We start from the raw sequence: 129,547 nt of genomic DNA, 5'->3' as shown, positions 1-129,547 counted from the left end.
CTATGGGCAGTATAAGAGGGCAGTTGAAATCTGTGTTTGTGTGTATCCCCTGAAGAAAGAAGCTGATAACTTTGACTAGCACAGATGTTTCAAAAGTCGAAAGGCCCCGTGATGCTGTGTAGATATAGCTTGGATATTTTGGTGGTCCAAATACGCACTTGGATTTTCATAGCTAAGTTCCTGCCTTTCAAACAGATTGTCCAATTTTTTCACTTCACCCAGGTTACACATAAAAAGTGTCCTGGTCTGTTTCTGTTTTGGTGTGCTCAAAGAAATAGTATGCTCTTATGTTTAAATTCATATTTACTTTGAATATATAAAATCTAGAATAATATTCCCCAGTCTTAAACTCCTATTATTATAAACTGATGTTTAAAGTTGTTATCATTACTTCAGTATTTTTATATATAGTCCAGCACTGCAGAGACTTATAAACTCTGTTTTCATTTACCATTTTTAGTGCTTCATGATTTTATTTCATGATGCCTTTAAAATAAAAAAGTGTAAATGCCAGGTCTGCACACATAGATGATTCAAAGTGTCTTCAGTTAGATTTAAAACTCCCTGAAACAACTGGCAGAAAAAATAACAACTCGACCCATAACAGTAAAACAAAAGCACAATATACTTCATTGCTAGTGAGTGTCTACACACGTGCCTCATGTCTAACTTGCCCTTTTCACAGCCCTCCCGTCAGGACTACCTCCACCTTTGTTCTCCTCCCCGGCTCAGCTCTGCTTTCCTCACAGTGCCTGACCACGCAGCCTAAAGGCCACGAGCTGGTTATCACACCACGAGGGGCCAACTCGTTTGGAGGGGCTGCAATTATGCCTTTGTGTGCCTGGTTTTTAAATATACGTTCCCAGACACAGACCTTGAATACGACACTATTATCTCTCTTCTGGTTCTCTGACCATGAGAGAGTGATTGATCTCAAGCAGCAGAGCAGGTGTGATAAGCCTATGCAATGGGGGCTGTGTGTGTGGGGAGGGAGGGCACTGTGTCCCCTTGAGGATTAGTCTCCGGTCCTGAGAACTCTCAGCAATTTATCTTTCTGATATGAGGCCTAAATTTGCCTTTTGTCCACTGTCATTGTGCTGCTCTGTGTGTTACTCCACCTCCTTCGGGCATCCAAGAGCGGCTCCCTCCTGGTGCTTGTGTTCCTCAAATCCTTGCGGTCGTGCTGCATGCAAAAAGGCCTTCCTGCAGGAGAAGCCTCCCCCTCTGCTTGTGTACAGCCTTGTTGGAGCCCCTTGTCGGTGGAGGGGAGCTGGCAGGACTCATTTATTTAAGTGTCCTTGCCCCAGTGATGGCTATTGTTTGTATTGTAACCTCCTCTGCCACCTGGGGACTGGGAATGGAGCAGGGGCAGCACAAGCTTCTGGGAGAGACTGTAAATCTAAAAGGCTGCAGATTTAAATCTCTTTTGCCTTCTCACTATGCAAGAGCTCAGAAATCGTCCTGACATCTAACATTTGTTGTCTCATTCCCGTTTTTTGATACACTTTAGCCTGAAAAGCCTGACTGATGTGAAACCCTGCTGGAGTCTTCAGCTTTCAAACTTGCTCGTTTCACATTTTTGTATTTTAAGATAAGGAGAGCAAAGATCCATGTCAGATGTCACTGCTAGTGTCTTCCCCCTTCCTTCCACCCAAGTTCATGCTATCTGGAAATGGGTCCACCCTTCCTTAGGAAACCCAGACAGCAAGGAAGCCACAGCCTCTTTGTGTTTTTACATTTAGATGTGCCTAACTGAATTTGGATTTCCTTAAAGCTATCACAACTCTCAGAATGCTGTTTTCTTTTTCCTTTTTTATTTTTCCTTTTTTTTTTCTTTTTTCTTTAGAAGGTCTGAAGTCTTATTTCCAGAGTATCCAACTAGACAAACCTCATTTGTAACCTCTCCTACAGTTGAGGGGAAATGGGGAACACAAACTGAAACTGTGCCAAAACACTCTTGGTCTCAGCTTCTGATATTCCTTTTCTATAGGATAGTTGCTGATCTGTAATAGGTGATTAGAACTCAGATCTTGCTCCCTGCTAGGAATTTTTGCCATATGCTGGAATAGTTCAGTAAAATGAAATAAGACATACAGACAAAAAGAATGCCAGCATCTAGATCTGATTGCTGCCACTATGTGGGTGTGCGTCCTGGGCTGTGATGTCCTGCCTGAAATCCCCCTGTTCTCACTGTAGAAAACACACACATTAAAGGTGGAACAGAAGCTACTATGTAATAACAATCTGAGATGTACTCGCACTGTCTTCTTCAGACATCCAGTCCAGGTGCAACCTTCTGGAAACACTTGTGTCTCTTCCCAGAGACTATCCAGGGAGCCCAGAATCCTAATTTAGGAGCAGTGAATTGTACCTCATACAGAACATCTCCCTTGGAAGGTTTCCAGAAGCTTGCTGTGTCTTTCTGACTAATAGTGCAACATAGTCTTTTTCCGTCCTGTTAAGTAATGTATCAGTGGGTTGAACCTGCATTTGGAATAACATGGGAAAGTTGAACAAACAGAAGACAGGTGAAGTATTTCCTTTCCTCTGTGAGGCACCAAGCTTGGAAAAGGGGCTACTTCATTTCCGTGAATCTTTTTATTTGACCAGGCAATGGAAAGGGTTGACATTCTCACTTGGGATACTAACCCTGTCCCTCTTGTCACCCACCACAAGACAGAAAAGGAATTGAGCTGAGATAACACAAACTCTGAGCTGGCTCATTTATCGTGTCTTCAGTACTAACATGTCTCTGTATGCTATGCTGTGGTCTGTAACAAGAAATTAACTGATAAGTCAATGATGTTTTCTGTTGGAGGCCATCTTATATTATGTTCTTTAGTATTTGCCTTTTGGAGATAGAGGACCCCCTTTTCTGGTTAACAGGTAACTTATTTCATAAGGTAGAATCAATGCTAATGGTAGTTCCTGGGCCCAGTGCTTTGAGCCCAGCTCTTGTCTCATCTTCCCTGTCCTGATACTTTAAAACCATTACATCTTGCTAAATGTCAACCATCAGCAAGTGTGCTGGTTTGGGACAATTCTGTTGGCTAATCTATTGTTCCAATTTGTTTGTTTGTGTAGGTTTTAAAAGGAAAAGGTGTGGAGTTTAGTCTACGGCAGCAGACAGCACTAACACAAGACACCTAGAATCATAGAAGCATACCATCAGTTAGGTTGGAAAAGACCTCTAGGATCATCAAGGCCAAACATTATCCTAGTAGTGCCAAGTCTACCACTAAACCAGGTCCCTAAGCATCACATGTACATGTCTTTTGAATACTTCCAGGGATGGTGACTCAACTGCTTCCCTGGGCAGCCTGTTCCAATGCTTCACAGCCCTTTCAGTGAAGAAATTTTTCCTAATATCCAACCTAAACCTCCCCTGGTGCAACTTGAGGCAATTTACTCTTGTCGTTGTTGCTTGGGAGAAGAGATTGACTCCCACCCCAACAGAATCAAATAGAACCTGGTAATACTTCTTTGTGCACAGTATTCATATTAATCAAGTTTAAGATCTTCCGTGCTTTTTTCTAAAATACTGTATTTCCAGTTCAGAGTCTTCCAGTATGTAAATACAGATAGCTTTCTTGCACACCTCTGTACTTACATGTAGGAAGCATCATTTAAATTAGGTTTTGAACAAGCCTTCTCTGAGTACAGAATTTACAGTCATCTATTCTTGTAACAAAGGATGAAGAAAAGTGAGCAATTTCCAGTGAAAAACAGTTCTTCTTGGAAAGTTCTACCATCATATATGTAGATGTAAATGTCTGTATAAAAATAGAAAATAAATAAGCAGGCATAAACTCAGCTTGTTTTAAAGGTTAGGTATGGTCTTTATGAAGCTGTTAAAAAAGAAATCCTGTTCTTATGGTGTTTACTTAGAGTGCTTATGCAGATCAAGCTTTGAAACACATCAGCATACTTTCCTTGAGGAGGCTCAGGTTTACATCAGTTTCTAAAATGTCATCTTTCACTTCAGGCTTTCTAAGAAAGTTTGGCCTTTCTTCTCTTATGCAGATCTGGCCGCAGTATGTCAATTCATTCATTATCTCCGGTTTGTGCTACTCTAATTTGTTTTATCTGAATCTGAATTTGAGGACGATGCACAGATTTCAGTGGAGAAAGCATATGCTTGCCTGTCCCTCTTCTCTAGGCTTCAGGTCACAGTGGACACCTAAAGCCTGCTCTTGGTCTCTTCCCATTTAGTTTCAATACCAATATAAGGTATTGGTCTAGTTTTTAAATCAATAAATGGTTCAAGCTTCAGCAACATTAGAAGTTGAATGTTAATCTATTTTTGAGCACAGTAGCTGCTGTACTCTTCTAGGATCACACCAAGCACACAGCCCAGGTGTATACATTGTCTTGATGATTGATGAGGAAAAACCTCTCAAAAGATATCAGACGAATCCAGAATCAGAACTCCTTGAGGATATGTTTCAGAGCTTCCTTAGAAAGCTTTTTCATAGTTGGGTACTTAAACTGTGAACTTCTTGCTAGTATTTCTAAATCTCCAACCTGCCTTTCCTCTACTAAAATGTTCACCCCAAGCACAGAAGAATGCTGTCCCTCAAGAGGGAAGACTGCAAGGCACTAAATGGTATTTGCTTGATTTCTGCATTATTATGGTTAGGACAACAATAAAAAGAGTGCCAAAATAAGGCAGGTAGTTTGGTTGTCTAGCATTTTTGGTTCTGCATTGCTTCTATGGCTCTTTGTGGTAGTTCCAGACTTTAAACATAAATATAAGATCAACTCTGGAAGGCACAGATATTACCAGAGAGGCATAAATACAGGCAGTAAGGAGAGCCAGGTAAATAATATACATATTTACTACTCCTGTTTCAGAATTTACATGGCTCCAAGAGAAGGCTTGGAGTTAAGTTACATCTTAACTGTGATTGCATGACTACTCGTATTAAAAATTATGTAAGAAATGAAAAGACAAGCCTAATTTTCAGATGATGGGTTAAATCTGCAGCACTGGCAGAGAGTTCACGTCTTTCTTCTGCCCAGTAAATAAAGTAGAGACAGAACTAGCTGCTCAGAGGAGTGCTTAATTGAACAGGAATAAAATGGGTGTATGCAGAGGCAGATGAGCTGAGCCTGAGTTGTGCATTTGCCTTTGGGAGTGTCTACTACTACCTTGTTGAGTAGTGGTCTTCAGTGCTTTAGAGTTGAGTTAGGAAGCCAGACTTCACAAAGGTGCCTTGCAAGACCTGCAGTTAGACCAATTAGAATTAAACAGTGTGTGCAGAAAATTACTGGAACTGCATTATGGGTTCTTGGTGGATAAGCAGACAATATGCTGGGAATTACCTGTAGTTCATTAACAATCACTCGTGAATGTGTTGACATGAATTACAGCAAACAACCACATGTGGCTCATCTGCCAGCATTTAAAGAGGAAAGAGAAAATTCCTTCTTTTACCTTAATCTTCTTTACCTTAATTGCCACCACCTCTACTCTTTGTACTGCTATAAGAATTTTCAAGGCAAAGGAGAAAATGTTTTCCGTTCCAGTGCTTCCAGTCGTGACTACCTCAGAAAAGGTTTAAATTCTCATTGCATTCCCGTTGTAATTGCATTGAAGTGTTGTGTGGGTGAAGGTGGGGAAGCTATTTTTTCTTTACCTCAGCTGGCGATCAGTTTATCACCTTGAAGCATGACAGCTGCCATCTTTGGTCATTTTTCATTAGCTAGTATAATATTAGATACTATTCTTATTCATACAAATGTCTAACCCAGCTTTTGTTCTCTGAGCTGGTTCTGCCAGAGGATATCCGAGCTGGAGAGAAATGAAGAACAAGGAAGACAGTGTACTGATGCGATGTGACTGATGTTATGGGCAATGTGTAACAGCTCTTGCAGGTTTTTCCTGCCCTGGTTTCCTCTTCCTTTCGGTACTGAAGTTAATGAGGATTTGAAATAATTAGTCATTACTGTGTTTGTATAATAATTATTGATATTATGAACAATGAAGGTTTTAAACACGCAAGATACTGACATTCCATCAGGAAATCTAAAGTGCTGTCACGGTGGGAGGTTGCACAAAATACAGTGCAAGCAATATTTGCTAGAGCGACACAGGAAGTCAAAACCTTCCCTGAGCCTTTATAGCTTAAGAGATTGTTCTAAATTTTGCCAAGCAAGCCACTTGTCTAATAAAGCAGTTTCTGGAGTAAATCAAAATCCTTGCTGCCCTTAGGGCCTCACTGAGATGTTCTCAGATACCAGCTGCATGAGAGATGAAAATAAGTGTGTCTTTCTGACTGACTGCTGTTCTACCTTGTCTTTCCATCAGCCTGCAGAGAATTAGCAGAGTCAAAGTTCTGGAATGTGCATGGAGTTGTCAGAAATCTCAATATCTGGGAGGTCTGAGCTTTAAGTGAAAACCCCAGCACAATGGCTGAAGTGGAAAACTCTTAAGGAAAGCACAAATAAAAGAAATTTTGACACTGCAATTTTGACTACAGAGAAATTAACTCTGTATATTAGCCCTAGAAATTACTGGCTATAACCAGCCACGGATTGGCAGTAGCAAGTGCTAGTTTTAGTCTGGTTGCCATTCAGCATGGGATACTGGGCACTAATAAGAAATACAATAAGCCCTGTGCTCCTGTAAATGTTGCCTTTAAAAAGAGAAGCTGGAGAGAGAATAAGAAATAAAAGCCTTGTTACTCACTTGGTTCTCAAACTGATGCTGAGTGATACTCAAATTCAGATACTTGGATCTCCAGAATTAATATTTAAGCTGTTATTACCATGATTTTGTTCAAATACAGCTTGGAAAATCTTGAAATGCTCTGTAAAACTCAGAGTGTTATTTTAGTGCTTATGAAGTGGGAAAGTAATGATAAGTGAAAAATGGTTTTAAAAAAATGTTTTAATTTTCAAGGCCTTTGTGTATAGCACAAGCATCTTAATAATTCAAAATATCTCACCAACATTTTCACAGAAAATACCCAGGTTTCTAAGTGGCTGTGTGTCATTTTCTCTTTTTGTCTCTTTTCTTGAATCTTCCATTTTGCCTCAGAAAAAGTGAAAGAAAGGAAAAGTGATTAAGAAAACACAACTGAACAAAAAAGGACTATAAGGCTGAAACGTGTAGTTTTATAGGAAGATGATTATAATGATCAGATTCTTGCTGTAGAAGGTAATATTTTACACATTTTCTGAAATGAATAAAACCTTCAATCTGATAAGGTTAGCTTGTTCTGTCTGAGAACTTTGATCTCTTTTCTGCCCCTGGCCTTTGTGCAGCTTTGTTTCCCCTTTGTGTAAATCACAGCCTGGTCTTTTCACTCCAATTTGAGAAGAATGTCAGGTATGCCTGTGTCAAATTGTCCACATAACCTTCACAGCTTTAAGGCACACACTGGCACTAAGTTGCCTCTGTGTCACAAAGCATAAGGAATCTGGTTTAGCTCTGTCTCTTCTAAACGTAAAGTCACCTTCTGAGCTGATTTTTGCAGCTAACTTGATTAAAATCAGTATCTGCCCAGACTGCTCTGCTCTGCCGTGTGTGTGGCAACACAAGTCCCCACAAACCGAGACCACAGGTGAAATACAGCTCCGGTGAGGTCTGAATTCATGTCAATTTTAGCACTGTAGGATTTGAAGAAAAATATCTTTCTTTCTCCCGTACTGTTGAACTTTGTACGTGGAGATGACTGAATCTCCAGAATCCTTTACCTTCTTTTCTTCTTCTTTTTTTTTTTTTTTTTTTCTCTCGGGAGAAGTTGCATCTTCTTTTAGGTTATGGCATCCCCACAGCCTATCAGTGCTTAAAAAATCAGAGATCACTATGCAGTTTCAGTGAGGTTATTTGGGCATTTTTTATTCTCATCAAGATGTTCAGAACATAGTGCCAATTTCCCTTGCCATATACCTGCATTTTTATTTGGAATTACCATCTTTTCTAATCTAAAATTAGACTATCCCAGTGGTAGCAGTAGTTCTGCTTCTTTGCTAATTTCCATTTTTCACACAAAAATTGGTTATGATATTTTGCTTAGCAAAAGCACTTTGAAATTTGAGACATTATAAGAATAACTGCAGTGCAATTGCCTTTTTTTTTTTTTTTCTCTAAACAAAACCTCCTTCCCTGTGAAGCAAAAGCTTTTAGAACTTGAGAAGAGACAGGTCATGAAGACCATACAGTGAAACTGCTATCAGAGAAAATTATATTCCCCACTGATGTGTTTGGTGTGTCCACCCAGTCCTTGGCAAAAGCTGAGTTCAATGACTAAGTGATGCAAAAATTAAGTTATTGGATTATTCTTTGAAATTCTTTTTGTTTGGATGGTCCAAGAGGTGGTTAAAGCAAGAAACAGAAGGCCTGTGATTCTGGCCTGGACCCTGGCTTCTCCAGAGATTTCCACTATTTAATTTCTCTGTGCCTTACCTCACAAGTTTGAGTAGTGGGAAGGACAATGTTGACAATTCAGAGAACTGAAGAAAGTTTAAAAAGTACTCTGAAACTGTAGGTTGTTACATAGCACAAATCATCGATAGTTTCATCCAAAAATCATCCAGACACTCCCTAGTTACTGAAGGCAACCTACCAAAAATCTCAGGCGAAAAGTTCCAAAATCGTATCACACAAATGGAATGATGTGGCCATGATGGAATGGAGAAGAAATGTGTAGAGATGTGAGCAGAATTTCGTCTTGTCATTGCATGGTTTTGATTCCAGAGCCATCAGGACTAAGCTTGGTTTTGACTGCATCTTTGGATTTGTCTTCCACTGGAGCATTCAAACCAATATCATGGTTGAAGAGGTTTGTCCTTTTTTCTCTTCTCTTCTCTTCTCTTCTCTTCTCTTCTCTTCTCTTCTCTTCTCTTCTCTTCTCTTCTCTTCTCTTCTCTTCTCTTCTCTTCTCTTCTCTTTTCTCTTCTCTTCTCTTCTCTTCTCTTCTCTTCTCTTCTCTTCTCTTCTCTTCTCTTCTCTTCTCTTCTCTTCTCTTCTCTTCTCTTCTCTTCTCTTCTCTTCTCTTCTCTTCTCTTCCCTTCCCTTCCCTTCCCTTCCCTTCCCTTCCCTTCCCTTCCCTTCCCTTCCCTTCCCTTCCCTTCCCTTCCCTTCCCTTCCCTTCCCTTCCCTTCCCTTCCCTTCCCTTCCCTTCCCTTCCCTTCCCTTCCCTTCCCTCCTCTCCTCTCCTCTCCTCTCCTCTCCTCTCCTCTCCTCTCCTCTCCTCTCCTCTCCTCTCCTCTCCTCTCCTCTCCTCTCCTCTCCTCTCCTCTCCTCTCCTCTCCTCTCCTCTCCTCTCCTCTCTTCTCTCTCCTCTCCTCTCCTCTCCTCTCCTCTCCTCTCCTCTCCTCTCCTCTCCCACTCCCACTCCCACTCCCACTCCCACTCCCACTCCCACTCCCACTCCCACTCCCTCTTTTCTTTCCTGTATGGATTCTTTAATTATTCCCCAAAATTCTGTAGTTAATTCCATTTCACACATTGTACCTTGCAACTCCTCAAAGTTCTTAAAGAGCTCTATCCAGTGTTGTCATACTTGGAGATATGTGTTATCTTAGGTTCATCCCATATGTCAGATAATGCTTGGAAACGAGACAGAAATCACTGGGCTGGAGTCTGACTTCTACATGATACTAATGCTATATAAAAAGAAATTATAGGTGCTGAAACACTTCCAGGACCTAACTGTTCTCTCCAGGTACTGGCACTTAACTATCGTATGAATCCACCTTGTCCTAGACCTGTCTATGTGTTTAGCTGTTAGAAACAGTTTTGTAGTATGTGCAAATGGAGTCACAGAAGCTATTCATGTATAATCCAAGGCCAAATATGGTACTCAAAACTCAAAGAATTTTGCCTTTAAAGTGTCCTTGATCGATTACCTGATTCTTCCTGCTCCAATAATAGCTTCTCTGATTCTTTCTCTGAAAAATGAAGTCATATTATGAAATTACATCAGTGTGCATTGAGAGAGTACCAGTTATCTGATCTGATATTTTATATATTGATTGAAACTCTGAGAGGCAAGAAATTCATGATTTATAGCAGGACAGTGGAAAACCGAGAAACAGATGAGGCAAGGCCACAAAATGTGAACAGTGAATGGGAGCTCAGCATGCTCAGCTCCTGCGAAGCACAGGCCTGACAGGGCTGCTCTGTGATCATATGGTGTGTGGTAAGGAAGGATATGAGTTCTTGTTCCACAAATCAAGTCTAGTTTGCATAGCTGTTTTATTTTTCTGTGTCGTCTTACCGGCATATAAGGAGCGAAAACTACCAATAGTAAGAATATATAATAATACCTCATCCAGAATTTCTTATTTATAGGTCTCAAAAGTACTTCAAAAAGATAAATCAACAGAGAAGTCCCAACATAACCAACCTAGCAGGTCTGCAGGGGAGCTGGGACAGCCTGCAGCACCCATGAGCTCCACTCCAGAGGTCAGTCCTTTGGGCTGAATGGTACCTAGCCATGAGAGCAAGGAAGGTTGATGTCACAACTGAGTTGTTGCCCACAGTTGGAGATAGCTGGTCAGGTTGCATATAACTTAAACTGTTTTGTGTGTCATGTTTGGTTTTGTCAGCCTGCCAACTTCAGCCACTGGGGAAGACCACAGGGTATCTTCTAGGGGAGTTTTTTTTTGTTGTTTTAATTTTTGTTTTAATTGCTATTTGCACGTTCTTCCCTTTGCCCTTTTTCAGCTGCAGGGAGATCTTGTACTATTTTAAAAGCTAGGGCAGGAACTTGAGGCTAGAGACTGCAGCCAAATCAAACAGGAATCTCACCAACCTAATAGAGGGTTGGCTGATAATAAAGGCTATCTTCCCAAGACTTTAAAGCTCTGTTCTTCCAAAGACACTCCCTTATCTGAAGCCTCTGGCTTCCCATGAGAGGGTATAAACATCTCCCTATGCAGCAGGGTACCCTTTGACATTAAGAGGAAAGTACAACTCAAGATAAGTTGAAGAGGCTTTTATGTCTAATCTCAGTAAGCATTTAGAGTCTGTGAATGTCTTTTTACCCTGAGTTGTTGGGGTTTGGTTTTTTTGTTCTGTTTTGTTTTGCTTTTGGTTGGGAACACATTTTGCTTGGAGTTTTATTACATCCCTCATGGCTTTTTTTTTTTTTTTGGCTGAGCTGTCAGTGCAGTACTTGTTTGGTCAGGACTTGTGTGTTTACTTGGCGTCTTCAGAATATAAAACTAGTGCTGTTCACATGGCTTCCATGTAGCAAGTTCTGCTAATATTTTAACACTCTGACTAATGCAGCTTGAGAATAAATGTTTTCTGACTTTAACATTGTACCTTGCAGGAACAAGTTTTGATGTTTGTTTGTTTCCTTGGCAGAAGTCTCAATTTTGTCAGTTCACTGCTATTCCTCATTAAGATGTTTTTAAATAAGTGGCAATGTTTTTAATCTTTTTTTCATAGGTGTTAGGATCCTGTTAATGAACAGTTTATAGAAAGCCCAGCTCGGTTTCATACAAATGCATTAGCATATTCATGTGATTGCTGAACCTCCTCACTTCTGCTGTTATAACAATCTCCTCTTCCAGGAGTGCTGGGCACCAATGTGCTTTCCAGGACATGTTCAGACAACCCTGCTTCATATCCCTCCTCAGTCCTTGCATCCCAAACACCTTTCTCCGGGCTAATTCAGAGCAAATGGGATCTCATTCTCAGCCTGGCATAAGCAGCCCCGCTGTTGTCCTTAAGGACTGGTGCTGAACAATGTGAAGCACTTGGTGTCAGCCCAGGGCTGTACACTTTGCTCCTGCTGCACTCTTGACTGTCTGGCTGGGAAGATACTGGCAATGAGATTTTCCATCCCAGAAGCAGTGCCAGAGCTAGCTGGGAGCCAATTTGAGGGAAAACAAAGACATTTTAGCATAACATTTACCCCTGTGACTTAGCAGCAGTGGTATCAGCGGAAGCTTTATCCAAACACTGCCTTGAACCTTTTCCTTCTGCTACATGAATGAAGAGTGGGAGTCCCTCCTGTCTTCTCAGTACCCAGGCCCTTTCACGCCAGGTGTTCCCTCATGTTCCAGCCATTCGTCAGCTACATTCATTTACTTTGAAAGGAAAACTTCCCCTGAGGCTCATGATGCGAACCTGTTTTTAGGTAAAGCACATATATTCAGCCACCATAATTAACCTTCCATTCTAAAATCTCAGTTTTCAGATCTGCTCCCTACAGACTAATTTTTCTGTTTGCAGGAATGCATGAGTGATGCACAGATGCTCTGTCGGGATACTTTACCTATTCATTAAGTTTGATTAGATAGCATTTACACTTTGCCATATACCAATGTGCCACTTTCTAACATAATTAGTCTTCCTCCAATTAGAATAAATGGCTGTTTCATTACTTTTAAGTGGGTCATTAAAGTGCCATTCCTGCCTCATCCCTCTGTAGCTGACAAGGGTACCTGCACACTCCTTTTTGCAAAGTCAAGTCTAATTTCAAGAGGCTAATGGAGAAGGTAGTGTACAAGGGCAGATGTTGCTCATGAGTCCTGCTGAGAGCAGTTCCTGGGTAGTCGATTTTCCTGTGTGCTTGATACTCTGATTTACTGACAAACAGAGCTATTTGCTAAGGCGCCTTTTGAAGAAGTTCTTGGAGGCATACAAAAAAAAATTAAAATACATATGGATAATCTTCTGTGATCATATGAATTCCTGTTGTGAATGTGGAAGTGTGTGGTTGCTACAGGGAAAACACAGAGACAGTGGCTTATCAAGAGCAATCCTTGGATCCTTGTTTTCTCATCCACACACACATTGACAAAGATGTTCTTCTCCAGGGGTCATGATATTTGCTTGTAAACTGGGTGTAGCAGCAATTTGTCTTTCTCAAAGAGTCCTTGTAATTCCTGAATCATAGTGCAATGCTATAAACACCGTTTTCTGAGAATTGGAGGGCAGGTTTCTGGCCCACATCAGAAAAATTGTGATTCATATTTTGGGAAGGCACAGAGACATCTTTTTTGCAAGGGAGATTTGAGAGCAGTGAGTCACCATGGTGGTTTCTTTCTGGTAAATTCTTCTTTTTAGATATGGAATCCATAGACAGATGCATATTTTAAAAATGCTTAAAGCCACATTGGCAGGAGAGTCATCCTTATCATTTTGGATATTGTAAATCAGAAGCTGGTCTAGGGCTGCGATTATCTGATTCTCAGGGCTGAGATTTGGAAAATAAAGTTTATACTACTTCATGGCTTGCTGTGGGATTAATCTACTTAAGATGTAGTAAAAATGCCTTTTTCTAAAACTAAAAGATTTATGGAACACCTGGGTTATTTTTCTGTTAGTGAAACTGGGTCAGATCTTGGATCACTAAAAAAAAAAAATAAAAAAAATTCTCTGCATTTTAATCTCAAGTTTTCTCTGATTGTCAAGCGCTTTTTCTTTTTTTCTTTTTCTTTTTCTTTTTCTTTTTCTTTTTCTTTTTCTTTTTCTTTTTCTTTTTCTTTTTCTTTTTCTTTTTCTTTTTCTTTTTCTTTTTCTTTTTCTTTTTCTTTCTTTTTCTTTTTTCCTTTTCCTTTTCCTTTTCCTTTTCCTTTTCCTTTTCCTTTTCCTTTTCCTTTTCCTTTTCCTTTTTCTTCTTCTTTTTCTTTTTCTTTTTCTTTTCCTTTTCCTTTTCCTTTTCCTTTTCCTTTTCCTTTTCCTTTTCCTTTTCCTTTTCCTTTTCCTTTTTCTTTCTTTTTCTTTTTCTTTTTCTTTTTCTTTTTCTTTTTCTTTTTCTTTCTCTTTCTCTTTCTCTTTCTCTTTCTCTTTCTCTTTCTCTTTCTCTTTCTCTTTCTCTTTCTCTTTCTTTCTCTTTCTCTTTCTCTTTCTCTTTCTCTTTCTCTTTCTCTTTCTCTTTTTCTCCATCTTTCTCTTTTTCTGCTTTGTGGTCCCTGGTTCTTATTTTACCAGCACAAAATTGTATAAGACTTCTCCTACTCAGTTCATCCAGGTTACATCCATCAAGATTTTTCTCTGGGTCTCATCACAGGTAACTCATCAAAGCCAAAGCACCCATTAATCAGTCACCATGTTGATTACGTTTGTTTCTGGTACGTGTATTAGTACTGAAGAAAAGTTGTTTGAAGATGCTCTTCCCATCCTCCAAATCAGTAGATATAGTGGAGGTGGGCTGCAACATTATCCCCTGCAGCCACTACTTAGTGGGTAGTTCAAAACAAAGGGAGTAGTGAGAAAAGACAAGTGGGGTCTCTTTTTTGATATATATACACACACACATACACGTGTATATTTAATTTCTGAATAAGTGAAGTTAATACGTGAATAGATTGAATATGGAAATACTTGCTACTGCACAACATTTATCAGCCTCACAAAAATCTATGCAACTGCTGGGTTTCTGTGGGAGGCAAGCCTAAGTCTCACCATGTGTGACAAAAGTTTACATTGATCCCAGATCCTACTTTGAAAACTGATGTCTAAAATGCCTGCTCTTTTTGCTGTGGATTGTATTTGGGTGGTGTAGCAGCATTCAGTGAAGATTCTGGCTTCAGATACCTGGCTTAAGAGAACAGAATGATATTTTGTGATAGCTCATCAAGCATTATCAATGGGTGTATCCCGGAGCCCTGCAAATGAGGGTCTGGCCGAAGGTTCAGAGGTTCAGGCAGGATGTGCTGTTTTGTCATGCCAATGAAATATAGTCAACAGGATATGGAAAATACTCCAACCTGAGTGTAAGGGCTACCAAAGGGTCACTGGAAATTTCTTCTATACATGAAGTATAGATTGTATCCCTCCAGAGGGGCTCCTCCTCAGCTTCTTCCTTGAATCTTAGGCAAAGGGGTAAAGCCAAGGTCAAAGAGCAGTGTGTTATTAAGTTAAGAAATTCAGTGTTCTGTGGTCATTTGAAGCAACAGAGCCTGTAAAATGGCAGAAGGAAGGGTGAGGCTTTGTCCAGAAGAATTACTGCTGTGTTTCTGCAAAATGTAGGGCTTTTTTTTGTGGATTTCATCACTTGTTTTACCTCATGCATGTGAAGTATGGGCCATGTTTTTGATAAATGGCCCACTCCCAGGGTGGAGAACAGACATATGAGAAATACCCCCTTCCTCTGGAAAACGAGAAGGGAGAACAACCGAGCCAGTGTGGTTAGATGCAACTATCTACTTTCTAAAATATTTTTTCTGCAGCTATTCCTGATATATCCCTAAGTTTTAGTGCCAAGTCACTTTCATAAGCTTGCAAATAATGAGTACATGGAAACCTGAGGTGAGTCCTGGGATCTTTCCTAAACTTTGGACTCTGCAAGGAGCCTGTGGAGGGTAACTGAGCGGCAGGAATTGCTGTTTCCTAAGGACAGTATCCCTGGTGCTACATGAAGTCAGCCAGCAGTGTCTGAGCAAGTGTCATGCTGAGTGAGGAGGATAAAGCTGGTAGAGTGGCCACTCTCACCTCCTAGTTATGTTGTTTAAAATTCTGTTTTAAGTAGCTTCTTAAGTCTAGCAACTACAGTATCAGCAGGAAAAGCTGACCCTGGCACTCTCTACTAAAAAGTTGCCTTTGGCAGCTACCAGTAAGCATGCTGGAGCTGTGTAAAGAACTGCAGCATCTTGTATGTTTTTCTTCCTCAGGTTTCTTGTGACTGGGCAGCCCTTTTATCTTCTGATAATTTTAGGACTGTATCACATGTGCTGGCATAGTGGAGTCATGCAGAGGAAGTGTCAGACAGGCTTTGTATCTATGTACTGTATAAAGCTGTAATGTGAACGCTAACCCTTTCTGTATATGTGGGCCCTTCCTCCACAAGACACAGTACAGGCAGTGTGCACCTTGTGGTCAGCCAGCTGCAGCCTGGCCTGCCTCTCTCTGCAGGGACAAGCTAGCGGATGACTGGATCAGTCTTCCCGAAATGATTTACTACAGCTGCTCTCAAGCATTTTATAGGCCTTCCTCTTTATCTCTTAGTTGCAGGTAGCTTATTCCTCTCCCACAAAGTGTATGGTACATATTCTGACTGCACACATGTCCTAGCGTGGAAACTGCCAAATCCTCTAAATATTGTAAAATTCCAAGACCCAGTCCAGGACTCTTAAAATAGCACACGTCTGAGCAAACTTCCTGTTTTTTTTGTTGTTGTTGTTTTGTTTTTAAACAGCCTTCTGATGTGTGTGTTGGGGTATGAATGGAACTGCGGATTGCTCAAGTGTCAAGGGGGCAAATGTGTATATACCCAAATGAGAATATTATGAATGAGTCTCTTCAGAGAAGAACACTGATGAAAAGGACACTGTTGGCGAGAACGACCACAGAAGTATGAGCAAATACTCGAAAGGAAGAACACCCAGGGGGAGCGGGTTCCCACTTTCTAGTAAACTACATTATTTTATTTTCATAAGTCATTCTAAATAGGAAAGATTTTCCAGTTTTAGCAAAAACCCAAACCAAACCAAAACAAAAAAAAAACTTACCTGAAATAAAGCCTGCCCTCAGTTAAAGTTCTTCTGGGTGTGAAGATAAGTACCACAGAAATGTAATTCCATGACAGCAGGACAAGCAGAACTCTCTTAACGGGGGAATGAATTTTAAAAAGTTAAGCTTTTATCTGTCATCTTTGTTTACATTGCTCTATCATTATGATACTTAAAAGCCTCACAATTTATTTACCACTACAGCACCCTCAGGATAGATGGATGTGCTAGTTATGCCATGAAAAAGATGAAGAAACAAGGCAATAAAGATGGTGACTTGCCCAAGATGCATTCAAAGTTGAATTTGTCACCTGCTTTTCAGGTTATTGGCTTCTCATACTATTCTCTACCTTCCATTTAGTCCTTTCATCTACAGTATGAAAGGATAATGAGTTGCTAGGGACTGTGCCCTCTGTAGTAATGCAGCTCCCCCCTTTCTTCACACTGGAAATTTCCACTAGCTTCAGATACGGTTTTCTTGCTTGCTTTTCCTTATCTTGGTTCTTCAGCTCCCAGATCAGACTACAGATCTTTTGCAAACTGTCTTTCCTTTCATTAAGTGATTTGTTTCCCTCTTCAGCCAGGACTTAGGCTAGGAGAACTGCATAAAAATGGGGAACAGGGCAGAAATCTTACTGGGCTTTTCTAAAGCCTGCCTCCAGTTTTAGGAGCAAAAAAGAAGAAATTCCTTCATTATTTAAACTCTGTCATTCCCAGCTGGAGTCTGCTCTCCATCAAGTCAGATTCCAAACTACTCCTGACAAAGAACTGTATAAATGTGAGTGAAATTCAGCTAGCTTTATACGGATCTACCACTGACTCCCTGCTCTTGCTGGATATGTCCTCGTAGAATACAGAGGGATCTTGGTAAAGGTATCATTTTGGATTTCTCTTTATTCATAGGATCTTGTATTTTTCCTCATGGCAGGAGTTCTGCCAGGGGCAACACTGGCTGCTACAGTTGAAGGTTGTGCTGACACCTTCTTAAAAATCAGGCCTCTGGCAGGAAAGACATAGTCCAGACTTCAGAAACTTCCTAGCTGAGACATGAGGAAGGGCTATGATGAATCCATGAGCTTTCTCAGAAATCTGGGTAATTAGTGTGGTAGACATACCCAGGTAAATGGCTTGTAGATCTTTCCTAGCTTATAATCACTATACACATGTTCCTGCCATGCAGCATAAGTGGCTCGCAGAACAGGATAGTCCTTTGTTGGGTGGGTGCAAATCCATTTGCAATAAAAGATGGTCCACAGTATGGAACTAGAAAGGTGACAAAAAGGAGCTGCAGAGCAGTTAAAGTTTGAAATTAAAGAAGCCGACACTGAGAATTGCAAGATGTTTTCATCGTGAGTTGGAATGTGCTCTCTTTGCAGTTTGTTGTGTTATATGAGGATTCTCTGTTTGCTCCACTGCTTTCCATGCAGGCTTGACACAGCCTGATAATGCTGTTCTTATACTTGGGAAGCCTGCAAAAATCAAAAATACAGGTGATCCACCCAGTGCAATGACTGCTCATTGCTCTTGTGCTTTGCAAGAAGCTGGTGAATTGGTAAAGATTAAGATACTCTAAACAGCATTGTAGCATTTGAGACACACTAAATAGAGTGAAACCTCTTTTGGTACTTACTGATATTTACATACCATGTAATTATTATTATCATTGAATATCCTAATTTCCTTTCTTTGAACATCATGTCTAAACAGGAAAAACTAACCTTCCTGTTTGGAGAATTGTTAGTTTCAAAAGGAATACATTTTTCTCTCTTACTTGCAGCTTTCAAAGATTTTATTTTTAATACAAATGGAAAAGACAAACAATAGGCTATCTTAAAGGAAGGAAAACCGCATGTCTGAAACAAACATAGTCTGCTATGAATAGACAGTTGATAGTCTTTGCGTTACAAAATAATTCATGTCACACCTATATACTGACTCTTGCATATCAGGAAAGGAAATGTAGACTTATTTTTGGCATCTGTATGTACACAATTCAGAAAACAAAGGCAAGGTTAGAAAGGGAAGAGAATCCTCCTGTCAATCTCTGTGCAAACAGCAAGAGAGAATCAGTGAGGAGTTGTATTGGCCCAACAGTAATGCCTACAGATACGATACATGGTTGACTAACAAGACTAAATTTAATGTTTCTGGTACTTGCTTGGCATTGAGTGTTCTCTGCGGTTCATGTGTGTGCTCACAGTGGCCTTCTGGGTAAATCTCAGCTCCTAAACTTTGCTTTTGCAACTTCGTTTTGTTGAAAGAGATACTGGTTGAACAGCGTCTGCAGTTCTGCTCCTCTGTGGAATTCAGATGGCTGCCAGGAGCAGCACAGTGAAACTAAAGACCAAGATGCTCAGCTTATCTTTACAAGGGACAAAACAGAAAACAGGTAACTAAAAGATGCATGTGCAAAAGTGCTTGTACCCAAAAGCAGAACAAGCTGTTTGTCATCCCACAGCTACCTTCTTGGAGACCGACAAGCAGCCTAATGGAATAGCCACCATCAGAGGCCTTGTAAGAACTACTGATGTAAGTTTGTCTCTGTGGGAAGCCTTCATATTGTCACTTTTTCAGGTTTTTTAATTGCAGTCAAGGCCACAGTTTTGCTGATCCTATTTATCAGCAACAACTACAAAAATCTTGCAAAACTAAAGGACATATGTGATTCAGACCACCACCCAGAGAGAGCTGGAAAGCCCAGCCTGTGTCATCTTCACCACCTTCCTTAAGCTGTTCATTACTCAAGGTCTGATTAATTTTCTCATGCTTCCCGTTTAAGTGGAGGTCCTGAAGTACCTGAGTAATTTCTTAAAGCATTAGTTCTTGTATTCATGACTACATGAATTTCCACCTCATGATCATAGAAAAAGTGTTAAAATGTGGTCTTGTAGGCTCAAATACCAGACATTTATAATTGTTTTCTAACTTGTGGTGTTTTGTTTTCTTTTGTTTTGTTTTGAATACCAGGCTTCTTATTTTGGAAGCCTTATTTCACATAACTGCATGCTTGCTGTTGGCAGTAATATATAGTGCAAAGAAACCTTTTGCTAGTGCTAGTTCTATTTCAATTTAATCTGCTCTATATATGAGAATTCTGGTTAATCAGGTTTGCTTTCTCAGACCCTGAAGATGAATCTTATCATAGAATCATAGAATGGTTTGGTTAGAAGAGACCTTAAAGATCTCACCTAGTTCCAAACCCCCCTGCCATGGGCAAGGGACACCTTTCACTAGACGAGGTTGCCCGAAGTCCCATCCAACCTGGCCTTGAACTCTTCCATGGATGGGGCACAAACAGCTTCTCTGGTAAAACTGTTCCAGTGCCTCACCACCCTCTGAATAAATAATTTCTTCCTAATGTCTAATTTAAAATCTACCCTCTTTTAGTTTAAAACCATTATACCTTGTTCTATCAATACAGTCCCTGATACAGAGTTCCCTGATAAAGAGATTTTGTTCCTTGTCTTGTCTTTGCTTGCTTCAAGTTTCCACTTTTCATGGAATGGAAGTACCTTTTTAATGGCAAGATTCTTAGACTGTCATATGTGTCTTTCCTAACTTTGGTGATCTCCCAGATTCACATGTGCTGCTTCTGCTGCATTTGCAGTGTTTTCTCCTCTCACTCCTGCCACTCACTTGTGTATTGCTCTTCATCTGTAAGTATTTTGCCAGGTATGGGTCTCGCTTTGTGATTTAACTGGACTGCTGAAATTCACAGTTCCAGTGAGAAGAGAACATGTTAAATCCATTGTAATATAATCAGTACCACATGAAATTGAGAAGGTGGTATACAATAATCTGAAACCCAGATGGTCTCTGGCAGTGGGAAGTAGGAGAGCTGTAATGCTCAGAGAGACTCAGAAGTCAAAAAATGAGCTGAGTTAATGATGTTGCACAAGAAAAAGAAAGGCAGTGTGATTCTGAGTAACATATGGATGAGTGTCCCACTCAAGAGAGTGAACTCTCTACAGTCTTATCTGTGGTAGTATTCTCCACAGCTACTGTACAGCTATTGGGGTGGGAGCAACAATGGATGCTAACTGTAAATGAACAAGGTGATAGCTCCAGCAGCATGCTGAACAGTCTGTCTGAGGAGGGATTAGCAAGTGGGATTAGTAAATATAACTGGACAATACTTTGGTGAGCCTAGTGTGCATGCTGGATGGGAAGGGAAGCAGAAGCCTGGCTTCACTGGACTGACAGGCTTGCTAGCTGTAACTCTTGAACCACTGCATTGACTGCTTCCCCAGTTAATATTTATAATATATGTTGAAATGGTTGAAGCAGGGTCTTACTATCAAATATCTCAGCTGATAGCATGTGGCACTAAGTCACTGTCTGAATATTCCATGTGTTCCTACTGCGAATAAATTCACCAGCTTCCATGATAATAGCTTATTTTAGAGCCAGTGTCACACTTCACACTCTATTCTGGATACTCTCCAACAACAAGTTAATGTCTTTCACTGGGGAAGGTGAATAAAACTGATGAGAGTATCCTTAACTAAAGAGCCATAAAATTCTAATAGAGCAGTAATGTTCTCGGTGAGCCTTAAGGGAATCTGATCAATAGCTATGAGGTTGAGGCTCAATTTATGGCATTAATTCATCAAGCATAGTCGTTCTCCATTTTTGTACAGGATGCTTTTGTGATTCCTGCTGAGCAGAGCAGTACAAAGTCTGCACAAGTCCTTTCTTGACAATTCCCCAGGCTTTGTCATTTAAGAGGAGGTGATTCCACAGCAGTGGTGGTCGAAGTCCTATGATCTATTTGAAGTCAATTTTTTCATTGGATAGGACAGACTGTACCAGCTGGGAAGACTGCATTTGTTCTGAGTGTCTCAGGCTTGGGGTGGTTTCCCAGTGAGTAAAAAACAAAGTTATTTCAGATTTCTTGAAAATTTCACACTGGAATTATTCATATGCCTATCAACCACTCCACAATCAGGAACGGTTCAGTGGCATGTTCTCCAAAAATCTCTTTACTTCCTTTTGCCAATCCCTTGCAGTAGAATTTGCAAGGAACAGATGGAGGCTGTGCTACTTATGTTTCTAAGATGCCTCTGTGGTATAAATATGTTTTCCCAGCTGCTCCTAACACAGTTTAAATTTCTTTATGCTTCCAAAATGGTATGTATATCATATGGAGGTATGGAGGCAGACAATGAAATTTCATCCGAAGGTTTCATTACCTGTATGTAAAAAGTCAGAAGACTGAAGTAAATGCAAGTTCGATCTAGCCACCTCCCACCAGTGCCATAAGCAGTAGAGAGAAACATTTCAAACAAAAAAGCAAAGACTTTGTTAAAGCCATCTTGGCAATCTCTGTATCTACTTGTGTGCAATAGTTCCTGCGTACATAGGTTAGCTGAAATAAGTTTTAAGTACGTGAAGTGATAGGAGTATCTTGTAAGTACACAATAAGGTCCTAACTGGAGAGGGCTCTCAGTTAACACTTGACCAAAAATGTTTTGTGACAATAATTCAAATTTAATTTCTTAAACATGCTTTTAAAATTCCCATCTCTTACACTGCATACAGATCCATCACCTAGACCTGCACATGATCTTGACTGTACAGATTGATTCCTGCTTTGGCTGTCAGTAGCTTGGTAAGATTTTATTGAATATATATATAACCTCTGACTGAAGATAATGTCTTTAAATATTTGCACTGGCTGGGGAAAATAGAAAAAGTTAGACGCTTTCAAAGACCTGTAAGAAATGCAGAGTGGTGGCTTTCATTACAGCCCACGGGGTCCCTGGGAAGCCGGGGCTGCCGGTTCTTTTTCTGACTTCGTGCAGCAGCATTTCGTCCCTAACGTCAGCAGCTGCAGAGGACCGGAGGCAGGAGGAGTTTAGGACAGCCTTAGCTGTTACCCAAGCCAACAGCGACACCCAGGGCTTCATGAGCACAGCCCCGTCCCTTTTCTTAATCCCCCTGCCCCATGCAAACGGGAAATTTTCCCAAAGTTTAGCCCTTTTCTGTTCCTGAATGACTACACCGATTGAGAAGAAAGTAATATTTTGCTGTAGTAGTTGTATCAATAGAAATCATGCATATTGTTACGTTGAGAGTAAATTAGATCAGTCACAGGCACTTCGTTAGTCAAAGAGCTGCGTTCTCATGAAGCATATTGTATTTTATTGCTTCTGTGAAAATAGTTAAGATGGTACTATTTGTTTGAAGCTAAGGTCAAGACAGCTAGTTCATAAACCAGTCCATTCCTGCTTCTTCGCCACATTGAAAAAATCACCCAGCCCATACTGAACTTATTTTGGTAAGCCTTTATTGAATACATGTATAAAATCAGACGAACAATACCTTCAAAGAATGTGTCACAATAAAAAAAAAAGAGTGCAGGTTTTATAACAGTGCACGATTGTCATTGTTTTCGCTTGGATAGAGTTAATTTTCTTTGAAGAGGTTTGTATGATGCTGTGCTTTCGATTTTTTGATGAAAATAGTATTGATGACACACTGATGTTTTTAGTTGTTGCAGAGCAGTGCTTGCACAGAGCCGAGAACTTTTCTACTTCTCCTGCTGCCCTGTCAGTGAGGAGGCTGGGGGTGCACAGGGAGCCAGGAGGGCATGCAGCCAGGACAGCTGGCCCAAACTGGCCAAAGACATATCCCATACCATATGATTGTAGAATCACAGAATGGCTTGGTCTGGAAGGGACCTCAAAGATCATCCAGCTCCAACCCCCTGTCATGGGCAGGGATGCCACCCACTAGACCAGGTTGCCCAAAGCCCCATTCAGCCTGGCCTTGAACACCTCCAGGAATGCAGCATCCACAGCTTCTCTGGGCAACCTGTGCCAGTGCCTCACCACCCTCTGAGTATAGAATTTCTTCCTAATATCTAATCTAAATCTCCCCTCTTTTAATTTAGAACCATTTCCCCTTGTCCTGTCATTATCTGTTTGAGCTAAGAATCACTCTCCATCTTTTTTATAAGCACCCTTTAAGTGCTGAAAGGTCACAATGAGGTCACCCCGGAGCCTTCTCTTCTGTAGGCTGAACACCCCCAGCTCTCTCAGCCTTAGCACCTCATAGGAGAGGTGCTCCAGCCCTCTGACCATCTTTGTGGCCCTCCTCTGGATCCTCCTTTAACAGCCCCACATCCTTCTTGTGCTGCAGGCCCCAGACCTGCATGCAGCACTCCAGGTGGGGCCTCACAAGGGCGGAGCAGAGGGGCACAATCACCTCCCTCAACCTTCTGGCCACTCCTCTGTTGGTGCAGTCCAGGATGCAGCTGGCATGAATTTCTGGGCTGCAAGCTCGCACTGCTGGCTCATGTCAAGCTTTTCATCCACCAGAACCCCCAAGTCCTTCTCTGCAGGGCTGCTCTCAGTGACTTCTTCCCCCAGTCTGTGCTCATGTCTGGGATTGCCCCAACCCCATGTGAACCACACGAGGTTAAACAAGTCCAAGTGCAGCACCTTGCACTTGGACCTGTTTAACCTCATGTGGTTCACATGGGCCCAATCCTCAAGCTTGTCCAGGTCTCTTTGGATGACATCCCTTCCTTCTCTGGTATCAACTGCACCACTCAGCTTGGTGTCATCTGCAAATTTGCTGCACTCGATCCCACCATCTATTGAACAGTACCAGTCCCCAGACAGACCCCTGAGGGACACCACTTGCCACCGACCTCCACCTGGACACAGAGCCATTGACCACCACTCTCTGGGTGCGACCCTCAAGCCAACTCCTTGTCCACTGAATGGTCCACCCATCAAATCCATCTCTCCAGTTTGGAGACCAGGATGTCATGTGGGACCGTGTCAAAGGCTTTACAGAAGTCCAGGTAGATGACATCAGTTGGTCTTCCCTTGTCAACTGATGCAGTCACTCCATTGTAGAAAGCCACCAGATTGATCAGGCATGATTTGACCTTGGTGAAGCCATGCTGGCTGTCTCAGATCACCTCTTTGTCTTGCATGTGCCTTGACACTGCTTCCAGGAGGATCTTTTCCATGATCTTGCCAGGCACAGAGGTCAGGCTCACCAGTAATGATGTTATGTTCAGCAACAAAAGCTGGGGTAAAGAAGGAGTAAGAAGGGGACATTTGGAGTGACGGCATTTGTTTTCCCAAGAAACTGTCAGGCGTGATGAGCCCACTTCCTGGAAGTGGCTGAACACCTGCCTGCTGATAGGAAGTAGCAAATGAATTCTTGTTTTGTTTTGCCTTGCTTGTGTGTGTGGCTTTTGCTTTACCAGGGGACTTTGTTTCAACCCATGAGTCTCACACTTTTACCTTTCCGATTCTCATCCCCAACCCACCTGGGGAGACTAAGCGAGTGGCTGTGGGGTACTTCAGCTGCTTGCCGAGGTTAAACCACATTAGTGACAGGTCAGACTTTTATTAAAATGACCCCAAGCAAGCCCCTGAAGATGCACACCTGAGCAAAACAGTGATAAAATATTTAGAGAGTAAATAGACAATTATGATTCCAGAAAAAATATTTCAATAGAACCAGAAAAAAATAATCTTAGAATTGATCAGGACACAGGACGTACAGAGAAAAACACGAATGACACACAAAAGTTATCTTCATTTTCCACCCACAGAATGTGAAATCTGCCTAGCAGATACTGTGCTATTTATTGGCCATATCACTGGTGTGCAGCCCCCATGGCTGCTGAGGTAGTTTCTTGTTTGTTTTTCAAGATGGTTTGTTTGGTTTTCCAGGCTTGCTTCAGATCTGTAGGGGATGCTCATTTCTCTCTGCAGGGCTGGAGGCAGCTCAACTGAGAAAGTGCCAGACTGAAACAGCAGCAAATGAAGTAGCCCAATGACTGTAGTTTTACCACCAAACAGAGAAGTTGTGGAGGGGAAGGGGATGAATGTAATTCAAAAGTTGTACATTGCAGTTGAGAAGCTGTGGATAATTTAATAGAGAACATATAAATAAGATCCGTGTAACACCGATTTAAAGCATAAAGGTGTAAAGCACTAATGCTACTTTGAAACAGGGCATGAAAACTTACAGAGTTGAGAAAGCGCAGGAGCAAGTAATCAATGAACCAATGATCACGTTAGGCTATACATGAAAACATATGCGGGTCATACACAGTACAATGGACTCTTTTTTTAGAAAAAAAAAAAAAAAAAGTATGGGCTTCCTCCCTTTCTCCTCTCACTGAAACAGAGACCTGTAAGTATGTAGCACTCTGTAAGTAGAATTAAGTTGTTTGAAACTAAGCATCCAAAATGTGAGAAATGTGAGACATTTGTGATTCATTAATTCTTCTGAAAATGGGTGCCATAGTCCATAAAATAATTTCACTTCCTTGTATTTGCTGGTTGCTTTCAAGTTGTTTCTATGTTTAGTAGGATTAAAACTGAAAGTTATGTTTCTACCTGCTTCTTCATGGAAGAATGAAGCAAAGCTTCTGTTTCTTCCTGCCATGGCACAGCTAGAAAGAGGGTATCTGGAAAGCCAGCAACCCATACACTGTCAATGTGAGAGTGTCGCTACAGTCTGCAGCTCTATACCATCGACATTCCTTTGCACTTTTTTTTCCTTCAGAATTTGGCAAGAAAGGTTACTTAAAAACCATTCTATATCTTGATAATCTTCAGGCCATTGCAGATATTGACTCCTTTGTAAATAGATTCGAATTGGTTTGTGCTTCATCAGTTGATACTGAGAAAGTGACCCAACTACTACCATAATGAGGACATCTTTCAGATCACTAAAGTACCTGCTCTGGGCAAAATTAAAGGCTTCCACACACCACCCATCTTTGAGAAACTGTCTGGTCACAATGCAAATTGTTTTTCTGCTGTTCCAAATGGCATCACGAATATTGTTGATATGTTCTTCCCCAGGCAAGAAATCTCGTTCCTCAAAGCACAAGGTAAATCTGTTTTTATCAAAATACTGTGAATCCAGGTGCTTTAGCAAAGAATTCTGGACCCATTCAAAATCATTTTTGCTGTAGCACAAATATGCATCATACTTGTATTCACTTGTATCTGCTGCTGGTTGATGGCTGTCTATCATTTTTTTTGTGATAGTTTTATACCAGACAAAACAAATCCCCCGACAGCGAGTAAAAATGATGGCTGCCATTAAAAACATTAGAAGGGTGATGGACGTGAAGACGAATACTGAGAATCTGAGTGTCTGCTGGAGTTCATCTTCATTGCAATTATATGTCAGAAATGACAGTGGTTCCCCTGCCAATGTAGGTGGGTACACACAGTACCTGTCAGACTGTGAGCCAGCTAGAGTCACATTGGTTTCATTTAGCCACACTGTTAGGCTCTTTAAAGTACAATCGCAGACATAGTTGTTATGTGATATATCCAGAATACTCAAAGACATAAAGATTTCAGGCTCAGGGGAAAAAAGCTGGTTTCTAGACAAGTTTAGGTATCTTAGGCTTTGTGGAAAAATCCCAGGAGAGAGATGAGACAAGAGGTTGGAAGCCAGATTAAGTCCTTGTAGAGATATTAGGCCTCTAAAAATTCCCTGTGGAAGAGCACTAAGGTAGTTGTTGTTCAGAAGTAGAACCTGAAGTTTGGACAGTGGCCTGAACACATCCAAACATGAATCTGTCTCCCACACAAGCTGTAACATGTTTTCTCCTAGATCCATAAAAATTAACTGATTGTTTTCTATAACAGTAACACTTTTCTCACAATAAGAGATGCGATTCTGTTTTAAGAAGATATACTGTACACCTGGAACTCGGAAAAGAGTATACAGTTCACCCAGATCTGCCAACCAATTTCTCTCTAATTCAAGATATGTTGCAGCTATTTCTGTGCCAGCTACAGATGTTAACTTATTGTCACCTAAAAAGGCATACGTCAGATGCGGAAAGGAAGGGAGTTTTTTAATGGCGTTGTCTCCGAGATTGATTATTTTCAGATTTACTAATTTACTGAATGATTTTTGACCAATCATCCCAATATGGTTTTGCTGCAAATCAATGTACATTACACTGTGTAGCCCCTCAAAAGTATAATCATACAACTCACCTAAAAGATTACTTGAGAGATTGAGAATTCTTAGTTTTCCCAAACCAAAAAATGCTTGCCTTTGGATTTGATTCACCTTGTTTCTGTAAAGGTTTAGTGATTCCAGATTACCAAGGCTTTTGAAGATTAGTGAATTGAGAGAGAAAATGTAACCATTGGAAATATCAAGCACATGAAGATCACTTCTTGCTAGCCCTGTAAATGTATCCTCATCTGGATTTTTTAAGTTATTGAATCCAAATCCTGAGCCCATTGTATGAAAGCTAAAATTTAAAGTATCGATTCGAGTCCCTTTAATGGCTGTACAGAAATACTGGACTTTCTCTGTGCTCCAGCCATTATCACTAATGTCCAGTAAGTTAAATGTAATATTTCTGAAAGGATTTGGGCATTTGGCCCAGACCGTTTCATCAGTCTTATATAAACTAGTACAACTGAGACTAAAAAATGAAAAGTGTTTTCCTTGGAAGCTGGTAAGATTGCTTTCACACAGGTTGGATATGGCATTGAATTTCAGGTTCACACTTTTCAAGACTGTTAGATTATAGAATAAGGAATGAGGCTGAAGTTTTGTGATTTGGTTCCCTGAAAGATCCAATTCTTCTAATGAGCTCAAATCTTGAAAGTAACGCTCCTCCAGGATGGAATCTCCAAGGTTGTTCTGAAACAGCCGGAGTACAGTCAGACTTGTCAAGCCCACAAAAGCATCTAGATCCAGCTGAAGAACCCTATTTTGTCCTAAGTCTAAGACACGAAGGTTTGGCAGGTTCCTGAAAGCTTCTTTTCCTATGTTAACGGGAAAGACATGTTGTGTTCCAATTTCCAACACCGACAAATGCTCCAGCAGTGGAAATGAAGTTGCAGTCACTTGTCTGATATAGTTGAAACTTAGCAAAAGCTTCACGGTATTCTTTGGCACAGGTGGAATACCTGTGAGGTTGCAGAAATAATACACGGCGACTTGAGCTTCTGAATAACAGCTTCCAGATGCAAATATATCTCTAGCTAGTGATATTCCAAAAATAAGTACTAGCTGTTGATGTAACATCATGAATCTGTATGAAAGAAGTGAAAATAGTAAGCATTAATTCTGCTAATGACTATCTGCAATAAATTGTATAGCAGCTTTTTAATAGTTGTAGAATAGAAGACTAATGTCATGCTAAAAATTACTAGTGATTTGGATTTATCCTTTCTCTGAAGTCTAATAAGCATCATCTGATAGTCTCAGAAAATGGATCCTAAAGAGACGTGAGCACCTCTGATATGAAAAGTAATTCTCCTGATCTGCATCTTAAGGTCAGCACCAAAACCCCAATAGTTAAGTGACCAATATCTTGGTCTAGCTATTTAATGCATCATGGAAGTGACAACACTGGTATATTAGCTTAGTTCCGTAATTGGTGATCCAAACAGGTTTAAACAGTTTGGATTACTAAAGTATAAATGCCATCATCCAGTCATCAGAACAGGGCAGGCCAGTGCTGCCCTCTCCCTCAGCTCTCTCCTTGTGAGGACAACGATGCTATCTGGAATGTAGGTTGCTATAACACAGTAGTGCTTAACAGCCATGAATTTTTAAAAGGAGAACTTCATTTAAGGCTCTGTGACTCAGAGGTTAACCCTGCAATGTGAAATTGTTCTTGAAAGAGTGGTAAAATAGTTTTAGAATAGGCAGGTACAAGGCTAACAGTGAAGGAAAAGAAAAATGTGGCAGCCTGAAAACAGTGCTGCAAGATGTGAAAAACTACATTTGCTGAACTGTAAATTCCTAAGTTATTGCAAAAAGGTACATAACATAATTTATGCAACCCGATGACGAATACATCTATTAATTTATTCACACACTGGATTTTCCATGCGTTATACCATCTGTCGGCCTGTCTCTCTCAGACATAAATCTCTTCAAAGCAAGAAAAGTCTTTTTCATTGAGCATGTTACAAAATAAAACAAATTATTAGCACTGAAGTAGTTGTTTATGTACTGTAGTTAAAAAAAAAACAAACAATGTTAGCTAAGGTTGCAACCATCTGCCTCTCCTGTTTAAACAGCATTATTTGAAATGATTTACTGACTGACAACCCAATGTAAGATTTTTTCTGACTTCCAGCAAAAATCTACTTAAAAACTGGTAAATGTGAGCAAGCAAATCCCCTGGTGACTATCTAACAGCTACATGGTAAATCTATTTCAGAGAGGAAAGCGAGTTCGGCTTTGACCCAGTAATTGAAAAGAGGTAAATCCTGTTAATTATTGTGATTTAAGCACACTGATTCTTTAAAGCACAAGTACAGAATGCTATGCAGAATTTAGGACTTGAACTAAAAACATCTTATGCTTGTTGCTGTCATACAAAGTGCACGGACTTCTAGGAAATGAGGAAGTATGTCAGTAGAAACCAGTCTGATATTCACATTTCAAATACCAAAGGAAAGACCTAGACATTTTTATAGACTCCTCAAATAAGAATTACAAGGTTATAATAGTACAATGAAATCTCATTAACTTTGACACTATCTCACAGAACCTAACATTTTTTGTTGATGTTCTCAAAGTCATCAGGTTATCCTGAAATCTGAACTTGCAAGCATCTAACCATTACGATTACTAAGATGAGTCTGTAAATTTCCACCTTAAGGGCTCAAATTTCAAGTGGGAAATACACACCCTACAACTTTGTATTTCACATTTTTATCTTGTCGTTTTTAAGACAGTTTCATGGTTTGGGTCAAGACCCAGTTCTTGAATGTGAAAGAGATGATGAATACAGGATAGAGTGCTAAATTCCAAAGTTCTGGCATTCAAATTTCATTCACATTTTGTCTTAGTAAAGTGTTTAGGACTTGCTCCAAATAAAAACAAATTGCAGGCAATAAGTATCAAAATTCTTTTAAGAGATTTTAACTGTATCTATGGGGAATTATCCATAATACTACAAAATAATTATATTTTTTACCCTCTTTTTTTAACTTAACATGCACTGTTGAAAGGGGACATTATAAATAGCCAGCTATATAATATTTAAGTTACTACAAGATATTGTAGGTTATTAAAAAAAGACACAGCTAAATATATAGCAAGCAGATCATTATTTTACAGATGTTTAAATTCCATTCCAGGTATTTGCTCAAATGCTATAGCTGTTTTTTTTTTTATTCGTTTGTTTTTTTAAGTTTTGGCAAAGTCATAACATTAGCAAAACTGATGACACATAGAAAGTACTTTGGAAGTCATCATTTAATATAAATGTATACCAACTTACCACAAGAAAAAGCTCAAAATGTTTAGAGTGGAGCTATGAGAAAACATTGTTTATTATTTTTAAATTAAAAAATGTACCTTGATTTTTACTATCAGAAAAAAAAAAAAAGGTAAAATATTTTTAACCCCCTCTGCTTTTACATTTTATCTGCTTCTCTATATTATTGTAAGTTTAAAATCTCTATCAATCTCTTAACAGTCCTTATACTCCACCTCAGCTCAGGTTTGGTGACAAGGAAGGTTTCATTTGTAAACTGTTTGCTCCCTCAATGTCTTCTGCAAAAGCTACTACCTTTTCCCACAGATCTTGGCTCTTCATGAGCAAGAACAGGATGCTAGCAGCGTAATGCCTGTTACTGTGCTTGTGAAGACAAAGGTTTTTAATGTAATAGAATCTCCCTATCTAGTACTTCGTACAACCCTTCACCATTAGGTACATTAGTAGCAATAATATAGGTACATTAGTACCTATAACCTTTTGGGAAGAATATTTTTCCTACAAAATGACCATCATCCCATTCAGTTACATGCATGTGCTTGGAGATGAAGGATTGTATAAATGCTTAATTTGTTATTGAAAAATGGAGCAATGAAGTTTAGAGAACAAGAGCTCTGCATGTGGGGTTTTATTTTATTCTACTTCAGTGATGTCAGAAGGGGTAAGCAGTAAAGGGAAAGAGAAAAGTAGCAGGAGGAAGAGGAGGAAAAACACAGCAAATGCTTTTGGGGTGGAAAGTCCTTAGCAGGCAAGTTTCTAAGCAATGGAAAGAACTTTTACAACACAAGGTGAATATCCAACCTAGATCTAAAAGCAGCAAGCAAATGCACACAGAATGCAAATATTGTAGTTTATGGCTTGGACTCCCTAGGAAGTGTGCATCTTGATCAGCGAAGGCAGATTCAGCTGCTTAGAGTAGTCTAGAACTGATCTATACCATTGCACTACCTTTTTTTTTTTTTAAAACTAATTTTTGTTAACATGGTTTTAAATCATCTAGAAACCTTCACTAGCACAACAAAAAAGGAAGGGAATTGACAGTACCTGAGAGTGGATGTTGTAGTGCTGCCTGTCCTTCTCAGCACAGCTGTGTGCACCTTAGGACATCGACAGAAGCTGTCAGCGAGCAAGGCCTGAAGTATAGCTGAAAAGAGGAACTAAGACTGTCACCTTTTTTATGTACACAAGTCAGGAAAAAGTTAGAATAACAGCTATTCCATGGAGAATTGCAAAGCACTTGCCATTTCCCCTTCCATGTCCCCAGCAAAAATGCACTGAGTCCACATAAATAAAGAATGGGTTACGTACCCTATTTTTCTCCTTGCTGATGGCTGAGAATGTTCACTTGCTATTTAAAAAGTGATACAAAAGGAAAATTTCAGTCTCAGAAGTGGTTTTGCACAGTTTTTAGTAGCATGCTTACTCTCCTCAGCAGCACCTCCTGTTTCCGCCACATAACCTAGGTCAAATATGAACCAGCACAAGCCAGCTCAACTGATACGCACTTTTGTACTCATGAAAATAATCATCTGACCTAAATAGTTCTGAATTTTCAGCCAGAGCTTTTGGGGAACGAAACACCAGAGGTGCTGGCTAACTGGACAGGCTCTAGAGAAGAACAGTTTGATACAATTAACAACAAGCTTCAAAGAGTTTAAGATTTTTTTCAGTAACTTATTGCAGTGACCATGATATCCTCCTATGGAGAATTTCCCTAGATGATGACTCAGTCAGAGGAATTGTGTTGCCCACCACAAGACCAGACTGCTTGAAATAATTCCATACAGATGAAGTCTTGTGATCAAGAATACTCGTAATTTAGGTGTGTGGGATGTGGTCAGCAGGTAAAGACTAGACAGAGGTAAAGCTAGTAAATTTTTATTTATCTGCACACACACACACAAAAAAAAAGGATGTGAATTGTTTGCTCATGCTAACTTTCACAAAAACATCTAGGCCATTTTCTGTAGGCCACTGGATCACAGGTGAGTGTTGTGTATATATAATAAAGGTACCAACAAAGTGCTCCGTGCAGGCTCCCCCAAGGATGTAAAGCTGTTGCCTTTTCACATCAGCCTCCAGAGGGTCTGTAACTGCTGTGCAAGGCTCCTCAACCTTAGGTGCACCTGTGCAATGGCTGCACATACCGGGAGCAGCAGAAGGACATGGTGGTGTTGTGTAGGTTGACTAGCTGAAGGAAGGGCCTTTTGGATCAGATTTTGGGGGACTTGGCTGCCTAAATCCTATTAAGTTCATATGAATAGAAAAAATTGTGTTTCTCAATCTCATTCTTCAGTTCCTGGGTCCCTTCCTGCCATACAAATGAAAGAGCCTCCCTATTCTGTTATACCTCTGTATCCACAGTCATGTCACAATTCCACAGAGAAGAGAGTCATTTCTACTTCTTGGAGAAGTGCAGAACAAGTTAAATATCCTTATCTAATATTCTTACATGATTTTCTTCACTCATGGTGACACTTATGGACATCTTTCTAAGAGACTGGTTATACACACTGACTGTGAAGGACTATCTGTATTTATAACTTGGTAAAATTTCTTAGGAAAAAAAAAAAAAGACCTTCAAAGAGCACCCTATTTCTTTTAATCTCACGGTAAACCTGCTGACAAGGAGTTTGTTTACAATATTTACCTAGGCCATAATAGAGATCTTAAAAAATACATCACAACCTGTAAGCCCTTGTTCTTAGATTGGCCAGATAGACAACTGCTATTGTGAAAGTATGTATTGCTGCTGTTATCCCATTAGATCAAATCTACCTACTGAAACAAAACCAAAAAAAAAAAACAAAACAAAACCCTCCAAGCTGTTGTCCAGGCTGTAAGCCATCCCAATATACACATTTGTGCTTATAAAAAATGTGCAATGTAAACAAACTGTACATATGGGACCTGTCTAGTCAATTACAACCTAAAAAAAAATCATTCGTTAGATGATTAATGAATGTGCCCCTTTGAAGCCCCTGAGCCTCTCCCTTAAGTTGCTAGGACGCTAAACTCAAATACAGCATTTTCCAACTTAAAATCAGAGAGCATATTACAGGGCAAGTGAGTACTGAGACAGTTCTTTTCACGGGTGGGGTCGTAAGGCAAGAAGTCATTATGCGATCAGACAGAGCAGAAGGACCATAAAAAACAGCCACTGGTTTGGGTAATCAGGAGCTACATATTGGATGTAATTATCTAGATCCTATTCATCATTTAGATTCATTTTGATATCCCCTCAGATTATATGATGAGACGCAGGCATGCACACTTCAGAGAGAGTGATTCCTCTGTTCTTCTTTTGTTATTACAGTTCTTTAAAACAACGTGGTTTCCAGAAGGGCACGGAAAAAAAAATGAATATATAGACTAAATCATTCTCCGGTCCATTTCTCTGGGGGACAGGAGCAAACCAGACAGACGGGAGAAGGGGTGCTGTAGCCCCAGACTCCAGCTCCTGGAACCATTTCAAGTGTCTCCCTCCTGAACAGAGGCAGCCTGCTTTTCTGTGCTTGAGCAGCCAGCTGGGTGGTTATTGCAGCGAAGGGACCCAGTGCTGGGCACTGGTCCATCTGTCAACCCCAGGCAGCCCAGGCTGCTCTGTCACTGTGTCTGATGGGGGATGATGAAGGCAGAGAGAGCCTCAAATAGGCTTGAGAAGAGGACCAGTAAGGTTTCTTACGCTCTTCCAGGTTGTAAAGAAATGAACTTCTCAAGGCTTCAGTGAGGACAGCAAAGATTCCTGTTTTTTCAGCTCACTGTTATGGTTGCTTCCCAGCAGGGACACTTGCTCTCTTGCACAAAGCACTTGTGCTCAAGAATTCTTGCCTCATACCCTGAATCCATCTTGACTTCTTTTTCTTTGAAAGTTAACGTGATAGCTGCCTGGTCTAGACTAGGAGCCACTCCAATGAAGCAGCATTTCCCTTGAGAAACCAAGAAACGTAGCTATTGTTTTGGGCTGTGTTTTTCACACAGAGGATTTAGCTCAGGGACAAAAGGGCCTTTTTTTGCCCCCCTTTCTTTCTTTTTTTTTTTTTTTTTTTTTTTGTGCTTGCAGGGTAAGTAGAAGCAGCCAAATTTAAAACTCTCACCTGGAAAAGATCAAAGAGATCATAGGAAGTAACTATCAGGAATGACAGCTGAATTGGAGGTTGCACTGTTAAACTTACAGGAGGCCAGCTTTCAGAGAATTGACAGAAAACCTTGGGGAAGGGACAGCAAATGGAGACACAGCATTCAGACTAACTCCTAGGATCACAAGCAGAATTAGGTATAGCCTTAACTACAAAACTAATCTTTTTATAAAGCCAAGCAGCACTGTCTTGACGATGAAATAGTGGCCAAGCATAAAACAGCAGTAAGTAGCTGAAGTCAGCAAACATGACTAAATGGCTGCTTGGAAGGGAAATGGCACAGTAGCCACTCTTTCACTCCTGGGACCCAATCTGGGCAGAGTATTTATTAAAGAATTTTTAGAAGAGTGTGGAGACAGGTGTTGATAACAGATAACAAAGATGTTTGCTTTCCGCAAGTATGTTTTTAAAAAAGCAAGCAAAAGATAACAAGCTGCAAATGGCCAGTGACAGAAGAACCATAAATGTATTGAGAGACAGACAACCAGTCTGCCCAGCATTTAAGTGAAGTTAAAAACCTCCTCCACTCCTTCCTGGAACTGAGGTGTTGAAATGATACCTTCTGAATTTCTTTGCAATAGGTCTTAGATTAGAATAAATTTGAGTTAGCTCCAACTCATCGGTGGAGGAGCAAAAATGTGGAAGTTGTGCTCACGAGTGCAGGTGACATAAGTTTATGCTGCAGAATCTGTTGTGCAAAGGAGACATAGCAAGCAAACAAGGTAGAAGAGTAGTGAGACTGCCTGAAACAGTTACTGCACTGAGGAAGTCTCCAGTACCCTGCAACACCAAACCTTTCCGTATTACAAATACCTACCTATTAACTGCGGAACACTGGTTATTTTCGTCCAGAGGCACTCTCCTCCTCTTCTGTTACTGCTCTTTCACCTCAGTGAATAACATCCAAGATTCATTAAAGACCTGTGTTTCTGCCTAATAGGGGGGGATGCTCTGCACAGGGGCCAAGGGAAGGGGGGGAGGGGAAGAGATCTGCTCTGAGCACATTTTCCACAGCCTGACTGCACACGTTCACCCAGAAGGCATCCTGAGAGAACAGCCTGGAGGCCTTTCTTGCCCTTCCTGTTACATGGAAGCTAGTTCCTGGGTCTTACTGTCTCAATCAGCTTCTAAAAGTTCTTGCACAGCAACATAGCTTCAGAAAGAAGCCGAAGAATGGCAGAAAGCCTGTTGCCAGTCAGGAGGAAGGAAGGCACATGTCCTCGGGCAGAGGACAGAGCTGAGTGAACTCCCTCATGCCCTGGCTGAATGCTCCCAGCAATAAGCCACGGAGTTAAAAGGGTACAGTGACGGCTGACCACTGCGTTTTAAAACAAATCAGCAGCCACTGCCGCATTTTGGACAGCCACAGCTAGAAGGATACCTGCATCAAAACACTCGTGCAATGGAGCCAAAGGGGATGCTGACTGCTCAGCCCCGCCCGCCTCCCCGCACCGCTGGGGAACGGAGCTCCCCGTGAGCTCTGCAGAAGCGGGGCTCAGCGCTCAGCGCCCGGCCCGGCTCGGCGCCCACCTGCCTGCGGCCGAGCCTCCCTCAGCGAGCGGCCCCGGGCCACCCCCGCCACCCCGCCGCCCCCACTCACCTCCACCGGCCCGGCCCGGCCCGGCCCCGCCACCCCGCCGGCCCCGGCCGGTAACGGAAACCCCGCCGGCCCCTGCTCAGGGCCGCGCCTCCCCGGGCACGGCCGCTCCCAGCCGCGTTTCCCAGCCCCCCGGGGCGGCTGCGGGTAGGGGCAAGCAGATCGGCCGGCAGCGGCTGGCCCCCGGCACGAGCTGGGAGAGCGCGGTGCGGAGCCGGGAGCCCGCAGCCCGGGGCCGGCCGTGCCCAGCTCCAGCGGCGCAGCAGCGGCAGGGAAGCAGCGGGCGCCCGGGGTGTCGGCGGGGTGGTGTGGCAACGGAACCCGAAGGAAAGGAGAAAGGCACACAGGAGAAGTCGGCAGGGATTCACCGCCGGCAGGTGAGATGGCTCGAAGGGTGGGAGCCCTGACCGGCTTCCTGGGAGCGGCCGCTAGGTGTCGAGAAGGGGGTCCAGCTTCACCCGGCTCCTTCCAAAGAAGCAATTTAATGCGTGTAAGGTGATCCCACCACCTCACCTCAGTCTAAACAACGTAAAAATTGCGTTTGTCAGCTGCTTGGTGCCTGAGCTGTTCCAGCCGATCTTCTGCCGGTAGAAAGACCCCCACATCTCCGTCTCTTACCTCCAGCACTGCTTGCCCTGGGATGTGCGCTGCCTCTAACCAAAGCCTGCTGCAAGCTGCTGACCCTCTGCTCACAATCTTAGCCTATTTCTGACGGTCATTCTGTTCTGTTTCCTTCAGTGCCTTACGCAAAGCAGTATGCTTGTGCCTACAAAGGAAGTTGGGATTGGGTTCTGTAGCTGAGCTGATTTATTTGCCCGTTACTGTAATTCTTGAAGAGGAATCTAAACTACAGGAATGAAAAGAGGTCTAAAAAAGAGAAGGCATTTTTATTACTATATAGATACATAGTAATTTAAGTTTTTATTTTTCACTTAAAGATGTCTGGAAATTGATGCTGTTTGTAACAGTGCCTGTTTCTTAGGTTTTGCACTTGGCCAAGCCAACTAACTTTTTAGCACACTGCTGCCTGGCCATACCCACAGCTGTGAGCTGGGGATTTAGTTGCATTGCATGGGAGAAATAGGTTCCTAAAACAGTGGATATACAAATTACATCATGTTAACCAAAGCATGACCTAATCTGGATAGTTGGAAATGCAGAACCAAGGGTCATGTCTTAAGATTCACCTGTTAAATAAAACGAGTCTCACCTCTGTTGGGGGTTGCACAACTCTAAACCTGTTTTGAAGATGAATGCCTAAGACAGCCTATACTCAAAGCTTCCAGGAAGTTGTAGCACTCCTCTCCTACACCTACACTCCATGGCTAGCTCACTCCTTCCAGAACCTCTCTTCTCTTACTAGGATCTGAATGCTGCTTCTGTCCCTGATGTGCCACGATGTCCCACCAGATCAGATCATAGGATATCTAGATAGGAAGTTCTCACTCTGTACAGACGAAGCTGTTCTGCTTTATGTGGAATTGATTGGGCCAGAAATGACACCAAAGTGCCTGTCTTCTTGCTGCTCTTTTTATTTGTTTTTGTTTTTGTTCTTCATTTGGTTTTTTACTCTTTATTTCTAATATTTATGTCACTTTTGTATTAGGTACTTATAAGTAATAATACATATATGTATTTTAATTGTATCAGTGCAGCTCTTTGGTTGCCTGTGATCTACTCTACTTGTTAAATCAGGTGAGAGACTGCAACACACCCAGGCACTGAAGCAATAGCTCAAAGGGCACTGAAAACAGGGCCTGTGTATCTGGAGAGAAGTAATTTTGCTAAACTTGGAATAATTTAAATGAAACACAGGGAATCAGACAAAGCCAAATAAATCAGTTTATGAAAAGTCCTATGAAATTCTGTCAGATGACATGGGATATTAAAAAAGTGTCTGTTTTGTTCAAATTTCCAGTGTGAGGAAATGGTTGAGATACTTATGCCAAAATATATAATGCTAATTTTCTGTTCAGTCCTGCTTTTCTCTCTCGTAATTGTATAGACGGAACTGGGTGCCTGAAGCTCTGTGTATTTTCAGTACTGATCTAAGCCGTAATTAATAGGAAAAGGCAGTAAAGATGTAGTTAAGTCTCATGTCTACCCAGCCTGCCACCACAGCACTTCTTTGCAGGTGGTGACAGTAAGACCCAGCGACAGGATTTAGTCATGTTTGCACATACCTCACCCTGTTTCTTGTGTGGATACTTTGCTTATCATTCCCTTGCTGTAGCTTGGATGGGTGGGAAACAAGTAGTTTTTTTTCTGTGTGCTGTCAACTTACGCCTCTAACTATTCATCCATATGCTTAAAAAGCTGAGGTATTTTATATTAAAGTTACTGAATTAAGGCCTAGAACCCAGAAAGTTTGGGTGCCCGTTGAGCCATTTTCAGATTATGAATAAAACCTTCAAAAGTGTGTGAGGTAGCAGGTAAGCAGGAGTGTTGTCTTTTCATGGCTTTAGTCTTTGAGCATCGTTTATTTATTATATTTTGTATATTTCAGCACAGAAGCTTCTCACATAATGGCATAGTATTCAGCGCTGTTTGTTGTACAGTCAGTTCCTGCTAATAAGTAGTCACAAATTTACAGGAATTTACTTTGTGAAAGCTCTTGCCAAGTTTTGGTTGAAAATCCAACCTAGGACATTTTTAAGTTGATGCATTGACTTTGATTTATCACTGAACTATGCTCAAAGACTATTAGTACAAGTGAAATCTTGCTTCTGGATTACAGAATCACAGAATCACAGAATCACAGAATCGTCTAGGTTGGAAGAGACCTCCAAGATCATCTAGTCCAACCTCTGTCCTAACACTAACAAGACCTCCACTAAACCATATCACTAAGGACTACATCTAAATGTCTTTTAAAGACCTCCAGGGATGGCGACTCAACCACTTCCCTGGGCAGCCCATTCCAATGCCTAACAACCCTTTCAGTAAAGAAGTTCTTCCTAATATCCAACCTAAACCTCCCCTGGCGCAACTTTAGCCCCTTCCCCCTCGTCCTGTCACCAGGCACGTGGGAGAATAGACCAACCCCCACCTCTCTACAGCCTCCTTTAAGGTACCTGTAGAGAGTGATGAGGTCTCCCCTGAGCCTCCTCTCTTCCAGGCTAAACAACCCCAGCTCCCTCAGCCGCTCCTCGTAAGACTTGTTCTCCAGACCCCACACCAGCTTCATTGCCCTTCTCTGGACTCTCTCGAGCACGTCCATGCCCTTCTTGTAGCGAGGGGCCCAAAACTGAACACAGTACTCGAGGTGCGGCCTCAGCAGAGCTGAGTACAGTGGGACAATCACCTCCCTAGACCTGCTGGCCACGCTGCTTCTTATACAAGCCAGGATGCTGTTGGCCTTCCTGGCCACCAGAGCACACTGCTGGCTCATATTCAGCTGCCTATCAACCAGTATTCCCAGGTCCTTCTCTGCCAGGCAGCTTTCCAACCACTCATCTCCCAGCCTGTAGCACTGCTTGGGGTTGTTGTGCCCCAGGTGCAGGACCCGGCACTTGGCCTTGTTGAACTTCATACAGTTGGCTTCAGCCCATCGGTCCAGCCTATCCAGATCCTCCTGCAGAGCCTTCCTACCCTCAAGCAGATCAACACATGCACCTAACTTGGTGTCGTCTGCAAACTTACTGAGGGTGCACTTGATCCCCTCGTCCAGGTCATCGATAAAGATATTAAAGAGGACCGGCCCCAGCACTGAGCCCTGGGGGACTCCACTAGTAACCGGCCTCCAACTGGATTTGACTCCATTCACCACAACTCTTTGGGCCCGGCCATCCAGCCAGTTTTTAACCCAACGAAGCGTACGCCAGTCCAAGCCACGAGCAGCCAGTTTCTTGAGGAGAATGTTGTGGGAAACGGTGTCAAAAGCCTTACTGAAGTCAAGGTAGATCACATCCACAGCCTTCCCCTCATCCACCAAGCGCGTCACTTGGTCATAGAAGGAGATCAGGTTCGTCAAGCAGGACCTACCTTTCATAAACCCATGCTGACTGGGCCTGATCGCCTCATTGCCCTTCAAGTGCCGCGTGACGACATTCAAGATGATCTACTCCATGAGCTTCCCTGGCACTGATGTCAAACTAACAGGCCTATAGTTCCCCGGGTCTACCCTCCGGCCCTTCTTGTAGACGGGCGTCACATTTGCTAGCTGCCAGTCGACTGGGACCTCTCCTGATAGCCAGGACTGCCAATAAATGATGGGAAGCGGCTTGGCCAGCTCCTCCGCCAGTTCTCTCAGTACCCTCGGGTGGATCCCATCCGGCCCCATCGACTTGCGTACATCCAAGTGCTGTAGCAGGTCGCCAACCATTTCCTCGTGGATAGTGAGGGCCACATCCTGTTCCCCATCCCCTTCCACCAGCTCAGGGTACCGGGTATCCAGAGAACAAGTGGTCTTGCCGCTGAAGACTGAGGCAAAGAAGGCATTGAGTACCTCAGCCTTTTCCTCATCTTTTGTAACTAAGTTTCCCCCCGCATCCAGTAAAGGATGGAGATTCTCCTTAGTCCTCCTTTTTGTGTTGATGTATTTGTAAAAACTTTTTTTATTATCTTTAACGGCAGTAGCCAGATTGAGCTCCAGATGAGCTTTGGCCTTTCTAATGTTGTCCCTGCACAGCCTCGCAACATCCTTATAGTCCTCTTGAGTAGCCCGCCCTCTTTTCCAAAGATTATAAACCCTCCTTTTTCTCCTAAGCTCGAGCCACAACTCTCTGTTCAGCCAGGCCTGTCTAGTTCTGCGCTGGCTCGTCTTTGGGCACGTGGGGACAGACCGCTCCTGAGCCATTAAGATTTCCTTCTTGAAGAGTGCCCAGCCTTCCTGGACTCCTCTGCCCTTCAGAACCTCCTCCCAAGGGACTCTGCCAACCAGTGTCCTGAACGGCTCAAAGTCAGCCCTCCGGAAGTCCAAGACAGTGGTTTTACTGGTCCCCTTCCTGACTTCACCAAGAATAGAGAACTGAACCATTTCGTGGTCACTCTGCCCAAGACAGCTCTTGACCACCACATCTCCCACCAGTCCGTCACTGTTTGTGAACAGAAGGTCTAGCAGGGCACCTCCCCTGGTAGGCTCTCTAACCAGCTGCGTCAGGAAGCTATCTTCCACGCTCTCCAGAAACCTCTTAGACTGCTTTCTCTGGGCTGTGTTGTACTTCCAGGATATGTCTGGGAAGTTGAAGTCCCCCATGAGAACAAGCGCTGACGATTTTGCAGCTTCTGCCAGCTGCCTGTAGAACTCCTCATCTATCTCCTCATCCTGGTTAGGTGGTCTATAACAGACCCCCACCAGGATGCTTGCCTTGTTGGCCTTCCCGCTGATCCTAACCCATAGGGACTCAACCTTATCATTCCCAGCCTCAAGTTCCTCAACACCAAAACACTCTCTAATATAGAGAGCCACACCAGCACCCCTTCTGTGCTGCTTGTCCCTTCTGAAGAGCCTATAGCCAGGCATTGCAGCACTCCAGTCATGAGAGTGGTCCCACCACATTTCCGTGATGGCAACCAAGTCATAGCCTTCCTGCTGCATGATGGCTTCCAGCTCCTCTTGTTTGTTACCCATGCGTGCATTAGTGTAGATGCACTTCAGTTGGGCCATTGCCTTCTTTCCTGGCTTTGCCATTGTTCCCCCTGGTACAGCTCCAACAAGCCTAATTTCAGCCCCATCCCCCTTCTTTCCTAGTTTAAAGCCCTCTCAACGAGCCCTGCCAGCTCCTGGGCTAGGATCCGTTTTCCCCTTAGAGACAGGGACCCGTCTGCGGTCACCAGGCCGGGTGCCGAGTAAAGCGCCCCATGGTCAAAAAAAAACAAAATTTCTGTGTTGGCACCAGCCTCTGAGCCACGTGTTAATCAGGTGGGCTTTCCGCGTCCTCTCGGTACACCTCCCTGTCACTGCAGGGATTAGCAAAAAACCTTTTGATTCAATTATTAAAAACCTCTGAGTTTAAAATGTGTAAATCACATGATGTTTATCACACGACGATAAAAGATACCAATATATTCAGCTCGTATGCCTGTGTAACTCAGAGAGTAAAGAAACAGCTAAGTTGTCTGTTAAAGCAGCCTGTTACTTTCTCATACTCCCCCCCAACACACATCGTATTTTCCATAGCACTGTGCTGAAATCTTTAAATGCCTTCTTCCACAGAGGAATGTAATTCCAAATGATACAGATGAAGGTGTTGTGTTTTGTTGACAAAAGGAACACCTACGCAACTATGTCACAGTGTTCAGACACTTGCAAGAAATGATTGAAGCTAAAACAAAAATTGTCTTTCTGCCGCTGTGTCTATGTAGAGATACGTTTCCAGCTCCTCCTTTGTCTTTTGCAAGTCACATACATGTGGTGAGCTAGATACCTAGTAGGCAGGCTTACATGCAAATGCCACTGCCTGCAGTTCTGCTGAGCTCAAGTCAGACTCTTCTAAACTCTCTGACTGAGATCCCATTGGCACCATAACGGATTAGGAAAGACGTAAGAAAGAAAAGATGTTTTCTGCACTGTGCACATGAAAACACCAAAAAATATAAGTAATTACTTACAAAATTTCACTGTGTCCTAGACAGTTGCAACTTCTTGACCTTAAGTACTGAGATACTCAATTTTAAGGATATAAGTAATTTCAAGAAAATATCTTGTATGAAAGTTCGTTTATGAAATCCAATAAAAGCTTTAACAGATTTTGTAACAAATAGATGTTTGTTTCATATTTTGGTAAAGACTTCAATAGGTCAATAGGCTCTTTACTGTTATGGTTTATTACCAACTATGATGTCTTCTGTGGTTGTGCTTGTAACATTTCCAGTGTATACTACTCCAGTTTCAACATGCTAATAAAATATATTAATAATGTACAATCTTTATAAGCCATCCTAAACAGCAACTGTGTTTTAATCTTTACTGAAGTAAGATCCAGAGGTGTTCTCCCTTGAATTTAGTGGAGTGGATCTAATACTGAAAAAATGTGGCCCTTTGGTGTGCCAGTTATGCAAACGACATTTGCCAATTGTAATGAACTCAGGCAATGAAATTCTAAGAGCCACAGAAGGTTATGCACGGTGAATGACTAATGCCTTCTAAATTAAGATCTATAATTGTACTCCAGTGATTAATGCATTAAATTAGTGATTTCTTATATGTAAGACTCTTATCAAATGTATTTCTTATTGTACCTCTGGGCTCTCCTCTAATGTATAATATGCAGGTGAAATACACGATCATTTCCCACAGGTTTCTTCTAAAGCAGGCTTCCACCCACACAAGATCAACACTGTAATAAAGTCATTATTTCTGGAGACTCACATTTACATACCTTGCATAGATAATTAGATTAAGTCTCTTTACCTTATGAGTCTCAATTAGAATTATCATGTTAAATACCAAGAATTGTTTTTTTTTTCTCCCACCTGGATTTCACAACAAACAGCCAAATCTGTGATCTTAGTAAACCTCCAGCTTTTTTTTTTTTTTTTAAAAGCCAAAGTGTGGGCTGTTTTGAGTATTTGGGGAATTATTAAAGTGTTTTAGAAAGCTTTTATCAAAGCAGTGAGCTGAAAAGTTTGTCCACAGAATGGATAGAATAAGACAAGATACATTTCTACATGTAGAAAGATAATTATGCTCCATTTGTGCATATAGAAGGATCCAAAATGAGCCTCTCCAAGTGCTTTTTTTCAGTTGTAGGTATCACTAATTTTGATCTGATGTTGGTGAGCTCCATTCTTAGTGAGACTGAAGACTTCAGAGAGGCAGGTTTTTGCATTTATGTGCCTTTACAGCCTTGGCTACCACTGAGTTCAATCACAAGTATGACTATGTTAATATAAGCAAAGAAGAAAAAGGAAAGATCAGCAAGGTTTGATCAATCTATGAAAGTGCTCTACCAGTCTTGACATTATAATAATTCAACATATTACACTTCAGCTTAAAAAATCTGATATTTTCGTTTTAACACATGTTGAAAAGTGGAAGCAGACCAAAGTTTTGTCTTTTTAAATTAGTGTGGTCAGATCTTGGTAAAACAGCTCAGAGCTGTGCTTACTGTGCTTTGAATTCTGAAAAATAGCACAAAAATGTGGAAAAGGATAGTGATTTGAAAATGATTCTGCCACCTGATTCTCTCAAAGGTCTGTGTAGATTGTAAGAGGTAAAATGTGCTCGCATGCTTAAAACTGTAGTATCTAGCCTGCAGACTATACAGCCCACACTGTCTGACCTCCGCAGCTGTACAGGGCACATCCCTATTTTGAGCACAGCTGCCAGGCCAGACAGATGTAGCTGTAAGTTCCACCTCTGGCCATGCAGAGTAGGAGACCTTCATTCAGGCAATGCTTGCCAGCCATTAGAGTGTTCCCCCTTTTTCTGCAATTAACAAATATATAAATACGTAATATAAAAGCTGACCTGAAAGCTGTTTTTATATTAATCTAATAATCTAAATACCTTTCAGTCTTTGTGACTGTACTAAATTGGTCTGTGATGGCTTTCCAACACTGAATTATCCAGCGTTTGTATGTGAGTTTACATATGCACACACTCATGCAAGCTCTGGTCTCTACCCACAGAAATGCCCCAGGAATCACACAGTGCACGCAGTATCAGGTAAAACAGCTGCTAAAGTGAGAGACCCAAAAAATAATTCCTGCAGTGTTAACAAAAAGAGAATATAAAGGTAAAACAAAATCCACTGCTAACACCAAAAGAAATGTCCCATGAAATTGAAAATTGCACATGCTGACAATATGCCAAGTTTCTGCATGTAACTAGGATTTAAAAGTCGGCACCTCCGAGAAAGCCATGTGAATCCTCTTGCACTCAAGACATCTATCATTTAACTTCAGCATATTCAACTGGGATGGCTGCATTGCTCCATTCCGACTGCTTTTCCAAATGTAAAAATGACAGCTGAATTGCCACATGTCATGATGTGCCATTCAAAAACACGAGGGCTGAGGAGAGCATCAGAAAAAGCACAGCAAATCACTTTTTACACTTCCAGGAACACTATTCTTTCTAGGATCTTCAAAGTGGTTTTTAGCAAAGTACATCATATCCTAGATAAAAGGGCCAAAGCATTTTTTCACACGGAATGATGTCTGCAGGCATCAGAAAAATAATCTGAAGTCTTGATACTAGCTCACACTTCTACTAAGAATCAACACGAAGTGATCCACATAGATTCAAGAAGGAGGACAAGGACATTTTGGACAGCAAGCTGATTTGCTCATTAGCAGGCCTTTAAACTTGGTGGAGGAAGGGAATGTACCTGTAAGTGATTCAAAAGAACACCTGAATGCCAATACTTTAAAAAAAACAGCAGGGAAACACCTGTGAATCATCCCATAGGAATTAGGAAGGACTCCTCTAAAAAGGTGATACTGCCCGTAGCCCAGCTGAAGTGCCTCTACATTGGTTTCCCCTGCATGCAGCAGGGAAAACAAGCAGGAGGAATTGGAAGCCACAGTGCAACTAGAAAATTAGGATCTAATTGCTATCATGGAAATGTGGTGGGACGAATCACACAGCTGGAACATTGGAATAGAGGGTTACAAGCTTTACAGGAGAGTCAGGCAGGAAAGGAAGGGTGGGCGTGTTGCCCTCTATGTTAAGAAATGTATAGAATATGAAGCTGTGCAGGTAGCAGGACCTGCCGTGGTAACACCACAGCCCTCTCTGGAGAGTGACCTGCCACCAGCTTCCAGTCCAACAGCAGATAATGGCATTGTCAAGGGTCTTACCTGCCAGGAAAGAAAAACATAACAGTTTTTCTTCCCTTCATTCCTCCTCACGTGGTGCCTGTTTTAACCAAGCTGTTTTTATGCTGACAGGAGGTTCTGGGACAGGAATAACTGGAGAAAGGTGTTAGAATGGGAGGTACCTCAGCAGATGTCCCATCGCTTCTGACTTCATCCACACCTGAGAGTCCACTCTGTTTGATATGAAATGCTTTTCACATTTGTATGGCCTTTTCTTGGATTTTTCCTATCTGTTTTGCTGTGGCAGCAGTTTCTGCTCATTTTGTGCTATCAGCAGAGGCCCTAAAATACTGCTCTTATCTACACCTGTTCCTGCCATGGAAAGTGCTGCCTAAGGAAATGAAGAATGCTACAGAGGCTGAGCAGAGGCTCTGACTCACTGCTTGTGAAGCAACTGTCACCTCAGATATCATGTTTGTCTGAAAATAGCTTGCCATTTTAAGTAACCCCACGGGTTGCGGTTTTGTTGTTTGATTGTTTATTTATTTATTTATTTATTTATTTCCCTTTACTTTGTACATTTGAGATAAATTTTGTGCCTTGCCACCCTTGCGGTGCTATTGTTTTTCCTGGCTGATGTGCCTGCACGGCTGTCACACCATCCCCTGTGGTAGGCTGCTGCAACAGGCCAGGCTGAGTCAGGAGAGGCAGCAGGCAGAAGAATGCTGGTGAGAAGGTGGAGCAGGGTGGGCCTAGTCATCTGCATAATGTCACCTCAGACCTCACCCCTTTCTTTTTAAGCTGAAAAAGACTACTGAAACTTTCCTGTTTCAGGGTCTTCGCATTGATGGAATTGTGTGGGTTAAGGCCCAGTACAGACGGGCTACCGCAGCATAAAATCAGAGCCTATAATTCTCCATGACCACGCTAAGGAGTAATGCTCAAGTAGAGGGTTTCGCGGTTATCAAAAATTGTGTGCTTTTTGCATTTCCTACCTTCTTCTTGGAATCGCATAGGAACAGCTGTGTTTGGTGTCCCCATGTGTAAGTCCGTCTACATTTGGAATTTAAAATCTATCACGATCTGCTTGGCATCAATTCCCCTGTGCGTTTTCAGCATATACTTACTGCTCTCCACAGACTTGTTCTTCATTTCTTTCTCTGTGGCCCCACTAACTAAAGCTTTAGCTCATTTTCCTTTTAAAGTCCAAACCACTCTCTTCACTCTGCAAAACAGAAAAATACTAATCAAATGTCAAAGGTCTTTGAACTGTTGTGTTGCAGTTTGTGATTATTATGCATGACTCTTTCTGAACAGTGGCCTGGGATGTATGCCTTTCGCATTCAGTAAACAAACCTTTTCCACTGAGCTTAAGTATGTAATTGCATGGCTGAGGCTGTTTCTTCTTTCCTCCAAAAGCACTTATGAACACATCTTGAATTAAGCTTTGAGATTTCAACACAGTTGTGGTTTTTTCTTCCAGGTTCCTGTGCGAAACAAAGTTGTGTTTTTGCAGTAGAATGTTTTTGCAGTGGAAAATTCCACTAACCTTGCATATTCGGAAGTGATTGTGCAGGCATAACAGTGGCATAGCAGTGGGAGTATGTTAAGCAGATAAGGGGAAGGTCCCACTGTCCCAAAATAAGGAGGATAGCTAAGAAAAACAGGATGAGCAGTGCGAAATCAGTCAAAACAAAAAGTCACAGGCCCTCTAGTCACGAGAGAAGAAGGGGAAAAAAAAAAAGGAAACGGAGAAATTAATGGTTGGTCAAACAAAATTGTATGTATATGGTATCATAATAAGCGTTGAATAGTTTGTGAACCTGTACTTAGCCAGTGAGGAGATGGGAGGAATCAATTGTTGGGTAATAGGAAATATAAGGTTATGATATACTTTTGCTGGGCGCTCCTGCTTGCAGGAAGCCTGCCATTGTAATCGTGAATAAAATAGCTGCACAGAAGACCCTGTCTGAGAAAATTATTGAGGTGTTTCTCACATGCCTAATTTTGAACATGAGATTTGTCTGCCCTATTGTTGGCTTCCTATTTTCCAAAGGTATGATTACTCTGAACAGAAAAATGAATATGCAGGGTCAACATGACCACAAACCTAATTCTAAACTTGATTTTTTTTATTTTCTTATTTTTAATTTGCTTGATTCATTTACTTCTCAATGGCACTCTCTTTGGCATCAGTGTTGACAATACTACCTCATACAACTGGAACTGAAGAATATGCCGATACAATGATCTGATAGTATGCTACTGATAAAAAAAAATAAATCTAACAGGCCAAAAGAAAAGGAAAAGAAATTATGAAACACTACTGCATGGGGAGACCCATTCTACCACAAACTGTAAATGTACCAGGCTGACTTGGGGTTGCATCACTTTCTCCCCATCACATGCAAGGGTAACAGCCTCCCAGCTCTCCTGTGCCACACACACGAGTGGCTACAGTATGTGCAGATGTTTACTGCATGCACTGCTGCTGCCAGAGACCCAAGTCCCATTGTCTTTTCTCTCTACATACCTCATTATTGGAAAAAAATGTCCCTTTCTACGTATTGCTTATTCAGTCTTTTGGGGCGAGACTCTGCTTTTTAAAGGTATCATTTAATTTCTTGAGAAAGGATAGTCATGACTTTTCCTGCCTAAGATATTTAAAATCTACATTTATCTTGTTTTTTTTTCTTCTTCTTTTTTTTTTTCAAATAGTTTATAGTTTTAAAATTATATTGTAGAAAAAAAAAAACACAAATAAACACAAAGAAAAAAAAATTATAAGGTGAAACAGAGTGACAGGTGGTTGTTCTTGCCACAGCTGCTAACTGTGGCAATGCCCCTTGTGCTGGAAACCAACAGGCAGACCTATGAGTATAAAGTTTCATTTTAAAACTGGGTTTGGGAGGCAGAAAAATCTTCTCATGAAAATCTGTCTGTGTTAATAGATGGAAGTAATTTCCTCTCTTGTTAGATATTCTAGAGCAGGCAGATATTTGATTTACATCTGCTGTCTCCTCGTGACATAAAATATGGTTTGGTGACACAGTCTAGATGAAGAAACTGAAGGTCACAGAACAATTAATCACTTTCTCACTCATAATTTCTTACAAAGATATTAGGTATATTTAGAACATGTTGGCTTCTGGAGATGAAGACAGCACTGTGCTGAATTTAAAAGGTGTCTCAGAGGATAATGGTCTTGCTTTCATTGAAATCACCTGGAACCTTGGGGTCCAGAATGGTTTAATGAAACTGTCCCTTCCTGCTGAACAACTGTCGGTGCCTACTGCTGCTGAAGACTCTCATTGACCTGTTACATGGCACTATGCTGTGAAGGCTTAAATAAATGCAGAGTATGATGCACCCAGTCAGCCTCAATTCACTGCAAACAGTGTTCTCCATAGGTTCGTGCCCAGTGCATCCCGCTAATAAGCACACAGGGTCGTAATTCACACGAAGTTCCACTTTTAACACAAGTGAAATCAGAGAGTTGGGTAGAGAATCTGGCATCTGGTTTTGCTCTATAGGTGTGTAATGCTAAACCCCAGCTTCCCTTGGATGGGAGCACATGGCCTTACTTTTGCTTTTGGCAATCAAGATGCTGGGACTCCCGAGTGCATGTTCAGAAAGCACTTGTTGCCGAAATGGGCGCATTAGTCCCAGTTCCCATCCATTTCACTGGAAGTTGAGAGCAGTGTGTATATACAGAGCTTTCTGTCTGCAGCAGCTCCTACATTCAAAATTTTAGGGAAAGCAGACTGCTGGGACAGTCAGCTAACTGGAGAGACATCATTACAGGTGTGGCTTTAGACCTACTCCACTTGGTGATTCTTCCCCCAGGAAAAATCCAGGAAACTGAGAGAACATTATCATCTAAGTCTTTTAGTAGATATGTCTATCTCCAGTAAGATGCATTTGTGACAGGTCAGCACAACATAAGCTCAGCTAAAATGCCTTGCTCTTTATAGCTGCCACAATGTCCTGAGAGCTGGGCTTCAGCACTCCTGGAGCTGTATCTAAGGTATAAACTTGCTATGACATAAATGTCAATGAAAGTGAACCTGTCAAGTTGCTGAAGTGGTTGTACAAAAAACAATAGACAGCTGACTTTGGTAGTTGAGCTAACCCTCATTTTTGCTGCAGCACTTTCATAAAAGCCAATTATACAAAACTTCAGTAACATCTATATCAGTGATTGACTGCAGATATTTATAGTCTTTATCAATGATCGGGCTAAGCTAAGCTAAATGATTCTGCCAAACTTTATAGTAAGCAATTAACCCTGAATTATCAACAACAGGCATCCATGGTTAACAAAAGAAATAACTGATTGCACAGTCGTTAACACTAGAGCACCAAACAAGGCAGACTAACAGCATGTGCTGCCATGGAATTAATAGGAAAGACAACAGTGGCAAGTGCCATCTCCTACAGGGTGGGACACTTGCAGGGGGCTGAGATAGCTGCTGAAAGACACTTGCTTTGGCAAGATCAGTATGTACTCAGCAGTGGATAGACAGAAGTCAGAAGCTGGTGGTAATAATGAGCATTAAAAATAAATCTAGCCTAATTAGGTAAAAAACAAACAAACAAAACCCTAAAACAACTGACAGCTAAGCAACTGTTAACTGTTTCGTTCTAGCAGTTATCCGCGGATCAGAAATTCATACCAGAGCGCCAGGAAGTGGATAGAGACCTGCTGCACACCCTGTGCTACCTAACTGGAGGATGTCAGCACCCATTTTCTGAAGCTATGAGCTCACCATTTTAGGAAAGGAGGGTGTCTTTAAAACCTCTAACATTGAGATTAGCATTTTGAGCTAATCCTTAAAAAGTCTTTGGCTATTTTGTTTGTATAGGGACATTCATCTGCGCCTGTGAACTCTGGGCCAACAAAAGATAGTGAGCTGACCGGCTTGGGGCCTAGTCAGATAGATACATCATGCCTGTAGTAATGTGGGCTCCCCTTAGTGTCCTCTGTAACAATTTCCACAGACCATTTGTCAGCAGAGTGAGGACCTCTGTGTCCCTTCTTGTCCTCACTGCTGAGAACGTAAATGAGGAAGGCAAATACGAGCAACCTCGTCAGAGGGAGCGGATGTTGCCTGCTGGGTACTGCACTGCAATTAAGCAACTTATTTCACATCCCAGCATGACTGAGATGGCAGAATGAAACCGGAACAACAGTGGTAGTCAGAAACAGAGAAGAAGAGTCAAAAGATGAACAGAGAGGGAACAGAAAGCAAACACAGTAAAATAAAAACATGGATCCAAACCAAAAGAGCATTTTGTGCATGGAGGACTGAAGACCGTTTTGCGAGCTGAAGCAATCTGACCATTGAAATTGAGATGTGAATGAAAAGGGCTGCTGGACCTCCCAAAACAGGAAGCTTGTCTTTTCTCCCTGTGTCTTGACTTTTATTTTGAACCTTTTTCATTAACAAAACAGCTCCCTCTGTTCTTACCGGAGAATATGGGGAACATATTCATGTACCACTCTGAACTTTATTAAAATGTAAGTTGTTTTTCTTCCTTCTCCATGTTTCTGGTTTGGATTTGTCTGTTTTTCTTTTTTTTCTGGCTGCACACCCTGACCTAGGAAAGTGACAGGCAAAGCAGAGTCTCCCCACTGTAGTGCAATTCCTTTGGGAACCATGTCTAAGGGATTGAAAATGTCCTTGACAAGGGGAGTTGCTCCTGGATTTGGGACAGATGTTCACTTGCTTTCTAGCTCTTCCTGCCTGAGAGTCCTTCTTGAGAGTCCCTATGAGCCCAAGAACAGGAGCTAAAGATGTACATCTTCCATCCATACTACTCATCTGACAGCTGATGTGCTAAGCTGTGCTAACATCTGCAGCACAGCACAGACAGGAACAAACAGCTTTTGTGGCATGGGAAGAAAGTTTTGCATAAACATGACAATGGTCTCTGTGCTCCTGCCTGAGCTGCTGTTTTTCCTTGAACTCAATAGGTGTCTTTAGATAATTGCCAGGAAAGGATTTACTTCACCTAATGCACACGGAGTATTAGAAGGGCTGCATTCATTTGACTGCCTAAGATAGACATGAAAACCAGAAAATCCCAAATATGGATTTGTCACAGAATAAAATTCTGAAATCAATGTCACTTTATTGCAACAAGGTTTAGTTCATGGGATTTCACTGGAGTTCAGCCCACGCTACATGAAAAGCTTCTGTTGGTAGAAAAGAGAATATTTCCGGCTGTGATTTTGATAAATGCTGAACATTTTGTCCAATACCTTCAGTTTGGAATTAGCATACATGGGGAAAAAAGAACGCTAGCCAAGTTTAGTTCTCAAGTTGGGAATCACACAGGAACAGAACAAGCCCCAAGAGCTCATCTAGTCCATCCCGCCCCAGTGTCTTTCCTGGCACCTGTTTATTTGAAATGTTCTTAAAAATCTCTCATGACAGAGCTTTATGACAACTTTCCCAGACCATCTCTTCCTGCTTGTAACCATCCCTATGGCTAGAAGGCTTTTCCTATTATCTAACCTCAGTTTCTCATGTTACAATTAATCCTATTATTCTTGTCCTATTTATATGGATGATTCCCTTCTTCTTTACAAAATATGCTTCTTACAGAAAACCAAATTTCTGCATCCCTTCTGGTTTTGTTTACATGCAACACTACACAATCTCTAACGTGACCTATGAGGACAGGGTTTTCTAATAATGGTTGATTCTCTCTGCTTGGCTTCCCTCCAGCTACTTCACATTTTTCTTGAAGAGGAAAAAGTTGCCCAACATTTGACACAGAGCTCTAGCCAAGGTCTTAGTAGTGTTAAGTGGAGCTGAATGATTGCTTCATGCATTTTATAAGTTACAGTTCTGTGTAAACATCCTCATATTGACACTGAACATTTTCATAACAGCCAGGTCCTTTCGACTCATGCTCAGGTTGTGATTCACTCCCAGCAGAGTTGCTGCTAGACCTTGGATTTCCACCCTTCCCCCAGCACGCTTCAGGTCAAGCCCTTGTTCATAAGCCTGTGTTTTAGGCTGGCTTGTTGCTCACATTTTTCCTCCTCCTTTTCATTTTTTAGAAGGAGCATGCCAAAGCCAGTTCTCATTATTATTCTTTCCTGGAGTTCTCAGTTACCTACCCTCTTCTCCCTCTGCTGACAGCACGTGGGTTGTCCTTCTTCACTAACATGCTGCTTCTCCCCACACCAATAAGAGTTTGCCTCGGTTTGTTTTTATTCATATCCAGACAACTGAAGTGAAAACAGCTTATGATCTGCATGAGATGCACTCATCCTCCCATCTGGTTTCATTTGCATGGCAAACGCAGTCATGGTCGTACCAGCTCTCCAGTCCCTAAGGGCCCACAAAGCATCCACCTTCCTGAAGGTTTGTCTGCCATGGCTCAGGACTCAAGGTGACCTGACCTCTCTGACCAAGGCTGTGGGGGTCCCTGGTCTGGCAGAGTAGCTGGGGAGCTGGGCAGGCTAGGGGGCAGCTAGGGGCATCCCTCAACCCAGGGCATCAGCTCGTGGCTTGGGGTGTGGATGCAGATCCAATGGCCAGAAGATTTTCATGAGAATTCCAGCCCAAAACAAAAGAAAAACTGAAACAGTCCTCTGTTCTCTCTGGAAAATTCAAGCGTGCAAAACTCCCAAACTCAACCACATGAGTAATCTCATTAAAACACCCTATCAAGAAGTCTTATACATCATAAGCAAAAAAAGAGTAAAAATATCTTTTTCACCTTTGCAAGTTATATTTAGTATTGTACTGTCAAAGGACTATCAAGCAATATCAGTACATCAATATTTTCTAGTTTAGATGCAATTCTGCACTTTTAAAAATAAAAATGGTCTAAAAAGCCATAAATTTAAATTCCTTGAGTTATCTTGTCTGTTTCCCTTAGCAGAATGACTATGATACAATGCATACAGCAGTGTAAATCTATAAATCTGTAGAGCTTCAAATATTAACCAGAAGCTTTCATAACAGAAATTAATGAAGTCCAGAAATTTCATAAGAAATTAAATTCTGCAAATTCTTAAAAGACTAACAAAAACAGATTTCATAATATTTTAAAGAGTACCTATAATAATTTCAGTATTTGCAATGATATTAGAAACAAAAATCACTTAACTGACTAAAAGGCTTGAGATGTGCTTCGAGGTCAGTATTACAGCACTCTTAGATTGTTTGCTGGGGTGACAACCATGAACTTCAGCTGGTAGTGCAAACACCTCTGGAAAGCATGGGACCTAAAAAGAAATGGGTGGCAAAGAAAGTACTAATACCCAATGGATACAGCTGTGGGATAAAACTGAAATTATGGTGGCAATTGAGAAAATTTCATTGGAAAAAATGGCAAATCTTATGTAAGTAAGAATAGAAGATAATATGCAATATATAGAATCACAAAATCATCTTGGTTGGAAAAGACCTTCAAGGTCACCAAGTCCAACCATCAACCTGACCTACTGAGTCCCATGGCTAACCCATGTCCCTTAGTGCCATGTCCATACATCTCTTAAATACCTCCAAAGATGGGGACTCCACCACTTCCCTGGGCAGCCCGTTTCAATGGCTGACTGCCCTCTCTATGAAGAAGTCTTCCTAATATCCAGTCTAACCCTCTCCTGGTGCAACTTGAGACCTTGTCATCATGTTCTGTCACTTATCACCTGAGAAATGAGACTGACATCCTCCTTGCTGCACTCTCCTTTCAGGTAGTTGTAGAGAGCAATGAGGTCACACCTCAGTCTCCCCTTCTAAAGACTAATCAACCCCTGTTCCCTTGGCTACTTCTCATAACTCTTTTTTTCTACGCCTGTCACCAGTTTCATTGCTCTTCTCTTCACACGCTTGAGTAACTCAATATACTTCTTGTAGTGATGAGCCCCAAACTCAACACAATAATATCCAAGGTGCGGTCTTACCAGTGCTGAGTACAGAGGGACAATCACTTCCCTACATCTGCTGGCTACACTGTTTCTTATGTAGGCCAGGATGCCATCGGACTTCTTGGCCACCTAGGCACACTGCTGGCTCATGTTCAGCCAGTTGTTGACCAACACCCCAAGGTCCTTTTCTGCTGGGCAACTTTCAAGCCACTCTTCCCCAAGCCCATACCAGTGCACAGGGTTGTTGTGGCCCAAGTGCAGGACCTCACACTTGACCCTGTTGAATGTCATTCAGTTGGACTCAGGCCATCTATCCAGCCTATCCAGATCCCTCTGTAAAGTCTTCCTACCCTCAAGCAGATCAACAATCTTGCCTACCTTGGTATTGTCTGCAAACTTATTGAGTGTGCACTTGATCACCTCATCCAGATCACTGATAAAAACGTTGAACAAAACTGGCCCTAATACTGTGCCCTGGGGAATGCCACTGGTGACCGGCTGACAATTGGACTGAACTCTGTTCACTCCTTCTCTTTGAGCCTGGCCATTCAGTCAGTTCTTCACCCAGTGAACTGTACAAGCCATGAGCAGCCAGTCTCTCCAGGAAAATACTGTGGGAGACAGTGTCAAATGATTTACTAAAATCCAGGGAGACAACATCCCCAGTCTTTCCCTCATCAACTAAGTGGATCACCTTGTCATAAAATGAGATCAAGTTAGTCAGGCAGGACCTGCCTTTCATAAACTCATGCTGGCTGCTTCTGATCACTTGATTGTCCCATACGTATAGTATGATGACATTGTGTGATGACATTCAGGATGATATGCACCGTGACCTTCCCTGGTACCACGGTCAGATTGATGGCCTTGTAATTCCCTAGATCCTCCTTCCCGCCCTTCTTATAGATCAGAGTCTCATGTGCTAACCTCCAGTCAGCTGGGACCTCCCTGGTTAGCCAGGACTTCTGGTAAATTATTGAAAGTTACTTGGCGAGCACTTCTGCCTGCTCCTTCAGTACCCTCTAACCCTGTCTGTAATCCTGTCTGGACCCATAGACACATAAACATTCACATGATGTAGTAGGTCACCTACAGTCTCCTATTGAATTATAGGTGCTGCATCTCCTTGTCACCACCTTCCAACTGAGGGGGCTGTGTACCCTGAGAACAATTGGCCTTACTAATGAAGACCGAGGCTAAAGAATACATTAAGTACCTCAACCTTATGTATTGGGTTTATGTGGTTAGAGCTTGGTAGCAGAGGGGCTGCAGGAGTGGCTTCTGTGAGAAGAATGCAGAAGCTGCCCCATGTCAGGTAAGAGCCAGCTCCAGCCAGCTCCAAAAGGGACCTGCTGCTGGCCAGAGCCAAGCCAACAAATGATGTTGGTTGGGCTTCTGTGAGAGCATATTTAAGAAAGAGAAGAAATTGCTGCACAACAGCAGCTGGGAGAGAGATGAGTGAGAAACAGCCCTACAGACCCCAAGGTGAGTGCAGCAGGAGGGCAGGAGGTGCTCCAGGCACGCAGCAGCAGTTCCCCTGCGGCCTGTGGAGAGGCCCCTGGTGGAGCAGGCTGTCCCCCTGCAGCCCATGGGTCCCACATGGAGCAGATCTCCATGCTGCAGCCCCCCCGTGGAGGAGCCCCCAGTGGAGCAGGTGGATGTGGCCTGGAGGAGGCTGTGGCCCATGGAGAGCCCCCACAGGGTCTTATCCCACGCTGGCTCAACTTTCGGTGTATTAGAATGGCCTTCTCCTGTGTCTTAAAGATTTCATTCTTGAAGAAGGTCCAACATAAGAAGGTATCTTACCATTCAATACCAATCACTACATTCTCATCAGCCATACTGTGAAGTAATTGAGATTATACTAATAATCACCTCTCTGCTACACAGTGCTGTCTGTTTTTTGTCTCCATTTGCTTCTTACTACCATATACCATTGCTGACAGGGTGCTCATAAACACGTTCTTGAATATTAGCATCAGGTCTATCATACTGCTATCCTGATTCGCAAGCGAGATCACTAGATACTACCACAATGCAAATAAATATTTAATCATTAAAAAAATAACAGAGCAACTTTTAGTGATCCTCTGTGTAGAGCAATAAAGATATTACAGGTTTACTTTGAATATGAAATCAGAAATTGGTCTCTTTTTTTCCTATGCTTTTGATTAGCCCATGATGACAATCTCTGTCATTAACAAATGGTGAATTCTTCCATAAAACACTGCTGGTTTAACATATGTTTCAATTGTGCAATACCAAAAATAAGATGAGAAATCTGCTTAGCTTTCCATAAGCATATGAAGCAGTCGGGAATTTTCCTGACAAATAATGAATAGCCTATAATACCACAAAGGTGGACCATTCATATGTCTTTATCACAATGCTCTGGCATGGAATACAGAGTAGAGAAAAAACAACAATAGCATCTACATAAACCATGCCATTGCTGCACCCATTTCATGTGCTCTGCTTAAACAAAACCACTGTGTCCCACTGGAACTAGATAATGGCCAAACATGCTACAGATCAGGGGTTCTCCTGCCATCCCAGCCTTCAGGTGGAAACTGGTGAAAGAAGTGAGGAATGGAAAAAAAGGCCAACTAGACACAGTTTGATAAGTCAAAGGAACTGAAACTGAACTTTATTTTCTTTTAAAGTATTCTACAATAATGGCTCAGAATACTACCACAGTATAGAGGGACAAGGCAGTGCTCTGGGCTATGACTGTAGATTACTCTAGTGTATATATTTGTCAGAGCTTAAGAAAGGTTGAAGCACGGCAGTTCAACATTTCTTAAGCAAATATTTCATAATTTTAACACTTTCTAGGTCTTTCATATTATAGCAGGATTTATCAAATGCAATGTTGTCACAGAAGTCTTGCATAAATACAAATATTGATACTTTACCTTGAATATTGTATATCATATAAATCTATCTTACCTTTAAAAAAATCTCCAGATCATTATGCGATCTGGAGTCTCTCCTTTTCTTTCTCTGTAAGAGTTTTTAAATATATATATATATATTTATATATATTTGCTATCATACATCAAAGTTTATACGAATCTCATCATTTCTGTTGTATTTTCTGCAGACATGGTCTGAAACAAAATCAACAAGTAAATCAAAAGCTTCCTGGTTAGCATACGAAAGTCAAAGAGGATCGTTCCTCTTTTTTGTGTGTTTCAGTAATAGTATTTCTTTTAAACTTGACAGCTTTCTTCATAAACTAGAGGCCCATAGATCATTTAAAGCAGTCTTTATAAGCAAATTTACATACTTCGACATGCTTTTGTGAGGCAGTTAGTATCAAAATCCAATAGTACTTCTACAGAACCATATGACTTTCTGCGATGCAGATATACATTTCATTTCTAAAAAGCCACAGTTCTTTTTCTACATCTGCTCTCATCAAATCCCCAGGATTCATTCATAAAACTGCTTTTCCAAATGTTTTTGCTGTTATCCCCACTGTGGATTAAGATGTACACACAATCTGGTGACATCATCGTGTGGAGGGTTGGTAAGTACGAAAATACCCTCTCCAAATCCACAGATAGTCTTTTCTAAGTGTTCTGTATTCATGTTACCAAACAGTGTAACGCAATGATGACACATCTCCGTGCAGGCTAAGGGTCTTCTTCCATCAACGGAATCTCTAGAGGTAAAAAGGAAATGGTACTGGTTACTGATTGTAACTTCCTTTTAGATCTTTGCAGATCGTTATTATTAGCAATTCTGCAAAAAATATAAATGGGCGTTGTAATATCTGAGCAATATATAGTGTCTCCAATTCTATACCCATTTATGCTCTAACAGCTATATGAACATTAAACTACTATCCATGTTTTCTAAAACAAGTTAGGCCCACCAAAACCTAAGTGCAAACATCCCTTCTACTACATTAAAGACTGACTCAACATTCAGAGTAAGCAGAGACTTCTACTGGTATCCTCATCATTTCTCCCACCTCCTTCCAGAAGTCCTCTTCCACTTGTGATGCCATTAAAAGTTAGCCCCAACCCTATGAAGCAGGAAAATTTCCTCCACCTAAGCTTCACACACATTTGTCATTTAAATGTCTCTGAGGAAAGCTATGTAGATTCCTTAACATGCTAAGAAACACACCATAAGGCTCTGTTAGAGCTAAATGAAATTATATCAATGCATGCTCATGATTTAAATGCAGACAATAGTATATGATGATCTCCCTTCTAATACATGGTCCTGTGAGTAGGTTCCCCTTATGCTGTGACTCCCATGTCCAAGGCTTAAAATGTATGCAAATGCATACATGCCTTAGACTGAAAAGTTTGCCATTATGTGCAGACACAATGAGCTTGTTCAATAAAGGCTGCTAATTCTCTCTGGGTATGAAAATATGATTTTCTTTCAATTTTAAGGAGAAAATCATGTTCTTTGCTGTGAAAACCACAGTACATGAGGGAGTTATGAGTGTAGCAGTTGAGGAGCAGATGAACAGACCAGCACAGGCAAGATGATGTTTGACTTTGCTGCTGTATACAGGCACCCGCCGTCCTCCCCGTTGATGAGACTGCTGCTGCCTGGTCTGGAGAGAAGCCTTCTGGCCTGTCCTACCCTCAGGGAGTCAAATCCCTTGCACCACAGTTAGCAAGGACATATCATGGACATGAAGCTCAGTAGCATGGTTTTAAGAATGTCCAAATTAAGGTACGGACTCTGCAAATATATGGAGAAAGTAAAAAGCAGGTCAGCTGGCTTTATTCCTACTCTGACTGTACAAATGAATGGCTCCTACTTATGGACTCATATATCTCTCTTATGTAAGACTCACCATCTGTAATATCAATCTGCGGACTTGTGGACACAGCCTCTCCAGCAGTGCTACGGGATGCATCAGTTCGATCTGACCCAGAAAATGCTGCTGCTTGGCACACCGAGGATGAGTACAAACTTTGGAGCAGTTCAGAGGAGCCTGACTGACTATCACAGGTCTCAAATTCACTAGGCAGCGTGTCTGTAATCCTGGGGCCAGGATAAGCAGGAGGACTCTGATCTTCTGTCTGCAAAATACGCCCCTGGTCTGTTGTAGCTGAGTATCCAGGTGCTAGAGCATTCAAGCTACTGCTTACAGCTTCATCATAGGAAGGCAGCATGACAGGAACGCCATCCACCACCACAAAGTCAGGGTCACCCATGGAGCCCTCCTGGTTGCCTCTAAGTCAAACAGAGAAATGATCGCAGAGAGCCAGAGTGTTTCAGAAGCACATTGGAGGAACTGCTGAATGCAAGTAAACACAACACTTTCTAATCACGCAAAATGATGCTACAAGGTCATTAACATTCACAGAAATGTTTGCTTCACAGGTTTGCAAAAATCTGTTCAGATTGACAGTCAGGTGGAATCTGTTACAATTGGATAAATGAAACCAAGTAATGTGAGGCACAATTTAGAGAAGGGAAAGAAAACAGGTGCTTGGAAGAGATAAGGAGCACCATTTGCTGTGTCACACAGACAAGATATCATGGATATGAGATCACAGGTGTGCTTCACCAGTCAAGAGTGTTGGAACCCCTGGAAAGATGTGGGCTAGAGCAAAAAAGTGTTTACAGCACATGTACAGGCGCTGAGCTGGCTATTATCGGATGACAGGAATTTGGGGGCCAGATTTGTGGCCTCCTTCAGGTCTTGCTTTCAAAGGATGAAGACATCCTTAACCACCACTAGATTGGTTTCTTTTTAAAACAAAATATTTATATTATGTTGGGAAGGTTTGATAAACCCTGAAGTATATTTTTTGTAGTCAATTAAATCACAACAGAATCCTAGCAGGAAGGAGTTGGTCCCAGGTCCCCTTAGGACATGAAAACATCTGAAAAGAATAGGCCAGAAAGTCGTTTCAATAACTGAGATGAATCCAGGCTATAAAGCTATCTGTGGTGCAACCCTTTACCCTAGAGGTTTTCCTAGTTCTGTATGTATACTCCCCATATACTGTAGATATATATGTTGACATACACATTACTGATACAATCCATATACTTTCAGGTACACATACTTATTTAACAGTAAGACTGCCAAATTCATTCTTCTGCATTGACATGGGGATATATTTACTGACATACAGCTTTATTACCTCTCCTTTCTGTGTGTGGTAGAATAAAGACACAGAAGTAAAAGAAAGAGAAAGAGTCACCCAGTCAAGGTCCATAGCAAATTGAGCACAGACTGAAACGTAGAGACAGATCGACAGATCTAAACCTAGATACATCACAAGCTTTACCTAAACCATAGCATGCCTGCCTTTGTTTTTCCCATTGCAAGATAATAATAATAGTACCCACCTACCTGTCTCTTGAGGAGTGCTGTGCGAATCAATGACAAATGCTCATAGCTGCACAGTATTTTATGGAAATAAAGGTAGATGTAGGAGATGTTCATGAATCATGATGAAAATAATACTCATGAAGGGAAAGCAAACTTCTAATATAAATTTGTCCACAGGAAGAAAAAAAAAAAAAGAAATTCTTTCTTAAAACTTACATTACTGAATCCACAGTACTTAAAAAATGAATTCCCCTGGCACCCAAAAATGAGTATTTTAAAGCACTGTCAAATATTTTTATATGCAGAAGCAGCTATTCTCAGTAGTAAAGCTGTAATTACTCCCAGAATGAATCTGACAAACTTTGGCTTTTATCTTAGTTGCAGAAGGAACTACAGTGGCTTTCCAGGGATGCCTGTCTGTGTAGGTAGTTCAGATACTTCTGTTCAGTGCAAAGGAGGTATCTGCAAGGCTCAGGAGCTGTTCTGCTTCCTCAGCAAGGAGCACTGAATGTGAAAACTGAATTAAGGGCTTCAGTGTTCAAAAACAAAAACCAACCAACCAAACCAAACCAAACCACCACCACCAGCCCAAACAAGCAAACAAACAAATAAAAAACAGTACAAACCTTGGAAGGAAATGTGTCTTAAATTTGGTCTGGAACATCCTGGCTAAAATGACCAGTAGAAGTACTAATAAAACACTGGTAGCAGTAAATGCCACTATTTTCCATGTAGTCAGGAGGGTCTCCTGTGTATTTGGCCAAGTTTGTTCTGTAACAAAAAGAGAACAATACCACAATTGTGCTTATTACTGCTGCTATTTTATATTAATTCTTTAACAATACTCAGAAGTGCCAGTTAGGGTGAGAGATTTCTTACATGTGTGTTTTATTTAATTTACAAGCAGCCTTAACAGCAATCTGTCACAGGGGCTGGACCTTGCTTTTTCCCCTTGATGTTTCTTTTATGCATGCAATCATGAATTTATCTTATATACATATTAAAAAGTCCACAAGATATTCCAAAGTACATTTGAAGTGCTAACTGTTGAGATGGTTTAGGATCATTCAGGAACAAAATATGCTGTATTTAATGGCATCTAAAAATCAATGTTCATCACTTAAGCAAAAAACAAATGAATTTCACCAGGCATTACTAAACTACTGATTTGATCTAAAAGAGATGGACTGTAAGAGGATATGCCATTGCTGCTCCCTTACCTGTTTTGACACAGTAGACCTGGTAGGAGGGGAACCACTCCCCATACTGGCAGGTGATGTATTTGTAGTCATTGGTGAGGGTGTAACCAGGATCACAGTAAAACTCCACCACCGTCCCATGGTTGTAGCGCTCGCAAGGCCGCGGGTGGCAGATGTAGTCTCCATGGCTCACCATTGGAGGTAGTGGACAAACTTGGGCAAACAGAGAGAAAAGGAGAAAGAAGTTAACCACAGCAACCTACCACTGTGCATCAAAGCACCCTTCCAGGCTCCCTGCCATTTCAGGAGGCTATGTATGAGTGGCACCAACCCGCTACTGCTGGAACGCCACACTCCTGTCCATGCCAGTGAACAGGTGCACATACCTCCTGCAGAAATGTGAAGTTCAAAAACTTCACAGGAAGTTGTTGGCTCACACTTACACCAGAAAGCTCTGCAGTCACCTGTTTGTTTAAAGACATGAAAGATGGTATCTGTGAACCTTTCCAGCCTCTGGGGTAAAGGGGAGGAGAGGAGGAAAATAGAAGGAGGCACATAGGTGTGTAGGACCAATATATGGGGATGCAGGGGTACAGCCAAAGAGAATCCTTTTCCTTATGAAACATCTCAGATTCAGCTGCATGATCCTATATTTTTTTTCATTAGCATAATCGAATGGTTATATGCACTAATTAAATTCTGAAATATTCACTTTTAAAAATAAGTTTGCCATCAACAGTGCTGGAGGAGGTGCATGGCACATGACACCACTTAAGCAATTACAGTTGTACAACCATAGTTTTGTTTAGCTGGGCTCAGACTCCACAGGTGTTGTTTGTGTTTTGTTATCTCTGGGCAGCCCTGCTGATTCCAGTGGGATTGCTGGTGGAGTGAGGCAACAGAGACTAAGCTTGTGTTAATTAAGTACAGTAGTTTACAAAAGGTTATGTATATAAGACTGAATTGCAATATAAACATGTGGAACTTTTATTGTAGACCCTGAAACAAGAAGAAATGCCCTCTCACATTGCTGTGAGATGGATTCAAAAGAGAACTGAACGAGCAGTCTCTAGGAAACAGCAGCGGGTAAAGCAGCTTGCAAGCAGTATTTTTCTGAAAGAGGATGCTTATTTACTGAATAAGCATTAGTTGAATATTATTCTCTTAAGTATTGCTCCTAACACAGAGGAAAAAAATCCACTAAGTGTAATGATGTCTAAAGTGGCCACATACTGACCCAAAAAGTGTTTCAGTAAGCTAAATGTTTTTTTTTGTTTGTTTGTTTTTATTCCCCTTCAGATACAGTAAACTAACTGCATCAGTGCCCCATCTGCAGGCTGCCTGGCCCCTTCACTTCATGCCTCCCTCATGCAGGCCAGCCCTACTGCATTGATTTAAATAATGAAAATGCCATCTCTGAAGAAGAATCTTCCCAGAAATTACAATTCAGCTGCTTCTCTCTGTGAATCCTGTTACATGAATAATGCATTTCATAAAAAAAAAATACACAAGATATTAAATGAATCTTCAAGAGAGGCTGATTACAATGTGCAGCAATGTCTATTCCTCATCCCTTGGGGACATGGTTTTGTTTGCATTTTCACTGGCAAGGCTTAATAATAACTTGAAATCAGAGCAAGTAATTCACATAGAAATTCACATCCTCAATACTCTGCACACTTTCCAAAGTCTCTAGGTCCATGAGAAATAGAAATGGTTTACTGGGAGGTCAACTTGATATTGAAAACAATTTTCTTAATAGGGTAAAGGTGTCGGTCTGAAATAGCAGTAAAGCACCTTCTGTCCATATCAGGGATCATTCCTTTATTAAAAAGAGAATAATCAGTGAAAGCATAAAACCAGGCATGGAAACCTGGTATATTTTTATTATCTACATTTATAGCATGCAAAGATAGCAATTTAAAATTCTTTGCAACTGAGTTTTGGCAAATTAAGACAGGCTGCAAGAGATGTGTGGATGCACATTACCCTCCTAGCAACAAGGAAAATAAAGCACATCTTATCACAGGGAGCAACCACTCAGAGAAATAAATTTCTCCTCTCCATAAATGCACCTGATGCCATTCCTGACACATCAATTCCCTAACCTATTAACATCATTAAGGGCCAAAACAACCTTCTGAATAAAAAAAAGCCTCAGTGCTGGTCTCCCAGTTTAAGAATGACACCGTTTACAGTGAGATTAAAAACAATGTACTGTGGGTACAACCCATGTGTGGAGCTGCCAGTCTGTTTACAAATGGAGATGTATTTTATAAAATCTGAAAACAAGAGCATTACTCTTAGTGTAGGATATGTACTCAGTGCTAAAAATGGCTGCCACTCCATCTACTGACATCCTCCATATTTTAAGGGAAATGATCATGTAGTGATGCTGCCTGGAAGTGTCTCTAAACATTTCTCTAAAGCACTGTACTGTGTTAGCCATGAATTAAGTATTTAAATGTCTGTGCTTACAAATATTTTTTCTATCCATTACGGTCAAGAAGCTTTTTAAACACTGCCCAGAGGATACTGCAGTAATTCTGCACTGCTGACATTGGGACTGTAGGAGGGAGGAAAAATTTCTGGCATTAGCATAGTCTCAATTAACACTGATGGCACAGAATAAAGATTTCATGTCACTTTTTAAAAGCCAGTGGTAGAGAGATGAAAGTGGAGTTGCAGATATTTACAGTGCTCCAAATTTCATTTTTTTTGGCCAATCAGTTCATTGGCATTCTGGCCAGTAGGTTTAGTCTTTGCTCAAAGTAAGCAGGATGTAAATTATTTAGGTTTTGCCTAGCCATGAGCCAAACACGAGCCAAACACAAGCCAAACAATAAATGCAATAAAGTTGTGAAATACAGGGCACTTATGCTCACAAATAAGCAAGAAGCTGATTTTCCAGCTTTGAATTTTTGTATAGTACATTTTTTCTCTAGCCTTTCATGTAGGATTCTGGTTACTAGGTTAGCTGGCTTAACTGAAAAATCCAGTATGAGGCCAGTCATTTTGTGTTGCACACAGGGATGGACAGTGTTAGAGACATTTGCAACTAATCAAAAATAAAGCTTCTTCCAAACACACCATGAATCCCAGCTTATTATGCAAAGAATGAGAAAAGATTAAGATGAAACTTCATGATGAGGGAGACACAGATGAAAAACTGCAGATTACAATGCAGAGGGGAAACAATGGTGTATATTGCCAGATAGTAATCAGAGAGGTACAGAAAGCACGGGCTTGCCTATGGTGGACACACCACCTAGTTTGTGCACAAGCTGGAAGAGAACAAGGGTTCTCTTGACCCTTTCTTGTATGTGTCACAAAACTAAGTAACACCAGAAACCTGGACACCTGTCCTCTGGCTACTGCAAGTCTCTTCTTGACAGCATAGTCCCAGCCTGCCTGCATTCAAGGAAGGTGAAGACCTTCTGGAAGGTGAAGATCCCTGGAAAACCTGGGGGAGTTTCCCTTCTGTTCCAAGTTTACCTCCTAATCACATTCAATTTTCTTGTGAAGGAAATGCCCAGGAGCCCTCAGTCATCACTACTCCTGTTCTACCTTGCCAATTTTACCTTCATGTAACTGTCTGCAGTGTACTCAGTTGAGGTAGACATATCCCGCTGCAGTGCATGGAGAATCCTTAGCTCCACATATGTGCTAAGCAAGTGCAGGGCACTCAGTAAAGGCTCTATGTTCCCCCAGAACATAAGCTCTTAATTCCCTGAAAAAGCCACTGAGGGACCTATATATATCTCTCCCTAAGCTGGATGCCTTTCAGCCCTCACATCCTCGCCCCGCGTGCAGCCAAGGGATCAGCTGGCCAGCTGGTGGTGCTGTGCTTGCCCACCAGATGGGAGAGTGCAGTTGGGAGATAGAATTGTTTTTCACAAAATGGTATTTTCATGTCAGAACTGCTACAATCCATAATTCAGTTCCAGTATATTGAATATGTATATTCAGTTACATTCCAACCACTGTTTACGTCGAGCCATCATTTATGGCAAGAAAATGCAGCATCCAGGGTGTCCCAGTAAAGAACCTGTTCCCTATATTGCCTTTGTACAAACACATCCTTGTGTATGTAGGCTTTGAATTTTTTTTTTTTTACAGTAACATGGAATATGAAGGTTATGTTTGTTCCTTTTCCTTCTTTGTGAACATTGTGCCAATGAAACTCAGTTTCTTGGTTATTTCAGTATCATTACCCTTCAGACCTTCAGCATAAAATACTCATCCAAGAAGCCTTTCTTAAGTAACTCAACAATTCCTGTCCTGTGAAGGGAGAGTTAGTGCACACTATAGATTTACTGGAGTAAGTGAGAAAAAATTTGTGGCCACAGAATTTGCATTTTGAAAGTAAAGACATGCTTTGAGGAATTTTCCTGATTATTCCCACAGCAAAGCAACCGCACCAACAGTACTACCAAAATAGAAATAATGGTGGAAACGACTAAGTATATAAAGTCACTCCTACTAAGCCCAACAGTAGACATGACGTAAAGGAACAAAGATATGAGATTATTATTTTGAACCCTGAATTTGCCAGCAAATTTATTTATTGAAAGCCTACAACAAGGATTATTCAAAATACTGCATTCTTAGCCAATAATTTCCAAATTCTTCTCCATCTCCAGTTACTTAACCTTCACAGTGCCACCTACGGTTTATTCTTCTGAAAAGACACTCTGCAGTTAAGCAACTCCTTATAGACCATTCAGTAAGTCACTGGCAGCTGTACCTTGGGTCTCATGACTCCCAGACTGCTTGCTCTCACTCCTAGACAACCATGCTTTAATTTGGTACCCAGTAAAATTACAAGATTAATCTTTCAATGTGCACACAGTAGGAAGCACTTTTCACCTTCTATAAAGTGTGAAATGAATTGAATAATTAAGATTCTAGTGAAAATCTGTTTCTCTGGTCTAGTTCTGAAAAACACCATCTTTCTGAAAATTGCTATCACTGACACCAGCTGTAAGAGCCTAAATGAAGCCTTATAAAACTTATTCCAAGCCTATCTTAACAATAGTTTAACATTAATTGGTTCCCAAAGGGAAACAGAAGGTGATTTACAATCACTTACACATAGAGTTTGTTTGTTACTTGGAGTTACGGAGCCCATTTCACAGCTACAGTCAGCTGAGCTTCTATAGGAGTATCAGACCGAATTCACCCTCACCCTCAACAATCCTGCCATTCATAGCATAACTGGCAGTAAAACACTGATCTTAATGCAAAAGCCTTTATTTTCAAATGCATTTCACAGTATATATGAGATGAAACACATCCCACGTGAGCTTTCACCTGTAAATTATAAGTTCAAAAATGCAATTTTTGTTTAAACTACAAACACTGATTATGAGCTTGCAGCAATGGAGAGCTAGGAGTCCTTTTAGCAAGACACCCATAATTATCTTCAGGGAAATATTTATACTAATGATTCACATGGGAGTGCTTGGAACACCATGGTCTCATTTACAGATCATTTTAGCTTTCTTCATCTCTCAGTCCTAGTTTTGTTTCTTCCTTTTCTCGTGAGTGGTTGACTTTATGATCAGTAATGGTCTTTTTAAGACTTTGAGAAGCAGACGCTGAATATTTGGCCTCATTTCTGAATGTGGAGCCAATTGCTTGTGATTATTTTTGTATAGAATTGATGCCATTAAGGTGTCTGATTGCCTGAGCTCCAGCTGCAGTCAGGTACTGTACTCCAGTGACCAATCATTAACAACTGCATTAAAAAAGAAACAGAGATAAATGCTGAGGCTGGATTCCTGTTAAAGAAATAATCGGAAATGAAAACTTTAGTTACATAGTGGAAAGACCATTCTAGGAAGTCTTTTCTTCCCAGGTCAGTGCTTTTACTGCATCTGATGGTTATAATAAACTATGCTTACTGTATATCAACTTGTGATTTGGATGCCTATGGCCTGACTGCATTCATTCCAAACCTGGAAAAGACTGGAGAAAAAAAAAAGGTCAAAGTACTCAGCAGTAGAGTGGAGATGGAACAGGGAGACAGAGCTGTTGGGAAGTTGTCTAAGAAACCCAGACAGGTAAAAACAGCCAACAGGGATGTCTGAAGAAGCCAGAGCTCACTGTGAGCTGAATAAACCAGGGTTATGCTATTATAACTCTCTTTAATTTCTTTTTCCTCTTTGTTTATAAGAACAATCCCTTGAGCCTGCCTGGTGTCACCTACACCCATCATTGGGTATTGATGGAAAGAAGGAATACCAAATCCAGCTGCACTTGCTGGGATAAAAGAGCTGTATCCCAAGGCTTAGCTGAAGCCTGAAGAAATCAAAATGTACCTCCTGGGAGAAGGAAAATCACAAGGCCCTAACCCCCATGGAATGATGCTAAGAAAAACAAAAAAGGAGGGAGGGGAACTGTCTTGTAAAGCCACAAAACCAACTAACAAGACTAAGGAGGTTTGAAAGAATATTAATTTCTGTTATTTATGTATAGTTATCAAGTTATCCACTGGTGAAATTACTTATATTTAAATGTTGGTTCTTGTCTCTGAAAGTGAACAAACCTATGCAGCAAGTAGACTTTCTAGAGTCTATAGCTACACTTCCCATTGTTTGTGGAAGATGTCCTGTGACTGCACTATGTAGCCGAATTTAATGAACTTGTCCATAAAGCACAGAGAGATTTGATTTCAAGCTAGACAATGCAGTGTGTTTTTCCCTTCTGAGGAGCCCTGCCAGATAAAGTTAAAAATTAATATTACAAAACAGCCCTCAGGGATAAATTTTGTCTGCTTTCCCTTACCTAATCCTCAGCATATTTAAAGCACTGTGGATAAAATACTACATGCATCTGGCAGCTAACATGGAAATTATGGCCCTATAAAAGAGTCTGGATGTCTGGCTGATTCTGGAAATGCTAAGGAGTTTCTGAAAGGTACACTGGTGTACCTGTGAAGGTGTAAAACAATGTTTTATTTGACAGTCCTGTGCATCAGGCAGAAACAGAAGACATAAAAGAAACAGATTAGAAGTTGTTCTTCTGTTGTTTACTTGAAAAACTAAGACTAGTGTGGAAAGTATCTATTTCAATCACAACAAAGATCAAAGAAGATTTCTGCAATGCAAAAAAAAAAAAAGGGGTAGTAATATAATAGTATTTATTATTCTCATACAACATTTTCAACTTGGAGACTGTTCTCTAAACTCTCAGTCCCTTCATCCCACCCCCAACAAGAGCTGTAAAATGTCCACTTTTGTGTGTCATTCTGTCTTCAAATATGTACTGGTTTTCTTTCTACTTTACATTACAATACATGTGCTGCAATTAAGTGATCTGATGATTATTAAGCAGCACAACCACAGAACAATATGACTTGTCTGGTGAGTATTTCATGTCACTGTGCCCTTTCTGATTTCAGTTCCTCTCCTCACCTCTTCAGCTGTGGATAAAAATCTACAGATGAAAGTCAGAATCCTCCAACAGAAATAAATGAATAAATAAATAAATATAGACATTCCAAGTCATCTATGAGCAGCTCTGTACCTCTATGAGGAGCTCTGTAGTGTTCAACTTCCACACTTGTACAAGGTATCTGGACATATGTACCATTTCTACAGCCTTGGGTGATGAACAAATAACAACCTACAGTCAACAACCCTTAGAATTATTGAATGTCTTTTTTTCAAGAAAACTGTCTTTGTAAATACATCACACCTGCTTTATATGACTCATATGCCCCCAGAGTGAAAGACCATCAGCCTATTTCAGTCTTTGGCTATTGTACTAAAGGAATCACCAATGAAAAGGCATTGCCCAAGTAACGGTGCTTATAGACATTGTTTGTTGCTGCTATTTGAGCATTTACTGTTGCTTATCATTTCTGAGTTTTGAGAAGTATTTCTCTAGGCACTGAGTATATTCTAAAACTCCGCTGTGGTCAGTACTGTTAAAAACAAGGCTATTATGTCTTGTGTTAATATCAACGCAGTTAATTTAGATGATGTATTTTGCAATATTTACTTAATTCTCCCTCCTGCCTGCATGCTCAATAGTTGTAAGCATAGAACAGGATCTCAGTATATACCTACCCTAATTTCTTAATGTCTTAATTTCATGGAAATTTCTTAATTTCATGGAATTCCCTACCACTATGTTCTCAGGTGCTTGCTCTCCAATGTTTTGGGAAGCCATTAAATTTTTCAGGAAGTTTTTATACTACACATGGTAAAATCTTCTATTTAAGATTCTTTTTCCTCCCAATCTTTTACATATCTGATTATACAGAAGGCAATCAATAACTTCTATTAATTTCTACAGATGGATAGTTAACCCCAAACTGGTATTTCAAAAATCATAGTAATAAATTAACATTTTCCTTTGATTTTCATGTATCCTTAGAATTGTCTAACAAGTTTCAGTACAAAAGAATAGTTACAAAACTTCTGCATAGTAATGAAATTAAAAAAAAAAAAAAGGATATAAAGGAAGTTGAAGACATAAATCAAGGAATAAAAGTAGTAGAAAATTCAATGTTAAGATGTTTCAGCTTATCCCCTAAATGACTGTAACAATCCGGTAAAACAACACAATTTCCTCTAACATCATTCTCAGAGATAGCTGAATCATTTCAACTGAAGCTTCCCAAATGATTCAGCCTGAGGCAGACACTCAAAAATTAATCTGAATGTTTAAATTTGGCAAAGTTACAAGCATTTAAGAACAGGATCTCATAACAGTAAATACTTGGCAATCTGAGCTAGCAGCATCCTTATTTGCCTGAGCTATAACAACTTTCCTGATCAGGTCCAACAGCTGTTTCTGAGAAGCCACTGCACAACATTGCAGGGTTGGCTGCACATCAGCACCAGGTAGCACAATTTTTATGCAGAAATGTCTTCTTCCCTATCATCAAAAATTTCCTGAGTATGACATAGCCTCTCACAAGAGTTTGTGGAAGCTCTGTTTTTGCTGATATTGAGAAGACTGGGCTGAATGTTAGAAAGCATGCAGTAGGGTAGGAGTGAAAGGATGGATTAGATGAACTGATTGTTCCTTCCAAACTTCATTTATTTTGACTCTATATGTGAAGCATATAGATGTTGCCAGATCACTGTAGCAAACCCCAACGCATACATACAACTGATTTAGAGAGACAGCTATTTGACACAAAGTTGAAAGTAATCCAAACAGTCCCTGGTGTAACCATGCATTTAAATGGTGTGGAAGCTCTTCATTCAGAATTAATTTGGCTTTAAAAAGAGACAAAATTTCAAAAGATTGACAGATAATATTTGTGCAATTGCACCTGCATTTAAGACATTCCCTGTGTAAAGGTTTATAGAATATATGTCAAAATGAGAAAGAAAAATTCTACTTACAGCAGAATAAAAGCTCTAAAATGTTTTACTGTAACTTCCTAACAACCATTTACTTTTAATCATTACCATATTAAAATACTGAACAGGAAATGTTATTAGGATAAATTTTGAATTGATCCTGGAAAGAAATAAATGGAATTAATTTGTTATTTGCAGATTTCCTCTGTTAAAAAATACTTATTGGTGAGATTATATGACACACATAAAAGTAATGCTGAGAAATGAGCTTGACATTAGTATGCAAGGTGCAGAATAAAAAAATATGCAGGGAGGGAGTTTTGTTCTCTAATTAGAGTAGTAGATTGTAGCAAGATTCCTGGAGTCTGTAGCTCCTTGCATAAATCACTTTAACACTTTCAAAAGAGAGCATCTAATGTTGATTTAATGGATTTAATGTCAAAATTTGCTGCATACCAGCTGAAGCCTACCTAAAATATCGTTCACAGCTGGAGTTGGTGGTGGTGGCCTTTTAGTGATGGTGCTCTCTATTCTACCAGGAGCAGCCCTCTATCTCAGGAGAACCTGTCCTTGCAAGTGGTATGCTTGCAGATGTGGAATTCAGCCTCCTGTGGTTCACTCAGCACATGCACTGATGGGACCCCATATGAAACCACCACAGAAAGTTTCAGTTCTAACAATAAAAGAGAGCAATAAGAAAGTAAATAAAAGGAAGGTTGGATCTAATGCAAAACTCAAGAGGCATCCCAGATTGCCCTGACCCAATGGCTGGCACACACAGATCCCCTTATTACAGTTCGTCATGGTTGACTGGGGTAAAAACTTCTGACATATTATTTAAAATGTAGGACTTTCAGGGTAGCAGCTCTTATCTCATATTTTAAGGTACCATGAAAAAAGACCCTCTCTATGACATTTTCATACAAGCAATAAGTAATGAACACAAACCTGAAACCTAGCTTGGCTCAACTAATGTATTTTCCAAGATATTTTGATCAGAGCTGGAATGCTCACCTGTTTTAAAGGAGGGTAAGACACTGGCACAGCATTTTCTGTTTCATAAGCAGGTGTACTGTATTTTAATGCTCTTATCTTTCTAACTAGAGAGTTGTCATTATTTATCAAAGCAGTTACACTTGCTTGATCAAGGCTAACAGTGAATTTTCTAATTTTTCAAGTTATATATTTTCTGTGATATAAAAAGCAACAACAAGCAAACCTCTGAGAAATGGATTCTGTAGATGTGGTCTGCAATTAATCTTTTATGGTATGCTAAATCAAAATAAAAAATAAACAAAAGAAAACAACAATAAAAAAAACAAAACTCATTATATCATTCCAAAATTGCAAAGACGTTTTTAGTTTGGAAATTGAATTATCAAATAAAATCAAGGATCACTGTATTACTTTTATGTAGTATATCACTTTGTTGATGCTGTTGGCAAATTTTTGCATTCCCAGATTGTTTTGCATTTAGCTCTGTGACAAAAGCAGCACACGTATATTCCTATAACTGCTTTCAGCTAAATTCTACTTATAAATATCTACCTTACAGGCTTGAAACAGCTAAAATATACCTTTTTTAGGTGCATGAAATGCAGAGGATGTATTTGGATTCTGATAACTTCCTGGGATGTTTTATTTGAGATGCACAATGAAGATGGCAGAAGGTAATCCACAAGGCTTTGCTCACGTATGGAGTAGTCCACTCAGTGTCTTTGTTTTAAATGTATGGGATGCAAATATAAATACCCTTACACTATCCTACATTCCAGCACTGCAGCTGTAGTTACATTCCTTTTGGATTGGTAAGATCCATTGCACTCTGGCCACAATTCTTATGTTCCTAATCAGTAAAGTCAGACACTTTGGTTGCAAATCCTTAAGGTTAACTACTATGAGAAACAACAAATATTCAAGTGTGCAGCATCATGTGTCACTGAATAATGTTTGCAGCTGACACAGCCCAATCCAAGAGTTTGCATAGAACATTTTTTGTTTCACATGGAAATCCGTCTGTACATATAGAACCACTGACCACCTGTACATGAATGTGTATTCCATAACTCCCTCAGTATTTTCATTAGAAAAGCTGCAAAGAATTTACATTTTCAAGGCAAAGCAACCATCATTGTTAAGAACTTCTCGTCTTGCACTGAGGACACCAAGAGAAGAACCGTTAGATGGAGAACCCCAACAGCTGACCATGCAGTGAGCTAGAACTGGCTGCATGCAAAAAAAAAAAAAAAAAAAAAAAAGAGTACATTCTGCATGGCCCGCAGAAAGAAAACATGTAACAGAAGTGCAGCTATAGTCCTGCGTTAAAGTCATAATGAGCATACTGCTTTGCAAAATTTAAAGCAAGACAAACAAACAATAAGACATTTACCTTCCACATCAAGGCACCTAGGTGGGCTATCTGACCAGATAAGATTATACATGCACTCAAGGAACTCTGCCCCTTCTAGTTTATATCCAGGAAAGCATTGATAATACACCACTGCTCCTACTGGGAAGGAGGACTCGAACTCAGATATGTTAATGTAACTATGAGGAAGAACCAATGGCCTCAGGCAACCTGCAAATTAAGAAGAGGGAGGTATCTTTTATTATAAGGTGCTTATCTTAGTCATCTTAACACATACTGATAATAATAATAGTCCTTCAATTTAAGAATTCCTTCATATTCTCTACTATGAATGGCACGACAGCATAATCTCCCTCAGATATGTATGCCTCGTTACCCTGTTTCAAACTCTTTTATTGTTTAACCCCCACAGTTTGCTAGTGTGGGATTCAGTCTCAGCAAATTCAAGAAAGGTTTACTGAAAATTACAGTGTTTTGCTTCACGAACATTCACTGCTTTAGCAGATGGCAATTTTCCTTTTTGTGGTAGTATCCTTAATAAATAAAGACTCACCTATATAAGCCACAAGTTTTATTCCTCCTCTTAAAGCAGTCATGTAAACCTTCTTTAATATTAAAACTGCTCCTGTGACCACGTGTACACAATTGTAAAAGATTTGCAGACAGAATTAATGATTTTGAAGTTCCAATTCGAGAAATTCTAAAGCAATGTCACTTACTGTGAGCAGCCACATGATAAACAAAGGGCGATTCACATAATTTGTGTCTGAGGGGGGAACAAAAATCAGTCTGAGAACCTCTTGTAAGATGCTAACACTACCATGGATGCACAGCTAGTATCTACAAAGAAAAAGTCTCTGCAGCACTTTAAGTGGTTATTTCCTTGCAATGGTCAATTGAAGTAGAGGGTCAAGAGCGAAAGCAAGCAGAAAAAGCTTGAAAGCTTTTTCCAGTACACTGTACTATCAGAGCAATGTTTCTGGCAACTTTTTTACTAGTTTACTCCCTGCTCAAATAAAACTTTGGGCATTCTGTCTGCTGGTTACTGCTTGTACCCCTGATTACGTATGCCCCACACGTAACATGCCAATTCCTGCAAACCAAGCAGCCCTCTGAGCAGGACGATATAAGCAGCCTACAATGGGACAGATGGAAGGAATGCTGACTGCCCAAGCAAAACCAAGCTTGCTGTCCTCTGAACTGTATCAAGGAAGGTTTTGCCCTGTTGGCTCAAAATTTTAATGCTTATTGGGGTCTCTGCTGTGCAGGACCAAGATTTACTGGAATTTTTAAGAGATCTAAGAGTTTGTGAAAATCCCTAGGTCTCCAAACATCTCCAGCTGCTGCAAACTTCATTTTGACAATTTTTGCTAAGAAATTCACATCATTCCAGATCAGTAATTATCATGACTCTCTCCTGCCAAAAATAGTTTGAGGCTTGATTCCTATATGCTCTACAATCCTTTCCCACTGCTCAACCAGAAAAAAAAAAAAAGTCTTAGTGTCATAAAACTCCTGCCTGTTGTAATCAAATGGCCATGTAAAGGCAATTAACAGCCTACTTAGTGCAAGTATACGAGTGACTTTTATAGTATTAGTGCTTAACATGGCCAAAAGAAAATTCTGGAAATAATTCTGGAACAGGATTATAGAATTTGGCAAAATGTGACAGATATTGGAATCTAAATCTTCTATTCTGTACCTATGTAGTAGCTAAAGCACTTTGTTCTTGTGCAATTATTTTGTAACTTTTATTAGTGCTGCCTTTATTTTTAAAAGCAATTAACATTGAATATTGAGTAGCAGCAATTGATTGCGTTTCATAGTATAAATACAGTGACAGAAGAAAGTAACAAGTCAGGGGGTACTTTTGTTATCCCAGTTAATACTGGTTACCATGAAATTTCCACCTGAACCTTTAGCAAATACAGTACTTACAAATCCATCTTATGAGTGTTCACCTCACCTAACTGGAGGAGTCTTAACCTACTCTAATTATCTAAAGTCTTATTTTTCAGTGTCTGTCTTAGGGAATAGTGAACTGGCCTGTGAAGATGCTGCAACCCCTAAGATAAGGTAAGGTGAACCTACTCTTAAAAATGGCTTGCATTCTTTCTATTACCACACGCTATGTCATTGCTAGTAAGATACCCCAAAACTGATGTGCCTAAATTTCTCCATGCACATACCACAGTCTAAAACAAGACCATGGGACACAGGTGGATGTGTCCCAAACTGACCGTCCTAACTGTGGACACACATAAAAGTAACCTCCTGTAACTTCTGGGTCGCACCCATGAGTCTCATCACCTTTCAGCTGACACACCAAACTGTGTCTCACCCTGCCACCGTCACTTCTGAGAAGTGTTTCAGCTTCCCTGCTGCAGGTGACAGTATTGTCCTTAGTGCCTATTGGGAACTGTCACATAGAAATGAAAGTTCATGTTAACCCAGTCTTCTCCTTTGTACAGACAGTTAAAATCTTTGGATGCTGTTCAGCCGGCCAAACTTGAATTGGTTAAAGTACTTAGACAGGCATGTCAGAAATGTGAAATAATAGCAGACTGGGGTTATTTAGCTCTCATTCACTAAAGTTGGCTTACCCCAGCACTTCTCACAGTCTAAGCAAAGCTGGATTCTCAAACTGTTAATACTACAAGTTCAACTACGAATGGATTTTCTGGCCAAAACCATTCCTGTTCAAACCCTGTGTATTCAGTCAATACCTATCAGTTTAATGGACTGTGAACCTGACTAACAATTCTGCTGAAAACTCAGAGAGATGAAAAGGTTCCAGCATCTTCTCTCCTCTACTTGTTCCCACTGCACGAGGCAAACAAAGGTAAATTGCAGTTAGAAACTTGAACGTTTCCATAAATTAATTTCTACAAACATGTCAGCTGCTCATCAGATCTTTTGCTGATATTCTGATTTAAACTTGATTCATTTTTAAAATGCAATGTATCTGTGTAAGACTTTAAACTATCAAATTAAAAACAATATCTGAAGTAATACTTTAAGTATGGTTGTGTTCACAAAGTGTCATCTTCTTTCCTGCCATGAGCAGTGGGGAGGAGAAATCAAAAAATCTTAAAAGCAGCGCTATTCAAATTCTGTACAGTGGGATTTATAAGACCACTGACATCCTTACAACTGTAGGAAAAAATATTGGCAAGCTATCACAAGGTGCATGAGCTATAAAACAGGATGTTCTGGTGTACTAAACCTTGGCAAATGGGCAGATTATCCCAAGTTCCATCATCTTGACAAACTGAAACCATGTTGTCTAAGTCAGGGTAACGGATCTGGAATCCTTCATGACAGCTGATTATTAACTTATCTCCAGTCCTGTAAGTCTTGTTATGAATCTCTGCATCTTCAACATGTGGAACAAGGCAATCTGTGACTTCATAAAGAAAGAAATTAACTTAATTAAAAATAACGTCGAGCTATTCAATAATCAAAATCTTAAGCAAAAGTTATCAGTTAATGTAAGTGCTCTGCTTAAACCATTTGGACAAAATGCATTTCAGTAAATATATACTTTCCTTAGTTAACCATCAGTTACAAAGTCTATACCAGGATGCTAGAGTCTGCTGTGTTAAAATAATGGATCATTCCCCCAGATGTTTTCAAACAAACACAATCAAGAGAGTTTAGGAAGACTGTTTTTAATTTTCTCTTTCCATTCATCATGTTTGTAAATTACACTGCACAGTCTGACTACACGACAGTCCATATGAAGTCAAACTCTTCGACAGCACCAAGGACGGGATGAAAGAAGAGATAAAATACAGATATGGCATGAGGAACAAAGGAAAAATGGTTGTTAGCGGAGAGACAGAATGAAAATCAGGTACAGCCATAAGGGATTACCCAGCTCCATTCCACAGAGTTCATTATGAGAATGTTTTCATGTTAATCTCATTGACTCTGTTTTAAATCAGGTAATTTTATGTGCTTGAATTCATATGCTTTTAGAGGGTGTGATTTTTAAGGCACTCAACACCATCTCAAGTGCTTGTGCTTTTAAAATACTCTCAAAAAGGGAAATAAGTACAAATCTCTGGTGATATACAGGCATGGGCTCTCTTACCTGTCTGTGCTACATGAATCTATTACATTACGCTATTACAACTCAACATATGTGCCAGTGCCAAAGACACCAAAGTATAAAATAAAATCCAGATGACTTAAAAATGGAAGATGTTGTGGGAAGTGGAAGAAAAGGGTGAGGCACAGTTAAAAATATTCTGCTAATACTGAACAACTAAGAGATATGCCAAGAAGATATGAAGAAATAGTCCAGGTTACTGTAGATTCATCTTCCTCATAAATGCAAAGTGAGATTAAACAGAAGAGAGGAAAAGATTAAATATTGGGAAAATACAATCAGAATTATCTGTTTGTCTGCTGGCAGCCAATCCATGACACAGACGATGATAAAAATTTCCAGGCATCAAAACCTGCAGTGGTTCAAATAATAGCAAGGAAAAAAAAAATATTATAAGCCTGTTTTATGATTTTTTTTCTGAATGCTTCTACCACAAGAGGCAATTATCTTAATTTAGGAATGTGATATTTATTAAAAAGTTTCAGAAGTCCTCTGAGACTTGCATAAAAGAGAAAGTTTCTGCCATTTTCTTTGGTAATTCTTGCTAAAGAAGTAGAGGTAACTTAAATTTGTTTTTAGCAGTTAATTGTGAGCATGCACAAAGTAAAGCAATAGCAACAACTTGTTTGTTTGATTAGAAGCACAACTTGAAGCAAGATAAACTGTGATTTAGCATAGCACATGCAAACTAACAAGAGCAAATATGTTTCATAATGTCTTCATTTATTTAGGCAAAAAGTAGGTTGTTGTTATGAGGCTCAATCAAAAATTTTACTAATATGAAGTGGAGGAGTGTTGCTTCCCCAATTAAAATATATTTTCCATTGTACCTTTACTTAGGGATGGTTTCTAAAATACACTGTACCTACTAAATTTTAGTTTAGGGCCTGGACATATTAGTCAAAAATGTCCCCATTTCTCTTGTTGTATAGTGTATTCATTTATAAATGCCTAAATCTAGGAGGATGTGTACCTTACCAGAAAGTTACAAAATGCACTAGGCTGAGGATGCAGGCATCGCCTTCAAAGACTGGACATTTTTTTCTCTCTCTGGCAAGTTAGTCAGCAGAGGAGACAGCAAAGGATGCCCATAAGAAATGCCTGATGTTAAGCCTTGGATGCTGTCCCTCAGAGCCTAGGTTCCTCCAAGGCTGGGATAAGATGGATGGAGATCCTGCTGTGTAACCCCTCTGGAGGAGGTCTGAGATGGATAACAGAAGATAATGTCGATGGACAGCTCACTCTCTTGGCACAGCAGCTTTCTGTTGCTACACAAATAAAAAAAGACGTATATATACACTGCAGTAACACCCGAGATTTCACTTTCAAAGTGGGGGAAATTGATTCTGTAACAAAGATCTATTACAGTGACTTTGTTCTCATTATTCCAAATAACAGCTATAGATAGAACTATTTTAATCAGATAGATGTTGGTGGAGAACAGGATGTGTCCTGGATGGTTTTGATAACAGGTCTATTACAAGCCCCAGATAAGCACAGGACTAACACAGGACAATATTGCAGCTCTTTTTCCTGATGCCTTGTGAGCAAATGGTTTCCTGCTGGCTGAAGCTGTATTGTTTAGCACTTATCCAGGAATAAATTGCAGTTGCCCTCTCTCTGCAAGCAACTGGATTAGCTGGCACAAATTCTGTTTGGAAAAGCTGAGAATAAGTGACTGAAATTTAAAATGTCCTGTCCTAGAAAATAAACTGCTTTATTCTAAATACTGTTCAGCAAATCCATGAAAGCTGCTAAACAATTTAATGGAGTACACAGTCTTTAACCAGCATCAAACAGCAATGGCTATGACTTACATTATTTTCTGGGAGTTTTACATGATCTGCTTATATCTACTGTGGGAATATTAAAATGTCTCAGCCAAATGCACACCCTAGTTAAGAACACATTTCTTCTCTTCCAGAGGCACAAAGGCAGCAGTCCTTGGGTAAGGGTAGCTGTCAGGCCCTGTATCTTGCCAGCTGCAATGATCATCTTGGCCTAACTTTCAAGAATCATAGAATCACAGAATTATTAAGGTTGGAAAAGACCTCCAAGATCATCTGGTCCAACCATCCCCCTACCACCAATGTCACCCACTAAACCATGTCCCTAAGCACCACGTCCAACCTCTCCTTAAACACCCCCAGGGATGGTGACTCCACCACCTCCCTGGGCAACCAGTTCCAGTGCCTGACTGCTCTTTCTGAGAAGAAATGTCTCCTCACTTCCAACCTGAACCTCCCCTGGTGCAACTTGAGGCCATTCCCGCTAGTCCTATCACTGGTTATCTGTGAGAAGAGGCCGACCCCCAGCTCCCCACAGCTTCCTTTCAGGCAGTTGCAGAGAGCAATGAGGTCTCCCCTGAGCCTCCTCTTCTCCAGACCAAACAACCCCAGTTCCCTCAGCCACTCCTCATAAGACTTGTAAAGATGAAGATGCAGCTTTGTACATTAGGACTTCTTGACTTCAGTGACCCACGTTCCCACCTGTCACAGGAGGATATTTTTTGGTGTAAAGTGTAAAATTTGTTAAATGTTACAGTCATAATGCTTCAGTTTATGTGCATCATCTCAGAGCTGTTTTGTCCAGCCCATAGGGAAGGAGGATCACCTTCCATCCTCAAAAGAGCACCTAGAGCATAAAGGCAATCCAGAAGAAAGGCATGACATGGATGCAATGGAGACAACCAAACCATCCATGGGTACCAGCTGGCTCGGCATGGCTTGAATCTATGCAGGTGGATCCTTACCCTCCCAGAATTGCCCCTGGTCCAGGCTAAACCAGGAGGTGCTCATAGGAATCGCTTGGGGAGTACTACTTGGCTTTGGCCAAAACCTTATCAGGACATTTCTAACACTGTAACAGTATGTGCAATTGCAGAACAGTGCCCCTGCCTGTGCTTTAGCACCATTTAGCTTACTCATCCATATGTGAACTCAAATCCAAAGAGATCCAGTGCTTGTATGTGTTTGTGGAGTGGCCTCTGAATTGGCCTTGACCACATCCAGCATCAATACTAACAGGCTGGAATGGAGAGGAATGGGGAGAAAGGATGAAAGGAATGTCATGAAGAATGCATTGAATGCAGAGACAGCTTGTCTGGACCCTGCCCTCTTGAAAACAAACATTTACAATTCAAATTGTCTCTTTCCTTTCAGTAGTATGAAATGCACAGTACTGTGTTAGTATGATCATTCTGCAGATGGTAAATAAAGTATTTCAGTGCATATTAAATAATGCCTCCCCCTTATTGTCTTTGTTTGTATCCCAACAGTGCACAGCAGCTTTGCCTAAGAGCGGTGGCCCTTGCACTAAGCACAGGTTACATGAATCATGGGATGTTTGTAACCAGGATTAGGAATTGACAGAAAACACTGAGCAAGAAAGTTAAGAGATGGAGATATATAAATAAATTAATAAACAATCTCACAGATCCAGGGACAAAGGCAAAGAGAAATGAGTGCTAAATATCCTACAGAAAAATTGTAGCTAAAATGTGATCTAGTCCTCTACTTTTACTGCCGGTTAATCATCCCTGTCAACGGGAGAATGAGGCACTGAGGACATCTCGAAGGCGTCTGCCTGTGGAAGCATGGAGGGGAGCAGGGTACAGCTCTTAGTTTAGTTGCTATCCCCACACAGACGGCAAATTTAGATTCAATCTCATAGGAAAGAGGAAGCATTTGTTCCAAGTAGGGCAACAGTCTCAGCAGCCACATTATCACAGTGGGAGAAGATTAGATTAAAGTATGAACAACATGATATATTCCTTTTAAACAGTAAATACAGAATTCCTACCTTAGAGCTTTGGCATTTATGTGCATAGCCACATTAGAATTGATAGAAGTTACATTCACAACAGGCTGTAGATCAACATGAGAACATAACTCTAAGCACACAGATTTCTGACAGTGCATTTATTGGGTACCTAGTCATGCAACTTTACTCTTGTACTGACACTTATAATCTCTTGCCACTTAACAAAAAAATGACAGACCTATAAAATCAAGTTAATTCAATGAAGAGCACTTTCAAGATAAATTGCATTCTGAAATGGGTTGCTTTTCTTCCTCTTGTAAATAGCATTATTTTGTGATACTGTTCTACTCAGCAGATAAAGACAATTATATGCACATAACATAAAACTATAAAATTACATGTAACTACCCTTAGCAAACTCCTGAGATTAACTTAAAGTGAACTGCAAAGTATTGAGTGTTTTTGCTGTTCAAGATCAGATGGCAGTATCTGACATTTACATGTACTGTAATAGCTTAAGAGGCATGTAGAGTGTATCACAGCAAACATGGCAATCAATCTCTGCCTTAACTGGGAAAATATAATATAAAGTTTATTTCACCCTGTGATAGCTAAAAAAAAATGTTAAAATGTTAACTTCCTACTGCACCAGTAGTTGCTACAAATTTCAAATTTCTTTTCTTATATCGTTACAGAATTTCTGCAATGAGGACTTCTACACATGTCATTAGATAGCTGAGAATTAAACACTGTTGTAACTCCTCCTTGACTGCTCTGCAGATGTACCACACTCCTGTGCTGACCACTTCCACATCAGGCTCCTTCCTCATGATTCTGGTCCCAATACACAAAAAAGTCACTCTAAAAAGCACTTCAGTAAATGCTTAGGTCTCATTGAACCTTTGCTTAGTATTTCTGCTGAATCCGTGGTCATATTGTGCATTGGAAATAAGAATTCATTCTGTCATATTTTTATCTTTTTTTTTTTTCCAGTGTTAAACCCTAGGATTGTTTTAATAATACCTGAGAGAAGCACTGTTAATCAGGAACGTACTTATGCACTTGCTTCACTAACTCCTAAATCAGGGGCTCCTCTTCAGTCTAAATCATAAGTATTTTTGTGTATGCCTAATTTTGAGCACAGAACTTTAACATAACTAATCACATAATTAGAGTTATGCTCTAGCTAAAGTGCTTTGCTTGATCAGAGCATTGGCTTGCAATTGTTTTTAAGTGTTCTGTGCTATAAATTAATGATTAGCTCTTAAGCAACTGTTGCCACATCATCCATCACATTCTCATCTTCCAGTTTCTTTCTTTTTAAAAAACACCTGAATCAAATTTTGATCACACTGATATTAGTGGCAGTTTTGCTGTTGATGGCATTGTGATCCAAATCTTCTTCCACAGATTTCCACTGATCTGAGGGGGACAAGGGAAGTGGTTGTACTCAATGAATATTCAATAAAGTGTGTTAATGCTTACTGTAACAACTGCAGTGGCTGATACAGATTCTATTTCAAAACTACTATTTTAGTAACTCCATCACTATATTTTGTGGTTTGTTAATGGATTGTACCATGGTATGGCACAGTGTTCAAGCTCATATGTACTAGTGCCTTGATAACATTTTCCTCCTTTCATCAGCCTGATAATATTTGTGGCTACATGGATTGAGGACACAGTTTTCAATGGGCATGCATTCTATTAGTAAGGCTGGCAATTCATGCCCACGTTTTGGTAGGGTGTTGCACTAGTTTTGACATAGGATATAGCACATCTTCAAATAATTTTGTGAATTGTGCTCAATTGCCACGATTTCATCCTATCTATGTATGTGCCCAAAGTCTAAGTATCAGTTTCTCAGCCAGCACCACCTGACAAAATGACTACTACTCCCTTATTTCCTATCAAGGTAATTTCTCTCAGCTATGATCTATGAATTTCCTTAAAATCACATGTAATTTCATCTTTGAAAATGAAGTGAAACTCACTCAGTCCTGGAAGTAGGACAATAAATCACAGGATGTGCTTGCACTGCACAGCTGGCTCCCTCTTGAGAGCAGCAGTCACAATTGTCATTTGGACTTCCTCCTACAACTTTCCCCTAAACTCTAGTTTTTCCCTCCAAGCATTTTCTCCAACCTGTTTGTCTATGTTTCTGATGTTAAATCTCATTTTAAAGTAGATCCAACTCTTTAACTGGTGTCATGATCTCCATGTCAATGATCTCTCCTAGCAAAGTTTGGATGGGTCATGCTTCTGTTATACTTTCCAAAAGTTCCCAGGAACATTCCTGATAAGACGACTGCATTGTAGCTCCCCAAAGGCACATTGAAGAGGTGTCCTGCCTGAATGATGCACTGACATATGTATCCCATATCTGGTTCTACCCTAGATGGCTACTCCATCAGTTAGGAACTGTACTGTTCAATCTCCCTTAGGCTTGTTTTTTTATAATCACCCTCAAAGCTGACAGCACATTCCCGTACAATTTATGAGCAGGTGTTATTAGCCCTGCTTGCCTTTACATTCTACAAATTACCTGTAATCTCAGTGCACACTACAAGACAGCTCAAGACTGTGTCTCTTATGACTCTGTTGCCTGTGGCCGCAAACACATTCACGAATCTGTATTTTACCAAGACCTCTGTTTGTCCAACAGAGCAGCTACCTGAAAGACCATGGACCACTTACCAGCTATTTCTGGCTACTCTCTCAAATATTTCACGTATCACTTTCATGCAGACCACTGTTCAGGGCTGACCCTTTCCCTTGTATCCCCTTGGCCTCATCTCCCCAGGCCTTGCTTGCTCCTGTTGTAGAACGTACCTTCATGTGCCCCTGTCCTGTCATGGGGTTCTCATACTTACCCACCCATCACCATAAACAAGTATTTGCAGTTTTTGTACACATTGAGTGATGCATAATCCAGTATAGTAAGTGTGTTTATGAGCCACATAAGTGACTAGTTTTGGATGAAGTGTGAGCATTTATCTTATTTTAAATGATGGAAGGCCTCCTGAAATAGAGTTTATCTTGCTCCACCTTGAAATCAGTGAGGCATTGCTAATGATTTCACATCTTCGTTCATGTTGCTTGGGGGTGTTTTTGGCCAAAATGTGTATTTATGATATTCAGATTAATCTTGCTTCTATCAAATTCCTCAAAGAAGAAAGTAATTTAATGCCCTAAATATTTAAAATCAAATACAATTTCAAAAAAAAACAAAAAGCTATAATAAAAATAAGTTCTTTTATGACATAGCAGTCTGATTTATCTCAAAGTAAACTTCCCCAATGACTTTAAACTTCTGCATTTCATGCATATCTGATGTTCTTACTTGAATCATGCACATGCCATAAAATACAATTGTTTAAAACTCCTCATTAAAAGGAGCAGTAGCATTGGAAATTAATTATATTTTCCTAGTAAAATATTACAGAAAGCAGTATTATGTGGACAGCTTTAACACGTAGTTATAAACAGTTTACTGATAATGGAAGCTATATTTTTTTTGTCCGCATCAATTTGTAACTAGGTAAAAGTAGAACTTTATTTATTTATTTATTTATTTAAGATTCTTTTAAGTCCCTTTCGACACACGGACACACACACAGAAAAAAACCTCTCACAGTACAAACTCAATGGACAGACAGGATGTATGGGAAACTAAAGTGTGTATCAAATAAGATCCAATAAAATAGATTCCAGTCTTTTATGTCTTGTGCAAAGACACATGGACACGGTACATGTACAAGTGAGAAGCACTGACACTGGTGAACTGTTTTAAGAAAGCTGACTTACCTTCTTGTAGGCACACAGGTTTATCACTTGGTTTCCAGCTCAGTGAGCCATTAAAGTGTCTCACACAAAGTTTTTTTGAAGTACCATTAAGCCTGTATCCTTCTTGGCAATGAAACCGGACTACCACACTTTCAAAGAAGACACCTCCACTAGGTGTCTTGTATCCATGTTCAGGAGCTCCAGGATCAGCACAAGCATGTAGGTCATCAAACCCTATATCAGACAAAGATACAAACTATGTTCATTTGACTCCTCATGCAGCCATAGTCACACTCATTCTAGGCTTTTTCATCTGTTTTTTAATCTTCATGGGGGCCTCACATTTTCCATTAATGACCACTATCAATTCTACTTGGGTACTGGGTGCTCCGGACTCGGGAGAGGACCAGCCTCCAGCTACTGCACAAATACTTGGGTGACAGAAATAATTCCGTCTTGTTAGGCAGCTATGGAGGAAGCAAGGTCAACCACACTCCTCGATAGCTGACCTGTAAAAACATAAAGCACTTGACCCAACCTACCTGAGGGGATTGCTCAGTAATGTATCTGTAATTACTCTTGGGGGTTATGGGATTTTGGAGTTCTGGTACAGTCACTGAAAAAAATAATAATGTATCAGAAGCAGAGAGGAAGAGGAAATAAAGAAAAGGACATGAAGCCTAACTGTCATCCAAAGACACAGTAACTAAAACAGAAGACAAACTGCTAGGTACAGGGAGATTCTGATTTATCTGGGACATTTACCACAGGAAAAAAAGACAGTGTGATGTTGCATATATATGTGTTCCCCCTATGAAGTGGGCTTGGTGACCCTATTAAATTCTTAAAACACTGTTATGGGAGTTCTGTATTGCTACATTAATGCCAGAAAGGAGCTTATAAAGCCATTTATAGCCACAAAACTAACTGTAAAATAACAAACAAAAAGCCAACAGTTGCAATCATAAAATGGGACTATTTGTCACTTAATCAAAACCATTTCAATGTCATTTGTATAAACTGAAGCTTTTTTATACTGCAAAGCAACAAAGGTTTAGTGCAGTACTGAACGAATACTGTGTACTGAAAGAGCAAAATAGCTTTGCAGGAGGAACAGCAGGGGGGCAATTAATGCTGGTAGGAGGGATGCTTGGAAAATTTGTAAATCATCATATTTTGGCATTAATGGTTTGATTTTAAGATAGTGGTATCAGAGAGCCTCACCTACTTCATGGGTGATAAGCATGAAGTGTGGTACAGTCAGGGAGAATATATTACTGTAAACTATTTTCAAAATAAATTTGTTTCCTGAGACTAAATCATGCTGTCCAGAGAACGGCTCAGGAAAGTTGCCAGAGGGGACAGCATTTTCCTGATTCCCTCCATACCACACCTGCTTGTATGTGGGTCAAGGCCACTGTGCTGAACTGCCCCCACCAGGCTGTGATTTCCAGGAGGTGACCTGAGACCTGAGACGGCCAGAGCCCAGTCTGAATGCCTGCATGCCAGAGAGAGCCATCACCTACACTCAGCCTCTGCCCCTCCACAGTGCTTCTATATCAGGGGCACTTCACCTAAAGAGCTGTCACTATCATCCCCTCTTTTAAGAGCATCTGCTTTTATCTGGTTTTACTCTTCCATCCAGTGAAGTTTATCAGAAGGAAAGAAAGGTCAGTGCAATAGCCAAGTGAAACAAATCTCTGAACTTTATGTCTGCTCATCAGCCAATGGACCAAAACCTCCCATGGAAACTGCCCAAGACTATAGTTTGCTAGCATGATGAACAAGGAGAAAAGCAGTCATCATGTTCATGGGATTATACACTGTATACAATACTTAATAGTAGAGAAGTGCTGCCCATTTTTACTGGAGATTAAAAAGAAGCCTCTTATTCTTCAGGCACCAAACTCACATCTTTCAATAAAGTCAGTGATGATCTTAATTAATTTTCCATTAAACCAAGGGATAACATGACATTTAGTTCATTGCCGTTACTTTGGCAACCTCAGAACTTGCAGTCAGGCAAAGACCATTATAACCTGCCTTGATCTTTTCTTACTAACTGCCTCAGGGAAAAGTACACAAACTGCCCACTAAGCCTCTGCAACAACAATAAAAATAAAACCAAAGCAAACCAAACAAAAAGAATGGTACTGAGGTCACATACAATTTACAGAGTAAAAAAAAAAAAAAAAAAAAAAAAGAGAGAGAGAGAGAGAGAGAAAAAGAGCCAAACTTATTCCTCAGTTTTCATTAGTTCAAATTGCAAAGTTAGAGATTTTGGGACTGTCAGCACAAAATCCAACATGGAAGGCTAGAGAGATTTTTCCCCTGGTGCAGCTTAATTCAGTGACCCTATTGCCACTTTTCTGGTGACCTTTCACAAGCAAAGATTTTCATTCCTCCTAAGGATCATTTTGCAGTAAGTTGATCTCTTAGGTTGTTTTTTTCTTGAGCACACTTTGTGAGCAGACAATGCTATACCCTAGGGGAACTCCCAAGAAGGAATTGAAACATGAATGGAAAAATTAAATGATGTACCCCTTAGTTTCTATAAACCCAGCAGTCAGCTGTTATTCAGCTACTGAATAAAATATGACACACGGAGTCAGCATGGGATCACTGTATTTCCATTGCTTGTTCCTGAAGAAAGGAAAAAGGAAAAAGTTTCATGGAATAGCTGGCTAGACTGACTGCACATGCAATAGGGTGTGCTGAGTATTTCAACAGCTTATTTGGCTGAGAGTTAAGTCCATCATTTTTTTTTTCTTTTCATTTTAAGTATGAAGCCTCTGGTACAATATTCAAGAACAACAATGCTAAAAGATTCATGAGAACTGCAGTCCGCTTGTCCTTAATGAGACCAGAGTTGGTCCTTTACATGACAGTAATTTCTATATCATCTCATTTTGTTAAGCTCAACCCTATGTTGTCAAAAAATGAGTGAATGCATGTCTCTGATAAAATACATCTTGGTACATTACATCTTTTTTTCTCATGATCTTTAGTTTCTTTCCTTTTTCAAAGTTATGTTTTTAAAAGCAGCCGCTCAAAACTCTGATATAGGGATATGAGGTTGTTTCTTTGTTGTTTTGTTGTTGTTGTTTGATTTTTTATTTATTTTTTAAATGTCAGGAATGATGTTATGTCATAGACTGGACATCTTTTCTTTGCCACCTTTAGAACTTGAAGAAACCAGCCAAAAATTTTCCAGCCAGATCTATAAGATCTATAAGATAAATCTTTGGGGGAAAATAAATAAATAAATAAATAAATAAATAAATAAAAATCACATAAATGGGAAAGCCAATCTTTTGTTTATAGCAGAAAGGTGTTATAGAAAGAGTATATCAAGTAAGTTAAAAAATAACAGAATTACAATGAATTCTATTTCTTTACAAATCCTTCAATGAGTCATTGGGGTGAATAGAATGAAATTTTACTTTGTCCCCTGGACTATCTTCATGGTTACAAAGAGGCAAAAGGGAATTATCAGCACCTACAAGACAAAAACTACACATCACACTTGTCAAATAAAGCAGTAGATTTTCATGCTATCTACAACAACAAAAATTTAGTAAGATCAGCAGCCATCTTCATAATCAACACTGTATCACTAACAATGATTTTATGGGATGCTATCATATGGTGTTAAATCCCTAAAGACTACACAATTAGTGCTGGAACTGATTACTTCAGTAATCTGAATTGCTTAATATTTAATCTAACTAGCAGACTTTCTGTGTCATGGCATCTTTAAGGGATATTGATTAAAATATAGTGAGCAATAATGCTTTCTGATGAGGCTCAGGAGTACACAAGCTCATTATCGCCAGTAAAACAAATAGTTGATACAGAATGTATTTTGGTTGTGGTATTTACCATATTTCTACTGCTGGACCATCAGGAGGTCATCACAAAACAGCAATGCTCTTTACCTGGATAAAGCACAAGTATTTTATATGGGTTTTTACTTACCTAAATTACTTGCTATAGTCAGTCAGATAAAAATGATGGCAAATGAATGAGAAGAATGAAAAACAAGCAGTGTTTTCCTTGGGGTGTAAAATGGACCATTACTGTCCATTGGAATGGAATGTAGTACTGGAATTCTGCATTGTCTGTTCTCTCACATAAAATGATTCATCTCATCTCTTAATGAAAAAGCCTGAAATGTCAGAAACCAGTTATCTGACAAAATGACATAACTTTCCAAATCCTGTTCACTTCTGAATTAAAATAACAGCTGTTCATACTTCTGTATTTTTTCACTCCTACTGCAAATCCATCCAGCAGACTTATATCAGCTCAGAGTCTTAATAAAATATTCTGATCAGAGGTTCAACATGAGTATCCCTATTAACAGACTATTCCTTTGGAAAACAGAATTTATGAAGTCTGTAAACTGGCAAATTGTTTGTTGATAAATAGAGCTATTCCTATCCTCAGTGCTAGAACCATATAGACACATTTAACCATATTTGTATGTCTGTGAGAAGCTTGTTCTGTCTGAAGTGAGCAGCAAAGATAGTCACTTTCCAACACTAGAAGAGCACTGCCAACAGAAGTCAAGTGGACAGAAAAGCCAGGGGTAAATAACTTATCTGTGATCACATGAAATCATCACAGCCACAGCTGAATTTTAGATGTGCCTGAAGAAAAGCAGAAGGAAGAATCCTTCAGCTCTTCTCATCATTCTGCATTTCTCAGCATCTTTTTCTCAATTGCATCTTTTGTTTTCCTTGTTTCCCTCTTCCCTCCCCTCACCTCCATACCTTACAACGCCTGGTAAATTCATGCTGCTATTGAAGTGATTTCTAATCAAGATTTGATGCAATTCTTTGTCTCTAAAGCTGCTATATAGCAGTTCACTGACAAACTGCTGATGTTTGTTACCTCAGAAATGGCTGCACTCACTCCTGAACAGAGATATCACTTTCATTTCAGTGTGTTACATACACACTGTGAAGGAAAAGTGATATATAATGTGTAATAATATTCAAGATATAGCCTGTTTTCTGTATTTGTCTTGCGCTGTGACATGACAAGGGAGGATAGGATGGGTTCCTCATACACCAACTTATTGGGGCTCCCTAAATCAGCAAAGTCTGTCTATCTCAGGGGTGCTAGAGGGACTCGGAGGCTTTACAGCTTGTGGCAGGACTAGATTGCTTGCATGCACATTTTATAAGGAGTCTGTAGACACTGCAGAAGTGGGTTATCTTAGGCCAGCTCTGAGTAGAAAGCTATATTAGGACTAAAGCAGAAGGGCCACAAGTGCAAACATGCCAAGGGCTTGCTCGTCTCATACAAAGGAAAAATCATTTTCATCCCTTTAAGAGTTTCTGCCCTGTTTATGTGAAAGCCATGCAGGCACAGCATTTTGTGCCTGTGGCAGTTTATGCTTCCTTGCCATCAATGATGTTAATTGAACTATCCACATACTACTGTAACAAGAAAAGGAAGGATGTGCTTAGATTAGCATCTAGCCTTGAAAGCAAAATGAAATTATAAACCTGCAATTTCATTAGTGAAATGCTTGCTAAAATCTAAACTCTGTTTGATTTCTTAAGGGTCACTAATGCTTAAGCTTCCCCGAGGCTTGAGCAGCCTCGTATAACTCTGCCCTGTTTAAGATGTGAATCACAGCCTCCCTGGCTGTCCTTGCAGAACACGCTCGCAACTTCAGTGCAGTTGGATATCCCTTCTCACTCAGCTGAGCCTTATCCAGGGCAGCATAGCAAGCCACCTGAAGATAGGGAGCTGTTCAAATTACCGCAGAGCTCTGGGGGTGGATACTTTGCTTAAGTCACAAGTTAGTCTGTAAAATCAAGAACACCATTAAGCTTCTTTTTTTTTTTTTTTCACATAACCCAGGAGTGTGAGAGCAGAAAAATGGGTAAATCACTGTGTAACGCAGTTCATGGACACCAAAACCATCCGTATGCAATAAAAACATGAATATGCAAGCCCAGCACAAGGGGCAACAGGTCCAAGAGAGACAATGAATTCCTGAAAAGGGTGAAAGGCTGTCTCATTTGCAATACCCCATTTTTATTATTTCACTTCATATCCTCTTCTCCCCCAACCCTGTGTTCTCAAGCTTCCTTCCCTCCAACTAACCCCAAACCGAATCACCACCTGCCCTTGCACCCTCCTATTAAGTCTTCCATGCTCCCAAATCTTGTCCCCTGCCACGCTCACCACCTCTCTTGCTCCCTTCTCAGTAGGGTTCACAACCGCAAACAAGGACACCCAACCCATGTGCCCACCCTTCTGCTGAGTTTTGCACACTGAGCCAGAGCACCGATCCCAGTGCCACCACTGCCACTACATGCACCTCACCCTGAAGTGCCTTGCACATCACATTGGGTGTTTGTGCCTCTGTTTAGCAGTGCTCATTCTGTACTGTGGGGATGCATGGGGTCCTCCCTCCCCATGAGGATGGCAGCCCACAGCCGCTCTGCTGAGTGGTCCCACTGGAGGAATGAAATGATGGAGCAGAGACTCAGAGATGCTCCTAAGAGCCATGATCAGCTCAACCTTAAAATCCCAACTCAGGCATGACGAGTCCCTGGGCACTCCTGTGCTAAACCAAACTGACATCTCCCTGGAGAGCCTCAGAAGTGCTGCTCCCTCCAGAGAGGGCGCAGGGGAGGGAAGGTGAGGAGCTGCAGCCAGGACAAACCAACAACAGGGGACAGGAAGAGTCTTCCAAGCATCACACTGGAGCTGCTGCTGCTCAGGAAACTCATCAGGAGGAAAGAGCGAAGGAGCTGCATCCATATGGCAGGTTCAAGGGCCCTGCATTAATGATAGCAGAATGTAATAACAGCACCTTTATTTCAGAGGCCGTGCCTCCAGTTAGTTACTACAATTACACTTCCAGACTCAGGGATGTTGGCACACCCCAGCTGCTGCCTGACCAGCATAACGCAGAAGAGAACAAGCAAAATTTTCTGTCCATAGAGGTGATGACAATTTATAATTCTGAATGTGAATGTTGATACAGGATTCTCCCTTTTGTTACCTCCACATGAAGGTAACGCATAAGGAAACGCTACTTAAAATTGCTGGAAAATGAAGATGGTGTAAAATAAAATTTGTGAAACACTTCACTAATCCCAAAAGAAACTCTGAAAATTGCACTGGTTTCTTCTTGAAAATGAGTTTCTTCTAATTAATATCTTAAACAGCACAAGGCTGTCCCTTTAATTATATCTTCTCCTTGCAATTAATATAGCTATGTCATCTTTGTAAATAAGCCATTCCATTTATAATGCAAGAAGCATTTATTGTTTACAGCCTTTTGTAATCTCACAAGTCTGGATGTATAATTTATGAATCCTTACAAAATGTCACATGCTATTCTGTGATCCTCTGAACCTAGCATCACTTAAATAAAATCAAAAAGCAGAAAATAAATCTGCCGGTGGTTCTACTGGCAGTATATTTTATGTTTCTGTTACAGAAAGTTACCATATCTGTCCTGGGGTATGAGTAAATAAAAGCCAACTTGTCACAGACATCCCACAACCTCTTCCCAGTTCCTAAATTTTTAAACTGGATGTTTAGCTTTTGAACAACTCCATTTAAAATGATTACACTTGCATGCTGAGGTCTAGAGGCCTGTTGAACTCAAGCATTAGGCAGAAATAACTAAAAGCCTGAAAACAGAGCTTGCTCAGCTTTCTGCATATGTAACGTAAATATCTTATTCTTTTCCATTTATTCAGAAAGTACAGTTTAATGACTGTTTCTGTTCAAGTTGCAGACTCTAGTAGGGGTTCAAAAAGTGTATAACTATGTTTTTCTCCTCTATTGTGTGAAAAAGAATCACATGAGAATTAGTGACAACTTCCAGTTCAATTTATCTTTTACAGATAATATTTCAGGTTTCTAAGTGCATTTTAAATATAAAATATGCTTAGATAAACTTACTTTTGTGCAAATTTATAACACAGGTTAATTTTAACTACTTATAAATGGTTCTTCTTCAAAATGTTATTTCCATAATTTTTACCTGAACCCTGAGGATCAATGAATTAGAACTTCAGACAGAAACACTTCAACATAGATTATGAGTCTTTTTTAATAATCTAATAATGAAAAAACAACAATCCCTTTAGCATACAAAAACCAAGAATGCAGTAAATGCATATTAAGCTCTCTATGTGCTTAAATAAATGGACACGTACCTAACACATATTCCTATTCCGCTTAAGGAACTGTAATAAAGGTGATACTTGCCAATATGTGTTTGTTTCCTGGTGATCCATAAAACCATCATAAGGAATTAAATATGTACAAACCCCAAATATAAAACATTAATACATCACTTATGCCAAGATTTCCTTTTTAATGATTTAAATAAATAGGTGAGCTCATTATTTTGTTTTAAATCTACCAACCACACTTATATTTCCATCCTCATATATAATGCTTTATATATTATATGTCCAATGATTTCATTAAAGTTGCAATATTGTCGATGAGGGAATCCAGCCTTAGGTCACTAAACAGGATTAACAACACAGAAAGCTACTAATAAAAAGTGCCAAATAAAATAAAGATATGCTCCCATATTTTTAAGAATGTTATTGGCCTGAGGTGTTTTTAAAAAGCATTATCTACGTATTGCTGTTTATCAGTCCCATATTTTTAGTACTCTGGAAAGAATTAATTACCTTTACCAAGAGTTAGTTTAAACATTTTTAGTCTAGACATGCATCCCTTAGGAAATATAACAAAAACAAAAACAAAATTAAAAACACCATAAAGAATGAATCATGAACTAGTTACTATAGTAATACTTCTCCTCGGCCAATAGCATATAAGATTATTCATCGTAGCAAATCCAAAGCAATGAAATGTCAGTTACACCATTCAGCAGAGATCCTTGTTTCTATAAGACACAGGAATCAAATACACAGAAGTCTGAGTCGGGGGCTTGATATTTATGCTCTATTCAGTTACAGACTACCCTGTATAATGTTATATTTTTATTGCACGCACTAGTATGGTAATTCAACAATTTTTGCTTTTCAGCTGTGTAATAGAAATTGATTTTATACTTTCCCAAGAACAGGCAGATTTGCATATTGGGACAACCAGGATTAATGTGTGAATATTCTAATATTGAACTTTTTTAATAAAGTGTACACTAGAGATGACTGAGTGAAAAGGGATTTAAAAAGCTGGTACATACTCAAAGCTGGTGAGCAGACAGACACTATTTCCAGCTTTTGTGCTTTATTCGTTATCACAAGTCCTCTGATGCTTCTGAATACTCTGACACCTCTTCTGCCCTACAGTATTACATTCTGTATGCACCTATCTGTGAAACCGCGACCTTTCTTCTTGGATGTAGGCCTCATCACAGCTATCCATTCTTTATTTGTATTTTCCTCTGACTTTGCTAATGTGCCCTATTTGAGAAATATCTGGAAGCCTGCAATAATGCAGAACTCATCTGTTTGTCTTTTGAGAAGATTTGAACAATGAATCACTAAAAGGGCAAGAAGTGGATGCTTTTCTTGCTGGTGACTTATTTGATTAGCCTTGCAAAGCTGGGGCATTATTTACCTCTATGTCAAGAAGATGGAAAGAAAGATAAGGTGGTTTTGCTGGTTCACCAGGTATCTACCAAATAATTGTGCTTTTCAAATTTGTTCCAGATCACACTGTAAAACAGTTATACTCAAATAAGGCTTTTAGAAAGAAAGTAGATAATATCCACTGCAAAAACAAAACAAAACAACAACAACCAACCAAACAAAAAAACACTGACTGATTTTGGCTCCTATATGGAAGGGAAACTTCTGATTTCTTTCTATATTGAAAAGTGCCTACTTTTTGCTAGTACTGCTAGCATTAAGATTTTAGTTTTTTGTTTCCCTTCACAAGAACGCATTAAATGAAGAAAAATGAAACAATGTTTGCTTGTTATTTTAAAAGAATGAGAGAAAAACATAAAATTGTGTAGAAAAGAAGCAGGGGCCCAGTTTGGCACAGGTAATGAAGCACTGTCATCATATTGAAACAATTGTTATTTAAAATTATTTATTTAAAATGCTCTGGGGTGAGTTATCCTGTCCATAGGGAAAAGACTAGAAAAAAATCAGAGGTAGGCTAAAATGATGCAGAAGCATATTCATTCCTTTCCTTTTGACTTAGTGTTCAATCTAATTCCTCAGTAAATACAAAAGCAAACAAAAAACCCTAACAACAACAACAAAGAAACACACCTATGACCCTGGAAAAACAATCCTAACATTTGTTCCAGACTCTGTTTAAACAGTTGGTTGGGAATGGGACTATAGCAGCAGATAATTCAGTTTTACGCCTTTCTCTATTAAAAATCCCCCTGCGTGCATGGCCATACTGCAGACACATGTAGGAGCAGCTGCACCCTCCTCTCCTCCCAGCTATGTCTTTCCACTCCTTCCCTGGTACCAGTGGGCTGAACTGTCTGAAAACAAGCCCTACAATACAAATTGTTGACTGTGTCGATCGTGCTGGCCATCTGAGCACAGTCAGCACATTGACAAGGGCGGGAGTGGAAATGTGTGGCAGGGAGCAAAGGTGTGGGAAGTATTTTTCTGGTGCATTTTCCATTCAGATTGGCCCAGGCCAATCAACAAAACCACACCTTCGTGGAGTGACTTTGCACGTTGGTAAAGGTCACAGTTAATATTGCAATTATTGCTATTATTATGAATAATCCTCTAGACCTCTCTTTTCCATGTCCAATAATCAGACCTTCTCTGCAGGGCGCCTCCGAAACTATTTCAATGACAAATGTCACAGACACAGTCTCAATTTTTGTAGCAAGATTTTTAAGATTAAACCCTTACAAATCATCAGTGTGTGAAGATCTCCCTGGCCCAGTATTTCCCCTTTCAACAGAATGTTTCTTCTCTTGCAATTTTCTTACCAATTTTGCAGTTCTTCTTTTAATCCAAATCTTCACATAGACTTTCCCTGGTGGCAGTTTGCTAAAGTCAAGACAGACAATATCTGCTGCTTTTCCCTTGCCTGATGTCATCTCAGGAGATTAACAAATTGGTCTGACACAACCTTTTTTAATACATCTATGCTTTATTTTATATCATTCTTAATGTACCTCCAAGACTTTTAATTTCTATAATGTAGAAAAATTCTAAAATTTTGTGAATTACCGAAGTGAGAGAACAAAGCGCCAGGCTGCCCAGATCATGGAGACTTCTATTTTTTCTGTTTTTATCTGTGGGCATTACAGATACTGTCTTAGGGCACTGCTGGAAGTCTCCCACCTTCAGTTATGTATATGACAGTGAACTTAGGCAGACCAGGAGGAAGCTGAGGATAGAAGAGAAACTGGAGGAGAAGCAGCAGGAGTGACTTGGCAAAGGCACAGAGATGGGATGTATTGACTTATAAAAATATGTTAGCCTGGAAACTGGCTGACAGCTGTTTGGATGGTGCTACCACTAAGGGAGAAGAGTGATGAAGACGTGAACACAAGAAGAAGTCTAGCAGGGTTCCCAGTTAGCTAAATGTGGAGCTAGTGAGGGACAAGAGGGAAGAGAAGGGGAACTCTCAGCCACAGACAGTGTTGCTGAGAGGAAGGGTAGTGCCTGAAACAAGCTCTTCAATGCCAGGAAGAAACTGAGGAGAGGCAGGACAGATTTGGAGGTTGGCAATATACCATGAGAGCCTTCTCAAGGGTTAATGGCCTATCCTTTTGGAACAGAAGAACCTGATGTGGCTGTTTTTTTTTTTTTTTTCCTGCTGACGGCTCTAAAAACTACAGACTCCATAATGTACTCTGCATCGACAACAGTGAAGTTGAGACTGTCAGACGAAATCTAATGCACTTTATATAATATATACACTCTGCTATTAAGCAGTTGAAAGATTGGGAGTTACAGAATTGATGTGCACAGATAATAGGTAACGCTGAGCTATCTGATGCTCAAAATATTTTCATAAAAGCCAATATGAAAATCACATATACTGGTTAAATTTAAAGACCGTGGGCATCTGTTCTTCGGAAAGTGCTCACATCCCTTCCAATGATGAAAATAGATTCTCATCATTTTGAAGGACTAGAGGAAGAGGAAGAATAAGCTGTTATTTAATTTTTTATGGCACCATAAATTGACTAGCTGGGAGCTAGGAAATTTCTGGAACTAGCAAAGAAATGGTTCTTTGTTCTTATTCAAGGGACTAGAGTTTTAACCACATAAACAATCAACTTGTTTAAAAGTTATTTTTCTTAATAGATATTAATTTAAGGATTTCTGCAGTTTCTCTTTCCCTAGAGTGTTAAATGGCTCTTTTCAGAATAACAGCTGCAGCAAACCTACTTAAAATAACAAGCAGGTGGTACACAGATCCATACATATGTTTTGCTAGAAACAGGCAGCATACCCAGATTTATATGTGTGCCGGTCCCCTAGGATGTCATAATTGTGTTTGTTCTTTTAATAACTTTAGGCTCCAGTGATCAGAATAAAAATTCCATGCTGAAGCTAATGCTTCATCCTTGGTTCACCTTACTACCCTGAATTATGTAATAAGCAGACTTAAATAAATGCAGGAGTCTGGCTCTCGCCTTACACCGTAGTCTCCAGCCATACACATAATGGGTTGCCTGATTTAATTCAGGGTCTTTCTTTTCAAAGCTTACACTGTTTTTACAAAATATTTGGCTGAGCCATTTCTTTTTATAATAGCACAGATTTTCAGGCCTGCCTTCCAGTGTTCGATGAATTGCAGTCTATACTAATACAAGAAACATACCAAGATTCCGGACTTGCAAGAGTGGTTGGACTATTAGGACAATTATGTTCTTCCTAAGTATTATATCTACACTTTACATCTCCAGCCTGTTTCTGTAAACATGGCCCAAAATACTGAGTCAGTTAAGCAGCTTATTAAGTAGGCATGGCCTTTCAGTAGCTATTGTGACTACAGCATGTCAGTACTAATCTTATGATAATAAATGATTTTTTTTACTCCTCTTACCAGACTAGAAATGAGGACAGGCATGTATATTACCAGTTTACACAAGGGACACTGAGACAAACAGGAGTAGGTTAAAACCAGCATGGGCTGATGGCCTAGTGGTGAATAGAAAGCCAAACTCCCTGTGAGCCAGAATTTTGTCCAACATGCTTTACTAAGGTTAACCTTTTTTAAGGTTAAAAGTGAGAAAGACTTGCCTATATATACTGTCATTTTCAGTTTAGAAAGATTATTTTTTTTTGTAATCTGACACTGTCCTGAGCCTCATTTGAGAGTAGAAGTGAACTGCTTTCAGAAGTTCAGAAAATTTCTTCAGGCGTTGTAGGGTTAAGCACACCTTCTTTCATTTTGTACAAAATTCATGGGTATTTTTTGCCTCCAATAGCTCAAAAATAGTTTCACACTAAGACTCTGAACTTGATGGTGGAGGAACATTGATGAAGGTCCTGCACTAGTTTCCTGATCATTGCTGTTGGGTACCACTTTCCAAAAATCTCTCTTAAAATGTTTTTCTTGGGTGGCCCCAAGATCTGATTCTCTGGCTATGTCTGAGGCTGTTGATAGACCCCGTCACCAGCACCCAGCTTTGCCCCTCTGGCTTAGACTGTGTGGGTCTGTGACCTGGTTGGTGAGGGCATAGCCACAGTGGGGTGATCCTCAGCTCCTGGCTTGTCCCACTCTGTGGAGCAGCCCCGCTCTCACTGCTCCCTGACAATTCACACAGGCCACACATGTCCCCAGTCCCCTTCACTGCTTTGCTTTCCTTTCTCTGTGAACTCCTCACCCTGTTCCTCATCAATGTATGTCCTTATTCATTGATGTAGGGACAATGTGTGTCCCTATTCCCAGTTCTTTCTGTGCCCTACCTTTCCGTGCCTTTCTTCCGCATTCTCCCCAGGAGATGCTTTAAGCTGCTTTGTTTTTTCTCAGGCTTGAATTTATCTTTTTATGACACCTCCCCATCCCCTATTTCTTTCCATGCATGTCCAGTTGTCTTTTAAACCCCTTCTCAAAGCCCCACTTATCTCATTTGTCCTTTCCTGGTGCCAGACCCAGCTGCTTTCCCTTTGAGAGTTGTTCTCTATAAGGCCTTTGAGTTTAAGCTGTAAAATCCAAAGAAAAGAAAGCATCTTTCCACACTTGGTGGTCTCTTACATAGTCTGTCCTATCTTAGCCTGAAGATGTTCGTCTTTTAGTTAATTTTCTGTCTTCCTGCAAAAAACACAGGCACTTTCTGAAGTTTCTTCACCTGCCATTAATTTCCTATGAATACAGTGCTGTACCTACAGAGAGACTGCCATTGATCTGATGTGCCTTATTGTTGAGGTAAGAAACACTTGTTCCCAGTATGAAAAGAAGTACCTCTGCTCCTTATTTCTGACTTGATCCATTATGCAGCCCACACGCTGCTCACCAGAGGTGAATCAATCACCACACGTCAGGCAGGACTCATCTTCACAACCAGCTAACCTGTTAGTAGTTTCCACACTGAGATGGTGCTGTGTGGTGTGAAGTGTATGTCTTGACCTAAAGCTCTTTCCCACTCACAAAGCATGACTGAACTCCACGTGTTTAGCCCTACTGTTAGTTTAGCCCTGCAGTGCCCTGTGCACTATTAGAGTCATGTTGAAACTTGCTAATGGGCAAATTTATAGGAAAGATAGCTTCACATTGTTACCTTAAGACTAAAAGAAAGGCCAAAGGATACAGATACAATGGTGTAAAGGGATAAATGCTAATCTCTTGTTTAGTAACTCTCTTAACATCCCTTCCAAAGATGTTCAGCTTGCAGAACTGAAAATAGTTTTCATCACCCTGGCATTCACAGCACCAGAGCACTGCCCTGGTAAAAGACATTAGCAAGACCCATGCAAAACGAGCCAAATCCCAGACAAGGCTGCTTTCCCCACAGTTTGCTTCGCAGGACAGCAGCCAGTGTTGGGAAGTGCAATTCACCCCCTCAGCCCAGATATTCCTCAGCCAAGAGGAAAAGGACCATTGCCACCTACTAACCCTTCTCAAACCAGTCTCTATGAGGAGAAACCTGAATGCTTTGCTACATTAAGATTAGGTCCAGCTCAGTGAGCACAAACTTGCGTGCCCCACGTGCTGCTCAGAAAGGTGTGATTAGGGATAGAGCCTGTACACCACATGCACACATGCATGTTCACATACATAAATGTGTATCCTGAGTCGTAGCTTCAATGAAACCAGAGTACTGAAGGATTTGCTTAGGGACTTCACCTTTCTTCCTGCCTAGCTAATTCATTTACATTATGCTTAAACTTAACTTCTTAAACTCCATTGAAAAGGCATCGTTATAGATTATGCCCAATTCTCCTAGGAAAATACAAAGGCTAAGTTCCTCTTGCATGTTCAGCACTTCATAAAAAAATCCACTGTTTAGCTTTCTTGATGCCTTACTAGACATAACACCTCATGGCTCCATTGTCTTAATTAAAATAATTATATTTACACATGTCCTTGTGCATCTTAAAACTCAGCACATTTCCCATTTCATAGATGCAATTATGCTTACTGTACACCACATGCACAATACATAAACCTAATTGAAAATGGAGTGAAGATTGAGGTAAAAGGACTGTATTCCATGGAAAAATTGAGAGAATTCTCATACACCTTAATGCTTCTGTAAGCATTGTGGGCTTGAAACACTTCAGCTTTCTCTTAGGTACCAAGGGATACTGTCTCAACTCTATCAGCTGTTCTATAAGGTATGAAGGAATTACAAGAACAGATACTCCAGGTTGGGATGAATTCAGCAGTTTTTTTTGGAAGTCATTTAATCAGGAATCAGGTAAACTTAACCTAACTGTCAAAAATCCCATCTAGTTACACTTACTTTTGAAATATAACATACCCAAATGAGAGAGGAAATTGTTTAGTGGGATTTATAACAGTAATGAAGAGTTATAGTCTTTTTATAATGACATTGTGCAATACATTTCCACTTTTGGGAGTAAGCTTTTGAAGTATTTTAATCTGTCTCATTTACGGTTCAGCAAAACTGTGAAATCCTCATGAGTATTGGGTCTGTATATAAATCAGGTAATAACCCACAATTACCTTTCCATCTTGGTTTTATTTACATTGTAGATACAACGCTTCTTCAAAATTCCACCAACCAGTGGGAATTTGCTGAATAACATCCAGTGGGCAATCTAAAGATGTTTTGCAGTAACTCATGACTGTGTTGTTTGGAGGCAGACTTCGGTAGCTGAGGGTGGAAGGGGAGCAGCAGGCTGTGAAGAGCAGACTAGTACAGCATTCAAACTGAAACCTTACAAGCATTTGTTCATGGCCTACAGAAAATGGATGGATAGTATAAGCTACCTGTGCACAATCAGGAATGGCCTTGCTTAAAACTAGCCTCTGCTTTGGCATATAGAGGAGATGTCAAGCCTTCCTTTTACTGCCATAAGATCCCTGGAAGCTCCTTTAAACTGGTGCCTATACAGCCAAGGTATTGTGGCTTCACATAGTAGTGCATGGCAGCTCAGCTGCAGCACCAGACTGTGCGTGTTCTTCACCCAGGAGATGAAATGCATTAGGTTTAACTTCTTTCATCAAGACTATTTGCCAGATGGATTCCTAGCAAACAACAGGACTGAGCTGTTGAATTATTTTACATATGCACTAAAAGCTTGGGAAAAAAAAATACAAAAGAAGTAACTAATAGGAACTGAGCGATACATCTTTTGAATGCAACATCATTATTTCAAAGTATGTCTGTATGTTACACTTCTATTTTTTATTTTTAAGAAAAGTCAAACTTTACAGTAGTTTCCCAGGCTAGGTGAGCTAACAAATCTAACTTTTTAAATTATCTAAAAGAGATGCTGTGTTATCAAACAGTAAATCTCATGGTCTGTTCCTATCTGAATGTACTGCTCCGTAACAGTGGTGTATGAAATGTGTTAAATTAAAGCTCATAGTGTGCTGCAAATCCTTCAACTATCCCTGAAAGAAATTACCTTTTCCTTCCTCCATATAGATCTACGTTTCTGTTCCTGCACAACAGGTGCATTGTTATTATTGCTTCTTTTGGTTTGGGATTCCAATCTTATGGGGCACTGTGCATCTCCCCCCCCCAGCCCCCCCCCGAGCCCCCCCCAACCCCTTTTTTTTAAAAAAAACAAAGGCCAAATTAAGCTAATGTAGCCACAAGAGGGAGCCTCTGATAGCTTTATACAGAATTAAAAGATATTGAAAGTGACAGAGAAATTAATGAAAATAATTATAGTTGAGAAATTGAGTTCCAAGAAGCAGCAGTTTTGCCTCAAGACCAAATTCTGTTTCAGTGTAAGGTTTTGTAAAAGGATGTAATTTATAGTATAACTTGCTCCCTTGAAAATGGAAAGCAAGCAGAGGAAGGACAAGAATCAGACTGTGAGCAGGCCAACTTTGATTAACAGTTGCCTCATCTGAAAATTCAGTAACTCTTCAGTCTCAGTGAGTTGCTACAGGCAATGCAGATTACTCAAGTGAGCTAGCCTTTTGCTACTGGCTATTAAGACAGAAGTACATTAAGGTGGTGAAATACTATCATATTTTCAAAATCTAGATATAAACCTTTCAACAGATTTTGCAAAAGAAAACACACAGCTTGTTTCCCATGTATGAAGCCTGTGTGTATACAGGTTTTATATGCATCACGGCTGTCTTGCCAAATGGATGAAAGCAGAGTTCTTCAAAGGAGAGAGCAGAGCTTTCTCAGACCTCTCAATATCTTGCACAATCCCTCTCATGTTCCCTCGACAGCTGACCTTCAAGATGTCATTAAAAGTATGAAATATTAAAAATACTCTACTACAGAGTAGCACCTGTGTTTTATATCCTATTCTTTCAATGGCTCTTCAGAAGAAATCTGTCTTATAGAATATATTACTTAGAGGATGAAAGAGGATACAGTATGTTTGTGTCTGGTATCTCCAATAGTACATTTATTTAAATATTCATCACTTTTTCTAGTCCCTGAACAACTCCTGAATTGCTTACGCCATTTTTTTAGGAGATGCTTGCCATATAAATACTTTGTATGTTGTTTTTCTTAACTATCCTCCTTCTAACCAAGAAATTTTGCCAGAGGCATTTTACTTCACAATAACAAGAAATTATGTTTTAGTTTACTTAGGCTGGAACTGGGATGTTTCCCTTTCTCTTCCTACTAATGGAGGAAAATATTGCCAAGCAAACACCAGACTGTTTTGCTAGATGATGCATGGTACTTACCATACTCAATCAAGATGCTTCTCTTGTATGCTAGGGGACATCAGTTCTGGATTTTTCTTTTCCTTAAGTGAAGTAAATATCCTACTGGAACCCATTCTGGTAACACTGATTATTTGAAGCTGTCTTTCTTTCTCATATCTGAAATAACTCTGCATAGGCAACCTGGGCTAAAACAGGTGGTTGCTTTGAGAAAGATAGAAATGTCTAAAATGGGCTCAGAGGACTGGAAGAACGGCCAGATGAGCAATCCTCACTTCAGCTTTTTGTAACCTGAAGGTCTTTGCAGTCCCATGTCCTTTCAAACTCTTTCAGTATGTCATTTACTTTAAGAACACTCTCCTAGGCAGAAAGGAGAGCTGAGCGCAGCTCCTGGCTTAGGCTCAAGCCCAGCTACTCCTTCCCTTGGGTTACAAAGGGGAGGTTCCACGTCTCTCCTGCTACCTGAAGCTCCAAATCTGTGGGGCAGGATAACAAGAGTGGGAATAGGACAGGATAACATGTGGAGTAGGAATACTGAGATAATTTAGCAAGCTTGTGTAAATGCCTTTTGAGCATTTATGAACTTTGATACACCGAACACTGTAATTTGATCCAATCTTGGCACATTTTTCTGCAGTTAATAAAACATATCTCTAGGATTGAGATCTCTCACCCTGGCAAATTATGTTTCTGCTCTAGAAACTGATAACACGGGAACACTTCAAATTAATTACTGCAAAAAAGTAACTTTAATTGGGCATAATTACATATGTTTTTAAATCTTGCTCTAACATTTCCTGAAATGAAAGGCTATGAAGACAGACATAAAACAAGCATGGAAAATTTCAGCCAAACAATTATAACATTGTAGAGCACTGAAAACAAGAATTCCTTACAAAGCAGCTTCAGCACAGGTGTCACCACCAACTCCATCTTCCCCCAAACACATCACAGCCCCTCTCAACTACACAGCTGCTCATCACACCTAATATAATCACAGTTATACAGCCAGCCCCAGCACACAGTACTAGATGTAAATGCTGATGTCATGGTGATTTTGAAAAACAACATTTCTATTAACATCCTGTCTCCAGCTTTCCCAGCTGGCTGACTGCAGACCATTTCCCGAGATGTTCCAGATCCTCCCCGTGGAGCTTTCTCATGTATCTTAATAATAATTCATAACATTTCTATTGCACCTTTTACTTTGACTCCCACTGACATATTCATCTGTGACTTTTAGAACAGTAGTAATATTGCCATAGCTGTGATTGCCTTCAGGATGCACCAAGGCAATATTTGTAGGGAAAATAAATATATTTTGCTGGACCAATTAAAATAATTATTTAAAAAAGGACCATCTCGCAGACATGCAAGGCTTTCTTCACAAATTCTGCTGTATTGTTCATACTACAGTTAAGAACTAGATAAAATTCATGTAATGACATGCTGGCAAAAAGATTCAAATGATTGAGAATATAACCTAACAAGGTTTCAGGAGTTTAAAGTCTGGAAAGATTTCATATTCAGAATTAGGAGTAAAATCTAATCAAATAAGAAACATTTTCAAAAACACCTCTCTCCCTCGCAGCACTACTATCTTCACTGATATCTTTCCCCTTTTGATATATATATATGGTAACAACTTAAGTGTTAGGCAGAAAATTAAGAGACGAAGAAATACGTATCAGAACAAATAAAAGACTGCAGATCAATCTAATGCAACAATGATAAAGAAGAAAATGAGACAAAGTCACTTTTCGGACCTGTTTCTAATATTTACTTTTTCCCACTTTCAGGAACAAGCACAACAAGCAATCATATGCCTGACATACATTAACCTACCTCTAGTAACATCTTGGCTACTAGGCCAAAATACAGTGAACAAACATCAGTGAATATAGCCTAAAAAGCATACACAGGATTTTCCTTTTGGCATGGAGATAAAGTGTGTGAAACTAAAATATCAGTATGCTTAGTGGAGAGGGGAATACAAATTTATTCCATGGCCCCAGCAGCACCTCTCCAGCTCCAGGTAGTTAACTTCTACAACCAAGCAATTCTGTGTCTCATCCCAAACTGGCATCTCTGCTGGGTCTGTGAAAGGTCATGAGGAGAGTATGGGTAATGCAGATCCCCGAGCAAATGAAAAATCCATTTTACATTTGTGAGGTCCTTTAATACCTGCTTAGATGGAAGCAATCTTCCGTCACTGTTGAACTAAGGTCACTGAATCCGGAGCTTAAAATATAACTGTTTCTTTGTCCCTCTGTGCAGATTCAAGGTCTCAAGGCCGTCATGATTTTTATGTAAGAAACTATGAGGTGCCAGCAACAGAGTGGTGATTTTACTGCTACATAACCAAAAACTGCTACGTAACCAAAAAATTGTCACTACATGTCCAGAATCAGACGTAGGAAGAAGTGTCTCAAAATGCATATATGTCTATGTTATTTTGCTTCTTATTTTTAAAACCATTCACTTCATTTCTCTGTTGTATATGTTTTCTGCACTTGAGAAACCTTTGATCCTGTCTGTGCAATGGTGGAGATGTACATCTAGGACTGATTGTTAAATAACAACTAACTGCAATAGCCATCACATTCCAATAAAAGCCAGTTCATATGACCTTCTGCAACTTTGTTTTAACCAAGCCAGAAACACTCCTGCTAAGCCATCTGTTCCTATAATAAAAGCAACAACACAAGGACGTTGAAGAATGTGAGCTGTGCCCTAACAGTTTGGTCCTATTTGCGCCAAGGCAGCATACGGTCACATTGAGTGTTCATAAAGACACCAGTGCAACAAACTGTTCCTAATTTCAGCTGAGGATAGTAGCCAGACTATATTAAAAACAACTATGTCAGTCATAATAGCGATAACAGTGATGATAAGAGTAATAACAGCCCACAACAGCACTGCCATACATAACATCTCTATTGCTTTTTATTTTCTAGCAGTCACTCCCTTTACTTACATTGCACTATAGACCTTTAACTCTGTATTGAAAGTGTTGCTGAATTGTTTCACCTTGATCAAGTACTACATTTGTCCTGGACTAAAGTTATAAGAGATATGAAAGAAAGGGGAGGAAAGGTAGATTGCATGCTGCCAAAAATAAGTGTTTCTTAAGTGATATTTTCAGGCTGGAATCATTTAGGCTCTTGAATATGAGCAAAAATGTCCATGTATGGGCTATATATATAAATCCTGTTAGATGCAGCTAAAAATTCAAATTGCAGGCCTTAGATCTTCAGCTGCTTCTTTATGTTAGGAACACACTGCAGCCTCACACCCAGCTTGCCTCCAGTCCATGTGCTTTGGACATGACCTGCACATCATGCTCAGTCGTCACACAACTGCGTAAAGTCTGTATAATGGAGCAAGCCTCACACATTTCCTTTGTTCTTGACATGGCTGATAAGGAGGCTTTTTCTGTTGACAGACAGGTTGTGACAGGTGAGATAAGGAGACATTTTCTGTTGATATGTGCTATATTATAGAGTAACAAAACCATTCAGATTGGAAGGGATATTCTGGCCATCTAGTCCAATGCCCCAGCTCAGTGGGCACTAGTGAGATGAAACTTCTTCCCTATTCTCCAGTCCTTCCCGTCAGGTATTTATACACATTGAGAAGATCCCCCCCGAGCCCTCTCTTTTCCAGGCTGAAGAGTCCCACCTCTCCCAGCCTCTCATATGAAACATGCTCCAGTCCCTTCATCATCTTTGACACAGTTTGCTGGACTCACTCCTGTAAGTCTCTATCTTTCTTAACCTGGGGAGCCCAGAAGTGGACCCAGCATTCCAGGTGTGTCTCACCAGTGCTGAATAGAGGGGAAGGACCACTTCCCTTGATCCTGCTGGCAACACTCGTCCTAATGCAGCCCGGGATGCTGTTGGCCCTCTTTGCCATAGGGGCATGTGGCTGGCTCATGGTCAGCTTGTTTTTCACCAGTCCCCCACAGTCTTTCTCTGCAGAGCTGCTTTCCAGTCAGTCGGCCCCAAGCTGACTAACAGGATTTCTCAGTATCTGAAAACAAACTTGCCTCCGAAATGTGTGCCTGCATAACCCCAGAATTGGATGTGGATGCACACACAGCAACAAAAGGCACTTTAGGCTAGGCCAGGCAGTGGAATTTTTTTACAGCTGACTATGAAGTGTTGATGAATCAAATATAAGACTTGAAGTGGGGAACTCAGCTTGCACTATCCTAACTTAAAATATTCCTCTCAGAGATTCATGTAGTATCAGAACAGACAGCTAGTCTCCCTGGTATAGTTTGATAAGACTCAATTCTCTCCTGTAAAACAAGAGATGATAAATTCCCAGTGAATGCCAGGAGGTTTTGTGTCTTCTGTGAAACACACCGGATCCTCTACTCTGTACATCCATCATTCCAAAACAGATGAAACTTTCACTGAGCTATCTTGATTCTCAGGTCCAGCAAAGGAAGAAGCGAATCTTTGAAAAGGTAAATATTTTAAAAAATCAGCTACATTATTAAGATTGCTTTCAATAAAATATAAGTGGTTGGTAGTCTGTTACCATCTGGTATGTCTTCTGGATTCTTTACTTGATAACCACATGGCTTCTGTAATGATAAATATTTCTTCCACTGTTAAGTCATGTATGACTTAAGTCACACAAGTCATGGCCAAAGCACTCACTGTCTTTTTCACCTTCTGGCATAATTATCTGACTCATGCCATGGTCTGCCTTTTACAATAGTGATTTTCTCGATGAGAACAAGTAGAAAAAGCAATAAGAAAAAAAAATGTAGCCATGTTATAGTTTTGTTTAGTGTACTGCAGAGGAAAGGGTGGATTTGCATTGTCAGCTTTATTGCTTTTTTGACTTTTTTTGCACAGAAAGTTCTAATAGTGGACATGTTGTTTACAGATTAGAAAGATGCACATGGGCAACCATCTTAGAACTGTGAAAACTGAAGTGTATAGTTCACATTAGTTCTGCAGTTCTCTCTCAATGCAAAAGCTGACTGAAAATCAGTAAGATTGATTCTTTTGTTTGAAAAAATGAATACAAGATTTATCATCAATAAATCACTATTGCATCCCAAAGGACTGTACCTAGTACAAGAACATACTGGAAGCTACAAGTGATCAGAAAAGAAACAGAATGTGTGAATGGTTGCTTATAAAACCAAAGTGTTGTATAAAATACACCCAGAACATTGAGAAAATTGAGGCAGAAGACCAGCTCCATTGCTTTCTTCAGCCTACATAGACACATGCCCAAAGTATAATTTTCCACATACTATACGTATATGGTAGCATTACCATTTTGAAGCTGTAAGATCTTTTGCCTAAGGAGTCTTCCAGTCTGGCAATGCTAATACATCACTGAAAAATAAAATATCACTTTCAAAACTGAATACAAGTGCAATTTGGTAACTACTTCAGCTATTTATGCCTTCAGACTTCCAGTAAGAAGTCACAGGTTTCCACCCTTGAAATAAACTCACACTGCAGGTGGGATGTGAGTGGGACTCTCACCATTGTGTCCTGGGTGCAGAGACATCTCAGTAGCATCTGCATGACAAGTCCAACATGCAGTGGAATTGTGGTGGCTCAGCTCATTTGAGGTGCCCTATGGACAGGCATTGCCTTTGATTCACACAACAGCTTTTCCATGTGGTTACGTAAACTAGAAAAAGAAAGCCAAAACCATGTCTAATGAATCCAATTGTACATACAGGCACAAACAGTGCTTGAGGAAGCCATGTGTCGAGGCCACAGCAGGGACAATACCTGTGAGTGAGTGTGGTGACCATTTCACTCATGAATAGAAGATACATTCACTCAGGTTTTGAATAAGAGAGAGGTGTTCATCCTTAATAATCACTTCGGAACTGTCACCTGCTCTAGTGGAGTGGATAGAAGATCCAAGCTTAAATAAACATAACTTGTTTGACTTAAGAAGTCACTGCCTCCAGCAAATGCTTGAGTTTATATTGGCATGAAGAACTGAAGAATGGGTAGGTAGAATACATTTCACTCCATTCCAGGAGTATACTGCATGAAATCCCCACAAACACAAACCGGGAACAATATTAAGATTATTTAACTGACTACTAAATAACTGCAATTTGGTTGTTAAACTTGACATTTGGAACAAGACCGAAGGACAAGAGGTGAATCCACTCATATGGTGCATTTCTTTTTGTTTGCAAAGGATACATGATCTCACCCAGAGGCCATGGTAGAGGTTCTCAGTTCAGAGTCAGCACTCTGAGAACAAAACCAAGAGTCAGGAACTGGACTCAGAAGGAAGAGGACATCATTGAGAGACACAAAAAGACCAAGATGACATAGGCATTGCTTTTGTTTAGCAGGCACCCTATTCAGTAAGCAGTTCTGCAGATTGAGTAAGCAGCAATTAACAGTGTGGCTGAACAGAAGATGAATTCCTTCCATGGGCCTGGCTAAGGGGATCAGACTGTAGTTCCGGTGTGTCATTCCAGTTTTTAAAATTCATCTATTTAGAAACTTTTTTTGTCTTAGTCCACTCATCTCATAGCATATATAGCAGTATCTATTGATAAATAACCTGTATAACAAAGAGGCATAGGAGAACATTTACTTACAAATTGTCAGAATTACTAATTCCCTGGTTGTAGTTGACTCATTACGCAAGTTGAACTTCCCTGAGTGTGCACAGTATGTTTCTTGGTATTTGCTTTGTTTTCTTCAAAAATATGTAGTTAAGTGAAAAATGTTCTGCCGTATAAACCAAAGATGTTGAATACAGGAAGCTACTGTCAGTCTTAAACTATGTACTAATTTTTCTAACTGCTATATTGCATAAACAGATATTTTGAGCCTGCTTAAAAGTAGATTATTTATATAGCAGTTTATAACAAACCCTTTAACAACAGTACCATTTTAATGCAAATTTGTACTGAATGTACTTAAAATATATGCCTTTTGTCTAATATTCTCAATCAGAGGTAAAATGGTTCAGAAGAGCTATTTTGCTATGTAGTTTTTTTTCTTTTACATAAATTCTGCTCGACATCATTTTTGTAAACATAATGGGCCACATTCAGCTGTGTTATAAATCCAAAGGTGCCAGAATATTCCGTAATTAATATTACCTGCCTTTGCAGAACACTGGATGGATGTTCACTTTTTAAAGACATTTCAGTACAGTGGCCAGAAGGCATTCTTCAATAATGGTGTCCTGCAATTAAAGTGTCTTAGGTTTTGTCCAGTTTTGAAAGGTGGTATGAAAACACAGCTTTCATGGACTTTTACTAGAAATTTGGGGTAGACCACCCATGAAAATTAAGTCTTTCAATTAAACTTCTGTTCTCCAGTGCTTCTTTTTATGTTAATAATATTTGATCTTGGGATGCCACCTCATGTGTCAGGGCTCAGCCTCAGGCAAATATTTTACATTAAATGGAGGAACTCTGGGACCTAAAACAAATGCAAGTCATCAGCTGCCCAGATAAACTGTAGTCACAATATAGCCTTCAGAGGAACCATATCCTTTGCTCAGTTTTACACGTTACAGGATCAGGTAGGGCAGAAAAATTTTGTCATGTTAGACATTAGCCTACTACAATTCCTAAAATTGGCATTAAGATTTTTTTTAAGTGAATAATATTCTAGATTTTATATTTTAAAATATTTTCAATGTCTATATTGTATAGTTAGAAGTATAAACCCAAAAGAAAAAATTTAAAACTGAATTCCTCTACGTATTCAATTTTGACATTTTGCTTCTGATGCAGCCTAAAGTGTATCTTCCGTTGTCTTTACACTCAAAAAGTACATAGGAGAGGCCACAGCAGCAGCCTTGTGACAACTAGCTGCTACATGTAAAACTGTTAGGGACAGGAGAACAGTTCAGTCTCTTTGCCCATGTGCTGGCTTTCCCTTCAAAACTGACAGTAATTGTTGGTAATCGGTATCAGTGACTTGGGGCTATGAGACAGATAGGTATCCCATGAGAGTTCAGTAAGAGAAAGCATTCAGAGGAAAGCAGCTTTAGGTTTGGAGCTAACAAGTGATGACCTATTGAAGGGAAAGGGATCAATGAACAAGTACAAATCCCTGTGGTACTCAGCCCTCTTTTTAATATACACCAATTCACTACTCATTTCTGATTTATTTTTTTTTCTTTACAAGTCAGCTTTTCAAACTCCTCCTATTTCTGGCTGCATAACTTTGCATTCTGTATTACACATACATAAAGAGCAGGATAATTGTGTACAAGTATATTTTTTGCTCAAGCAATTCAGCAAGCAGTGGGCGTTCACATATGTGTAAATGTGTATGTTTGAGCACTCATCCATACTAACATTTTTGGTTCGTCAGTGGCTAGATCTGTGTGCAAGTAATCAGAAGACAGGTTGAGACACGGTAAGGAAACCTGTCCCATCTGCAAAATTGAATCCATCATGTGCTGTCAACAGAGATTTAGCTCATAAAGAGCTTGAATCTTGCAGTGTGCTAGTGTCTTAAAGGTCGTGCTGTTAAAGCAAATTTTACAGATGAAGCCATTTCGCATCACAGTATTACACCCGTTATTTAAATGTCTAACAGAGAAACAAACAAAAAATGCAGCTGTCCAAAATCATTACCGTCTAATCTGTAGCTCAATGACCACTGCTAAAACCTAGGTGACTGGGAGTCTTTCTGCAACCAGCCTTACATGTCAGTTATACTGTCTGTTTTTTTCTGCCAGCTCAGGTTCTTGTGTCCAAGCAGAGCATTGTAGTTGACACAATTTCTTTTCTCTGAAGAACAGAGGGAGCAGATGTCCTCTGAGTTTTGCTTCTCTGACTACTCAGGGGATCTGAGAAAGCATGGAGAGCAGGTGGGAAAAGTAGCATGTGCAAAAATATCTCTGAACCCAGCAAGTCACTCAACAAAATGCATAGAAGGGAAGCCATCAGATTCCCTAAGATATATACATAGATATATATATATATATATTTATCACAGGCATTTTAATTTTAATCTATTAAACCTGAAATGAGAATATCTGTGGGTCTTTTGGCATTGACAGCATTCTGTAAGTCCATGAAAACAAAAGGCTCTGCCCACTGGATTTCAGTTTATGACCTTCCAGACAAGGGCTTGGATTATAATATGACTCTAGAACTGCCCTATTCAGCAACTAGAAAATGCTGCAGTTTGCATAGGGAGGGTACAAATGAGCTCTGTTCCCATCGTGGCACTTTATTTCCTGAGCCTGGATAGATTCTCATAAGAAAAAGGATTTACATCCCAGCAGCATTCAACACCCACGGACCCTGACATATTTAGCAAGAGGTACAGTGATTCAGCACACAGAGGATGGATTAAAAATAGTGTCAATGTGGCTAAATTGCCTCCACTGCATCTCTAAACACTGACAATTTCGAAGCAGCCACATAAGATACTTGAAAACAACCCCTGCAACTGCAATTACATGTCCATAAGCAAAGGTCATGAGGCATCCTTCAGACATGAACGCAACAAGGAAAAAGCCAACAAAAAGCCAACAATAGTCAGACAAAAGAGCTTGATTGTGCAGGTAGTTACTGAAAAAAACCATGCTTCCTATTCTATACATTGTGACTTTAAAGATAAATAGTGAAAAAAAAAGGAGGAGATGCGCAGAGAAAGCTCAGTGGCATCACTGTGCCCCAGGTTATCATATAATGGATACAGAAGAGCTCAAATATAGAGACTGATTCTAATTCCACTATCCGCAGTCAATGTCTGCTCTGGGATAAAAGATCCATAATCAATACAGAAGGAAAACTGGACAGTGCCTCTCATACTTGAACAGCTGATCAAGAAATAATTCATCCCTGAGCAAAGCTTACCCTTGTGAGTCTGCCAAGGTCAGTGTCACTTTGGGTTATCACTTGCTCTAAGTGCTGGCTAAGTTAAAACTGCCTAGAGCAAGCTTTAAACTTACATACCCGACTTCTTTGACAAAATGTCTGTGTCTTACTTTATCTAAGTTTGCAGTCCCCTGATAATGCAAGGCACGTTCTTCCCCTGTATTCCTTTTTCTCTGCCCTTTATCTGAGCCCTCTTTGGCTCCAATAAATCTTCTATATGTAGCAGAATGAGGTTTGATTATGGGGAACAGACTAGTATCACTCAATTCATATTCACCATTATATGCCTTTTTTAGGAAATAATTCAAATTAGAATTGAATACATTTTTTGTTTGTTTGTTTCCCCAGTAAAAGGTTTCTGTATGTGCTGTTTTCCACTGTGATTAAAAAAATAAAATAAAAAAATTTCTTTACTTTCATGTACATGCATGCAGAAATCTCCTTATCAAATATGCTGCATAACCACTACGAGCTACTATCAAAGACCTAAAACCCATGTAATTTGTTTTTGCTTTGGTCATCCTATTAGCAAGTATCTGAAAGGCAGCAGCATGTTGCTTGTCCATCCCATACCTCAGACTAGCTCAGGATTTGTATCCTCCTCAGGTAGTAAAGTTAGTTGTCTACTCACACTGATGAAGAGAAATCTCTGCACACAGCTCTGAGCTCCCTGTTCATTAGCAAAGGAAGTGTGAGCTTAAAGAAAAACTTCCAAAGACGTCTGTAGTGCTGACTGTGAAGGACCTACAGGCATCTAGAGTACTTTACCCAAGAAGAACTCTCATTAGACTAGAAAGAAAAAAACTTCAGCGTGGGACTCAGTGAGCATCTTTTACACCTTGCTTTAGAAAAGGAAAGGGTGATGCTGTCTGAAAATAATTGAGTGTAAATTACAAAGGCATTTTTCAAATTTTGTTTCTCTGAAAGTCTATAGATTTTAAGTGTACATAAGTGCCTAAACCAATTCTAAAGCAGTTCCTAGCCCCCAAAGTCATTTAATTTTTTTCTCTTCCAAATCTGATAGCACCTTCACTCATCTTTACTTAGAAACTCAAGGTTAGCTTTGCTTGGGTGCAACAGTGGATTTTAATGAGCGGTTCATTTCCCAGGTAAGCCTAGTAGGAACAGAGAGCCCACACAACCTGCTGATCTGTGCCATGCTGTATGAAGCCAGTAACAAAAGCTTTCAGAATCAGTGTAATTTTCCAAGCTGAGTCTGGATCAGTTATCACACAGGAAAATATAATTTTTTCTTTATTGTGTCATCATCTCCAAAATATTTACCCATGAAAAATATTCTTTAAAAATAAAACAGCTAGCATTCTGAATGGAAATGTTTTGACTAGCACGAAACCCATCCAAAGACTTCTCTGTTGTTGTTTCAGTTACATCAGTTACCTTCTTTCGTTTGACTGTTTCTAGCAACCATTCATGTTCCAAAGTTGCAGTCCTCAGAAATACTAAGCAAGGATCCCTACCACACAAGAGCAGCAGAGAGACATTCTCTCAAGGAGTGAGGCTATTATGAAAAGAGACAGAACAGATGCATAGCATCTTGCAGTAGTCTGATTAAAAACAGAAGCAGGAAGGTTAAACCTCTCAGTAAGATCAGATTGTTTGACAAAAGACACAACTGGTATGGAAAGATGAACCTTTGCTCCATTATCTCCCCTTCAGAGCTAAAAATAATAGTGAGTCATGCCAGCAGCAATGTTGCTATTTAGCTTTACAAATTCAGGTCATTAGGCTTATACGCACAGAATCATTCTCTTCCTACTACACACAAAATGTTATTAAGAACACAAGCACTAGTAAGTAGGCACCTACCTATTCTTGGTTTCAAATCTCAACATGATAGTTCAGGAATAAACAAAAATAACCCAGTCAAGCCCAATAAGAGAGTCAAGACTAAAATTACCATTACCATTGTTGGGAAGGAAAAGGAAGCTATATATAACCTTCCAAGTAGCATATCCCTTAATCCCTCTTTTTTCCTTTTTGTTTCCTTTCCCCATTTGCTACAGACAACCTGTCTTTTTTACTTTCTTTTTCTTTTTCTGTCTGTTTTTGGTATTAGAGATCAAGTTAAAATAGTTATCAAGTGTTTGTAAAGAATTTTTAAAAAACTAGCCGATCTAGACAGATAGACCAGATAATCTGTAGAAGGCTGCACACGAGCCAAATTATAAAAGAAGCATATTAAACATTTTTAAAGTGCCTTATAACTTCCCAGAAGTATCTCCCAGAAAAGGCAACTGTCCAACTGTTCATTTTATTTTCAGGTAAGCACTTTTGAAAGTGGGTCAGAGAAGGAGATAACTCTGTACTAATGAGACTCTCAAGGAGGAGGACAGGAATGAGTTGTCTTCAGAGTGCCTGAAGAAAGAATTCTTGACCTCCCAGCTTGCTGTGAACTAGCTTCATAAATGAGAAGTGCAGGATTTTTTTTTTTTTTTTTTGGGGGTGGGGGGAATAATCCTTCTACTAGTATATACAAGAGCTGTCTGAAGTTGAAGCCAGCATATCCCTCCCAGCTTGTGGCCTTTTCACATCCCAGTTAGGTCCACTTACTAAGCATTGGGACAGGAAGATTTCATCCACATGCCCATCAGTGGAAAAATATACCAAATGGGAACATGGACATGGACTCTGAACATGGTGCCAAGACAGACAGCCTTACCAGGAGTACACAAAGGAAGTACCTGAACTTCCCAACTCGGTTGGGAGAACTGCCCATCTAGGTCAGACAGATGCCTCTGAACTCTGTACTCTTTTATTTGAGAACAGTTTCATAAGGCCAAATCTCTTCACCTCATACAACCTCTACTGACCCCTACCTCTTCAATTGTCATGGTCAAGTTTAGGAGACAAAGTTGAAGATCCAAATTTGCCCTTGTGGGTACTGGAAGTGATGCTGGCTGATCAGAGCCCTCTAGGACTGAAGTACTGCTTCTGAGTGAGAAAGGAAATTCACCGGAGAAATGGAAAAATGATGAATAGGAAAATCCCCATGTCAGCCTATTTCCAAAGAAGTTCAGATCAGGGAAACAACAGCAAATGGTATATCCAAGCTAGCAGATAGCAGCGTTGTGTTACTATCCATGGTAAGCTGCCATCCTCTATGGCTTCTGAAATTCTGCTGCAGCTCCCTGTGCTGCTTTAGTTTTGTAGATTTTAGAACAGAATCACTTGACTGCAGAGACAGAAAAAAATCAGCATATGGAAACGAATATTTTCTAACAACATCTATGTAGATACAGTAGCAAAGGATGTTTTTTTTCCTCTAATAAAACAACCAAAGAATTAAACTGAGATTAAGTATGTCAAAAAGTGACCATAAACATCAAGTGTTAAGGTGACTACACAGTTGTAACTGGAGGCTCTTATGTTGTTTCCTTGGAAAATAATAATTTTCGGACTTCAAATCAGACTTGTAACTATTTCCTCTGAAACTCTGCATTTTTAAATCACCATTTTAAAGAGGCCAGGAAGGCAAATGCAATGAGTCATTTACCTGAGATGTTAATGCACTGCAACAAAATCTTATTAGCTGACATAATCCCGAGCTCCTTTAAATGAGTGTTGCCTTACATTTTTATAATTTAATAATGCTGACATTCTAAAAGAATGTTTTAAATACATTTTTTTCAGTCTGCTTTCTCAAGTGAGGTCCCCATAAACTTAGCCTGGCTGACATACCAGCTTTCTGAACTGCATAGATCTATTTCCTCTATGTACAAGGTCTCACGGAGAGCCTTTGGGAAGAACCAAAAAAAAACTTTCACACATGCTGAACCCAGAGTTGAAAAATATGCCCATTAGTAGCATCTAGGAAAGACACCTCACATCACATTAAGGGTACTTCAAAAAGGCATTTTCACCCTGTTTTTGACAAAATCCCTCTCCCCACAGTGAATGTGATTTATCTTATGGATTTCTCTTTGAAACGGAATATATTTGAGGAATGAAGAACCCCTCCTTTACTATTGCTGTATATAAAATAAAAATAAAATAGAATCTAAATACACTCAGCTCTATTCTGTTCTCCATTCAGTATCACCTTTGCACACAAATGGAAGCACTAAAGGCAACATTCATCTATTTTCCAGTATGAAAACAAACCTTGTAAGAAGAAGCATAAGAACCTTGAAATGACTGTCAGTGAGAATAGCGTGTTTTTACAATTCATTGCTTTTTTTTTCCGTTTGTTTGTTTGAGTTTCTTACTCATATCCAGCATATATGCATGCATCTAGCTAGCTATCTGCATGTATGATTAATATGGGCACACTTAAGTGCATTAATGCACAGGTGTATAAAAAGACAGTTCTGTGCCCTCCCTTTATAACCAGATCCTCCTTCTGGTCTGTGTCCTTTCCTGAAATTACTTCCACTGCACTTTGTACAGGCAGCGTGCAGTAGTGTCCTCCACAGTGACTCAGTTTCAAGGAAATCACAGATATGATGGAGCTGCACTTCAGCTGCTCACATTTTGCCATAATTTGCATATTCTGTTTGGTGAATACTTTCACTGGGATTTTCACTTTGTACTAAGGTATCCAGGCTTCTTTGAATCAGACTGACTTTGACAAAACGAGTAGTAGAGAGTATCCCTCTTGTGCTGGGTCCTGAGATAAACGCAGTGGATAAGGGCAACAGTGGCATAGGCTATCAGCAGTGAATGTCTCTGCTGTATTTGAAAGATGGACTCTTCCATCTGGACAATCATTTCTGAGTGCCATTCTTCAAAAAGAGAAGGGGCTAAAGCTTGAAACAACAACCCTATTTTTTGGGACATGAGTCATATAGGTAGAGGAAGAGGGAGAGCTTTCAAGTGTGGGTATTATACTGCTACAGGTACCTGAATGTTGCCAGAGGACCAGACTAGAGCAGAATAATTTGTATAGGGGTATAAAAGATGTAAAAAAAAAAAAAAAAAAAAAAAAGGCGTAGTCATTATAAGGTGTGTAAATTAAGGATTTTGTTGTTTCAGATAAATCTGCATGCTTAATGCTTCCAGAAAGAAGTAGGACTGCAAATGACTGCACCTCTGGGATAGCTATAGCCAGGTACAGGAGGAGTGCTGTGCTGCCACCGCATCATGCACTCCAACTCACCCATGTAACTCCAGGTGCTATTAACTCTAGTTACATATAGCAAAAAGATCTTCCATGCATCTTTCCTGGCCTCAGAGAAGAACTTTATGCCTCACAGAAGAGAGCAAAAAAGGCGTGCAAAAAGGGGAGTGTGTACTTGTAAGAGACAGCAATGGGAAGGACTGCCTAGGGTGGTTATCTCTGAAGCTAAGGGGAATATAGAGCAGGAGTCAGTGTTGTGGTTGTAGCTGTCTTGTGCTCCTTCAAAACAGCTGTAGCACTGTACTTTCTGGGGTCCTGGAGAATCCTTGAGAAGAGAGAAGGATGTTTTGCATTTTACAAGACCAAGAAAAAAGTCTGTGTATTCTCATTTTTACCATTACTCATAATAGCATCATTTTATCTTAATTCCTTCAAGATTACTGCAAAGCTAGTAATCATAATCAAGCTATTTTATAAGTCCAATTTACAGGAGACGAAATTATTTATTATTTATTTACAGTTCTAAGTGGGTCATTTGAGTTTTCTCCGAGTAAAATAACGTTTAAAAAATATCCCTAAAACATCAACTATTTGTCTAAGTGGAGACAAACAATAAATAATGTGTACATTGGTCTAATGTCCCCGAAGATAACAGGCTTTGCAAATAGGCATTTTTAATGAGATCCCCAAGTTTTATTTCTAATTCTTTCCACATGTGACTTTGGAAAATCCTTGCAATTTCTTCCAAAACTGCAAGGCAAACCTGACCTTTTTGATAGCTGCTGCCAAGATTTCTGATCTAATATTAAATATAAGCTTAGCTGTGACCTTAACTAAACCAGAAAAATTTAAGTTAAACCATGAAGAATCACACTGTCTCTTTCTGTGTTGGCAGCAATATATGAATGTATGTAGGGCACGTGCAACCATACCTTAGCTGTCAGACTGTTAACTAACATCTAGCTTTTCAGAGACATTTTGCTGGGTAGGAGCAGTCAGGATTCTTCCAGTCCTGAGCCAGGGAAGTGGTAGCATCACTCAGGATGGCCAAGGACACAGCAGTAGCACACTTGAACTGACAGGGAGCACACTGGAGGAAGCAGCACTTAGGAATTCCACATGAGAGACCAAAATCCCTAGAGTATCCCAGACAGTGAGGATATAAATGTGGGTCCTGTTCTGGGTTGGAGGATGATCTACAAGTTCTTCTGAGGTCTTTTCCAGTCCTATATCTGTGACTCTCCTCTCAAGCCTATTGTCCTACCTCCAGAAACACAGAAAGAACATTTTTGTGCCATAGTTTTTGTTTGTTTGTTCATTTCTTTGTTTGTTTTTAACTGTATTGCATTCACAGGTGCTAATGACAAAAGTGAGAACAGAACACAACTTTACTGGTTTCTACATCTGAGCATCTTCTCCTCTTTCCCAGCATGTACGAGAACTTTTCTCTTGAATCTCTCCAGTCTCCTGACAGATCAACAACTTTACGTGCTGCCATTGTGCAGTACCAAAAAAAAGATCTGAAGGCTTTGTGCTTTCAAAGACTCTCTCTTCTCTTCACTGTATTCTCCAGGTCTCAGGAATGGGAGTCCAGCAAAATAACAATTCCCTTGATTCGCGGTTGTGCTGTGTTCTTTTTTTTTTTTTTCTTTAGCAGAGTAAAAAAATTTATTTTAGGACACTATCTCATGATCCTGTTGATAAACCAACTTCCATATAATCTAACCATTTGTAACCTAACCTATTTTCTTCTTCAGTCTATTGTAAGCCCTGTCTCCTCTTTTCATTTCCCAAGCAAACCTAACCTTTTTTAAGATTTTGTGAATTTTTACTAAGTGCAGAACTTGGCTTTGCACAGCTCTGCTGCACCCTTAGCCCTGGTGTGCTTCTCATCTCTATGTTTCACACAGCTTCACTGCCCGCAGTAAGCAAATTAAACAGAGAGGAACCAGTCGCTATCTCTATTTCATCCTTTTATGTTCTTAACATTACAACTTCTGTTTTCATGAGCAAGCAGTTGTTATCTGAACTTATATTTTACAGTGTCCCGTTATATATCCACTGATTTCTAAACTGCAATGGGTAGTATAAGACAACAGCACTCATGCCACAGTCTGCACAAAGTTTCATAGTCATGCAGAGCTCTTCTCCTCTCTAACTACTGAAGTATGGTAGAATTATTTTAAAAGTGCATGTAACAAACTTTTCTGATGTTGTGCTTTCATGTAAACTATTATCATGAACCACATGGCTGAGCAAAGCAGAAATATCATTCCTATTAATATGTGCTGTTCACTCTGAGAAAACGTGTGATACAACTTTTCAGTGCTGAACCCTAACTTATAACATTTTCTTTTTTTTTATCATTCAGGAGAATGATAAAAGGAGATTCAGGTTTTCAGCGTCTGGAAAAACGCCCTGTGCTATCTCAGACATAAAGGAGTAAGGCAAATAAACTACTCTGGAGAAGCTTCCTCTGTGATTTGCTTAAGTAGCAATTTACGTGAATAGGAAATCTGCTGCTCATTTTAGTTATAGGAGAATCACAACCCAAAATTCCTACTATGAAGGCTGTATCATACAAATGTAGATTAGGAATTTCCCCATGTTCTATTTACAGAACAGAATGCTGGACTAAGATCCAGAGGATTTCTTCTCAGTCTATGGAAAGAATTGTTCCTTACATGAAATGTCTTTAAGTCATTGAATCTTTCTAACGAGCAGAAGAGCAACCTGTAGTGGGTGCTATACAGTTTGAAAGTTGATATGAGAAGCCAAGAGGATGCATGATTCAAGGGTGACCCAACAAGAGCATTGTACCAGCAGGTGCTCAGTCTGCACAGATGGCATCAACAACTTCTTCCACTGTCCTCAATACACGGAGAAATAAATAATTCAGTTTGGGCAAATCACACAGGCAACCTTGCCATTGGGAGTGTAAGACTGTCAGAAGGTGCAAGTGTGTACATTGAAAATTGCCACTGTGCACAGCTCCACTGTGAAATCGAGTAGATGTACCACTTGGAATATGTTTCATTATGTTCTGCTTGTGCGACATCAAAGAAAGTAGCTGAGAGGAAGATGTAAAACCAAGTGAAGAGAGATTTTTTTTTTACAGTTAAACTGCTGGATTTGGTATATGTACCTTCTGCCTCCTTAATATGTAAGCAAAGCTAATTTTTACACTTACTGAACTGAATTGTACACACTACACCACTTTATCCCTTGAACTCATTTTCTGACCAGTTTATGTTAACCTGCAAATGCAGCTCATGGTTTTTCGATTTTTTTTTTTATATAAGCACTTGCATATACCAAATATGAATTGGACAATGCTTTATTTTCCTTTTCATACCTGAATCCTCACTGAAATGCACAGCATGAGTGCAAAGTTTTCTTCTTTGAATACTGTGTATTTCTTTGTAAAATAGTGAATTTCACTCAGAGGTAGATAACATTTGGGGAAAAAAATAGAGCATGTGATCCAAGCCATAGGAAAAAAAAATCCATAAAAAGCTCTAAAATTAAAAAAAGAGAGAGAGAGATAACATCTTCCTAATGTTTTTAAGACTATTTAATTAGGAACCCATACAACAAAAAAATCTCAAATATTACATAACTTTTCACTGTGGTGAACTACTTTAGTTTATATTTTGCTAAAATTCATATTTTCCCTCCTGTCACATTTTCTTTGTGAGGTTCTTCAACTGTCTCATAACATTTCAGTGAAATAAATTGCTTATCTACTTTACAGATGATAAAATGAAGCAAGGAGTAATTAACTCATTCTTCTAAAGTTGTAATCATCCATAATACAGAGATCAAAGATACTCTGGTGTGATTCTGGAAACAAGAGAGCAAAATGGTGAGGCGAAGCTAACTTCAGTCTCCTAATCCTACAGTAAATCAGGGACAAACCTCCTTATAGCAAGCTGCTAATAAACTGTTTTTGAGATTTGTCTATCAAATATGCCCACCTCTTGCAAGGTTGCAGGTGGGAGGATGTGCCCCTATGACAGATGACGAGCTCTTGTGCTAAGGTGTGGCTGGCCTTGCCACTTGGATACAAAATGGACACAAAATGGAACTGAAATGTCAACTTGAGTCTGCAAAGAGGGGAAGAGAAGTTGCGTGGGATCTAGGACTTGAACTGAGATGATGTGGCAACGTGAGAAATTTGTTCCTTGCAAAATATCCAGCTCCTCCAATAAGTTGGATGTTAAAAACAATGCTGCAAAGTATCTGATGATTTTGCAAAATGTGCAGGCAATTCTAGGCTGAAATGTCTATTTTGCTTGACAAGTGAAGCAGACACATTAAGAAGGAGTGAGTAAAATACACTAACTACAGACTTAGTGTATCAGGAAACATTCCGACTTCTCAGAAAACAGTCTTTATAATGTGAAAAGTTTATGTAAAGAAGTAACAGGGAATCTTTGGGTGGTTTCTGCTGCTGAAAGCAACTGCAGATAGACAAAAAGTTAGCCCTAGTTTGGGTCTGCCTCATTACCGCACAGAAAACATGTCTTACCCCAAGGAAACAAGCACTCCACCCATAGAAACCTGAGGGATATGGTTTTGGTAGCCACTACATCCAAAGGCAGGCATAACCAAGACTTCAATGCAATGCAATAAAATCACAAAGCTATAAAAATTCAGCTTTGGTCCAGAAAAAAACACGGGCAGCATATCTCATGGTGATGTGGGTCAGCAAGACTGGGTCTGAATGAAGTATGATGCAGATGTAAGAAAAGTTTGAAGAAACTGGAGACATTCAGTCTGCAGCAGAAGACCGAACATGAAAGGCAAACACAAAGCTGAGAAGAAGCAGCTACACAGAATGTCTGCTGTGAAAATCTTTTTGAGAATGAGATTAAACAAACATCTGTCCAGAAGAGCAGTATTATGCCTGACCCTGCTTGAGGCAAGCTGATAAGACCAGGTAATAGCCCAAGGCCCCATTCAAGCCTACAGACACGCAGCCCTGAGCCTCTCCATGGAGCCATGCATAGGACCAATATTGCAGAAGAACAAATATTGCCCAACTGACCAAGGAAAGCGAAACAGGAATGTGCCCAGGAGACAAACCAGGGACAATGACAAAATTCCAAGGCCACATAACAAACCACAAAGCCAGAAGCTTCCTGAACTTTTTTCTCATTTTCCTTTTAGATTTTTTCCCCTGCCATTTTAATTTAATTCCAGGAATCTGAAATAAAGGTATATAAAGGAATCTGATATATTCTTGCAGCTATTTTCTCAACACCACAGTAAACTCTGCACGTGGCTTAAAACTCCAAAATAACTTGTCATCAGCTCCATCCATTCATCTGTTCTGTTTTTCCTGTTATTAGCCTTCCTACCTTGATCCTTCTTATTTTCTTTCTTTTTTTTTTCTTTCACTACTGAATTATAGCAAAAAGCAAGATAAACAAAGATGATTAGATGAAAGCTGCAAGCTGAAGTATGAGAGATTTACTTTATCCTTGGTGTCAGCAGAGTTAAATACATGAGGGAGGAATGAGGTATATTGACATCTGAAAGGTTTGTTCATTTGAGTTCACTTCTATAGCAAATTTTCTGCTAGATCCACTTTTGAGAACATCAGAATGTAATAAACAGAGTTATTCTCTGTAGGGTTATTGACAAGAAAAAAAAAGGAGTCATAAGTGGTATTGATTTGGGGTGAAATGGTAGAATGTGACAATCAATAGGGCTTAGTCAGACAGAAAATAGAAGGAGTCACACAAGTCATGATGGGATTATTACAGGAATGAAATTCTGATATCAAATAAAGAAGGGAGGAAGCTATAAATGAAATCCAAAATATAAGCAGCAGATGGATTTACAGAAAAATATTAGCTATTCATTTTCATTTTTAATATGAGATGCTTCTTATTTTAGCATCCTGTCAATGCTGTTTTTCTAAAGCTTTTGAAATAAATTCTTTCCACCTCCATAGTATTTTCATTAGATGTCATCAAATCTCTTTTCAAATCTCTGAGAGAAGTACTATTATCCTTATTTAACAGATAATGAGAAGATATAAAGAGAAATTTGGGGCTATATTTTCCAAAGTAGTCAGTAACGCTGTGTGCCTCCCATCTAGATACACAAATCTATAAAATGCAAGTCTGAGAGAAACAAAATTTGCAAAGGTCCTGGGAAACCACAACTTTGGTTGATGACAACAGCTGCTTAGTTCTCAAACTCTGGGTCACAGACTGAGGACTCAAAAGCTGAGCCTTCACAGGGAGCTATGTAAGCACAGTAAGCTTCCTCACAGATAAAACACTGCATAAAATAGGAGGAATCCTAATGTGCAGTCCTCTGTTCTAATTACAAAGCTCATTATTTCACCACCCAAGTGATTCAAGATGAAAAAAACCTATCAACCATATATCAACCACATGAAAGATCTATACATTTACAGGTATTTATATAGTGCATAACTTCCCAGTACAACCACACTAGAAAATAATAGCAGTAGTAACTTAGAAAGAGAAATAAATCTTTTTCACCAGTTATTTTAATCATGCTCAAGTGTTCGGTGTATTACCTTTTCCTAGACTCTGGACAATATTTTTTTTTTTCTTGAATGAGCCTAAAATGCCTTATAAATGTAATTTGATAGAGAATTAGCTACATTGCCAAGGTGAAAGGCATCAGTACTAATGTCAATCAACATCACAGAAGAATGTATTGCAGGCTGTGAAGAAAACTACTACATTCAAGGGAAACATAAACTGTATTTTGAAGAACCTCTTGCACCGATCAGCTAAATAAATGCTCACAATGAAACTGTAGTATATACATGGCTTTGGGGAGGAGGGGATCCTTGGGCCAGTCTCTTTTTTTATGAATGGAGCCGTAAAAAGGAAGCTAGAGAAGGACAGAAGCTCACCTGACTACAATTGCAAGGAATGCACAAGAATGTCATCACCATGCTGAAATGCGAGCTGCCCAGGAAACCAAGGGTAACGCAGTTGCAGAAAATGCCATTGATTTCTAAAGAGGGATTATCAGATACTGCAACAGTTTAAAAGCTTATTTAGCTGGAATCACATTTGCAGCCATGGGATTTCTATTGGAAAATGTCATTACAGTCTTGAGAAAGAAAATTATGACTGAATCACCTCAGGAGTGGGATGGACAAGATGACCTCTTGAGGTCCTCTTCAGCAGTATTTCAGCAATTCCATGTTCAGTGGCAGAAAACACATGTGGACTGGAGCTGCTTGGGCTCAGGCATTCAAGTTGGAAAATTTTGGCATATGCCTTTGGCATGAGAATAAGCCCGTGCAATTTTTATATTGATCTCTGCCTGCCATTGGTGATGTGATTCAATCACGAAATGGCTTATTTCCCCGATACAAAAACGTAATGCCATGCCGGAGTAGAAATAGGAAGCTGCTCTCCTTATCACAGCTAAGTTCATTTTACGGCAGAGCAGTCTACTTTAAGACTTTTCCAGCAATCCAGATCTAATTATGGAATCAGTTTCAAGCAATTTTGTAATTAAATGTACCTGCTCAAAATATCTCAGAAGCTCAACAATTTAAAACGACTGCGTGCAAATGTAATTAAAATGAAAAAGGCCAGATAAGAATTGGCCCTTCCTCCACGAGGAGAGCGCTGAAGGACATTCCAATCGCTCAGTTTTTAGACCCAAATCTCCTGCTTCATCCCCGGATTTCTGCTTTTCCCAGCCGCACGGGGATCTGCCCCGCGAGTGATCGAAAAGATGTCCGAGTGGGACCGGGCTGGGGGAAGGCTCTTTGGTTTTTAATTAAAAAAAAAAAAAAAAAAGGCAAAAAACAGAAGGTGCTGTTTCAAAACCGTGCCGTACCCCCCTCCCGCCACCTCTCCCTAGCAGGCACCGGGCTGAGGCTGCGGTCCCCAGCGAGATGCTCGGCGGCCGGGGGCGAGGCTTTGGGGGGGGGGGGGGAACCCCTCTTCGCTCCCCTCGGAGGGCGCCGGGCGCAAGGGGAGGAAGTTTCCCCGCTCCCCCCTCCGCCGGGCCGGGGCTTCGGGGAGGCTCCGCGGGGCAGGGGGTGCGGAGGAGGGGGCCGGGGCCGGGGCCGCCGCCGCTCACTCACCGCCCGCCGCCGGCCCGGGGCCGAGGCTCAGCGCCAGCTGCAGCCACAGCGCCGCGGCCAGCGCCCGCCGCCTGGCCGCCGGGAGGGCGCCGCCGCCGCTCGCCTGCTTCCCATGGCACATCTTCTGCCCGCCACGGGCATCCGGGGCGCCGCCGCCTGCAACGAAGAGAGCCGCGCCGGCTTTGCCGCTGCCCGGGGCTGCGCGCCGGCTCTCCGCGGGGCGCCCCCGCCGCCGCCGCCTCCGCCGCCTCCGCTCCCCGCGCGGCGCCTTGCGGCGGCCCCCGCACCGCCCCCCCCCCCCCCCCCCAGGGGGCGCGCACCCGGCCCCCGCCGCCGCTGTACCTGCGGGGCACCTGGGACAGACACACGGACGGACGGACGGACGCGCGGCGGCACACGCGCGGCTCGCCCTACCTGGGAGGGGGGCGGCGGGGAGCCGCAGCGCCCACCTGCCCGGCCCGCCCGGCCGCGGCCGCGGGGAGCCAGCCCTGCTGCGCTGCGGGACCGGCCGCCGCGCACACGCATGGCAGCCGCGGGCAGGGCTGCGGCGAGGGGGACCCGCCAGGGGGAACCCCGGGGCTGGGGCTGCGCCAAGTTGGCCGGGCTCCGGCCGGGGCTGCCGCTAAAGGGGGGTCCGGAGCGGGAGGCTCCGAGGGGGAGGCTTTAGGAGCGCGTTTCTCCCTCCCCGAGCTTCACCGGGGAGGCACCAGGCGGGGGGCGAGACAAGGCTTAGCACCGATCCCGGTGCCGCATCCTTCCCGGCTCCTGGGAGCGAGGGGGTGTAGCACGGAGCGCGCTCCCCCATCAGCTGCCCGGCCAGGCCTGCCGGCTGAAGCGATTTGCCTGTTAGGAAGCTGGATTTAGTCAATCTGGGAAATTCACGGCCGTGAGCCAGTCTCACGGCTTGAGCAGCCGCGGCGCAGCTCTGTTTCCTGGCGCCACCTGCAGCGTGCAGAGCTCGGGGTATTTCCCCGTCACCGGCTGCTGGTGGAGCGAGAACAGCTCGGCCGGGTGTTGCAGAGCCGCCCTCGTAGCCGCGGAGGTGACATTTCTGAAGCAGGAGAAGGTGTGTGGCAAAGTCTTGGACAGGTCTGTGAGGGCTGAGCAGGACGGGGCAGTGACCAGCGTGAACGTGTTTGCTCCCAGGTGTGCAAAGTGCACTGTGCAAGCAGGACACGAGGGGTAGGAACCCGGGAACGAGGTTTTGTTACACGTTTGTGAAAAAGCACAGCAAAGCAAGGCCAAATCCAAAGATAGATGGGCTCCTACCAACAGTCATATATGGACATGGTATATCCTGATGCTTTTAGGTTAATATGCTATACTGGTAAAAATATGCATCGGGCTGGAGTCGCATTTAAGAATTTCAACTACCTGATGCTGTCTCCTCCACGCTCAATGTTAAAGTAGTTCAAGAGGGATTTTTGCTCAAATCAGTGTGCATCATGTATTGGTTCAAAGAGCACTGCAAGACGTGTAGTTCTTTATCTCTTTACTCTCCCCTGGAGAGAAGGGGCGTCTCATAGGGCAATACAGGTCTTCCATCAAGAAAGGAAATGTTGCAGATTTTCAGCTAAAAAGCTGTTTTATCACTTTGCTGCTCCTTTTGAACTGGAAAATTTGGAAACTCTAGAACCTTTTCACTCAAGTACAATTTCCTGACCAGGTGAACCTTCACCTTCCCAGCCAGCCCAAAGAGGTTGGTAATAGGTCTCATGAGCTGAGCAAATACAGCACAGGCACAATTACGTGATGGAGATACTTCTTCTGAGCCAGTAAGCTGTTGGCTACTACAAGTGGTAGCATAGAGCAATAATACAGCAATTTCTATTACCTGTAATAGAGAGGTCTTTATTTTTATGTTACAGATTTGATAGCTTTAATTTTAGAAGTCAAAGTAACAAAAGATAATATCCCTCACAAGTTAGCCTTGCTCTTGTTTTGCACTGATTAAACCACAAAGCTTTCAATGTGGGTTGGGGCATTACACCCAGATACATACAGGCCTTGCAAGGAGGAAAAGGCGGATGAAATAATGCCTGTCGGTGCTTTCTCTGTGTCCATCATCCACCCTGTGTGATTGGGAGCACCACAGCTCCAACTAGTGAGAGAAAATCAATGCTCGCTTATGCAGAAACTCTTCTTCAAAGTAGTAATGAACTGTAAAAAATCATCTCTTGTCAAGCAGCATGTGGCTGTAGGATGCAAGGCAGAGACAACAGGTGAAGGGATGGGGATTGCTGGCCAGTGTTCCTGGAGAAACTACCACCACCATCAGGGATTCACCTTTCAAGTAGCCCAATGGCACCTGAGGCTCTGGGGGCTCAACTGGCCTGCAAAAATGTGGGCAGTGAAGGATGTCTTTGAGGGTCTAATGCAGATG

General features: G+C 40.5%; 2 protein-coding genes across 2 annotated transcripts; both read right to left on the bottom strand.

Annotated features, from left to right (window-relative positions):
- Positions 1 to 25,244: 25,244 nt before the first annotated feature.
- Positions 25,245 to 35,700, bottom strand: TLR5 (toll like receptor 5). The gene is made up of 3 exons (XM_035558663.2): positions 35,636 to 35,700; positions 31,724 to 31,823; positions 25,245 to 28,474 (listed from the first exon to the last, which is right to left on the bottom strand). The coding sequence occupies exon 3, from the start codon at positions 28,468 to 28,470 to the stop codon at positions 25,888 to 25,890; it is 2,583 nt and encodes an 860-aa protein (XP_035414556.1). The 5' UTR covers positions 28,471 to 28,474; positions 31,724 to 31,823; positions 35,636 to 35,700; the 3' UTR covers positions 25,245 to 25,887.
- A 22,260-nt stretch (positions 35,701 to 57,960) lies between these two features.
- SUSD4 (sushi domain containing 4) lies at positions 57,961 to 127,285 on the bottom strand. Its single transcript, XM_050709828.1, has 8 exons — positions 127,165 to 127,285; positions 85,903 to 86,115; positions 77,446 to 77,625; positions 74,241 to 74,429; positions 62,550 to 62,741; positions 61,956 to 62,100; positions 59,836 to 60,218; positions 57,961 to 58,677 (listed from the first exon to the last, which is right to left on the bottom strand). Exons 1-8 carry the CDS (start codon positions 127,283 to 127,285, stop codon positions 58,649 to 58,651), a joined length of 1,452 nt encoding a protein of 483 aa, XP_050565785.1. The 3' UTR covers positions 57,961 to 58,648.
- Positions 127,286 to 129,547: the final 2,262 nt, after the last annotated feature.

This window comes from Cygnus atratus, chromosome 3 (assembly GCF_013377495.2).
Source record: "Cygnus atratus isolate AKBS03 ecotype Queensland, Australia chromosome 3, CAtr_DNAZoo_HiC_assembly, whole genome shotgun sequence".
NCBI classification, from domain to species: Eukaryota; Metazoa; Chordata; class Aves; order Anseriformes; family Anatidae; genus Cygnus; species Cygnus atratus.
This window is presented reverse-complemented; position numbering and strand designations above follow the sequence as displayed.

Excerpts from the sequence above, each read along its gene's own strand:
- TLR5 (XM_035558663.2), bottom strand. The coding sequence starts at position 28,470 with ATGATGTTACATCAACAGCTAGTACTTATTTTTGGAATATCACTAGCT.
- SUSD4 (XM_050709828.1), bottom strand. The coding sequence starts at position 127,285 with ATGTGCCATGGGAAGCAGGCGAGCGGCGGCGGCGCCCTCCCGGCGGCC. Across the intron at positions 74,430-77,445 it reads TAATCTGCCCATTTGCCAAG|GTTGCCTGAGGCCATTGGTT; the intron begins GTTTAGTACACC and ends CTTAATTTGCAG. Across the intron at positions 58,678-59,835 it reads GCAGATTGATATTACAGATG|AGATTCCGTTGATGGAAGAA; the intron begins GTGAGTCTTACA and ends TTTTACCTCTAG.